The sequence below is a fragment of the Myotis yumanensis genome, unplaced genomic scaffold (assembly GCF_028538775.1).
Source record: "Myotis yumanensis isolate MYYU_CA2020_CCGP unplaced genomic scaffold, mMyoYum1.0.hap1 SCAF_9, whole genome shotgun sequence".
NCBI classification, from domain to species: Eukaryota; Metazoa; Chordata; class Mammalia; order Chiroptera; family Vespertilionidae; genus Myotis; species Myotis yumanensis.
Genome location: NW_027223760.1, coordinates 15,046,371 through 15,190,549, shown reverse-complemented (window position 1 = coordinate 15,190,549; position 144,179 = coordinate 15,046,371). Strand labels below are relative to the sequence as shown.

Genomic DNA, 144,179 nt, shown 5'->3' with positions numbered 1-144,179 from the left:
TTCAAATCTTAGCTATTGTAAATTGTGCTGCTATGAACATAGGGGTGCATATATCCTTTCTGATTGGTGTTTCTGTTTTCTTGGGATATATTCCTAGAAGTGGAATTACTGGGTCAAATGGGAGTTCCATTTTTAAATTTTTTTGAGGAAACTCCATACTGTTTTTCATAATGGCTGCACCAGTCTGCATTCCCACCAGCAGTGCACGTGGGTTGCTTTTTCTCCACATTGTGGCCAGCACTTGTGGTTTGTTGATTTGTTGATGATAGCCATTCTGACAAGTGTGAGATGGTACCTCATTGTCCTTTTGATTTGCATCTCTCATATGATTTGTGACTTTGAGCATTTTTTCATATGTCGCTTGGCTTTCTGTATTTTCACTTTGGAGAAGTGTTTATTTAGGTCCTTTGCCCATTTTGTATTGTTTTGTTTATCTTCCTTTTGTTAAGTTGTATGAGTTTCCTATAAATTTTGGTGATTAGACTCTCCATAGTTCTTAATATTGACTTCTCACATTCAGTCTCAATATTTTGAGGAAAAGTTCACAATGTCTTAATACTAAAACATTTTGTAGCAGTGGCTTACAAATATTTGTGGTGAAATATATGCAGAGACAAGTGAACATATTTTATGCTGGAAGGCTGGTAGTACCAGCTGAAATTTTATTCCTTTTCCTGGTATTGTGAAATGTATTTTAAACCACATTTTAATGTGAGAAAGTCATGCTAATTTTGCTTTCCTCTACATAATAAATTTGCACTTGTTTTGATATAAAAATGACACATTACATCATTTATTACTTCTTGAACTTCTTAACTTGCTCTCTGAGCCTCTTTCACCCCCATCCAATTTTCACATAATAATGATGAATTTGAGTGCTTACAGACATCAGACTCTTTTTACCCAGGGAACACAACTTATCAATCCTCTGATGGTTGGTTTGGCTAACATTTCAGATGGTGGTTGTGGTATTCATCATCTAAACCCCAGATATCCTGATTCTCCAGAATAATGTTAAAACCTAATAATTTCATCCTGAGGAATGCATCCTCATGCAGTATTTTCCCATTGCCTGACTGTCTGCTAATTTTCAGAGATCCCAATGGTATACTGAAGGTGGACTCTCATCACACATTCTCTGGGAGTCATGAAATAATGACTTCTTGGAAATTCCACCACCTTATTAGCCAAGTTTGAAACATATGAATGGCTGACAGACTTCAGGTAATGTCATTACTTTACTTTCCCCTCTTTTCATCTAGGTATTTTTGTTTTAAGTGGATTACAAGTTGAAATGTAACTTTCATTGATATTAACAATATTCCTCTACATATCAAATGTCAAGTTACAGAAGTAATCACAGAATTATATTAAGAATTTGGATTCAAACCCTATGACTCTATCAAGATGATTGACATATTCATGTTCAACCAATATATAAAATTAAACAAATCAAATAATAATTGATAGGCTTTAAGACATGTTAAAAATTATATTTGTGTGAAAATATATTTAACAGTTTACATGATCATACTGTAAGGTGGAACAATTCAGGAACTGATATTATTTTTATTCATTATCAATCTAAACATAATTTACAAAGAGTTATAATCTATTGTTTTCAATGAAAGTACCCTTCTTATAATACTTGTTTTTGAGGAAGAAACAATAAACTCTATAAATTATGTTATTAAAAAAAGTAGTTTTCAGGAGTATCTTTAAGATTAACATTTATTTTAATAGAAAATAATGAAATAGTCATTTTAAGTCTCTCTGTTCAGTACATTTATTGAGGATATGTTATTACTAAAACTCTCTAAAGTGTTTGGAATTGGTATATAAAAATATAAAGTAAGATACCTGCCCTAAAAATATTATAGATTAGTAATTAGCAAGTGCCCATTGAGGTTCAGTAATACATAATAAATCTGAAAGCAAAAACAAAGAGGTTCAAAGGACAGAATTAAAGACTGATTGATGAAGGCTATGGCATTTAAGATACATCTTACTATATGCAAAGATTTTGAAACCTAGAAATTCAGACAATATATTCCTCTACGGGAGAATATCATCAATCATCAATATTTAGGCCACTTAAAATATGATTTTTAATTGTTAAAGATATAAAAATAAAGGAAAATGAAACTCCTCAATGACAATTGATCCCCAAGGAATTATTTTTGGGACCTTACAGAAGAGTGATTTTTTTTTCTTTTTTTTTTTTTTTACTCCTGATGCTATTCGAGGCAACAAGCACAATATGTGGGTGAGAAGCAAGCATAAGGTAAGAAGACAGGAACTAGGCATCAGCTTGAAGGTGACATACTGGAAGGTAATTTTAGTCTGTTGGTGTGTTGTGCTACTCAGGAGATTCCTTTAAACCAACTGTTTCTGCTCAGGGGATATTGCCTTGGAAATTAGAATGTAGGTAAAAAGATGTTCTATTTTTTGTTTCATTTAATCAGGTACATACTATTTTAAAGGCTGCCTATAAAAATATGGGTTGACATTTTTATGTCTAATTTTAGTTGAAGAAAAATGTGAGGGTTTGGTAAAATGTCTATCACATTTAGGAAGTTCATAACCCGTATTTTCCTTATTTACTTGAATAAACTTTGTGGGGAGTAACTGATATGCCCTGGACCTGAAAATGCTGCCACTGCATGGCCATCTGGCTGATCAGATGGCAGTTTTCCTTTTTTTATCGGAAAATTAATTTCTCTGGTAGAAAGGACGTGAGTATTGCTAGCAAACCTTCACAGATAAGATTACCAAATCCTTTTCAGAATTCTTGTGTAATAATGTTCTTGCTTCTATCAATTTCACATTTCCTTTTTTCAATTAGAGTAGCTGAAGGTGAATTAATTACTTGGATAAAAGTATGTCTGACTATAATGGAAGGAAATGATGGTATTTAAAATTCATGGTACAGGGAAATATTAGATTACTCCTGCATATGAATATAAGCTCTGCCACTTATAATCCATGGCACTGAAAAGAATGAAAAGAATTTCCTTCCCCTGAATTTTTCACATTGTTTCTACATACATAGCTCAATCAATCTTATGCAAAGTTTTAGGATGAGGAAACATTTGACTCTCCTAGACAGTACAAAGCACTCTTCAAAGGCATCTTGCCAACCAGTTAAGTAGCACAGAAGCCATAGCTCAGCCTGTAACTCACCGAGGGTAGGAAATATGTCTTCATTGTTATTACTAGCTCTGGGTGGCATAGTACATATCACAGGGGATTCATAAATATTTTTGTAAGAAACAACTGAATAACACAATGACCTGAACTCAATTTTAAATTTAGAAAGTGTTTCTATCAATTTCTCTGAGTTAAACTCTAAAACCCATTTGGTAAAATCAGGTAGGTTTTCTATTTCGATATTCCAGAACCTTGGAATCAGAATGGAAAATACATCTGCATCCCATCTAGGTTCTGGGTGAAAAATACACCTAGGAAATTCTCTATAAATACTTGTGAAATGCCTAATTCAATCATTCAATTTGAGGGCTAAATTTGAAAAGCTCATGGTATAATTCTTGTGAGTTCAATTCTAAATACCTTCTGGTTAAATGAATTGTTAATATTCAGTTTTGATAGTCTAGAAATGTAACTATGGGGTGCAATTACACGTACTCTTGTAATTTTGCTTTTTATCATGTTTTCAACCTGTACTAATTTTATATAACAACTTGGTGCTAAACTTTATTTGATAGATATTGCTTTTCCCGTATAATGAAGAACGGCCTCTAAAAATAGAAAGTTAAACATGGTATGCAGCAGAAACATGCTGAGCTTTATAGACTGCCACTTGCATATTTAGCCAAATAGATGTCATGTGTATCAACATATATTATGAAATCTTGCTAAAGTGCATGTACATTTTAATGATAAATATTAAGAAAATGCACTGTGTTGTTTTCACTGATTGGTTAAATCCTTTATGTATCATCTTGGAAACTCCTTTTTTACTCAGCTCTACTGCTTCTACCTAAGCTATGCTATCTCTTATCTGGATTACATCATTAGCAGCCTACTACATGGGTCATCTCCTCCAGTGCTGCCTGCCAATAACACATTATTCATGCTCTCATCAGAGCAATCATTCAAAGGCATATATTATATCTCCTGACTCTTCTACTTGTATCATTTAAAAACAGCCTTCAGGGGGAAAATCTAAATCTTTAGTTTGTGATGCAAAGTCATTCATGATTTGGTTTCTGTTTAACACTCCAACTTCGCCTTGTAACACACACAACCCACTGGTATGCCCTGTTCATATGAAATGCATTGCAGGTCCTTGAGCAATTACTCCACACCTCAGCACACATTGTTTCTTATGTTTAAAAGATATCATCTTCCCCCTACCTTTCACTCTGTGGCCTACAATCATTACTGTCCAAGATGCAGAGAAATATCACTACTATGGTTTCACAGATACCTCAAGACTGTCTTACCTGCTTATATTTTACTTTCCTCTTTTTTTGTTAATCCTCACCCGAGGATATTTTTCCATTGATTTTTAGAGAGAGTGGAAGAGAGAGGAAAAGACAGAGAAACATTTATGATGTGAGAGAAACACATCGATTGCAAGAGCCCTGACCAGGGCCTGGGCTGGGGAGGAGTCTGCAACCAAGGTATGTGCCCTGGACCAGAATCAAACCCAGGGCCCTTCGGTCTGCAGGCTGACGCTCTATCCACTGAGACAAACCAGCTAGAGTTTTACTTTCTGATAGTGCTCTCTACACATATAGTTACTGAGCACTTTAAATATGGCTAGTGAGGCTGCGAAATCCAACTTATCATTTTATTTGATTTTTTTATTAATTTCAACTTAAACACACATATCTGAATAGTGGTTACTATGAAGGAAACTTAACTTTTAAAGCAGTTTGGTGCCGAAACCGGTTTGGCTCAGTGGATAGAGCGTTGGCCTGCGGACTGAAAGGTCCCAGGTTCGATTCCGGTCAAGGGCATGTACCTGGGTTGCGGGCATATCCCCAGTAGGGGATGTGCAGGAGGCAGCTGATCGATGTTTCTCTCTCATCGATGTTTCTAACTCTCTATCTCTCTCCCTTCCTCTCTGTAAAAAATCAATAAAATATATTAAAAAAAAAAAAAGCAGTTTGGTAAATTATACCTCAATAAGCAATATTAAAACATTAATATTTCCCCCCTACCTGACCCCTCTAGAATTTAGAAACTCTTAGTGAGTATTATTTATTTTTCATGGCAATAGGGTTATTTATGTGAATTCAATGAGAATCTGTTCTCTTTATAACAGGACACAATTGAAATCTGATTTTGATAACCAAGACTTTGAGTGGCCTGTCATGTTAGTAGGAGACATACATAGACTCCGAATGTCACCATAAAACTTTAAATAATTAAGATTGATTTTGACTGAGTCCAAATCTGGACTACTATAAATTAAAAATTCAGTCAACAGACTGGTGATTACCAGAGGAAAAGAGAGGGAGAAAGAAAAACATAGATGTGAGAGTGGAACATCAATCTGATGCCTCCTGCATTTTCTTTTATGGGGATCAAGCCCGCAACCCAGGCATGCACCCTGCCCTGGAATCAAACCAGCAATTGTTTGGGGCATGGAACCAACTGAGCAACACCTGACAGGGCTGTCACCATTATTTCCTTCAATATTATCTCATTCTTATTCTTTCATTTTCTTATCCATAAATGTGATATCTAAGGACTCATATAATCTTCCTTCAATGGTATGAATATTAGCTCTTTTTTTATTATCCCATAGAACCCTGAAACTCATCTTTTGTTACCCCAGTGTATTTTTCTATGTGTTTAGATTGAGTAAATTCTATTGATCTGTCCTCTAGTTCACTGGCTATACCATTTTCAATCTCCTTCTATTATTGAACAAGTCCATTACTTTATTATTATTTTTAATTTAACTTTCAGTTCTACAATTTTTATTTCTTTGCTGAGATTTTCATTTTTTCTTCAATTTTCAAGTAAATGTGTTAAAACTATTTATTTATTTATTTAATCCTCACTGGAGAATATTTTTCCATTTATTTTTAGAGAGAGTGAAAGGCAAGAAGGAGGAAGGGAGACAGAGAGTGAGACATCAATTTGAGAGAGACACATTGAGTGGTTGCCTCCTGCACGCACCCTGACCCAGGGCAAGGTGCGATCCCGCAACCAAGGTGCGTGCCCTTGACTGGAATCAAACTCACGACCTTTCAATCCTCAGGCTAACACTCTAACCACTGAGAAAAACTGGCCAGGGCTTAAAGCATGTTTTATGTCTGCTTTAAAATCCTTAATGCTTACCTTCAACTTCTGACTTATTTTGATTTTAGCATATTTTATTGTCCTTTCTTATTCAAGCTGTGATTTGTCTTGTTTTGGTTGGTTATTTTAGTTATAGTTAGTTATTTTCTATTGTGTTCTTGGTGTTTGTATATTATGTTATGATACTCTTCTTTTTCATCAAGAAGGCCTTTCTGAGGTACAGCATGATGACTCGATGGGAGTATATATATATGCTCAGCTTCTCACTGAGGTCCCTTCGTGACTCACACTGAGTCACACCACTTCATTGAAGATCCCAGGAGGAGAAGTTAAGACTCCTCAACCCAGTATACACCTTCCCTGCAAAAGTAGGGCACCAACTTGTAGTGCCTCTTTGCCTTTTAGTGCATGTATAAGCTCACCACTGCCACTGAACCCTGCTCAAACCAAAGCAGGTCAGGGGAAGTAGTGGAATGCCAAACAACCCACTTCCCACTGCGGCAGGATAGTAAGACACTAGAAAATTACTGGATAAGTGGAATGGGGAAAGTGAGACAACCTCATTCAACAAGACCAAGCAATTTGAACAACTTACAGCCAGTTAGTGATTCACAAGATCTTATCTTCCCTAACCAAGGACAACAACTGGTTTATACCTCTCCTCCCTAACCAGAGAATGCATAGCTTAAATCACTCTGGTCTGGGAGATAGAGGACAGAAACCCAATTAATGCCATTTGTGCCAGCCAAACGCAAGAATAGATGAAGTCAGGAGAACAAATAACAAAAACTTGATTAGAGCCAGACAGGCCCACGATAAAAGTAAAAGAGTAAAGCTGGCCAAAGAATAATCCCAAACTCCACTGTATGCTAAGTGTGATGCACCAGCATATTAAAAACTCACCTGGAAAGCAGATGACTATTCTGCTGAAACCTTTCTCCAAAATTCTCACCCATAAGAAAGAGATAAAAACCCTCAAGACAAAGACCCAGGATGGGCTTGGTCTAGAGCAGCAGTCGCCAAACTTTCGAACCTCACAGACCACCAGTGGTCCAAGGACCACCGGTTGGCGACCGCTGGTCTAGAGCATGCCCATGGCCCTTCTTGAACATGAACTTTTAACTTTCCACTAGAGCAGTGGTCTGCAAACTGTGGCTCGAGAGCCACATGTGGCTCTTTGGTCCCTTGAGTGTGGCTCTTCCACAAAATACCACGTGAGGGCGTGCACGTACAGTACAATTGAAACTTCGTGGCCCATGCGCAGAAGTCGGTATTTTGTGGAAGAGCCACACTCAAGGGGCCAAAGAGCCGCATGTGGCTCGCGAGCCGCAGTTTGCCGACCACTGCACTAAAATGTAAGGGTCCCCACGAGAATTGCAACTAGGGGAGCAGTGGGCAGCAGCAGCTTATTCTGGGCTTACCCCCTGATCCTATATATTTGTTGGTCATTGTTATGTCTTCTTGGGAGAGGTGTCTTTTCAGGACCTCTGCCCATTTTCTAATTGGATTTTTTGGTAAAGTTTACTGTAACTGTTAGCAAAGTAAAAAGTATGCACATAAAACTTCAGAATTTTTAACAGAGTTCAACCTAAGTCCAGACAGGAATGTGTTTTTACAGGCTCTTAAGAGCCATAAGTGAAAATTCAGCTAAAATTCAAAAGGAAGATATCTGAACTCCCTTCAGCATTTTCCCACTAATTGGTTATTTCAAGCTCAGGGAGTTTATAAGATTGACTTAAGGAAAATGAATAGCGATGCTTAGTCACTTATGATTAGTGAAAATAGGAAAGCCAAAGATAAATCTACTTGCTTCAAAGATTTGGGAATTCTGCAAAATCTTTTTAGAATTAATGTTTATACAAAGCATGTGTACTGTTATTATTGTCTTAATCAAGTCATGGTTGGTATCAAATGTAATGCCATATTCAAATATATTTTTATTTCTATATTTAAAGAAATAATATTATTTATGAACCCTTATTTTACATGTGAGTAAAAGACAACAGATGAGATTTAAGATAATCTAATCAATTTGAATGGTCTTAAAACTGCACCTGTCCAAATGTCAAATAAAACATATAGGTGTTTAGCTAACATTCTTAATATTCCTTCTAGTCTATAAAAATACAACGAATGTGAGGATGGACTCATTAGAAGCAAGACTTGTAATAAATGGGATACAATGTAATCTTATTAGCAAAATTCTTGGAGCAATGCCTATTAAGTATTAGATGTCCACATCTTGAAAGCCTTATATTTTTCTCAAACAAGTCAGTGCTGCTGAGTCTTTGCCTATAGTTCTGAAAATAATACAGGTGGAACTACAGCAAATTTTTCTGCCTGAATTGCAGTGTGTCATCCAATTAGGTCAAAGGAAACACATCAAAATTGTATTATTTACAAAAAGGAGCACATTAATTTTTGTTTACATTCCTAAAATAAGTGGAGAAGATAATTATGTGACTTTCTTTAATTTAACAAGAAGATATTTACATAATTGCAGGAAGATGGCACAGTTGAGTGGCAGCTTTAACTATGACTACAAACAAAAAAGGTACCAATATTTTTTTTAAAATATGTTTTTATTGGTTTTAGACAAAGAGGATGGGAAAGTGAGAGAGAGAGAGACAGAGACAGAGAGAGAGAGAGAAACATTGATGTGAGAGAGAAACTGATCTACTACTCCTGCATGCCCCCTACTGGGGATCAAGCCTGCAACCTGGGCAGAAATGGAACCAGTGACCTTTTGGTGCACAGGACAACGCTCAACCAACTGGGCCTCACCAGCCAGGGCAAAAAACAATATTAACAAAGATAATAACATACAAAAACATTTTGAGGGAATGTATACTGCAATTGACACATCTCTCTCTCTTTTAATAATGTCTCTTGTTTGACTATACCACTTAACAACGTACAGGGTTCCTTTATTCCACGAGTTTGTTTCTATGATGGTGTTATTCAGATATCTGTACTCAGTCTTCTCTCACTCTATACATATTTGCTTTTTATGGTTTCAGTGAGAATTACATTGGTAGATAGAAAAACAGGCAGATATACTATAATTAGATAGACAGATAGATAAATGTATTCCATATGTATGTATAAAATGTAGATTTGTATTTACAATTGCCTCTTAGGAAAATCCTCTAGTCATCTCAAAATTGAAGAAAAATATGTGCTAATGTTATTTCATGTGTCAAAAGCTAAAAAGGTATGTAATTATTACTTACTCAATACACTAATTCATATTATACTTTTAGTTCAATAAATGAATAAGAATCTAAAAATGTTTTGAGAAAAATAATATGAAATTTTTAATATAAGATAAATACTATTTTTCACACTTGCATTGAATTCATGGACATATCTTAAATTGTTAGAGAAATATATCACTAAAGCACAATTGAGAATCATTTTGTTCTTTTTTGAAATATTTGGTATTAATTTATATCAAAAATAGACTATAAAGCATACAAACATATTTTACAGAGTTTATTGTTGCCATGGTAAGCAAAATCATCTTTTTCTTTTTTTTAGTTTAAAATATCTACATTCTTTATTTAAAGATGTGTTTTTTCAAAAACAAACAAACAAACAAACAAACAAACATGTTGAGCCCAGGCTGGTGGCTCAGTTGGTTGAGCATTGTCCTGTACACCAAAAGGTCAGTGCAATTCCTGGTCAGGGCATATACCCAGGTTGAGATGCTTATGGGAGGCAACCGATCGATGTTTCTCTCCCTCTGCCTTCCTCTCTAAAATCAATAAACATATATTTTTTAAAAATTACCTACAAGGACCTTGTAGTTTTTGACTCTCAGAATCACCCTGGGAGATAGGCAGGTTTTAGTTATTCATTCTAATGAAGTATTTTCTCCATAAATACAGAATACTGCCAAGAAAAGTTTACTTTTAGACCCTAGTTTTTAAAAAGCTGTTTTCCTGGTAACTTTAGTTTCAGAAATTGCATTAAACATTTCTTATTTCCATAAGTCCATCCTTTACAAAGAAGATAAGAAATTTCTGAAGTTCACCTTTGAATTCTTTTTTGGATTCACTCTGGCTAAGTAACGTTTTTAGTTGAGAGAAGTGTTTCTTTGTTTTGTTCACATTTTTTGAGGAGCAAGTGGGTGTTGAGTGTCCAGCTGTAAGTGTTCTGAAAGTCAATGCTGGGCTCTTGCCTTTGGAACCAGATACCCTGTGACTTAGGTTTGCAGAACCTAGAGACTTTCTCTCTGGGGTCTTCAGGCTGCGTTTCCTCGCAGGAGTGGCAGGATTGCTCCTCAGAGCTGACAGAAAGCTTCTGCTCTTTCCATGATGCTTCACTGTTTTGTTGCATGTTTTACAAGGAATCAACAGTACACTTTTGGAGTCTTTGTACTTTTTCACAATTTTTGCTTCTTTAAAACTGAGTGTACAATTTCTTGCTTCTCGATTAAGAAGTTTCTGTATTCTTGGTGTCAGTTTGGGCTTGGGTTTGAGGCGAACTCGAGAATTATCCTGAATCAGCAACTGGAAACAGTATGGGCATGTTTCTCAAAAGTGCTTTTAGCCTAGGAGATAGCGGGCCTGGCCGGGGCAGCGAGCCTGCAATTTCCACGCCGCAGCCTCGAGGTAGTGCTTCTGCCTCATCGCCACCATAGTCCCACCGCGACACAAGGAGACTCCGGCCAAAATCATCTTATGAAAAGAACTGAATGAAAGAGAAGGTTAAGTAGTTCAGCCTATTATGGAATTGGCCATAAAGCCCACAGGCTTCTTTTAGTTAAAACCTTGAATTCAAAAAAATATTAAATGTTCCTGGCACAAGATATAAAAAAAATACCATGTGAGAATTTTTTGTTAATTTCCTTCATTAGCATGTCCACATGTTCTAAACAGGACAGGTTTAAAAATCATCTGTTTTCCTTTCAATGACGTTTCAGTGCAGTGCAAGTGCAGCCTAAACTGGCCCTCATCGCTAATTCTGAAATACTGGTCTGATCTGGTGCAGAGGATGAGGCCACCTGGAGCTTCTGGTAGAGACTTTATTGTTGAAACAGAGAAGATTTTCCACGGGGTTGTCCTATGAAGCCTCGGAAGTCATTGTGTGGTTTGTCTCAAGTAGTGGCGTGCTCTATACACCACAACCTCATGGCTATATTGTTTGGTGAAAACCTGTAAAGATCGAGTCTGTACGGTAAAGCAAATAAAGCATTTGTTTTCATGAAGGACTCTGTAAAACACAGCTTTTTTTTTTTTTTTCCTTTTTGGTGCCCAGGTAATATTGTGAGGCAAGTAGAGAAAGGAGAGTTCTTCCCACTTTTATGTGGAAGGAGGGCATGGCTCGGCACATGACATATCAGGGAACAAAAGGGCTTTCCTCTGAGTCCTCCTTTGCTGTAGAGGAGGGTACTAGCAGCAGCAAAAGACAGTCTCAAGTGGCTCCTGAAAGAAGAGAATTCAATGAGGAGAACGAGCAAAGGGATTAGGATTAGGACAGAAGAGGGTTATGTGTGTGATGCACCCTGGAGAGACCGAGAAATACTGTGAAGTGAGGTCATCAAGGAATCTGTATAATAGTCTACCTTATGCAGATAGGAAATTGGTTCATTGAAATTTGCCTGTTGCACTTTAAAAAAATAATAATAATATTGATTTCAGAGAGGAAGGGAGAGGGAGAGAGATATAGAAACCTCAATGATGAGAGAGACTCCTTGATCTGGTGCCTCCTGCACACCCTTATTGGGGATCAAGCCCACAAACCCGGCGTGTATACTGACCGGGAATGGAACCCTGATCTCCTGTTTGATTGCTTGATGCTCAACCATGGAGCCACACCCTCCAGGCTGCCTGGTTGCTTTGAATGTGATGCAGTTTATACCTCTACATGGAAAATAACAGGTCACAGCAGTAATTAAAATCATACTCATTAGAAGACATTTTATCAAAGCACTTTATTCCTTAGTCACATTTAATCTGAATAAGATATTGAAGGCACTCACAATAATGGGAATCACTCCATATTTGCCACCTAACATCCTGAGAGTGGACACATATTAGATCTTTACTCTCTTTTCACCTCTATAAAATAAATATGATCACAGCAATACCTATTTATGCCATTAACATAATTAGGAACATGTGTACAAAATACAGTAATATAGCTTCTTAGAAAAGCTTTTTTTGTGAATCTATTAATTTAATTCTAATATACTACATTTATAATATTTCTTTACAAGTTGATGTAAATTTATACCATTCATTCATTTGTTGATTTATTTATTAATAACTAGAGGCCTGGTGCATGAAAATTCATGCACTTGCGGGGGGGGGGGGATCCCTCAGCCCAGCCTGTGCCCTCTCGCAGTCCAGGAGCCCTCAGGGGGTGTCCATCTACCAGCTTAGGCCTGCTCTCCAGGGGATCAGGCCTAAGCTGACATTCAGACATCCCTCTGGCAGCCTGGGAGCCCTTGGGGGATATCCATCTAATGACTTAGGCCCGCCCCCCAGGGAGTCGGACATCCTTAGTGCTGCCACAGAGGTGGGAGAGGCTCCCACCACTGCCGCTGGGCTGGCCAGCCATGAGCTGGCTTCTAGCTGAGGGGCACTCCCCTGTGGAAGCACACTGACCACTAGGGGGCAGCTCCTGCATTGAGTGTCTGCTCCCTGGTGGTCAGTGTGTATCATAGTGACTGGTTCCTGGTCATTCCGCCATTAGGGTCAATTTGTATATTACCCTTTTATTACATAGGATTGTGGACTGTTTAAAAACTGTACATCATCATCATCAAAAACATACTATCTTATACTGAGAAAGCATTGCTACTTATGGCATATTATATTTAATAACAAATTAAAAGTAAATACACAATAATATTTGTGCTAACAAATACCATTGTGAAAATGCCATCTGCCTTTCCTAATACACTGTCCTTGAAGTACTGAAAAATGATCTTTTCCATTTTTTGAGATCCAGCCCTACAGAGAAACTCTTATAGTGAATACAGCTGACTCAAATATAAAAGATGGATTGTTGCTGTTGGGAAAATATAAAGTAGAATTTTACAGTAATCAGATGAAGTACAAAGTGAATCAGATTCTGAAAACATTTTTAAATTTGTTCTAGATGTTCTATGTTTTGATTCATTCATTTATTCATTAAACTATTTAGTCAATTAGAATTAAATATAAGACTGTGAATCATAAGAAAAAATACTACAATAAATAGAGAGTAGCATATTAAAATAAAATATGATGCTGCATTTTTGCTAAAATTATAAAGCAAAAAGACATAAAATAAAAAGACCTTTCCAAACATATCAAGGGTAAAATGTAAAAGGACCATAATTCTATTACAACTTTTATAAGTTAGAATCTATTGAAAATGTTTTCCTGTTATATTTCCTCTTTGAAAACCAACTGCTCCTATTAAAAGGTAGCTGAGGAAGAAAACTTCACTCCACCCTCAGCAGCATTTCTGAAAGGACTCTGACAGCTACCAGCAAAGTAAAAGAAGAAAATAAACTGAGCTCATGGAGTTGGCAGCCCCAACTGGAGAGAGGAGAATTGTCATAAAGGCCTATTTTGGGAAAATGCCATTGCTTAAATAGCTGGCTCCGAGATAGCTTTGAGAGAGCAATCACAGTCTCCTAGTAAAGCTGTGGAACTGAGCAATTCCACCCCAGCCATTCTATCAAGTAGACCTGTTAGTGACTCTCTTCAGCCTCAAAGGCTCAGAGCTTCACTCTGTCAAACACAGGACAGAGAACTAGAACCATGAAGGGGGGAAACGCCTCCTTTGCTTCCCCACAAATTACTTCAAAAAGGCAGAAGGGGATAGGATTTAAGCAGGCAAACTTGGTTAGTGTTATTAATAATGCATACCAACAACTTTCAGGAATATGATCTAAATTATATTTCACAAACCACAGAAACTGAGATAAAAGTGGAGCTTATACTACTTTAAAAAATATAAAATACAGAATAGCAGTGGCCTTATTTATTGATTTCTGGCAGTATTCTAGGGTCATTAAGCCCGTTACTTTATTGAATCACTTTTAGAGTAAACATTTTTACCAATGAGGAAACTGATGCTCTGAAATACTCCATATCTTGAATTATTCAGAGGTCAGTTTGGCTCCAATAGTCATTCCACTTCACCAAACACAAACCTTCACCAGATGAAAGATGCCGAAAGTGAATATTTAAATGTAAAAAAATGAGAACACATTGCAATAAGCCTCCTAGTTAAGGGAGACTTGAGAGGTTATGATGTACTCTGGATTCAATTGTATATTTTCCTTTATTGTTTGGATACATTCCACCCAACTATTTAATTGAAATATAGAAACACTAAGCCAAGGGTTATTGTTCAAGAATGAATAACACTTACAGATACAAACATTCATCTGAACATTTCAGATTGTACGATTTTCAAATAGAGCCTATATTTCTGAGAACAGGCATGGTATCATTTTCATTTGTGACCCTCATGATATCTTTTCTCATGTTATGGGAAAAGAAGACTCTTTAGCTCATTATTTTTCATTATTTTTAGAATAATTAAATAAATACCTTTGGCATCTGTACAATATCTCACTCCCTTTGTTAGATTGAAACTCTAGCCATACTAATTCCATCAAAGCAAGTTCTATAAACTCTCCAAGCCTCTGTTTTGACATCTGTAAAATGGGGATAGGAACAAAATCTATATATAAAGAGTTCATCTGATTGTTAGCTTATACATAAGATTTATTTTTCACATACTAATAACTTAAAAATGATTTATCATCATGTCATCAGTCATCAAGAGTATCCCAGAATTAAACAGAAAAGAGTACCCTAGAATTTTTAGACTTTATGTGCCTATATATCTTCTATTGAGGATGTATCAAATTATCACACCTTGTGGCTCAATACAGTACAAAGATATTACCTTATAATTTGCAAGTACAGAATAGGTTTCACCGAGCTAACCTCCAGTTGTTCACAGAGCAGCATTTTCTCTATGGCCTCTAGGAGGAGAGTCTGTTTTCTTTCTTCCTCAGCTTCTGAAGCCCTCCGCAGGCCTTGGCTCCTGACCCCTTCCTTCATCCTCAAAGTCAAAAGCATAGAACCTGCAACTCTCTCAGACCCCGTTCCTCCTGCTTTCATCATTCACTTACAAGGACCCCTGGGATTATATTGGATTTGTTTTGATGAACCAAGATATTCTTTCTGTTTTAAGATGATTAATTACTCACATTTACCAGGTAAGGTAATATATTCACATGTCAGGTGGTAAGGTAAGGTAACATTTAAATGTTTGGGAAATTTCAAAGTGGATATCTTTGGGGGCAATGAATTGATTGTAATGACTCCTATAGTTTCCATGGTGGATGCAGTATTGGCTATATTCCTTCTATCTCTGTGTGATACATATACAACAGTAATGATGATATATATTAAGTTCATTACTTCCATAAGGTAATCATGACACCTATTTCAATGTATTTCAAACAGTGACTAGATCTTCTCTAGGATATTTTATTTAAATGTGGAATACTTGGTAAAGCATATAAACCATTTTGACACTTTAATTTTTAACAAATTTTTAAAATCTTTACTGTTGAGAGTATTATAGATGTCGCCGTTTTCCCCACCATTGCCCTTCTCCACCTGGATTCAGCCCCACCCCAGGACTTCACCACCCTATTGGCTGTGTCCATGGGTAACTCATATATGCATATAAGTTCTTTGGTTAATCTCTTTCCACCATTCCTCCCCGCTTCCCTCTGAGAGTCCTCAATCTGTTCCATGTTTCTGTGCCTCTAGTTCTATTTTATTCATAAGTTTATTTTGTTCATTAGATTACTTATTATTCATTTATTTTGATTTTTAGATTAAATTATTGATAGATATGTATTTATTGCCATTTTATTCATATTTTTATTATTTTCTTCTTCATCTTAATAAAGACTCTTCAACATTTCATGTTAGGTGGTGATGAAATCCTTTATTTTTTCTTGTCTCTGAAGCTCTTTATTTGACCTTCAATTCTAAATGAAAACTTTGCTGGGTAAAGTAATAATGGTTGTAGATCCTCGCTATTCATCACTTTCAATATTTCTGGCCTGCAAAATTTCTGTTGAGAAATCAGCTGACAGTCATATGGGCACTCCCTTGTAGGTAACTAAATGCTTTATTCTTGCTGCTTTTAAGATTTTCTTTGAGTTTGACCTTTGGCATTTTAATTATGATGTATCTTGGTGTGGGACTCTTTGCATTCAACTTGTTTAGGACTCTGCACTTTCTGGACTCGTAAGTGTATTTCTTTCACCAAGTTTTCTATCATTATTTTTTCAAATAGGTTTTCATTTTTTTGCTTCCTCTCTTTTCCTTATGGTATCCCAATAATGTGAATGTTGGTACACTTGAAATTGTCCCAGAGACTCTTTATACTATCTTCATATTTTTTAATTCTTTTTCTTTTTGCTCTTCTGATTGGGTGTTTTTTGCTTCCTCATATTCCAAATAATTGATTTGATTCTCAGAAAACTCTACTCTACTCTCGATTTCCTATAAATTATTCTTCATTTTAGTTAATGTATCCTTCATTTCTGACCGGTCCTTTTTCATGTCTTCGATGGTCTTACTAGGTTCCTTGAAGTTCTCACTAAGTTCCCTCACATTCTCACTAAGTTCCTTGAGCATCCTTATAATCATTATTTTGAACTCTATATCTAGCAGTTTGCTTGTTTCCATTTCTTTTAGTTCTTTTTCAGGAGATTTCTTTTGTTTTTTCATCTGTGACATGTTTCTTTGTCTCCGCATTTTGGATGTTCCCTATGTTTGTTTCTATATATTAGATAGAGCTGCTATGTCTCCTGGAGTTGGTAGAGTGGAGTTATGTAGTAGGTGAACTGTGGGGCCCAATTGGCTCCAATCACCTGAGCTGGGCACTCTAGGTGTGCCCCTGTGTGGGCTGTGTGCACTATCCTGTTGTAGTTGAGCCTTGATTGTTGTTGGTGTCACTGGAAGGAATTGACCCCCCAGGCCAATTGGCTGTGAGGACCATCTGTGACTAAAGTGGAAGAGATGTTATGCAGGAGACACCCATATGGAGCAGGACTTGCTTCAGAGGGGCTTTGGTGCTCACCGAGTCTGCCCCTTGTGTATGTTGCTCATGGATGTGGTAGGGGTGTAGCTTCACATGGTCTGAAGCTGTCCACGGAGTTCATTGGCTCTGGGGCCTCCTGGGAGTGCAAAATCAGCCACTGCCTGTGCACTGCTTGGGGCCATTAGGCAAGAACTACAGAGTGATCTGAAGATGGCTGCTACTTGTGTTGAGTTTGGAGGTTCCTAGCAGAGACCAAGCTATAAATCATGGCAAGCTGCTGCTAGTGTGAGGTCTGGGGCCACTCATCAAAAGGTATGAGGCATGCTGAGTCCAGCTGCTACTTGTTTGAGAGATTTTAGGAAAGTCTGACACAGGACAGGCCATTCACATGGAAAAGCCACTGCAAACAGCTTGAGTGGAGCTACAAATTGGGTGGGTGGGATCTCAGGGAATCACCAGGGCAGAGAAAACAGTGTGGACCAGGCTGGTGGAAACTTAGATATGGCTGTCAGTCAGCTCTGTGATGGGAGAGGTCTCAGTGTAGGAACAATGACCCTGCAAGTACCCCTATCTGGGAGAAATGCCACCCCCAATTTCTCGTTCTGATGGCAGACAATACAGTTCCTCCCTCTATGTCCCTGGATCCCACGAGCCACTGCCCCAGTGCTGGAGCTCAGAGGGAGTGAGTCTGAGTAAGTCCCTGTGCTGGCCCTTTAAGAGGAACTACCTGGGATTCCAACAGTGTCTGTGTCACTCAGCTACACTCACTGCTGTTTTTTAACAGACCCAAGTTACGGAGACTTTTCTTCCCAGCTCTGGAACTCTGGGCTGATGGTTCTGGTGGGGGGCTTGGACCCCTTGCTCCTCATGGGATGCCTCTGCAGCCAAGATATCCCTCCCAATTAAAAACACACCTCATGTTCTGCACCTCCACCCCTCCTACCAGTCTTAAGGTGGCTTCTTTAATTCTCTAGTTGTAGGGCTTCCATTCAGCCAGATTTCCAGCAACTGTGAATGATGGCTGCTCTGTATCTTAGTTGTAATTTTGGTATGGTTGTGCGAGGATGTGAGTACTGCTTTTACCTACACCGCCATCTTGGTTCCTCTCCATTTTGCCACTTTAGAATTGGTAGATTCCCTAAAGCAACACAAATGTATGTTGACGGTTAATTGAATTAATGTATAAGAATAAACTGTTAATGACATCACTATACTAATTTTTCCTGTATCCTGGGGATATATCTGTGAGTGCTACCCTATTATTCAATAAGAAAAGGTACTTTGTGAATGCCATCAAAATCAATTACTATTTGTCCATCTCAGGGGGCCAATGAGGCAGAGAATTAACCTCCAACAAATTTCAGAGATCATTTACGAGTTGATGGCTAAATCATTTACTACTGCAGGCTCCAGACCTATGGAACATTTGCAAAAATGCAAGTTGTAGGGTACTAGTGTCATGACAGCATTTAAAAAATATTTGCTTATTTATTCTAAACTTTCAAATTACCCTGAACTTTAGGACTTACATTTTAATTTTATTAATAAATAAGTCCCTAAAGTCAAACAAGAGATTCCTAGGTTCTCTGAAGCAAACCGAAATTTTCCAGTCACTTAGTTAAATCATTCCAAAATCTACATTAAAGTTAAATGTTAATGTCAAAACCTGAATCCATATTAACAGTGCATTAAATTTCTTTGATAATGAACACTCTTGTAAATTTTTACTTCTATAGATGATGAATTGTAGTAAAAAATCAATTGCCTAAGATAAAAAAAATTCATATCTTAACACTTTTTCATGATCCAGTTACCTTTTAAGTTCTAAGATATTGAAGTAGATAATAAAAATATATTAATTGAAGTTCTACTTTGGTAAATCTTTTTAAAGAATTTTATCATTTGTTTTGAAATTTTAAATATTAAAAGCAAAACTCTAGTGTTTTCTACTCTGACATGTTGTGAGCTTGAATCATCACTTCCATTCTCAAAACAAAACAAAAAATAAACGGAACAGCCTGAAAACCAACAGCTCTTCTTAGATCCATCACAGAATTGAGGTCACATGGCAAATTTCGGCCCCCAAAATAGGAAAGCAAGAGAAAGATGGGTATCAGTCCATAACTATCCAGGAATAGAAGCCCAAGAGCAGAAGCCCAAGCTGGGACCAATGTTGGTAGGAAACCTTTAATTTCTAATTGACAAATGGCTAGAGACTAAGTGTAGACTAGTATGAAGATAATTAACCAGAAGACTATAGGATACTTCCCCTGCCCTTCACACCTTATCACCACATCAGTCAGAGTGCTGTATGACAATGGTATTAGAGCTAAAAATTACAATGCTCAGACCCTAGTTCAGTGATGATGAACCTATGACATGCGTGTCAGAGGTGACACTCAAACTCGTTTTTTTGATTGATTTTTCTTTGTTAAATGGCATTTAAATATATAAAATAAATATCAAAAATATGTCTTTGTTTTACTATGGTTGCAAATAACAAAAAATTTCTATATGTGACACAGCACCAGAGTTAAGTTAGGGTTTTTCAAAATGCTGACACGCCGAGCTCAAAAGGTTCGCCATCACTGCCCTAGTTAATGAGTCTTTAGAAAAATTCATTGACAGCAAAGGTGACAAAAACAAGAACAATACAGAAATTTTAGCATAGAATACCACTACAAGAAACTGTAAACACAGTTCAACTTCTAGACAGATACTCTAAAACCTCATGTATGAGAGATGAAAATTATAAGAAAGAAAAGGAAATGCTAAATATCAAAACAATGCAACAGAAATAAAAAAATTAAAAAATACATTGGATGGGTATATTAGTAAACTGGATATATTAAGGAAACATCAATGAGCTAGAAGATATGTTAATAGAAACTTCCAAAACTTAAATGCAAACATATAAAAGAATGAAAAAGAGGGACCAAAATTACCCAAGAACAGGGGAACAATTCCAAAGTTTAGAATAGATTTGTAATGAGAATACCAAAAAGAGAAGGTGAAAAAGAAAAATAAGAAACATTTGAAGTAATAATGGCTGAGAATTTTACAAAATTAATGACAGACTACCAAACCACAGACACACACACATACACACACACACACACACACACACACACACAAAATGCTAAGAATAATTAGTTTATTTTCTAGCTATTTTATTTCTCATGTAATTTTATTGCAAGTCCCCTGAGGTAAATATTACTATCACTATTTCACAAAGAAAAATTACTGAACTTAGGTAATGAGCAACTATAAGTAAACTACAACATGGGTGACATTTTTACCTTCAGCCTCATGCTTACATTTTAAACTGTCAGTGCCTTTATGTATGTGTTTTTCCAAAATGACCCAAGTCATTTGAGACTCAATACTTAAAATTTCAGAAAACTAAAGCTAATGAGTAATGAGGATTCCTTTTCCTGCAAGAATTTCCTGGTGTATTTTCTGTACTTAAAATTTGTAAATTTAAGATTTGTGATTTTCCGTGCAATATCCAAAAATACTACACATAAAATTCTCCAAATTGCTATTTAACTCCTTCAAGAAACCATTTCAGAGACACAAATTTCAAACAGATCTGCAATGAAATATTAAAGAGAGCTAAATTGTTTATCACTAGAGAGTAAAAATTTACATTATATTATTTTGGGCTCCTAACCTATGGGAATCTAGATTTTGAAGCAAAGAGAAATATTTGAAAATAAGTTTATCCTGGCTACATATAGGAAATGTAATCACCAAAGCTTCAGTCCGTTTGAATGTCTTTGTAAAATTCAGAACATTTTATTACTTCCATGTGAGGGTATCTTTTCCACTCCTCTATAGGTAATATATATTCATTTCTATAAAATGTTCCTAGAATAAAAATAGACTATGAATAAAATTACTAAGAAGATGTCTGATATTTATGAGTAACAGAATAAAGACACTTAATGGTATAAACATTATCAATATTTCTCTAAAATCTTTATTATGCATTCTGGTATATTGCTCAATTGATTCACATCAGCCAGAAAAAGAAAGATAAATTAATGAGGGTACAGGTGAAAGTAAATTCATACTAGGTCCGGAAAAAAAAAAGAATAAATGAAGCATTTGTTGGAATGTATTCAGACTACTCTGGCAGTAATTAGGTGATTCGATGAGACTTTACATGTGGGGAGCTGATATAGGGTTAAGCCTCGGACTGACCTGTGGGCAAAGTGACAAACAATTCCCAGCTTAGAGGGCACAGTCCTCTTAGCATAATTAGGCTTGACCTTAGGAGGCTCCCTAGATCTTATCTGGGAAGCTAATGGCTGAGGGAAGTGCAGGAAGTGGCCAAAACAAGTGAAACTCACAAGAACTGTGTAACTATGGAAACCACTACCTTGTTTACCTCTCACTATAAAATAAAGACTCAGCTTGCCTTGGGATCTTTCTCTGTGGCCTCAGCCAGGCACAGGGAAGATCCACAGAGACTAAGGAAAGCTAGAGAGTTCTGAACGCTGTCTCTGTGTAAAACATTCTTCGCCGACTCCGTCCACACCTTTGGGAACCCCTGGACCGCTGGGGCAGGACCCCCGCATTTACATTTCATTTTCAAAAGACTAAAGATACTTTAATAGTGTTTATCTCTACATAAAATTAACAAATATAATGTTTCCTAATACCACATGGTGAGTTTTTATTTAAGTAATTTAGGTATTTAGGTATTTATTATCTGAAGCTTTTATTGTGAAAATTGTACCTCAAGACAAGTACCACAAGAGGTAAATACATTTGGAGGGATGGTTAGTGAAGTTTGATATGCCTAATGTAAACATAGAGAAAGTAGAATGATTTCAGGATTACTGAGTAATCTGTATTTACTCAAATATCTACTCCAACACTTGAAATGCTAACTTTAGAATCAATAAAATACTATGTGTGAATAAGTCTCAGGAATTGGGGAGAGAGAGATTCAACCTGTGTTGGGACAAGGAAGTCCAAAGTTGAACTGGTAAGATGCTAGAGATCAGGCTTTTCCTAAAATAGAATGACACAAAATACACCTTGAATGGCTCAGAAACATTGTGCCAAAATGGCATTATATTATTTGTTCTTTCTGGACCAACAGATGGGAATTTTACTAAAATAATATCCACCAATACAAAAACATTTACACAAAACTTAATGTAATAGTGTTCTCCAGGTTCATCCATGCTGTCACAAAGAGTAAAATTGTCTTTCTTTTTATGGCTGAGTAGTATTCCATTGTGTAAATGTACCACAGCTTTTTTATCTGCAATAATGCACAAGGGTTCTATTTTCTCCACATCCTCACCAACACTTGTTGTCTGTTGATATATTGATGATTGCCATTCTAATAGGTGTGAGGTTTAATCTCATTGAGGTCTTAATTTGCATTTCCTGATGATTAGTGACATTGAGTATCTTTTCATATGTCCATTGGCCATCTGTATGTCCTCTTTGGAGAAGTGACTACTCAGGTCTTTTGCCCATTTTTAAATTAGATTTTTTTGGTGTTGAGTTTTAGAAGTTCTTTTTCATTAACACTTTATCAGATATACCATTGGTGAATACGTTCTCCCATCAGTGAGTTGTCTTTTCATTTTGTTGATGGTTTTCCATGCTGTGCAAAAACTCTTTTGTTTTGTTTAGTCTCATTTGGTTATTCTTTCTTTTATTTCCCTTGCCCGAGGAGATATATTAGAAAAAAATATTGCTCCAAGAAATGTCCAAGATTTTACTGCCTACGTTTTCTTCTATGTCTTTTATGGTTTCAAGTCTAACATTTAAGTCTTTAATCTATTTTGAGTTTATTCTTTTGTGAGGCAGGTGGTCTAGTTTTATTTTTTCTTATGGATCTGTCCAATTTTCCAAGCACCATTTATTGAATACATACAAAATAAACCAGTGAGAGAAAGTCAGTACCATATTATTTCATTCGTTGTGGAATTCAATGAACAAACTGAACTACCAAGAAAAATAGAGACAGGTTCATAGAGAGCAGGCAGACAGCTCTGGTGTGTGTGTGTGTGTGTGTGTGTGTGTGTGTGTGTGTGTGTGTAGAGATTTGGGAAGTGGAAGAGGAATTGAGAAAGAAAAAAAGAGGAAGAACTCTTGGAGTTGGACAACAGTGTAGTTAGTGATTGTGGCAGGGGGTGAAGGTGGAAGAGGGCACAGAGCAGATAAACGCTGATGGATAAAATAAAGTAAATTAAAATACATTAATGTAATAAGTTTAGAAATGATAGTAAAACAATCAAGAATGAGAAAATGGTATTTAAAATATGTATTCCTATATAACCTAAAATTGTGCTCTCATCAAATGATATTCCTAATAAAGATTATACACACTTAACTTCACAGTAAATTTATTTGAATTGTTTTAAAAATATAAGTAAATGAAGTGGCTATGTAGCATATTCAAATCCCTTTCATTCAATAGTAATATCATCATTGAATTTGATTCTGTAAAGTGAAACAGATGGCAAAAGTAAATTGCTTTCCCAATACATAACATGTGCAAAAGGTTAATTGAATTGCCCAATTATCAATTCAGAAAACAAATATGCAATACTATCCTCAAAAAATTAGACATAAGTCAATGTACTTTTTATTTATAGTTCAACTCAACTAGTGTGGATACATTAATTACTATAATATTTTAGCTTTATTAGAAACAAATATTTAAATGATTAATTTATTTTAAAAATCAAATGTTCTTTGATCTCTTAAAGGAGCATTTTATGCTCATGACATTGCAAATGACATTCAGATATGCTTTTACTCAATATGAGTGCAGAGCAATCTTTAACCAATAATGGTGGCAATTTGTTGATCTGTTCCAGGTGCAAAACCCAATACACCAATTTCAAGCCCTGGAAGTTCTCTCAGGCAAAATTAACCCTGGAAATCATATTGAAGTGATTAAAAATTCTGTGAAGAAGATAGTGATGCTAGCTGGCTCTAGTCTTTGAAGTATATGAAGAAAAAAATGGTGGAAAAAGTCAATCCTGGATCATAAATTTCAACTCTGCAGTCAGTAGGCATCTCACATGTTACATTCTTATTTTCTTTTATGTTTTAACAGTTTTTCTCTCTGTATTATTCCTTTATAAATTTCATTGTTCTAACTGTAATTAGCTCCATAAATGGAAATACCCTATATAATTCTCACCTCTATGTGTCAGATTTAAAATATATATATTATTTTAATGCCTGTGTACCTGGGTATGGATGGGTCTTTAAGCTTGAAAACTACCTATCCTCAAGTACCTTAATGGAAGGTTCAGTGATAGAGATGGACACCTAGTAGTAGTTTAAATAAATTTCAAATGAATAAATTAATATTTCAGGTTTTAATGTTCAGCAATTTCTAGAATACTTAGCACCACTGGAGAAAATGATAAATGTCCATGTTAATAAAACTGAATGGAGAATATCTTTCCAAGGTCCATATTCATATTTTGGAATTGTTACTGGACATTACACAAATGCCCCCGTTGAACCCCAAAGTCAGACTATCAAACCTCAAACTCAAACTATTACACCAATACCTCAGTCGAACCTCAAACCTAAATTAAAACATACTATTTTATTTTTTCAAGTATGCGCTAGTCATTAGTGTCCTAGAGTTAAATCTCCACTGACTCTTGCCTATGGCCATGACTTTGAGTTTCTCAACTACTCTCTAAATTTGCCTAAAAACTATAACTGTTAAGTCCACTCCACTACCTGAAGATGTTGATAAGTCTTCTACAATTTGAAATACATTTTCTCTTTCCCATGCACTTCTACTTTAAGCCACTAGCATTTCCCCTAACATGCTCTGCAGTCTTCCACTTCTAAGCCTTTCCTCAAAGTGTTCCTGCTATGTGGGAAGCGCGTGCTCTCTATCTCTCTCCTCTTCTCCACACCTTTCATTTACAGAAATACAACTCTTAGTAATAAAGTAAACAAATTACCTTCGCTTCCTGACAAAACAGGAAAAAGTGAGCCCCAGACACTAAATATATTGTAGGTCATTATATTTTAAAAGTGTTTTGTGGGTTATGACTTATTATCGATTATTAAAAATACCTACTGACCATAAATAAATGAAAAACGGGACAAGATTAGAGCTTGTAGAAATAAGCAATTATAGTCAATATAATGGGGAAAAAAATATCTCTCTCAGAACTACTTGGAATCAGTATTCAGTTATCAGACTGAAGATTTAATAATACAGTGGGGTCTTGACTTATGAGTGTCCCGACTAACGAGTTTTTTCGAGATATGAGCCTTCTCTCGGCTGATTTTTTACTTTGAGTTGACAGGGTAATTTGAGTTAAAGAGCTCCTTAATAAGCTCCCTCAATGAACGAATTAAACTCGTAAGTGAAGGCCTCACTGTACCAGAGCAGAGAATTGCAAGCAAGAATTGTAATAAGAGAAGTTGGTGGAGGTAGGCAAAGGGGGACATCAGTAATATTGTCAACCATAAAATTAAAATTAAAAAAAGAGCCCATGGCGACTGAGGACGCAGCTGTCTTTTTGAATCAGGAAGGAGTCACAAGCCCCCGACGGCTCTTAACTCTGGTTCCAGGAAGTCTCTGGGGACCCAGACTCGTGTGGGGAGAGACTGGACTATCTGGCAGTGGGCAGAACTCAGAACTCGAGGGTGGCTTTCTCTCAGAGGTGCTTGCAGCAATTACCAGGACACTGAGACTAAGGGCTCCTTAAGGCAGGGCTGAGGATCAGCCATAGCTGCTTGCTCCACCCTGTCGATCCCCTGAGACCCAGCCCAACCCCAGCTGCAGCAGAGGCTTTTGCATATGAATGCCCTGGCCCTTTGCAACCTGAAAATTACCTAACAAACTGCAGCTGGCCAGACAGACCCAGAACTTCCAAGAGAAGCCCCAAGGCCCCAGAGCAGCTTGCATTGCTTCACAGCTGGGCCTCATTTGGGCACCTCCAAACCCCAAACAAGGAAGGGGAATCTGCAGATCTCTTCATAGCTCCTGCTGGGTAGCCTCAGGCAGAGGCTAAATTAGCACCTCCTTAGATCCAAGAGCCAGTGTACCCAGTGGTCAGAGTGGGACCATCCAGATTACAACTCTTCAGATCCATAAGGGACACACTCAGGGGGCAGACTCAGTGAGCACCAAAGCCCCACTGAAGCAAGTCTTGCCCCATAAGGGTGTCTTCAGCACAGAAGTTCTCCCACTGTAGACACAGCTTATTCTAACAGCCAATTGGCCTGGAGGTCAATTCCTCCCAGTGATACCTACAACAATCATGGCTTAACTACAACAAGACTGTGCACAAAGCTCACAAAGGGGTGCACCAAGAGTGTACACCTCAGGTAATTGGGGAGGCTGAGCCACTGGGCCTTATAGGACACCTAGCACACAAAGCCACTCTACAAACACAGGGAAGCATAAAAAATGCAGAGACAAAGAAACAGATCATGAATGACAGAAATGGAGGAAAGTAAACTACTGGATATAGAGTTCAAAACCACACTTTTAAGGTTTTTCAAGAACTTTCTAGAAACCGCCGATAAATTTAGTAAGACCCTCAAAAAGTCTGGCGAAACCACCGATAAATGTAGTGAGACCCTCAAGAAATCTAGTGAGACCCTCATGGTTATGAAAAAGGACCAACTAGAAATTAAGCATACACTGACTGAAATAAAGGATATTATGCAGAGTTCCAACAGCAGACTAGAGGATCATAAGAATCAAGTCAAAGATTTGAAATACGAAGAAGCAAAAAAAACCCAACCAGAAAAGCAAAATGAAAAAAGAATCCAAAAATATGAAGATAGCGTAAGCAGCCTCTGGGACAGCTTCAAGAGCACCAACATCCGAATTATAGAGGTGCCAGAAGAAGAGAGTGAGCAAGATATTGAAAACCTATTTGAAGAAATAATGACAGAAAACTTTCCCTACCTGGTGAAAGAAATAGACTTACAAATCCAGGAAGCACAGAGAATCCCAAACAAAAGGAATCCAAAGAGAACCACACCAAGACACATCACAATTAAAATGCCAAGAGCAAAAGACAAAGAGAGAATCTTAAAAGCAGCAAGAGAAAGAAACTCAGTTACCTACAAGGGAATACCCATACGACTGTCAGCTGATTTCTCAACAGAAACTTTGCTGGGCCAGAAGGGAATGGCAAGAAATATTCAAAGTAATGAATGCCAAGAACCTACAACCAAGATTACTTTATCCAGCAAAGCTATCATTCAGAATTGAAGGTCATATAAAGAGCTTCACAGATAAGGAAAAGCTAAAGGAGTTCATCACTACCAAACCAGTATTATATGAAATGCTGAAAGATATTCTTTAAGAAGAGGAAGAAAAAGAAAAAGGTAAAGATACAAATTATGAACAACAAATACACATCTATCAACAAATGAATCTAAAAATCAAGTGAATAAATAATCTGATGAACAAAAAAAAAAAATAGAGCCCAGTCAAATAAAAGAAAAAGAAGAATGATAATCATTACGGATTGCTCACCCAAGGAGCACAAAGATCAGCTGGTGACAAACTATGAGACAAGTCCAGAGTATATTGTGGCCTACAGAAAACTACCTAGGGTTCTTGCATACACATATGAAGGAGAGAGGCCTCCTTCATCTGGAACAGGTTTTATCATTAACCCAGGTAAGCACAGCTCATATGCTGGAGCCCTTAGAAAATTAACAACTCAACTGTATTTAAAGAGAGAGATAAAGGAAGAGGAAAAGGAAGTGGAGACAGAGGAGGAGGAATAGCAAAAGTAGTGGAATAATATTGGCATGGTAAGACTCCTTGTCATTATAAAACAATTCCAGGAGAAAATAATAGACTTAACCAATACCTGAACTGTATAGATTACTGGCCCGTAGTAACTCTCGAATGGGGGTTACTAGGTCACATTCAGTCAGTAACAAATAAAAAAACAACTAAAGAAACTATGATCAAATGAATATTTTCCTAGGAGTCAGCAATTCTGTGTGTGTGTGTGTGTGTGTGTGTGTGTGTAAAATATATGCATTAAACAAACATGCATTGTTATGCTTTTTAACAATCAAATTCCAATGGTGGTAAATTTGCTTTCACTAATATTGTCCAGTATGGTTGCTGCTGGCAAGTATGGCAATACTAAAGATACAAGGTATGTGGAACATCTTAAAAAATAAAGGAATCTTATATTAGACAAAGGTCAGTGGACATAATTTTATTTTACCAACAATACACATGCAAAAGGCCAGATTGAATGTCATTTTTTCTTTTTACCCTCCTAGGCATTTTAGTGCTTGAATGGTCAGAATGTGTATTTTGCATCTACTCACAAACACTCAGTATTATTAAATTTTAGAAGAACCACATTGAACATTAACCTGACAAAAGCATGTGAAATTCCTGTAAGCGATATTCTGTGCATTAGAAAGGAAGAAGCATTTTGAACACAGCGGATGTTGAGAATCACACAGTGTGAGAGGGTTTTGCCTCCTAGAGACACTGTGTCTTATTTTTGAGGTCTATCTGGGCAGCAAGGAATTCGACAGGCAGGGCAGCTTTTAGCTAAGTGTTCCCACCGAAACTCTAAGAAATGGAAATGATAGCACTGAACAATGATCAGAACCATATTAGGAATGTATTGCTTGAAACCAATAAACAATAGCTTCTGACAAGGCAAGTATCTTGGCATTATTAATGTTAACTTATCCTAAATTCATGTCAAAAGGGCAAGCAGGTTATCCCTGAATATGTTATCACATATATCTTACATACATTATTAATATTTGTGCTTTACTCTTTCAGTTAATCATGGTAGCATTATGAACATAATCTAATATATTTTTTATAATCTAATATATTTTTTATAATCTAATATATTTATATATATTTTTATATATTAGATTATGAGGATAAATATATTTTTATCCTCATCCGAGGATATTCTTTCCATTGATTTTTAGAGAGAGAGGTAGAGGGATAAACAAAGAGAGATAGAGAGAAACATGGATGTGAAAGAGACACATAGATTGGTTGCCTCCTGCATGTGCCATAACCAAGCAGGGGATCGAACCTGCGACCCAGGTATGTGCCCTTGGCCAGGAATCAAACCCTCAACCTTTCAGTGCTCGGCAGCTGCTCTAACCACTGAGATCACTAGCCAGGGTCATAATCTAATGTATTTAATTTTCTTGAGAATTTTAAAAAGTTGCCTGCTTTCTGTTGAGAACACTTGGTATTAAAAATATCACTGTAGCACACATTTTCACATATTAAAAAAAAACTTGCAGAGTCCATGCAAATGTGAACTAAATCAACAAAAACACTTCAAGATTACCATCAGTCTAATTATGAAAACTAATTATAATAATAATAATGATGATGATAATAAGCTGTTCATTCATATGTGTGTAAGTCCCTTTCTCCAGGACACATACTTCTGTCCAGCAATCTGAAACAGATGTTATGGTCCATATGGATAATCTAAATACTCAGTAGATGTTTCTGGGTTTCTTATTCCACCAGGATTCTTTCTAAGCAGTGTACTTTTCTCTTCTCATCGAGGATACAATGACATATCAACCAGTGTTAATACCCAATCCACAAATAAGAATGCTATTAGAGATGATTCATTCTCAAGTTAACGTGTTCTGAATATTTTGAAAGGAGTAGTTAGCCACACCTTCAACCCTCCACAATGAGACTTCCACTACTATTTCCATCAAGCAATCCTGGCAGTTGCTCTTGACAATAATCCAGCAGTTGTTTGGCACTCTTGGTGCCAAACAGTGGCACCCTAATTAGCTTGGATTTGCTGCTTACACAAGTATTGGGTCTTCTTGGAAGGTATTTTTTATTCAGAACAGCAGTAACTCCTAGAGGTAAATACATAACTTCCACTATCCCTTCCTAAAAAGTTCTTTCGATTATTAGAACTAAGAATTGCAGAGCAACTTTCTTAGCAATTCACAGTAAATAAAGCACTTACCCAATGGACTCTAGTTCCATGGAAGCTCTTTTAGAAAATAATTTTTTTATGATCTGCTCAAAATTACCAAGTGTGGCATTAGAAGAGTATTCCCTTCATTCTCTCTTTGCATTCCTGTAACTATCATAAAGTTTTGAAGTATATACTCTTTCTTTCACATTTCAGGCGTATCTTCTTCCTTTCCCCATGTTCTAGATGAGCATTCCATGTCTCAGCTTAGTAGGTCAGACATCTGTGAATTTTAAGGACCAGAATATAACCTACATATTTCTGTCTCTATTTTCTTCCCGCCAGTTCGCGTTGCCTTTCATAACTTCTGAGATTAGCATTCCTACTTTATAGTGCTATTACATATGAGTTGATCTTTGTCACTAAAAAAATGTTTTAAATCAAATTTCTGTTTTAAAATAAAGCACACAATGACAGGCACTGTTATTCACCAGACCAACGTATATTCCTTCCTTATATTCTAACTAGAGGTCTGGTGAATGAAATTTGTGCACAGGTGCAGTCCCTAGGACTGGATGACTATCAAAACACGAGTGTCTGGCATGGAAGGACAGGTCCTAGCTGACCTCTGGGCCCTGGACAGCACCTAGGCCCATGGGCCCCTGCGTGCCCCCCTCTGCCGGAGTCATCGGACCCCGCCCCCTGCCACCACTGCTGGTCACCGTCTGCAGGGTGATTGGAGGGGTGATCAGGCCCTGCTCTCACCTGCCTTGGCCTGGCACCACCCGCTCACCTGCTCCACCATCCCACCACAATCCTGCTCTCTTCAGGGTCCATTGGGGCAAGCAATGCCTCCGCTGCTGCCCGCTGCCAGCTTCGCATCTCCAACACCCAGCAGGTTCCACCACTTGGTGGTCAGCATGTCATAGCTTGAAGTCAAACTCCTGGTTGAACTCCCAGTCAAGGGGACAATTTGCATATTAGGCTTTTATTATATAGGATAACATCTTAGTTTCATCATTTGAAGAAACAATGTGCTAAACACTGCCGGGTGGGACCATAGTGCCAGGGAGCAAAGAATTTCCAGTAACCACCAGAAGCTTGCCCTTAGGACAGCAACTGGCGCCCCACCTTGGTTTGGCACCCAAGCTCACCTGCTCCACCATCCCACCATGGCCAACATCTGCCATGCTCCTCATACGCCCCCTGGTGGTCAGTGCACATCATAGCGACCGGTTGTTCAGTTGTTCTGCCGTTCGGTCTATTTGCATATCAGCCTTTTATTATATAGGATATCCACAACCCATGGATACAGACAACAGTGTGGTGAAGGCCTGGGACAGGCGGGTGCAAGGAAGGGAAGGTCAATGGGGGGAAAAAGGGACATCGGTAAATCTTTAAACAATAAGGACAAATTAAAAAATAAAAAATAAATACATTAAAATAAGAAGAAAAAATGGTTAATGTATTATTCATTTGTATCTTTTATTTCTTTGGAACAGGCTATATTTGGTTGATTGATTTTCACAGCTCATTGAGCTATGTCTACCTGCCAAATGTCACCTTATTTTCTTCAGTGATTTTTTGCACTAACCACTGTTCATACCTGATATTAAGCAATTTTCAAGAATAGATGTTTCTCATATTATATGCAAGCTTTGGTTGATATCCAGAATGCTAAAGTGATTGTTTTTATAAACTTTGTCCATCTGTATGGTTGTTTTTGTGGAAAGGATTTGCTAACCTTCTCACATAGTGACAGTGGATCATTTCTCCCCAGCACTTTTGGATCTCAAGTTATAAGATGTTGAATAATTCAGAGTGACTGAGGTAAAGATTTGCACTATGCTGAAGGTTATGGGACAGATACAGCTCTTCCAAGGGCAAAGTCTATAAGACAGTTCAATGAGAGGCACTATTTTTGTTTAGCGCGGATTGGAAAGGAAATATCATGCATTCCTTTGGATGAACCTGGTTTTAAAAAGATCCCAAAGTACAATCACCTAAATTGCTACATTTCCCTTAGTCATGGTACCATTGATATGTCGGTATCAATATCTAGAAACAGTGAAATAACATTTTACTTGGAAATATATTCTGGTATTAGTTGCTGACACTTGCTTACTTAATGAATGACCAATAAAGTACTCGATGTTACCTGAAAGAAGTCACCACTTCATTTCGCCAAATACCCACTTAGGCTTAAGTGACATTGGATTGTTCTCAGTGGGGTAGTCACAAAACAAATTAGGGAAGAGTAATAGAGTTTGAACATGAGTAGATAGCAATCTACATACATAGCTTGTCCTTATCCGTATATATTTAAAATATTGATACATCTACAGATGGGAAATAAATGTATTGACAAGAACATCATGTTTAATTTAGTCCAGAAAGTGAAGATGAATATTTTATGGGATATATATATATATATATATATATATATATATTTCATGTAGTTACCTATTAATTCTTTAGTAGAGCCTAATTTATCAGGCATTGCATTGTGCATTGTGTAAGTGTTAAAGGCCTGAAAAAGAATAGGAAGTGGTCACAGCCTCCAGAGGCTTTACAAAAATAAAAGGAGCATGTAAACCTGTTATTGCAATCATTTTGTGAATTAAGCTATAGCAGAGATCTGAGTCTTGCTAGGTAGTAAAAAGAGAAAGTGACCAATTACACCTGGGCTGGGGCAGATGGCCAGCAAAGACTCACAAAATCATATACTGTTGTAGGGTCTGTGGTACTCATATGGGACAAGGGATAAAACTTTGTTCACACAGTCATATCATAGACAACATGACCCTTGTTGACATCATGCACAATATATGTGCACATTGTATATTTAATACAGTTAATATTTTATATATATTTAGTTATGGTTCAGTTACTTTCAGTTTCCTTCATGGTGACATGTAGTCTTTCTATTGCTTCAAATTTTCAATTTGAAAGTAAATTAGGCACCAGGAATGCTATAGCCCAGCCAGAGTAGCTCAGTGGTTAAGCATCCACCTGAGAAGCAGCAAGTTATGGTTCGATTTCGGTCAGGGCATGTGCCCGGGTTGCAGACTCAATCTCCAGTATGGGATGTGCAAGAGGCAGCCAATCAATGATATTCTCTCTCATCATTGATGTTTCTATCTCTCTCTCCCTCTCCCTTCCTCTCTGAAATCAATAAAAATATATATTTAAAACACAAGAAATGCTATAAACCAAACTGTTAGCTTTTGGGGAAGTGTTTTGCTTTGTTCCTTTAGCAGTAGCAATTGATTGAAGATACACACTGTTTTTGCACTCATTTCCTTAATCTTTCAATTCTGCCTATCCATATTTTATTTCTACAAAAAAATATGTTTTCCCCAATTTTATTTTTTAGTTCAGCTTCTAATGCTTTCCCATATATCTTTGTTTCCTGACATTGATATAGCTTAATATTATATTCAAACAAATATTCATAATTTGCAAACCAAGTATAAAAAATTTCAAGTGCATTTACATTAATCAAAATCACCAAAATATTTAGATTATTCAGATATATTATACCCAAAGTTGAATACCATCTTCTTAAAAGGCAATACTCTTTTAACTGCAAAATTAGATTTCTATTCAACTCAGCATTGTTTTCTTTACTTTTTCATTGTTTTTTAAATTATTTTTATTTTTTTAATCCTAACCCGAGGATATTTTTCCATTGATTTTTAGAGAGAGTGGAAAGAAAGGTGTGAGTTTGGGAGAGAGAGAAATACCAATGTGAGAGACAAATCAATAGGGTGCCTCCTACATGTGCCCTGACCCTGGTTGGGTATCCAGCCTGCAACCTCAGTACACGCCCTTGACCAGGAATCAAACCCACAACCCTTAGGTCCATGGGCCGATGCTCTAACCCAGTGGTTCTCAACCTTCTAGCCCTTTAAATATAGATCCTCATGTTGTGACCCAACCATAAAATCATTTTCATTGCTACTTCATAACTGTAATGTTGCTACTGTTATGAATCGTAATGTAAATATCTGATATGCAGGATGGTCTTAGGCGACCCCTGTGAAAGGGTCATTCGACCACCAAAGGGGTCACTACCCACAGGTTGAGAACCGCTGTGAGTCTAACCACTGCGAAAAATTGGCTAGGGCTTTCATTGTTTGTTTTTAAATAATCTGTCACACCTTCAAAATTGGTGAAATTTTGCCATCACTGGTTACCAAGAGTGATGAGACTCATTTTACTCTAAGCATAATATTATATGCTCCAAAATATTTTAAACATTTTAGCTAATATTCTTTAAAAAGTTCTTGTACAATTTGGATTTTAAGCAACCATGTGCTTCTAGAAGATTTCCTGTGCTCTATTTGTTTCCAAAATAATAATGACAGGGAAAGCTGACTTGACCCAGCAAAATCAGAAATGCATTAATGTTTCAAAAAAAAGCTGAGATAGTAAGATTAGAATATTTACACCTGAAATAGTAATGACAATTAACACTATGATACAAACTAGGCTTCAGGTGGCAATAGAGACCATTCAAGACACCCCAGGGGGTTGCAGCATTGCCTGGCCAAGGGGCCTAACGCCCCTAGGAGGAAGGACCAACTTTCCAATCTCTCTAAGGTACAACCACTCCACCGCCAGACTATTTGGGGAAGGAATAAGCAATAATAAAGGGAAAAGGCCTCTGCTGGGCACATGCGCAGTAGAAGAAAAGATGGTGAAGGGGATGGCGCTTTTTCTGAGACATGCACAGTAGGAACTAAGATGGCAACCATAGGGGCCATACCTAGCCTGGGAAAAGGAGGGGGTTGGATAAGAAACACAGAACAGGAAAATTCTAGGAGATGAATTGATTGGGAGAGGAACCCAAAGCAAGTCCGAATGGATTGGGAAATTGATTGGTTAGTTTGAAAAAGCACATCGTCCTTCCCAAGCCCAAGAAAATAGAATCCAGAAGAACAAAACTCTCTCTCACCCAGTCCTGTGCACTCTCCCCTTTCTCTCTGCATAGCAGCCATGCGGGCTTAGCAGCTGCCTGGGGTCCTGCCACTGTGTGGGCTCCAAGAGCGGCTCCAAGTGCGAACCTGAGTACAGCAATGCAGAGCCAGCATGAGCATGGCCAGGAGCAGAGGCTGTATTAGCTGCACAAGGACAGAGGCTAACTTGGATTAAGCTTAGCCATGGCAGAGAGTTTTTGGACACTGGCCTTTGTTCTGGGCCTGGCGAAGACAAGGTTGGACTTGTTCCCCAGTGGGACAAAAGAAGAGGAGACATTAGGAACCTGGGTGCAGCCTTCTATTTCAATCCCAATAAATCTTACCACTAACTCCCTCATCTCCCCCCCCCCGCCCATGTATGGATCCTGGGAAATGCTTTTCTCACAACTACATGAAAAGAGCCCATTTCAACTAGCAACAAATATACCAATAATAAAATTTAAAAAGATGTTTTTACTGACTATTGTAATTGAAATAGGAATATTGTGAAAATTGAAGGACATTAATTAAATACTGGTAGCTTTGTTGAAATAGAATAATTACTCGAAGTGAACAAATGACCAAAAACAATTCAAGAAGAAATAAAATACATATATAGACTAACACATTCAGAAATAAAATTATTGATTAAAAATCTTCCCCCAAAGTAAAGCACCTATGGCTTAATTGGTGAATTATATAAAGTATATTAAAGGTTTAAAATAGAAATAACACCAAATCACTAACACACTTTTAAAAAAATGAACATTTTTCAAATAATTTATTTGAGGCCAATATTTATTACCCTGATACGATAATCAGAACAATATATTTCAAGAATATAAAATTAATGTCTAATGTCCATCATGAACATATCAGCAAAAACCCTTAATGAAGTACTAGCATAATTCATTCAGTAAGTAACATGTAATAGGGATTAGGCACTATGACCAAGTCAAATGCAAGGTTGATTTAATATCTAAAAATCATTTAATATAATATACTATATTAATAGAACAAAAACAATTGTATCTTAATAGATACAGATAAAGCATTTGACAACACCAGACTTCTTGATAAACTAACAGTAGAACGAATTTCCTCCACCTGATAAAAGACATTTATGAAAAAACAGCAGCTATCCCTAAACTTCATGGTGAAGATGTTGATTGCTTAGTTCATCAGATCAAAAACAAGGAAAGGTTCTCTTTCATCCCTTTGATCTAATATTTTACTGGAGATTTCAGCCAGTAAAATAAGGCAAAAGAAAAAAAGAGCAGACAGATTGAAATGAAATAAAACTCTATTTGCAAATGAAAGAATCTCATATGCAGATAATACCAAATACTTAAGAACAAACAAAAAACAAAATTATAGGCTAAAAAATGGATTTATAAAAGTCTCGTGTATTTTGAAATTCTAGTAACAATTGCTTGGGAAACTAAATTAAGAAAATAATTCTATCATAATGGAATAAAAAAATAAAATGCTTAGAAATAAAATTTAACAAAATTAGTTCAAGGATTATAAACTAAAAACAAGAAAACATTGCTGAGAGAAATTTTAAAAAATCTAAATAAACATCTATACATTAAAAGATAAAATATTGTCAAGATAGAAATTCTCCCTCAAAGTGATCTAAAATCCAATGCAATTCTTATAAAAATGCTAATAGGTTTTTCTTTTTAATAGAAATTGTTAAACTGATCCTTAAAAGCATATGGAAATGCAAAGGACCTAAAAAGCAACAATTTTGAAAAATAACAAAGTTGAAGAACTTGACTATCTTATTTCATAACCACTATAAAGCCAGATATATCTGATAGTTTGATATTTGGCAAATAAGCAATAAAACAGAATAGAAAATCCAGAAATAAACTTTTATATTTATAATAAACTAATTTTTGATAAATGTGTCAAGACAATCCCACAAGGAAAGGATAGACTTTTTTACCAATGGTACTGGGAAATGGAAGAAAAGAAAAACTGAGACTCTTACCTTACAGATTACATAAAAATGAACACAACCTGGATAAGTCAAAATGGAAGTGGTAAACTATAAAACTTCTAGAATGAAAGATGGAGCTTTTCTTCTGTGCTTCACTCCAGAAGTTTTACAGTTTTATATTTCATAAGGGAACTGTATACAGGATATACATACAAAATTTTTACAGGTTAATAATAAGAAAACAATAAAATATTGATTATACACTTATAATAGGTGAATTTAATAATATGTAAATTGTAAAGCATTTTATAAAACAACAAATTATGGTGAAATCTAGTATAAGAAGAATTGGAGAGAGTATAGGAGTATATGGTGAGGCCAAATAAATAAAAGAAAAAATTGAGGATAAGTTGCCAAAATTGTGGCATTCTTACCACTGGTATCATCTCTTGAATCTAATATCACTTTACATACATATATAATTTTTAAATAAGGACATTTTTTAGAACAAGGTTACTATGAAATGAATGTTTGTTTCCTTCCAAAATTTATATGTTGAAATCCTAACCCCTGAGGTGATGGCATTTGGAGATGGGGCCTTTGGGAGGTGGTCTTAGTGCCCTCATAAAAGAGTTCTGAGAACTCCCTTGTCCCTTCTGCCACATGCAGGTACCACTAGCAGATGTCTTCTGTGGACCAGAAAGTAGGACCTCGCCAGGTATGGAATCTGCTGGTCTTGATCTTGAAATCCCCAACTTCCAGAAGAATTAGAAAAAAATTTCTGCTTTTTATAAGCCACTGTCTGTCATACTTTGTAACAGCAAATCCAAATAGACTGAGACAAAGGATTATAGTTGTGCAAATCAGTATTGATTTGCCATTCTTGGATAGAATAATCATTTCTTTCCAAAACGACAAAGCTTCTATATTACTTGATTTGAATTCTTTTCTTTCCCCACTCACACCAATAGCACAAAATGTACTTTTAAAACTTGTATCTTTGTTATCTATGGTGTAGTTATCAGGCAAAAATCACCTCTGTTATATTTTACACCAACAAATTTGTAATCTTCTGGCCTCTAGTTATTCTTCCATTTAGCACATTCTCCTCCCTGTAGCTGAAGTGATCTTTCTAAAATGCTAATCTGATTACCAGCTTCACAGATTAAACCTCATTGATGGCTTTCCATTTCAATCACTATATATTTTAATTTTCTGAACATGGATGAGCTGCTATGTATCTGCATCGTGTTCTGCCTCACATGATGTTCCAGCTTACATACCAGCTAGCTCAAGTCCGAATGTGCCATATTCTTGCTTGTTCCCAATCTTTATGTTATTTTCTCTGCCTGTAATATCTACATCCTTACATTATCCAACAATGTATCCCCTATTCCAGCTGACTTTATCTAGCTCGTTCCTAATCATCCTTTTAGACTGATCATATTCTCTGGAAAGCCTTCCTTAAAGTCCTTCAGAATGAAAGCTCCTGCTATGCACTCCCATTGTATTATTAACCTTTGGGGCAGTCAGAGCTCCAAAGTTCTGTGTGTATTCAATCTATATATATAAAAGCCTAAGCGACCGAACGACCAAACGACTCGACTGGTCGACCTGTCGACCAATCACTATGATGTGCACTGACCACCAGGGGGCAGATGCTCAATGCAGGAGCTGCCCCCGGTGGTCAGTGTGCTCCCACAGCAGGAGTGCTGCTCAGCTGACCGACCCATCCAGGCAGCCCACCAGCATGGTGGCAGCCATTCATTCCCTCAGTAGTCCTGCAGGTCCAATCTTCAGAGAACGGGCCAGGCACCAATGGACTGGCACTGCTGGCACAATCCCGACAGTGCCAACAGCCTCCTGGAAGTTGGCCTTGGGCACTGCAGCCATTTACCCTCCCTAGATTCTCCACAAGGAAGAAATGATATAAAAGTGGCTGCCAGGTGGCTCCCTACAACCAGTGCGAATGTCAGCAGGATGGATCCAGATCCCAGGCTGGCAAGGGCATCCCACTGCCCACCTGAAAGGCCGATCGTGTCTCGGGCCCTCCCCTACCCCCCTTGGGACGGGCACCAGATGCAGGGCTCACAGCTGGTGAGCACCGCTGTGGCGGTGTGAGCCTCTCCCGATCAGGGCTGACTGGGTGTGAGCCTGCAGCAGGCGCAGTGGGGCCAGGATGAGCAGGAGTGGCAGGCAGGAGTGGCAGGTGGCATTGAACTCCCGGTTTTGGCCCAATCCCCACAGGCCATGCAAAGGGACCCCACCCGTACATGAATTCATGCACCAGGCTTCTAGTAATTATATAATGGAGAAATGAATGAATGACTTAATTTTGAATATAATATCAATAATTCAGCTGAGCAAAATTTAATGCTAAGCCCTGTGAAATTTGGCATATCCGTTAAAGTATGCACACATTTCTAAGCTCTGGCCAACTTTCTATGATTAAAGCTATAAATTAAAGAAACAACTTGCTGACACTTTGTCAGCATTCAATCAACTCCCCCAAGTGAGTACCTAATTTTCTTCTCAAATAAATTTTCTCCTTCCACACTCCCTCTGGCAATAGACTGAGTAAATACATGAACCTTGAACTGAATTCTGTAGGACATTTAGTCTCTTTTAATACGGAAAACCTATTTTAAGATTTAGAAATTTACATTCTTATTTATATTTATGTCTCAGCACCTGGGAATAAAATAACACATTGGTAGATTAAACATTTGTCTTTATGTTATCTATTAATAATTTACATTGGTAGTATAGAGAGCCGGGAATTGGTATTGAGTATATTTGTCATTTTTAATAAATATGTTCTGAAGGGCAAGCCATCAAATGACTTTATAAGCCCAGGAATGATTTATTAGCTTGGTATGTTCTACTTTTCATAACTAAGGTATTTAAGAACTCCAGAATGAATATATCTGGGAAGGCGGTAAGGTGAGTGCTGATTAATGTGCTCTTCCATGTGCAAAATGATATATTTTATTATAATTACATAGAAAATAAATCTTAGATATTAACATCAAAACTATATATGTTATATAAAAATATGAGCTTTACATTTATGTCTTAGTAGGGGCTACATAGGGATTGCACCAGAGCAGATATTTCCATTTAAAAATTTTTAATTTTATTTTTTATTGTTTATTGACATTATGATAACTCTTTCCCCTAGTAAAAACAAATAATGCTGAAGGGCACACTAACAGTTTTATTAAGGTGACAAGAGAAACAAATATTACTTTTGAATATGCTATCATATTTATACATAATATATACTTGTGTATATATGCATATAATATATACATACACACTCATCAGTAAGAGCAATGCAAAAAAATCTCTTAAATATTAATTTAAACTTGGAACATAAGTAAATTGAGACATATTCTGTTAACTTTAATAGATGTTGAGTGATAAGTTGAAAGTGAAGATGACTGTTATGAGTTGAATTATACTTTTCTAAAATTCAGATATTGAAGTATCTCAGAATAAGACATTATTTGTAAATAAGATTATTGCAGATGCAATTGATTAAGATGAGGTCACAGTGAAGTAGGGTAGTCTTTTAATCAGTATGCTTGATGTCCTTACAAAAAAAATTCATATGAAGAAAAAAGACACACACAAAAAGAAGATGACATGGAGACACAATGAGAATGCCACCTACAAGCCAGGAATGACAAAGATTGTCAGGAAAACACCAGAAGCTAGGAGAGAGGGATGGAATAGGTTTTGCCTTATAATTAATCCTCAGAAGGGAACAATCCTGTGAAAATACTGATTTCAGACTTCTGTGAGACAGTAAATTTCTATTGTTTAAGCCAACTAGCTTGTGGCAGGTACACTGTGACAGCAGCCCAAACAAACTAATGAAGATTTTAGCTGACTTGAACTCTAAGTACATTTGTCAAAGGTACATTAACTCAAGATGATTAGTTTGACCAACATGCATGCATTGGTGTGAGGTGCACATCAATCTTCCGCAAGTGCGTGTCAATTAGAATGGTTACCTCTGCTTGCCCTGTCTCTTCCAATTACGTTTTTTGACTTTTAGTATGCTTGTGATTTTTCTTGATTGTAGGACCTGTTGTAATTGGTAAAAGAAACTGTTTAAATAGGCTCTTAGTGATGTGGTGGTAACATGTGGGGAAAGCATTCTGTAGTCCTATGGCTAGGCCTCAGACTTGTAGAAAAACGATGCCTTTGGACTGTGAACTTCATAAGTGTTTCTCAGTTTTTTCCTCTTCCCCTTGCTTGGGACAGGGTGGCCAAAATGAGCTGAAGATGTTATTTCCTTCTCTCACATGGAAGGCTAGAGTGGGCTGGCTTTGGGTATTTCCCTTCCCCCAGGCTTATTACGCTCTGATAATACCCGAGCTGTAGGTTGGCTCTGATTAACTAGTTTCTCCTAAAGGCAGGGCTTGTTAGGAAGAAGACTGCTCTGGCATATTTCACTATTCTCACAGAGAGATACCCCTGTGTGTTCCCATGTCAATCACCATGAGTTTATTTGGATATTTTAGTAAAAAAGATGCTAGTCTATGAAGCTCAAGTAGAAACTATTTGTTTTCTTGACTCTGTCGTGTGTGTGTGTGTGTGTGTGTGTGTGTGTGTGTGTGAAAATTTGTAACCTGTGAAGATTAGAAATCTGTATCTCCGGTTCCATTGTTTTTCACACTGGTAACATTCTACTTGTGAGTCACATGTTGATTCTTTGTTCACATGTTTCCCTTTTCCCTGCACTAAACGCATAAAAGATATGGAGCAGATATTACCTACATGCTTTTCCTCGATACCTACATGTCTGCCAGATACTTGATTCTTGCTGAATGACAATTGTAAAGACTGACTGAACTACTGAATGAGCTATTGAAAGAACAAAAAATATGGATGTGATGATATTGTACATAGAAACCCTTAAAGACTCCACAAAAAACTACTAGATTTAACAAATGAATTTGGCAATGTAGCAGGATACAAAATTAACACCCAGAAATCCATGGCATTTTTATACTCCAATAATACATTCTCAGAAAGAGAAATTAAACAGATAATCCCATTTACCATTGCAACAAAAAAATTAAGATACTTAAAAATAAACTTAACCAAGATGGTAAAATACCTGTACTCAGAACACTACAGGATGTTGAAAAAAAGAGATAGAGGAAGATATAAACAAGTGGAAGAACATACTGTGTTTATGTATTGATAGAATTAACATCATAAAAATGTCCATACTACCCAAAGCAATCTATAGATTCAATTACACCATGCAATACTATGCAGCAGTAAAAAAGAAGGATCTCTTACCCTTTGAGACAGCATGGAGGGACCTGGAGAGTATTATGCTAAGTGAAATAAGCCAGTCAAAGAAAGACAAGTATCACATGACCTCACTCATAGGTGGAATCTAACGAACAAACTAAACTGATGAACAAAATAGATCCAGAGACATAAAAGCATGGAACAGACTGCAGAATCTCAGAGGGAAGGCAGGGGACAATGGGTGGGTGGGAAGAGATCAACCAAAGAACTTGTATGCACATATGCATAACCCATGGTCACAGACAATAGGGTGGTGAAGACCTGCGGCGGGAGGAAGGAGTGGTCTAGAAGGAGTCAATGGGGAGAAAATGGGACATATGTAATACTTTCAAAAATGGAGATTTAATTAAAAAATGGATGTGATTAGTTCAATGTCATTTATATTATTCTCTGTGGGTGCTGAGGAAACTCAGAGAGCCGCTACAACGTCATTGTAATTTTGTACATGTGCTACAGTGCAGAGACAACTGCTAAATAAAGATCAAGTTAATGTTTATATTTCCCCAGAGAAAATAGTTGAATCTCAAAGACAAGTTGTTGCCTTCAAGGTAGTAGATGGGTTTTCATCTGCAAAGAGGAGAAAAAACAAGAAATTTAATCTTTTGTCTTATTTCCAAGCTAAATCGTCTTAACTTCTTAGATATTATATTCCTCATACTGTTCACAAAAGGCAAAGGGCAGAAGTAATTTCCAGCACTGCTTCCCTCTCCCTGGACGTCGGTGTATCAATGACTTGGGCCTGCACATGCTCACTGCTGAGGGAAGATATTAACCTTATTCTCTCCAAACACAGCAGAGGCCTAGAAAGTGTCCTTCTTCACTTTGAGACCTCAGGCTATGAACAGAACAGCCCTGCAATGACAGTGTTTAGACTGCAAGGAACCATCGGAATGATGTAAGCTTTCATGAGGTGGCTATGGGCGGATTTTAAAGGATCACTACCTATGATTCTGGGAGTGCATCACCTTGTGAGAAACAATCTAATGTACTTTCTGAATTGTGAAATTTTGATGTCACACTTAGCATAGTGGGTTTCATATTTTTTTAAATATGATGATCTCTAGTTATTTCATTTTTATTCACATTTAGATGTATGAAATCATTCTAAATATTATAAAAGCTAATAATCCATCTTAAATACTAAAAGCACAATGACAACCTTACATATTTTGTTACTTAACTGTCATGCCCATAGATGATGATTTAAATGTTAAATAAAAATAGATTGCATCATTTTAGAAATACATTTTAAATTCTTCAGAACTATAACATTTATTGGAATTAATTTATAATTCTTAAAACCAACTGGCAATTGCTATTCAGAATTCCATTTTCTGTACTGACTGTAAAAGGGCTAATACCAGTGAAGCCAATTCATCCTTACAATCCAGGAATAGAAGATACTGACTGGGATGATGGAACTTCATCACAGAAAGTGTCTCATCCTCATACCCGATGCCTCTGGCTGCAGGAGAGAGGTATGATTCCTCTTCTCCATGTCTCTCAATATCCCTTTCCCACTTTGTTTTTTTTAGTCGTTACCTGAAGACATGCTTATTGATTTTAGAGAAAGAGGAAGGGAGGAGAGAAAGAGAGAGATTGATCGGTTGCCTTTTTCTTCTGATGGTATTTTAAGCAGACAGAGTAGAAGCCAACCTGGGGAGCATTTAACCTGCGGTAGTAAAAGAAACTTCTCCTTGGATGGTTACCTCCTACAAAAACCTAATTTGAGATTGTTGTTGTTGTTGTTAATTCTTACCCGAGGATATTTTTCTATTGATTTTCTTTAATATATATTTTTATTGATTTCAGAGAGGAAGGGAGAGGAAAAGAGAGATGGAAACATCAAGGAGAAGAGAGAATCATCGATTGGCTGCCTCCTGCACGCACCCCCACCGGAAATCGAGCACGCAACCCAGGCATGTGCCCTTGACCAGAATCAAACCTGGGATCCTTCAGTCTTCAGGCCGATGCTCTGTCCACTGAGCCAAACCAGACAGGGCTTTCCATTGATTTTTAGAGAGAGTGGAAAGGAGGGGAGACACAGAGAGAGAAAAATATCAATGTGAGAGAGACACATTAATTAGTTGCCTCCCCCTCTTGCCCAGACCAGGGCCCAGGATCAAATCTGCATTGGAGGTATGTGCCCTTGACCAAATCAGACCCAGGACCCTTCAATCACCAGGCTGATGCTCTATCCCAGTGATGGCGAACCTTTTGAGCTCGGAGTGTCAGCATTTTGAAAACCCTAACTTAACTCTGCTGCCATGTCACATATAGAAATTTTTTGATATTTGCAACCATAGTAAAACAAAGACATATTTTTGATATTTATTTTATATATTTAAATGCCATTTAACAAAGAAAAATCAACCAAAAAGATGAGTTCGCGTGTCACCTTTGACATGCGTGTCATAGGTTCGCCATCACTGCTCTATCCACTTAGCCAAACCAGCTAGGGCCAAAACCACACTTTAAATAAAATGTTTGGCAAATTATAGTTTAAAACATGAATTTTATAAAATACTAGTAGCAACCGCAGTGCGCCGCGGGGAGCTGTGCTGCCTCCGGGGGAGCCAAGCTGCTTCCCAGTGAGCTAGGAGGGACCTGTGCCCAATCCACGGGAGGCGGGAGGGAGCCACGCTGCTTCTGTGGGAGGCGGGCCGCTGTCTCCTCTCTGGGCCTGCACTTGGCCAAGGAGGCTGTGGGCCAGCCCGCTGTCCCTATCCTTGTCTGCTCAGGCTCTGGGGGGCCTGCCCGAACTGGGGTTTGGAGGCTCACTGGCCCCCTCTCTCTGTCTCTGTCTCCGGCCTCTCCTACATGCACAACCTCCTCCTGTTTGGTAGTGATCCGTTAGGACAGCCCAGCCTAATTTGCATATTCTCTCTCTCTCTCTCTCTCTCTCTCTATATATATATATATAGATGATGTAATGATATTAGTATTCATTTTTTCTTCCACTTTTATGTATCAGGGAACCACTTCCCATACAATAATTATTGACTGAATATTGTATTAAAATGTATGAAATAAAACAAAGTACTTTATCAAAGAGAATATGAAAGTTTACTATGAAGTTACTTTTTTCAAGGACAATCTGTATGTACTATTTATCTATTATTTTTCCACAAAACCTTAATGAATCAGAATAGACACTGCATCTGTTCTCATTTTTTTTAAGGTTTAAATAACAGGTGTCCAAGAAATTGATGCTTTTAGGGGTCATTTTTATACTATATTGGGTAAAACATTCAAGCTCTGGAAAAAATAAATTTAGAGGAGCAAAGGATTATTAGTAAGAGTGAACCTGATTTAGAAGTGCTTTGTCCAGCAGCTTACATGCAGTGAGATATTAATAGTTTTTTTTAAAAAATTGAAATTTAATGATTTCTATGACAGCTTCTTTTTTCCTAATAATAATAAACATTTATATTTGTGTTTTGCAGGGTATTTTTTTATTTACTCAGAGGAATGACATTTATTTGCATTAAAAATTACCTTCTACTAAGTGTCATAAAATAAATATATAAACTTGGCATGAACAGAAATTAGTGCTCTAGTTTAGTTAAAAACGAAGGCAATTCTTTGAAACTTATTTTTTAAAAAGTCATTGCCAAGTATAGAGAAAAAGGCAGTTAGTTAATGGCTACAACAGTTATCTAGTTCAAAATACCAATTTGTGTGCAAATATATAATTTTGATGTTATGATATTAAATGAGGAGATTTAAAACTCATCAGCTATAATAGAATCATTAACCAATAAGGGGTTACATCAACATTTTTTTTGTAGTTTTTAAGCTGATTATTTGGCTGGCCAGGTGGAGATTTTGCAATAATTGTGTTGGAATATCTCCACTTGATGGGTTATTTTCCCGCTGATTCTGTTAGAAAATGTTATTTCCTAACTAGCATGTCAATATCACCACTGATCATGTTTTCTTTTTAGAATCCTCAAATAGCTCTCTCTTTATTCTGATTGGTTTTCATAGTTGAGTTCAGTGAGAGATAAAAGGTGGTATCGCTTTATCTTATCTGCATCTGGAACACTGGCTTTACATTTTAAATATTTATAGGATTACCTATCTACACTAATAAAAGCCAAAGATGCTAACTGACCATACCTTTGCTATGCCCAAGCCACGCCCACCAGCCAATCAGAGTGACTATATGCAAATTAACCCAACCAAGATGGCAGCTGGCAGCCACGAAGTTGGAGCAAGCAGGAGGTTTGTTTGCCCCGGTGATGGAGGAAGCCAAGCTTCCCACCTGCCCTGGCTGGCTGTGGCTTACCCAAAAGGCAACAAAGTTTCAATTATAGAAGCTAAATAAATCCCAGATACCTGCTTCCAGCCAGCCTCCACTGAGAGCTTGGGTGGCTGGGGGCTGTGGCCAGCCTGCAAATAGCCATCAGACCTTCACCCAGGATGGCCACACCCTCATGGGGTGAGGGTCCCCACTGGGGGCCTTGGCCAGGCACCCCAGCGGCGACCCCCATACTGAAGGGGCTGTGACCAGCCTGCAAACAGCCATCAGCCACTCACCCAGGCTGGCCAGGCACCCCAGCTGGACCCCCACCCTAATCTGGGACACCCTTCAGGGCAAACCAGCCGGCCCCCACACATGCAACAGGCCTCTATCCTATATAATAAAAGGATAATATGCAAATTTACCCTAACAGCAGAGTGACTGGGAATCACTGGTCACTATGACACACACTGACCACCAGGGGGCAGGCGCTCAATGCAGGAGCTAACCTCTGGTGGTCAGTCTGCTCCCACAGGGGGAGATCTGCTCAGCCACAAGCCAGGCTGACGACTGCCAGTACAGTGGTGGTGGTGGGAGCCTCTCCGTTCTACCCAGCAGCACTAAGGATGTCCAACTGCAGCTTAGGACTGCACCCGCTGGCAAGTGGACATCCCCCGAGGGCTCCTGGGCTGCCAGAGGGATGTCTGATTGGCATCTTAGGCCCAATCCCCTGGGGAATGGGCCTAAGCCAGCAGGTGGTCATTCTCCAAGGTGTCCAAGACTGCTAGAGGGCACAGGCCAGGCTGAGGGACCCTCCTGAGTGCACCAATTTTTGTGCACTGGGCCTCTAGTTTATATCCTATCTAATAAAAGAGAAACATGGTAATTAACCATAACTTTGCTACCCTTCTCATTGGCTAATCAGGGCGATATGCAAATTAACTGCCAACCAAGATGGCGGCTGGCAGCCAGGCAGCTGAAGTGAACAGGGAGGCTTGCTTGTTCCAGTGACGGAGGAAGCCAAGGTTCCCTGCCTGCCTTGCCAGCCTCTGAGCTTGCTCTCTAAGAAACATTCTTGCAAATAAAGAAGCTAAACAAAATTCCAGAAACCTGCTTTCAGCTGTAAGAGCTGGAGCGAGCAGGACCGAAACAGTGTTACAATTATAGAACCCAAAAAAACCCAGATCCCTGCTTTCAGCAGCCGAGGCCTCAAGCTGGAGCCAGCCTCAGAGCTAAAGCCAGCTCTCAGCTCCAGTGACAGCTATAGAAGGTAAATAAATCCCAGAAAAAAAAAAAAAAAAAGAAAAAAAGGAGAGGTTGGGAGCTTCAGTCGCCCACCAGCCTGAAAACGGCCCTCAGCCCCTCACCCAGACTGGCCAGGAACCCCAGTGGGGACCCCCACCCTGAAGGGGGTGTGACCAGCGGCAAACAGCCATCATCCCCTCATCCAGGCTGCCCAGGCACCCAAACGGGACCCCCATCCTTATCTGGGACACCCTTCAGGGCAAACCAGCCAGCCCCCACCCGTGCACCAGGCCTCTATCCTATATAGTAAAAGGATAATATGCCTCCCAGAACCCGGATCAGCGGAGCCGCGAGGCCTCCCAAACCCGGTATCAGCAGAGCCGCGAGGCCTCCGAGCACTGGGATCAGCAGAGCCGCGAGGCCTCCTGGCCCCTGGAGCAGCGTGACAGGGGGCAGCACCCAAACCCCCTGTCCGGCCACAACCTCCCTATCTGCCCTGCTCTGTTCGTGACAGGGGAAGGCACCCCAACCCCCTGATTGGCCCTACTCTGTGTCTGACAGGGGAAGGCGCCCCAACCACCCCATGGGCCCCGCAACCTCCCCATCGGCCCTACCCTGAGTGTGACAGCAGTGGTGCCCCAACCCCCTGATCCGCCCTGCTCTGTGTGTGACAGGGGTCGGTGCCCCAACTCCCCTATCGGCCCTACTCTGTGCGTGACAGGGGGGAGCTCCCCAACCCCCTGATCTGCCCTGCTCTGTGCATGACAGGGTATGGAGCCCCAACCCCCCTAATGGGCCCTGCTCTGTGTGTGACAGGGGGCAGCACCCCAACCCCCTGATCGGCCCTGCTCTGTGCGTGACAGGGGGCGGCGCCGCAACCTCCCCATCGACCCTGCCTTTAGTGTGACAGGAGGTGGTGCCCCAACCCCCCAATCGGCCCTACTCTGATCATGACTGGGGGTGGCATCGCAACCTCCTGATCCGCCCTGCTCTGTGAATGACAGGGGGCGGCGCCCCAACTCCCCAATCAGCCCTGCTCTGAGCCCGACCAGGGGCTGCACCTAGGGATTGGGCCTGCCCTCTGCCACCTGAGAGCAGGCCTAAACCAGCAGGTCATTATCTCCCTATGAGTCTGAACTGATAATCATATCCTATGTGATAGCACATGTTACAATATTTAAAATATTTTCTGGTCATTTTTACTTATCGCTATTTATTATATGCCTCCTCATGTGTTTTTAATTTTTTTATTTAATTTTTTTTCCTGGAATAGTTCCTTGAGAGATTACCTTTCCCTTCATGAAGGGAGCATCACCTTATAAGTGCTTCCTTCTTCTTAGATGGTACTTTCCTGAAATTTATTTGGGGCAAAAGGTATATAAACTTTAAAAGTGTGTTTCTTACTCTAACTGCTCCCATAATTGAAGGGTGATGAGGAAAAGGAAAAAAAATTACAGTGAAAATTCACATATTTAAACAAAACTACATAGGTAATTCCCATCAAATGGTGTTGATAATGTAGTTCCTTTCCTAAATTTTATTAAAACATACAGAATCTACCTCACAAGTCGTCTTTTTTGCTTATGAATATAATATATTTATGGTAAAAATGAGAAATAATGTTTAATCTTGGGTTTATATATACTTAAAAAGCCTCATAATTTTGAAAAAATCTTATGTAGTTAGAGAAAAATAGAAATGAAAAACACAACATATAAAAATAAACTCCCTTAAGATTTTGACTTGAACTTTCAATTATTTCCCTTAGCATTCACATGAATATATTTTATGGCATGTTCTTTAGTGTTCAAATTAAGTGTTAAAAGTTCTTTTTAAGGACAAAGAGAGGGAGCGATTATAAGAACCCAGACATAATTGCTGATACAGTGGCAGTCACTTGTATAGGAGAGGTAGCCAGAGGTAGAGGCATGGGACCACTGCCTACCTGAGGCCCCAGGGAACACATTGTGTAAATAAATACCCCAATTCTCCCCTTCTCCTACTTTGCATAGGCTTTACTAAGTAGGAGGAGTTAGCAGGCCAAATAGTTGAGTTGAAGCAAACCATGAAGGTCAGACTCCTGATTCACATAAGAGAGTAGGGAAAGTTGGGGAGGCATAACTAGCACTTTGCCTCATTAACACATAAAAGTCTTTCCATTCTCAACTTAAAACAGTCTCTGCTTTGCATGGGTGAGAATGCCATAGCATAGTGGCTTAACTCTCAATGTGCCTTGTGGTAGGATTTTGGTGCTGTCTGCCTGAGAGCTTTGATTTTGAACAACTTCTCATCTGAGTCTGCTTCCTCTTCTCCCCCAAATAGTGTCCTTTATGTTTAAGAGGTGATAACAAAATTTCATTTTTTTCAGACTTTCTTTGTGTTCTATCTCAATAATGGACTCTATCACCTTATCTGGACAAGGCTGTGTACAGGCAGAAATGAGAGACGGCTTAGCTAGGGTCCCAGCCACTAACATGTTCTGCTGCACCAACTTCAAGAACCAATCTTTTGCCATCTGCTTATTTTCCATATTCTTGGTGCTGAATAAGTTTATTAAGATTATTTTCCTCTATTTAACAGATATATTTAATACTTTTTCCCATTCAACTCCTTGCTTGCACTCCATCTGTACATTTCCCTTATGCATACATTATGTCAAGAAATCAAACTCCCTAAACAATTCAGAAAGTACAGGCTAGCATTGCAAAATTACCTAGAAAAGGCACGTTCATGAAGGGGTGTGTACTTTCCCACACTTCTAAAGCATTTAAACATTTGAGTATTCAAGCATGTAGCCAGCATCCCCATTATTTCACTTTATGATGTTTAAAAACTAAATTTATTATCTCACAAATAAAATGCATCTTATGCGAGTTTCATTTAATCCATCCTGTAAGAGTGGCTCAGCATGATGAAGCAACCAGTGGTCAGCAAACTGCGGCTCACGAGCCACATGCGGCTCTTTGGCCCCTTGAGTGTGGCTCTTCCACAAAATACCACGTGCGGGCGCGCACGTACAGTGTGATTGAAACTTTGTGGATCATGCGCAGAAGTCGGTATTTTGTGGAAGAGCCACACTCAAGGTTTCAAAGAGCCGCATGTGGCTTGCGAGCCACAGTTTGCCAACCACTGGGATAGACTATAAGATGAGTGAGGCAGAACATATTGTTAGAAATCTGCTTGCAGTGGAAAATGTAAATAGTGTGCATATCTCTTTTCATATTCTGTACAGGAATTCTAAGGCTGCCTGTTTCATCATTAGGTGATTTGAACATACTTGAATTTATATCATGCCAGAACATAATACTATACACTAATTATAAGAATTTTCTACATATATAATTTTATATATTTCAAGATTTCTTATTTAAGGAAGATTTTCATATTTATACTTAACTAATTTTTTATTTTAGTTTTACTTCTATCTTTTCCTAGATTTCCAATTTTTGCAATGTGTGTATATGAAATATGTTAATGTGTGAGGGTTCATGAATAATTCTGTATTTTGAATGCCCCAAAAGTATAATGAGTTCTCATAAAATTTATTAGAAATGTTGCCGAACTAGTTTGGCTCAGTGGATAGAGCGTCAGCCTGCGGACTCAAGGGTCCCAGGTTCGATTCCGGTCAAGGGCATGTGCCTTGTTTGCGGGCTCAGTCCCCGGATGTTTCTAACTCTCTGTCCCTCTCCCTTCTTCTCTGTAGAGAATCAATAAAATATACTTTTAAAAAAGAAATGTAACATATTTATACCTCATTCATCACACAGTTTCAACAATGAGTATAAAATTTCTATATAACAAAAAGCTTCCTTTAATGTAAAAATATTATCAAAATATGTAAATTTCTCAAAAACTTTATATATACTATTTACTTACATAATATATTCTGAATACCATAAATATTTTTTCTTTTTTTTATTTCATTACCTCTTTGATTCAGACCACAATAATGTGAATGACAGCTATTATCCCTTAACTAACCATAAGCATTTCATCACACCAATACCTTGCAGTCCCTAAAGTTATCTTTCTATAGCACAAAATTGAATACAAAATTTAAGAAAATACAATTAAAATACAATTGCTAACAATATTTAAAAAACAAAAATTACACACACATAAAATCTAAAACACCTATATATTTCACACATTGCCCAAAGCATAAAGTCCACATTACTGAGTATGATATAAAAGAGCCATTGCAATCTTACCACAACTTGATTTTCCATTAGTCTCTTAATTGTCCATGTCCCAGCTACATGAAACATCTCCATTTTCTAAATGAATGTTGCTATAAAATGATTTTTGAGTTGCTCAATGAAAAAAAGTATATTTCCAATATTTCCTACATGCTATTTTCTCTGCTTAGACTGCCCTCCAATGCCAGTTACTGAAGGGCCTCTACAACTCATTCTTTATGACCTAGTGGTATGTCCACCTTCTGCAAAGTTTCCCTCAACTCCTGCCTCTGGCTCTTTAGCATACTTCCCTGACTATTCACATTATGATTTCTTATTTACAAATCTATTTTCGTGTGAGGTGGCAACAAATCTTTAGCTGCCAATTGTATCTCCCATTTTAGTTTTATAGTTGGACTTGTACTCAGAGAGAAGAGCCATTTTTTAAAAAGAAATTATTGAATTTGAGGTCCCAGGAGAAAGTGAAATTATTCATGGGGTCCATTTCTTGAAGAATACCCAGGTGCAAAGTATGCACATACAATCCAAACTGAGAGAGAATCAAAACAAAGAGCGAGCCTCTTATTCCTTTGATAGTGACTTTAGAGAATAAAGGTGCTTGGTGGACAACTTTTGCTTAGGAATTGCTGAAATGCTAATTTCTAATGTGGAGACTAGGCTGGAGCTTGAAAGTAAAAGCACCCAAGTAACTAAGAGGTTAAACAAGCACTGTGGGGACTAAAGAGAACCACACTGACAGAAATTGGGTTGGCATAGGATCCTCAAACTCTGAGGATGTGTTAAGTTATGGAAAAATGGGCGTCTATTTTGTAAACGTATTTTTTTAAAAATATATTTTATTGATTTTTTACAGAGAGGAAGGGAGAGAGAGAGAGAGAGTTAGAAACATCGATGAGAGAGAAACATCGACCAGCTGCCTCCTACACATCTCCCACTGGGGATGTGCCCGCAACCCAGGTACATGCCCTTGCCCGGAATCGAACCTGGGACCCCTCAGTCCGCAGGCCGACGCTCTATCCACTGAGCCAAACCGGTTTCGGCTGTTTTTATCTATATTGTTTACTTTGGAGTAGTTCTTTGAGTTCCAGATTTTATCAGTTTAACTAAGAGGAACAAAAGGAAGAGTTTTTTGTAACCTAGAACCTCCCAAAGGTGAGATACAATTTAAGGAGACAGAATTGATCAGTATTTTTTCCTACCCTTATATCCTGTTTCAATTCAGGGGGAGTTTGAATTTTATTATTCTTGAAGATTTGGTAATATATTGTGCTAATTCCTCAATAATAGTTCCTCAGAGGTCTATAATACATCAGTTGTGGTTTAATCCTTGTTTGATGGCCCTTTATACATATGTTCTTAATAGAAGTATGTTATAAAATACTAGAGGCCCGGTGCACAAAATTCGTGCAGGGAGGGAGGGCCTCAGCCTAGCCTGCACTCTCTCACAATTTGGAACCACTGACTCCTAATCACTCACCTGCCTGCCTGCCTGATTTTCCTAACTGCTCCCCTGCCAGCCTGATGGCCCTAAGTGCTCTCCCCTGCTAGCCTGATCCCCTAACTGCTCTCCCCTCCTGGCCTGATTCCCCTAACTGCCTATCTGCTCTCCCCTCCTGGCCTGATTCCCCTAACTGCCTATCTGCTCTCCCTTCCTCTCCAAGCCCTTAGGACCCCTGGCACAGGCGTGCTCAGAGATCTCTGCCATGGCTCTGCCCCTGTGCTGATTGGTCGTTACATGACAGTGTCCTGGCCAATTTGCATATTCCTCTATTATTAGTGTAGATAAATAAATGTATCAATGAATACATTTTTATTCCGTACACCTGATATACTCTTCTGCAAAAACACTATTCACAAAACCTAAGGTAGGTGGGACCATGAAAGTCTTCGCCAACATATGAGTACACAAAAGGCTACTATTTGTTTTAAACTATTAGTTTGCATTTTAACTTTTCCTAGATATTGAATGAATCTCCCTCCTTTTAGCTACTGCCAGAGAAAATTATTGTAAAAGAAATTCCCCCACCTTTTATTCATTGTATTTAGAAACCAGGGAAGCAATCTTTTGTAGAAGGAATTAAAATTCTCTGAAAGAAACAGATATAAGAATATCAATTTGCTGTTTTACAAAGCATTTATTTTTTCATTATCTCCAATGTGGTCTGATGAGTTGAGATAGACAGGTCAGTGCCAGTTTAGTTAGCAAAGTCCAACTTTAACAATAGAGCTTAGCATTAAATATTTCATATATGCTTCATTTAGGGAAATTTGTGTTATTAAAAAGAATACATATTAGCATTGATAGTTGATAGTAAACACTGGTCTGCCATTTATATCCCCTCCTACATCATTTCCATAAGTTGATAAATCTGTTTTATTCCCTATATAGTTGTTAATCACATCTGTACTTTTTATGAAATACTGTCCACGAATTTCCAGGAAAGAAGGTTCTTATAAATGACTTAAGTTAAAATGTTAAACTAATGAGTGTTGGCTCCAGTTACATATTAAATAAATATGCTCAAACTGTGTGAGTATGGGTAGGTCTTAATTTTTGTAGGTGATGGTTGATGCCTGCACCTGTCAGACTGTTAGCTGACCTGATAGTCGGAGTTTGGTTCAATTTGCAGGTGTTATTCCTGATTGTACTGCTACAAAAGCCCTCAACTGCCAGTTTGCTTATTGAAGCTGGAGAGGAATTCGTCTGAGAAGAGATTTATCAAGCATCATTTGAAAAGTATTTGTCTATACTCAATGGAGTTTTAGCTTGAGTTTTAGCTTAACATTTTTCTTGCTATTGATAATTTGAAATGTTTATGGCAATTTAGCAGATGCACCTTAAGCTGCCATTTTTTCCAGAATCTGTCAGGTGACTGTGTAAATTTCTTGGTAGTAATAGTTAAAGCCTGTTACTATTGCACAATTACTCATATCTTTACAGAAATCTGGGTGGAACAACTTATTCCAGACATATGCCCAGACTTATTCCAGAATTGAATAGTAATTCAACTCCATCTCTGTGTGCCTGTTACGTGGAAAGGAGCATTTGAACTTATAATTTATTATTTATTTCACTTTCCACTGAGTGTCCACTTATTGGAAAAGGAGCAAAAATAGATTTAGGTGACTAATTATTTTTCTGCTTCATTCAAATGTTGAGAATGCTTAACAATATCATACCCAGCAGAGGGATACGTATTTTTTTTGTTTTTAAGTTTCAATATTTTTACTCTTGAAATGACCTGGTTAAAGGTTGCACATTTCAAACTGCAGCTCATTTTTATAATTTCAGTAACCAAAACAGTGTTTTCAAAATACTGCAGTCAGCTGCTGGCTGGTCTATGCCAACCTAATCTAATTACTTGGGTGGGATGCCTTGTCTTCACTCCATCGCTTTTTCTTTCATGCAAAAGGTAGTGATTTACTACCTTTTGCAATAAGGGGTTGCAAAAGCAGTTGATTAACTTTGATACTCTCTGTTAAAATAGCATTTGGATATGCTTTGTTGAGGATAGTAAAAGTCACTGTTCAAGACAATACCAACTTTATTTCTTAAATTTCTGATCCTCTAGAGCAGATTTTTTGAAAGGCATTAGTTAACTGCTGTTAAACCTGACCTTCGAGAAATTGCTGACAAATATTTCACTTCATTCTTTCATTTCAGGCTTTCTAAATCTTCCAACAAAACACTTATTGGCTTCCTCCATCTGATTTTTATTGTCTTTAATTTTGCTACTCTTAGGAAATTAAAAGAACCTATTCTTTGTTTTATAATTGGTATTGGCACATGACATGCCTGTGTTAATGCAACCAACTTACTAACTCAACAAGAGCTTTGTTAGGACTTTACAAATCTGTGGGGAAATCAGTCAGTGTAGTCATATTCATAGCCTACTATCCATACAGAACATGTGAGAGAGAGAAGAAACCATAAACCCCATGTCAATACTGTTAAACTCAGTCACAGTGTTTTTTGAATAGTAAAACTACAGCAGAGCACTTTCTGGAAATGAATTTGGTTTTAATAGCACATGGCTCTAGGGATCTTTTCATTGTCTGATTTAGAATGCCAGCCCAAGTGTGGGATTTAAGAGTTGAAATAGCTTGGTTATTCATGACATTTTACTTTAGTGCTACTAATGTGGATTATTAAAACATTTGTTTTCCCAGTGGGGTTTTCATTCCTGGTGTTTTGATTGTGATAAGAGCAGTAATCCTTTAACTCTCCCCTTGGGTATAACAAAATTCTTCCAAGAAATGAGACTCAATCATAGATTTCCAATAAACAGGGTAACCTTTAACCACTGCAGAGAGAGCTGACATTGACATTTCTTGCTTCCGCGTGTCTATTAATTTTATGTTTCACCTATGTCTATGTTAGCACATACCGTTTTTGTTTTATTGGCCGGCTCCTCTTCTGTGCTGATTTGTTTTCTATCCTGTGGGCTAAGCTGTTCTCTGCATATTGATAAAAGGAGAGCTTTTTCTGATTGATTTCTATTAAAACAAAATAAGCCAGCTTTCCGTTTCAGCAGTGATTAACAACAAAATGAAGCATACCTATGTTGACTGTAATATCAGAGCAAATGTGCATGCATCCATACACACACGTTGCCTTCTGAAGCACCCTGCAACAAACTGTTCATTTTTAGATCATCAATTCTATCAATAAAACGTTTTAAGAATTTTCTGATTTTTTTTTCTTTGCAGTTAGTAAATTAGAATGACTTCTTCATTCCTGGTGGTAATTTACTAATGACTGACACAGTCTCTCATCTTCAGCAGGGTGTGCAACACAGCTTCACAGTGTCCTGTCCCAGGAACTGGACCCATACTTATAGCTGACTTGAGCAGGCTGATAATTCGATGGCTTTCAAATGGATAATCTTTATTTTTTGTGCAAAACATTTCATTTATTCTTTTTAAATTGAATTTATTGTGGCGCCATTAACTAAGAAAATTGTATCTGTTTCAGGTATATGATCTGCAATACATCGTCTGTATGTTGTGTTGTGTGTTTACCACAAAGGTCAAGTCTTCCCCCATCACAATTTATACCCCCTTTACCCTCTTCTACCTCCCTCCTCTACCCTTCCTCTAAATATTTACTCAATACAGCTTCAAAGAGGTAAGACATATAAAACAATTGTTTTCATGGGCAGTGATACACCTATGATAGGGAGAGAGAGAGAGAGAGAGAGAGAGAGAGAGAGAGACACTTAGGGGCAGAGGGAGATAAAGAGACATTAGTTAGTCTCCTTCCTTTCTCAACCACACACATATTATGTACGTATATATGAGAAAAAAAGCAATAAAAATACAGAAAAGTACATATCTTAGCAACAGCAAGCATACTGATGAAAACTTAACCATATAAAAAATCAGAGGATGAAAAGGAAACAGATGTCAGCTACATAGTCAATCTCACACGGGTAAATAGGGGTATGTATCTGTTTCTTTGACTGTATTATAGGTATATAAAATATAATTTACACACAAAACATCACACACATTAATTATATTAATTAAGTCTTATGGAGCATGACTCATTCATTCATTCATTCATTCTTTATACACTAGTCCATTCAGCATCCGTTATGTACTTTTACTAAATGCCAGATGATATTATAGCTGTTTTTAATCCATGTTAAATGTTATCTCTTTTTAATAAAATAAATTATTTTTCTTGGTACATGAGGTTTACATAAAAGTACTATTATTCAATATCAGCACTTTAAAAAATCAGGAAATACCACAACCATTTTAGTAGTTTCATAAATAGTTTATGCAATGGTAAATGGTAATTAAATAAACTGAAGGAAATCTTTTTTAAATTTTTTAAAAAATATATTTTTATTGATTTCTGAGAGGAAGAGAGAGGGAGAGAGAAATAGAAACATCAATGATGAAAGAGAATTGCTGATTGGCTGCCTCTTCCCGGCCCCTACTGGGGATTGGGCCCCTACTGGGGATTGAGCCCCTACTGGGCATGTCCCCTTGACCAGAATCAAACCCAGGACCCTTCACTCCCAATTCTGACGCTCTAACAGTGATGGCGAAACTATGACACGCGTGTCAGAGGTGACATGTGAACTCATTTTTTTGGTTGATTTTTCTTTGTTAAATGGCATTTACATATATAAAATAAATAACAAAAATATAAGTCTTTGTTTTACTATGGTAGCAAATATCAAAAAATTTCTATATGTGACACAGCACCAGAGTTAAGTTAGGGTTTTTCAAAATGCTGACACGCCGAGCTCAAAAGGTTCGCCATCACTGAGCTAGGACAACTAAAGAAAATATTGAGAAAATATTATATAATGACTTGTTTCATTTCAGATTAATTAACAATGGGGCTTTTATTTTCATCTACTGAAATTACACGTTTCTTATGCAATATCCTAAAAAGAATAGTTGAAGATAAGTAGACACAAGGGTTGTTCTCTTAAAACACTCCTATGTATTTATCTGGATTAATTTTAGTAACTTGTTTCTAATCAGAAATGAGTAATTAATAATGGCAGGAAGAAATCATCTTTCCAATTACTGAGGAGATGAAATGCACTAATTAAATCATATAAATTCTTTAAGCTTCCACTCAAATTTTATTTTACCTTTAAATTTTATCTACTTTCTTTTAAAAATTTGCTATTTCTTCATCTCCACTCCCATAACACAGTGTACTCTTTTATAGCACTTATAGCTCTTTCTCATATACCTATTTTCCTGACATCAAGGACAGAAATTAATCATGTTCTTACAGGTTTTGTAGCTCTAGCTTCCAAATGGCCTTTGCCTCCAGCTTCTGAAATTTCTTCTAACTACCTTCATTTAAGAACTTCCTATTTCTTCCCCTCTACTTCCACAATGCATTGTTCATCTCTCCTTTACAGCATATATAGCTCTTTTTCATATACCTCTCTTTCAGACTTCAAGGACAGAAATTAATCATGTTTTAATGGGCTTTGTAGCTCCAGCTCCTAATTCGTGCATGTAGTAGTGTGGATGTTTTTCTATAAGGGATTGATGATAAAAGACATAACAATGTTAAATAATGTTAGAATGAGACAATTCTTACCTTACATACAAAATACCAATGTGAGTGTGTGGAAGACACACCATTTATATGATATATATGCATACAGAAAAAAAAAAAAAATATATATATATATATATATATACAAACTGTATAAAGGAATCATTGGAAAATACTGTTTCTTGTCTTTGGAATCCCTCAAAGATGTAAAGTGTTTTATTTATTTATTTACTTATTTAGTAATTTTAAAAATTCTTTATTGTTGAAAATATTACATATGTCACCTTTTCTCCCCTTTAGCCCCTCCAGCCCTCCCAGCGCCCTCTATTGTCTGTGTCTGTGGGTTATGAATGTATGCATATAAGGTCTTTGATTGATTACCTCCCACCCACCCACCGCAAACTTCCCTCTGAGATTCGGCTGCCTCCTGCACACCCCTTACTGGGGATCAAACCTGCAATGGGGGCATGTGCCCTGACTGGGAACCGAACCGTGACCTCCTGGTTCATAGGTTGATGCTTAATCACTGAGCCACACCAGCCGGGCTCCATATTCTCTTAATGGCACTAGTAAATCTGCTGCCTGTGCTCCCAGCTAGGGTATAAGTACTAAGGAAGCACAGAATATTTTAACACATATATATAGCTCATATATATTTTAACATATATATCTTTAAGATATTTTAACATATATATAGCATATATACATATATATATATATATATATATATATATATATATATACATATTATACCTTACATAGAATTTTTGAACATTTTGAGGTATTAAGTGCCCATCAGTAGATGAGTGGATTAAAAGATGTGGTACATTTACACAATGGAATACATGCAGCAGTAAAAAAGAAGGATATCTTACCCTTTGAGACAGCATGAAGGGATCTGGAGAGTATTATGATAAATGAAATAAGCCAGACAGAGAAAGACAGGTATCACCTAATCTCACTTATATGTAGAATATAATGAACAAAATAAACTGAGGAATAAAACAGATCTAGAGACACAGAAGCATGGGACAGCTGATGAATTTCAGAGGGAAGGAGAGTGGAGGAGTGGAAGAGGTTAACCAAAGAACATATATGCATAACCCATGGGCACAGACAATAGTGTGGTAGGCCTGGGGGAAGGAGGTGCAAGGTGGAGGGGGTCAATTGCGGGCGGGGCGGGGGGGGGATCTGTAATGCTTTCAACAATAGAGATAAATTTTTAAAAAGAATGTTAATTAAGAAATTTGCCCAAAAGAATGATCACTAGTCTGAACTTAGGTCTTTTAAAATCGATATGCCATAAAACAATTTATAAATATTACTTTAATCCTTCACAAAAACTTAAGAGGTAAATAATATTACTGTCCATAATTTACAAATTAGAAACAGTCTTTTACAGGTAGAATAGTCTAAATAGTATTATCTTTCCAGGCTTAAACCACATACAATATGAGTCTGTATTACTTGTTCAGCCCATATAAACAACTCAGATCATTCGTTGTAGCAACTCAAACATAGTATTAAAATATCAACGGGATATCACATTTTTAACAATACATTTCTCTGAGAAGACCTCAAAGATCAACTGGGTTCCAATTTATAACTCTAAGCAACTGAGTTCTTTGACATGCTATCTAGTGTTTGAAATTGAGTTATTTAGGTTTTGAAGTTACATACCAATATGGTTTCAGGCTAATTCATGTTAAGTCAGTCTTTCTAGAAATAATTAATTGTAGTATTGATTAACTGGTTAGACTATCTCCAGTGTTTAATAATAAAACTATAGCAAAAGCAGTGAGAACAAATTATTTAAATTTCTAGTGTCAATAACTTTGATATATGCATTAGGTTATCTTCCAAAATTTTTCTAGCGACCTGATTCAAACAGCAAACTAATATGATATTGTATGTCAACTGTAATTGAAATGATAAAAAACCTAGAAGAGTTCACCTTTGTCTGGTGCCTGATATGGCTGCTGGGGCTCTTCATTCTCAGACTTTCCCTGGGCCCTTCCAGGCTCTGCCCTAGGAGACAGTGGAGAGGACACCCAGGGTTGGGTTAGGGGGGTTGGGTCAGGGGGGTTAGGTTAGGGGGCCAGTGTGAAGGGGCCTGCACAGGCTGCCACTGTGAAGGCACTACAAGGGCTGCAGGGAGCTCAGAGCGTGGGGAAGACTTCACCGGTGAGTTGAAGGGCGAACACATCACCACTTCGCAGGCATCATTTGAAACAAACAAGTTAAATATTGGTGGGAAAGAGTAAATCTTGCTATAAGGGATACAGCAGATCGAGAGAGATTCCATGCATTGAATCAAATTTCCTACAGAGATTCAAACAAAACTATTTTAGCTTATGATATAACAGACAAAGATTCTTTTCAGAAGGTAAAATACCTAGCCAAAGAATTACAGAAAGTGTTGGAAATGAAATCTGTGCATGTATAGTTGGTCACACAATAGACTTTTGGAAAAGGAGAGACATGTTTCCATTTAGGAAGCAGAATCATATGCGGAATCTGTGGGAGCAAAACATTATCACGCATCAGCCAAACAGAACAAAAGAATTGAGGCACGCTTTCTTGACCTTTGTAAAAGGATGATAGAGACAGCACAGGTGGATGGGAGGGCAAAGGGCAATGGCTCAAGTCAACCAGGAGCTGCCAGGAGAGGGGTACGGATTATTGATGATGGAGGGTACTGTTCTTCTAGATAACTGTTCACACCTAAGAAATGAAACACAAACTGTGGACCATTGCCCTCCACATGAAGACTGCCATATTCCAAGTCAGATTACCAATGGAATCATTAACAGTATTTTAAATTATGTGTACAAAACTGCAGAGACCTTAAGTGCTCAACTTAGTGGAGTGATTTGGCATTTTCTACAACTGTTGACAAAGCAATTACCAATGGCTTTTTCACATATTTTTTTCTTTAATAAGGAATGATATGCATGTAGAAAACAAGTACTTAAAGTCTTCATTTATAATCTTTTAAATCAAATCTTTATTGAATAAGTACATGTTGTAGGAATGGCATACGTTTTTCAGCCCTTTGTATTTTGTGGCAGTTTGAATAGCATCACTTCCAAAGAACAAACTGATTTTGTTTCTGTTTTTCAATTAGCAGATATCCGATATACTATTTTTACAGGGTTTGCACAGGCCTCTGTCTACTACTTTGATATAATCTATATGCATCCTATATGCTGAGCTGGTAAAAGACATTGTAAATGACATATTCGATATTTTATCTGCTTTTACATGTGCAAGGTGCAAAAATATGTACATTAGTCTCATTGATGACTGTAAAGTGACTAGCATTTGGAGATAATGCCTAATCTTTCTAACTCTGACACACAAAGATCATAGCTCCTTCACTTATGTGTTAACTTGAAAGTGGCTTGTTTAAATTTTCACATATAATTTACTTGAACTATTGCTGTTGTCACATGTTTGGCCTCTGAAAGTCCATCTGATGATTGAACTTCAACATTTGCCTTTTGGTGTGTGTTGTTTCCTTTGTGTGTATGTGTGTGTATGAAAGAGAGGATGTCTGCCGATTTTGCTTTAGAATGCTTCTCTTAGGAATAGTTGAGTGGAGCATGCTGAGTTTCACTTCTTCAATGTCTTTAGTTTTCTCTTAGCCTTCATATGAGACGGGTTCACTAGTGTGAGAAGAGAGGAAGAGGTCCTAGATAGTAGCCACTCACCAGGACTCATCATACAGCATATCAGTGTGGTTTATGCCCCGGAGGCAGCACTTTTAGATCCTTTGTGAGTGAGTTGCATTCGTTCAGTGCTTGCCAGAGATGAACACAGAATGTTTCGCTTCATTTTGTAAGAGCTGTTCCGAGTTTCTGTGAAGGGAAACATTTCATGTAATGCAGTTACAACTAACACTGGAAAGATTTATTATAAAATTATATTCTTGTATACTTTGTAAATTAGCCTCTCATCAGATTTTTTTTCATTAAGCATAGGACTGAAATTAAATTTGTTAATTTTAATAGAATCAGGTACTACTAACAGAAGGAACACAAATTATGAAAATTAACATAACTTGTTATTTTAATATATGTGTGTGTGTGTATGTTTCTATTTCTGTTGTAGTTGGAAAACAAGTAAATGTTATGTCTAAGAAAAAATGAAATAAAGTATAATAAAAAACCTAGAAGATTAAGGATCAAAGCACATTTCTATTATGTAGTTTTCAGTATGATATTTTGCCTTATATCTAATTCAAACCAATACTAACCCTTATAGTAAAACATAGGCTGTTATTAATATCTCTAACTGAATGCTGACATTTAATTCATATAATTCAATATTGAGTATTCATATTATCCATAACCACTTCTGATTCATAGAGTAAAATAAAGTCAGAGTTAGTCATCCCTGAATGATGCTGCCGGCAGTATGAGAGAATAACAATGATTAGTTGTGGAGTATCCATGACTGAAAGACACCTGGTCTTTATGATGAATACTGACCTGAGAGATCTGAATTTGCAATTTGTGATGATAGAATATGGTGGACAAAAGAATGACAGGCCTATAGTGTTAGATGTCTGCCCTTTGAAAAACTGGGATTGAAAGTCATTATCCATCCAAGCAATAAAACACTCATTGGGTGAATCAGGATACACAAATGGATAAGAATTCAAGATTATAACATAAAGTGAATATTAAAAAGTTCTGGTTACAGAAAATCCTTAAAATTTAGTTTTGAATAATTATATATGAAAAATTATTTATTCTATACAATTAGAAGGGTGTCTGGAAGTTGCAAAATGTAGGGTAGTTTTTCTCATGTTATAAAATATAAGAAAAATGGGATTTGTAGATATTAACTGGGATCTGGGATTTGAAAGTGTTACCAGAGACATAGAGATATTCTCAAAATTTCCCCTTTTTGTTGGACATGATATCTGGGTTAGGGAGTCCATAAAAATTTATTTTTTTAATGAAGATAAAATCTTTAAAGAAGAGTTTAAATTTAAACTGATTTTTAGTTTTTAAAAGTTCCATGGAACGTTATTTTCTCACTAAAATTGAAAATAATTTGTTGAAGGGCTAAAACATGGCAGCCAGCAAGACTGGAGTGAGAGAGAGAGTGTGAGTGAGTAAGGGAGTGAGAGGGGACTGTGTGGATGTTCATGGTAGGGTGTGTGTGTGTTGCGGGGGGAACAGTTAGATCTCGCTGGAATCAGGCTCTTCTGGACAGGGAGCCCCTGCTACCACAGCGGGCACTCTCTGGGCTAGGACACCACTCCAGATGCTCAGTGAGCCTCAGAGAGCACCCTACCCTGGCCAGAGTTGTACCACCTCAACTGCAGTCATCATGACCCTCGCCACCCCAGTGCTGACTCCAGGACCCCTGCAGTGAGTCCCAGAATGCATGCCACAGTAGCCAGAGTCATGCTCAGAGTTGCAGAGTGCACCCCAGCCCAGCCACAGGCTCTAGGACCCCACAGTGAGTCCTCACAGGGATAGGGATCCCACAGTGAGTCAGAGTTGCGCACCGCTCTGGAAGGAGGCTACAGGACTGCACAGTGAGTTGCAAGCCAGTGAGACTTCAGGCAACACTTTCCATGAGTGCTAGGCCCCTGAGCACATCTACCACAGCTTGCATGAAGTCGGGGGTGAGTCACATACTTAGACAACCTATGAAGAGACTCCATCCATGAATGGGACAATAACATTCAAGACCTATCTACATCAGGAGAACCCAAATAACTGAAGTAGGGAGCTTTCCTACAGCACCCAGCTCAGGAGATCTGAGAGACTGCAACACTGGGTCCCACAAAGCACCTACTACATAGGACCACCCCCAAAAATCTGGTTGGCATAGCAATTTGATCTAATGCATAGAAACAAATGCAATGGGACAGCAAAAATGGGAGACAAAAAAAAGAAAAGGAAGAATCGCAAGAAAATGGACTAAATGAAATGGAGGAAATTAATTTTTCATAGACATAATTCAGACTAATAGTTATAAGGGTGCTCAAATGTCTTGAAGACAAATACATGCAACTCAATGAAAGTGATAAGGAGCTGAATGAGAAATACACCAACATGAGTAAGAATCAAGAGGAACTGAAGAATGACATAGCTGCAATGAAATATACAATGGAAGGGTTCAACACTAAAATAGAAGAAGCTGAGGGCTGAATCAGCGAGTTAGAAGACAAGTTGGAAAAATCACCCAACTAGATCAGCACCCAATCAGAGCAGCAACTAGATACAAACAAAGTTAAAAAGCAGAAGGAGAGTCTATGGGAGCTTTGGGCCAACACAAAATGAAACAACAGAGGAAGCTGAGCAATGAATAGTAAACCTGTTTGAAGAAATAATGACAGAAAACTTCCCTGACTTTGGGAAGAAAAAAGTCCCACAAGTCCAAGAAGCACATAGATTCCCAATCAAGATGAATCCAAAGAGACCGACATTAAGATACATCATAATTAAATTGGTAAATGTAGAATACAAAGAAAGAATCTTAAAGGCTGCAGGAGAGCGACAGAAAGTTACCTACAAGGGATCTCTCATTGGACTATCAAATTATTTCTCAACAGAAACACATCAGGCAAGAAGGAAATGCAATGAAGTATACAAAGTAGTGAAAAGCAAGAGACTGAATCCAAGAATACTCTATCCAGCAAGGTTATCATTCAAAATTGAAGAGGAAATCGGGCGCTTCACAGACAAAAAAAAAAAAAAAAAAAGACTAAGGGAGTTTATTAGCACCAAACCAGCAATGCTAAAGGAACTGTTGTAAAAAAATAAATAAAAATGGAGGAAGGAGCACAGGCATAAAGAATAAAAATGGCAACAAACAGGTACCTATCAATAATAATCTTAAAGGTAAATGGATTAAATGCTCTAATCAAAAGACATAGGGTAGCCAAATGGATAAGAAAACATGTATGCTGGCTACAAGAGACCTACTAAGAACAAAGGACTCACACAGACAGAAAGTGAAGGGATGGGAAAAAAATTCTTCAGGCAAATGGAAGTGAAAATAAAGCTTTGGTAGCAATACTTATATCTGACAAAATAGCCCTCAAAATGAAGGCCATAACAAGAGATAATGAAGGCCACTTTATAATAATAAAGAGATTGATACAAGAGGATATAACATGGTAAACATATATGCACCCAATACAGGAGCATCTAAATATATTAAAAACTTCTGAAAGATATCAAGGGAGAGATAAACAACAATACAATCATAGTAGGGGACTTTAATACCCCATTGAAATAATTGGATATATCTTCTAGACCAGGGGTGGGCAAACTTTTTGACTCGAGGGCCACAATGGGTTCTTAAACTGGACCGGAGAGCCGGAACAAAAGCATGGATGGAGTGTTTGTGTGAACTAATATAAATTCAAAGTAAACATCATTACATAAAAGGGGACGGTCTTTTTTTTTTTTAGTTTTATTCATTTCAAACGGGCCAAATCCGGCCTGCGGGCCCTAGTTTGCCCACAGCTGTTCTAGACAAAAGATCAACTAGGAAACAACAATCCTAAATGACTCACTAGATCACATGGAGCTAATTGACATCTTCAGAACATTTCACCCCAAAACTATGGAATATACATTCTTCTCAAGTGCATATGGGACATTTTCAAATATATTAGTAGATCACATGTTAGGACACAAGCTAAGTCTCTACAAGTTCAAGAAAATTGAAATCATATTAAGCATATTCTCAGATCACAATGGCATAAAATTAGAAATCAACTACAATAAAAACACTCAAAAACAATCAGACATATGGAGGCTAAATAGCATGATATTAAATAATGAATGAGTTACCAGAGAGATCAAAGAAGAAATAAAAACATTCTGGAAACAAATGACAATGAAAACACAACAATCCAAAATCTATGGGACACAGTGAAAGCAGTCCTGAAAAGGAAGTTCATAGCACTATAGGCCTACCTGAAAAACAAGAAAAACTTGTAATAAGTTATCTAACACTCCAACTGTAAGAATTAGAAAGAGAGCAAAAAGGGAAGCACAGAGTAAGCAGAAGAAATAATAAAGGTCAGAGTGGAAATAAATGACAAGAGACCAAAACAACAAAAACAATATAAAAGATCAATAAAACCAAGAGCTGGTTCTTTGAAAGGATAAGCAAGACTGATGAACCTCTTGCCAGATTCACCAAGAAACAAAGAGAGGTGACCCAAATAAACAAAATCAGAAATGAAAGAGGTGAACTAACAACTTACCCCATACAAATACAAATGATCGTAAAAAAAAAATACTATGAACAACTTTATTCCAACAAACTAGACAACTTTGACCAAATGGACATACTCCTAGAAAAATACAATCTTCCCAAATTTAATCAGGAAGAATCAGAGAATCTGAATAGACTGACAACTACTGATGAAATTGAAGCAGTAATCAAAAAACTTCCAGCAAACAAAAGCCTTGGTCAGGAAGGATGGCTTCACAGGGGAGTTTTACCAAACATTCAAAGATGAACTAATACCTATCCTCCTCAAACTATTCTAAAAAATTCAAGAGGAAGGAACACTTCCAAGCTTTTTATATGAGGCCAGCGTTACCCTAATCCCAAAACCAGATCAAGACACTACAAAGAAGGAGAACTACAGGCCAATATCACTGATGAACATGGATGCTAAAATCCTCAACAAAATATTAGCAAATTGGATCTAGCAATACATTACAAAGTTCAAACACCATGACCTAAGTGGTATTTATCCCTGGGATGAAGGGTGCTACAATATCCACAAATCAATAAATGTAATACATCACATAAACAAATTGTAAGATAAAAACCACATGATCATATCAATTGATGCAGAAAAAGCATTTGACAAAATCCAACACCCTTTCTTGATAAAACCTCTCAGCAAAGCAGGAATAAAGGGGCCATACCTCAACATAATAAAAGCCTTACATGAAAAACCTACAGCCAACATCATACTCAATGGGCAAAAACTAAAACCTTTTCCCCTAAGAACAAGAACAAGACAGGGATGCTCTCTCTCACCACTCTTATTTAACATAGTACTGGAAGTGCTAGCCAAAGTGATCAGACAAGAAGAAGAAATAAAAGGCATCCGAATTGGATGTACAGAAAGCTATGTACAGTAGACTCCATCAAAAAACTACCAAATTTAATAAATGAATTTGGCAATGTAGCAGGATACAAAATTAACACCCTAAAATCCATAGCATTTTTATACACTGATAGTGAACTCTCAGAAAGAGAAACTAAAATACAATCCCATTTACCATTGCAACAAAAGAATTAATATACTTAGGAATAAACTTAACCAAGGAAATAAAAGACCTGTAGTCTGAAAAATACAGGATGTTGAAAAAAGAGATAGAGGAAGATATAAACAATTGGAAGAATATACCATGTTCATGGATTAGTAGAAATCAACATCATTAAAATGTCCATATCACCCAAAACAATCTATAGATTCATTGCAATCCCTATGCTAAAATCCTCAACATCATTAAAATACCAAGGGCATATTTCACAGATCTAGAACAAACACTCCAAAAATTTATATGGAACCAAAAAAGACTCTAAATAGCCACAGCAATCTTAAGAAACAACAAAGTTGGAGAGATCACAATACCAGATATCAAGTTATACTACAAAGCCACTGTACTCAAAACAGCCTGTTACTGGCATAAGAACAGGCATATAGATTAATGGAACAGAACAGAGAACCCAGAAATCTACCCAACCCATTACACTCAATTAATATTTGACAAAGGAGGCACGGAGCATACAATGGAGTCAAGACAGTCTCTTCAATAAATGGTGTTGGGAAAATTGGACAGATACATGCAAAAAAATAAAACCAAGCCTCGCTGTGGCTAGACCAAAGGCCTGGGTCCTGGGTGCCAGAGGAAAACCAGTGCCGGCAGCCAGGGGATGGAAGGCCTATTGCACAAATCTCTTCATGCAACAGGCTTCTAGTATATCCTAAGAAATCAGAAACACTCATCAGAAAGAATATATGCACTCCTATGTTCATAGCAGCACAATTTATAATAGTTAAGATTTGAAAACAGCCTAAGTGCCCATCAGCAGATGAATGGATTAAAAAACTGTGATACATCTATACAATAGAACACTACCTGGCAATAAAAAATAAATAACTCTTACCATTTTCAACAGCATGGATTGACCTGGAGAGTATTATCCTAAGTGAAATAAGCCAATCAAAGAAAGATAAGTATCACATGATCTCACTCATATGTAGAATCTAATGAACAACATAAACTGGTGAGCAAAAATAGACTCAGAGACAGATGCATGGAACAGACTGTTGAACCTCAAAGGGGAGGGAGGAGATGGTGGGTGGAAAGAGAGCAACCAATGAACTTGTGTGCACATATGTGTAACCCATAGACACAGACAATAGGGTGGTGAAGGCCTGGGATGGGGTTTGGGGGGTCTGATGGGAGAGATCAATGGGGGAAAAGGGGTCATATTTAATAATTTCAACAATAAAGATTTAAAGTAAATAAAATGAAAGGTAATTGTAAACTTGAAAATATATTGAAGACATAAAAAAAGAAAATAATTTGTTGTAGTTTTTATTAGTTTCTATTCATCTTTTGCTCACGATTGTATTTTTCAAGCCTTGAGTAGTAGTAGTAGCAAGCCTTATTTTCATTAAATAGAAGCTTATTTTATTTTATCTACGGATGAAGCACTAAAGAAAGGAATATTTTTCTCAATAAAACTGAACACAGTTTCAGTAGAACTCAAATAGCACTCAACCAGGATCATGCCTGGGATTTTTCTGTGAATAAGTTGACAGAAATTTAGAAGCTGTTTGACCAGCTGCTCAGGCTGTTTGGCCAGCTGGTCTCATCTGGTGTTTGAATCCTATTAAAATATTCTAAGCTTAGTTCTGTTCTTCAGTTTTGTCAAAATCAGAAGATAAACATGTATTCATAGAAAGGTATTGAGTTCATGCTGAAGTTAACTAATTTTCTAATTTATAATTAGAACATTGATGTATTAATTTGTAATTTATATATGGAAAGATAATTGCTATTTTGAATTTTTAATATGTTCATAAAGTGATATAAATTGCAAGACCTGCAAGCTTAATTTTTAGCAAAAAAAAAGGGAAAGATGATTATTTATAAGAGTATCATGACTTGTTTTTTTGTGTGTTTTTTTTTTCACAACTAGGATTATTTCTGTCTAGATAACTGGCATCTTCCTATACCTGTGGTATTTTGTTACACTAAGTCACCATTACCCTGTGCCAGGATATAGCTATGCTACAAATTAATTAATCTCATTTATGTTTAAACTTTTTAGATTGCCATATTTGGTGGACTTTTGAAGAAGCCCCACAGTCTTTTGAGAAACTGTCAGAACAGCCCTGGTTATATGACCTTGGCCATAGGCATTTTCTACAGGTACCTAAAGCTATTCTACTTATGCTCATTCTTAGTTTTTATTTATTTATTTTTTTCTTTTTAGAGACACAGAGAGGAATAGGGAGGGAGGGAGGGAAACATTGATGTAAGAGCAAAATATCTATTGGCTGCCTCTTACCCTCTATTGGGCATCCAGCCAGAAACCCAGGCATGTACCTTGACCAGGAATCAAACCATAAAACCAGCAACTTTCAGTGCCTGGGACAATGCCCAACCTATTGAGCCACACTGGCCAGGGTACTCATTCTTACTGAATTCAGTTTCATCAGGCAAAATTTAGTAACACATTAAATTTTGAAAGTTTGTTCTATTTGAGTCACTGTTAATTCTGTGCATTAATAACCCCTTCCCCCAAATGCCTGCATTTATCAGTCTTTTATTGGTCTCCTTAAGAAGCTCCAAGAATGTTTGATGCAAGTTTTATTTAATAGTAAGAAACCTGAGTTCTTTGCTTCATGTTTTCGTTCTCTATTTTAATATCACAAAATTAATTTAATGTTTAACCACATAATATAATATGCCAATTCAAGTACAAAGGATTCTTCCAAAATTAGGCAGGGGAGAAGTATCTAACAACCATAAGACAATATTTTTAGGAAGAAAATTTCCTCTTACTAATTATGTTTATTGCAAGTCATAGAGATGTTTACTTAGAAAATGAAAAGTTGATGCTAATCTTTATAAAAGATTTTGAAGTAAAACTTAAAGGTCTGGATCTCATACCAAACCACTCAAATACCTATATTCTTGAAGTAATGGTATTAAATCATTCTTATATATCATTATAATTATGTATACATACAGAGCATATTTATGACTCTAGTTTTTTAAAGTACATACAGAATGATCATTCTATAGAAATATTAAGTGACCTTTTGCATTTAACTGTCTTTAATTTGATATTTTCACATTAATATTTATAAATCAACATTTTTAAAAAGTTATTTAGTACTGAATTGTATAGAAGTAATAATCCGTTCTATATACATGAACTTGTTCCAGTTTTTAAAAATTTTATAGTTAATGTTATAATAAGCTATCTTGTTCATATAGTTTGATAGATTTGCTCAAATTTATCATTAAGGCTCATTTTTACAAGACAAATTGATGAGACAAGGAATATGCATGCAACTTGCAAATGTTGACTTTCAAATAACACTCAAAATAAGCTATTTTTATTTAGTTTTGAATCACAAAGTACCAAAGGCCTGTTGTTTCATATATTATTAAACATTTATTATTTTTTAACACAGTCAAAAACTGGCACAAAAATGTATTTTAATAATATCTTACTAAAACATAATTACTACACCAGATAAATATATCTTGATGGTATTTTTCTTTATCATCATCTTCTTTTTTAAATTTAATGTGTTACTAAATTTTGCCTGATGAAACTGAATTCAGTAAGAATGAGTACCCTGGCCAGTGTGGCTCAATAGGTTGGGCATTGTCCCAGGCACTGAAAGTTGCTGGTTTTATGGTTTGATTCCTGGTCAAGGTACATGCCTGGGTTTCTGGCTGGATGCCCAATAGAGGGTAAGAGGCAGCCAATAGATATTTTGCTCTTACATCAATGTTTCAAGCCTAGCATATTGCTTAATAAGCAGAATTCATTATATGTATTTTTATTTTATAATTTTAATCATAAAACCTGTTTATTAAAAAAATCAGAAGTTAGCTGGTATTGAGAAGGTGTTTATAAAAATTTCATTTGTATTTACCTTATAAAACACAACATTAATGAAATATAACAATAGGCTTGGAGAGCAAAAATATTTAAGATATGGTATTTGATAGTTACATAATCTTTTGCCAAAGGATTTCAAATTATTCCTTCCCCCCACATTACATTGTATAATACAAATGTATTTAGAATTCACATTTTCCATAAGGATTCTCTTAAATAGGGAAAAGGATCCTTGTGTGTAAAAGAGTAGAATTGTTTATGCCTCCTTTTTATGTGTTTTTTTAATTGATTTTAGAGAGAAAGGAAGGGAGAGGGAGAGACAGAGAGAAATAAATTTCCATGTGAGAGAGAAACATCAATCGGTTGCCTCCTGCATGCAGCCCAATCAAGCGAGGATTGAACCCATGACCTGGGAATGTGCCCTGACCAGGAATGGAACTGGCAACCCCCCAGTGCATGGCACAATGCTCAACCAACTGAACCATACCAGCCAAGGCTGTTTATGCCTTCTTTTTATGATTACTTTAGATATATGTCTATCAAACATCTATGGAGTAAGAATATATAGAGAACACTATTTTATTATTAAGACTAGAGGCCTGATGCATGAAATTCCTGCAAGAGTAGGCCTTCCTTCCCCCAGCTGCCGGCACCGGCTTCCCTCTGACCCGGGCTTCCTTCCAGCCGCCGGCAGGCACCCATGACCTGGGCTTCCCTCACAGTCTCAGCTCTGTCTGGAAGGTCGTCCAGATGGACATCTGGAAGGATGTCTGGTCTTATTAGCATATTATGCTTTTATTATTATAGATGCTTATTTTGTATGCATCTAAGACTTGATAAAAAAGAATGAGGAAGTTATTTTAAAAATCATGATAAATTAAGTTGAGTTTTAGATTTATAAAAGTCATATTCTGTAGTCTCAGGAGGTGCAATCAGGTTGTTAAGTTTTAAATAATTTGGTCAGATTAAGTAACAAATTAATTGAGCAGTTTAGTACCCTCATGGGGTTAATTTATTCAGTGTTTTAATTTAAGGGTAAATGTTTGTAAATAGACTATTTGAATGGCTAATCACGTTAATACACTCTTGCCTCTTGGCAGAAGTAATAATCTGTTCCAAATAAATGAACAAAAAATATATATACTGAGATTTCAGGGATATTTTTTCTAAAGGGCTAATATAGTAGACAAGCATATAGCACTTCAATATTGCTTGGCCGAGTGTTAGGATTAATGCATAGTGCTCTCTCTAAGTGGTAATGTAAGCCAAAATTTAATCATGCACTTAAGCAATCATTCTCAGTTTAAATTTTTACTTACCTCAACAATTGACTAGTCATCAGTGAGACTGCTAATCCCTTAAATAGAAAGGATGTTTGCATCTAATTCCTCTCAGTAAAAAGGTTTGCATTGCCAAGCTAATTTCAGAAATCTTTACAAAAGGTTTAATGTTGCATGAACTTGCTCAAAGTTATATTAAAATAAAACTGTACTTTTCTTTAATAGTTTAACACTCTGTTTATGTTTTATTTGTTTATTAATTTTGTATCTTTTCAATGTGCTTTAATTGCGCTGGAACTTTAATTGAACTGTAATTACATTTTATTGCATGCATTGGTATGAATTTAAAAATACGAAAGCTGAAATGTGGTGGAGGAAGCAATTTCATACATATAGCAAAACTGTTACCATAAAGAAAAGTTTTGTCATCTTTTTTATAGTATCACTATCACTCACTTTTAAAATTAAGCTTGCAATCCAACCACATTTCATTAATCGGTTCTTTTTATTTTCTGATTATCCCTTTTCTCACCTCTCTCTGCCCTCCTCTGTGCTCTGGGAGTTTCAGCCTTTGTGAGTTTCCTTGTTGTCTGGCTGTATGTTGGATTCAGCCAATGGGAAGGCTCTTAAAGGAGGAGAAAGCTGTGAGAGAAGACTGGTCTGGGTGTTTAAACTTACTGTTCTGTCCACAACTCTCTCCTCTGTGCTCACAAATCCTGAGGGCTGTGCCTGGTCCAGAGACCTAGCTGGAGCTGGGCTCTGGGAGAAACTCACCTTCCACCCAGGATTGTACTAGCTTCATGCTGTTACTACTTCCTGGGTGTTTATCTCTTCTTGGTGACCTGACCTTCACCCTCACCTCTGTGTAGAGTTGTCTGTGAAACTTACTTCAGTTAAACATTTTGAAGACCATCTGTTTTCTGCTGGGACCTTAACTGATACATTATCCCTACAAATTTATGTCAGTTTCTATTATGTGTCTTTCCTTATTCACTAAGCACCAACTAAAAAGTGTGACTATACATCAGTTTGCAAAACTGTTGGTTCAAACTCTCGTTATTGCTTAGACTAGAATAAGGGCTCTTCTATTACTCATTTATGTGGATGTTTGCGGATTGGATTAGGCTGGCATGCAAAGTCGGTTTATTAGCAAACTTTGTGGAAAAGCAGGTCATCTGAAATTTCTATAAGACTTTCTTTTGTTCTGTTTGGCAGGGATAGGAAACCTAATAATACACAAAGAGCAAGATCTTGAGAAAAGTGATTCTTAATATAAATATTTGTTTCATGTACCAATCAGCTCCTACAACTTTTTCTGCTGTTAATAAGTATCTATGGAGAAGTGACAAATTTTTCATTGTCTATATTGTAGTGATGCTTTGACAGTATACACCTATGTCATAACTTAACAACATGTATGTATTAAATATGTGAAATTTATGGAATGTCTAAAAAAGATGAAAAATATAAGTACTGATATTTGTTTGGATTTCTACTTGTTTGTTTTTAACCATCAAAACTGCATTTTCCCCCAAATACTACAGAAACCTTGATGTATACACAGATATATAGATATAATGTGTGGCCTGGAGCAGAGATGGCTGTTTGCCTATTCCTTGGCATATAGGCACCAACCCAATGGAGCCAGTATCCTTCTGATCCAGTGTAACCCTGATACGTTACTCTGTTCATGGAGGACATAAAGGACAATCCTTTGTAGAAATATTTCTGATAACTTATGCTTACACGTTAAAGATTTGATAGTCAAATGCCTAAACTCCAACTATGGGCAAATAGTCATTTATAAAAGCTACCTTTCTGTAGTACCTAATGTGTGACTAATAAGATCCTTGGCATTTTGTATGAATGATCCATAAATTCCTTAAGAACTCTTTAAAACGTGACTTTTATTTATAGATGAGAAGCCAAAGATTTTGAGAGTGTATATGACTTCCGCAGTCATATGAGTAGTAAATGAAACAGCCAAGATTCAACCCATATCTGTCTCTTCCAAATTCTATTCCCTTATGACTTGTGTCCATATGAAGATATTCTAACTTTCAAAGACACCAAGATATTGACTCATAGGACATCAGAATTGGAAAAAGAGATCAATAATTGTCATTAAATCTCTTAAAACAAAAAAAAGTAGAGAAACAAAATGTGTGGTCTAAGGCCATACTTGTTATGATGAAACCCCCTTGGGTTCTACTCCCACTCAACCTCGCAGTTGTCAAAATGATCTATCCACTGAGATCTTGAAGATGGTTATGAAAAATAATAAAAGTGTGTGAATTTGGAGGTCCTTGATTATGTTATGTTTGGTTGGTTGGTTAGTCTCCAGTAGACTTAATTTCCTGAAACAGGGATATTAGAAAGGAAACAGTCTCTTTTCTACTCTCAGTTTTTCCTCTTTTCCTCTTTAATGCCATTACTCAATAAAATGCTACTGTAAACTTAATTTTGATTGGAGACAATTTTTTAAGTTAATAAAAACAGAGCCATGGCTATGAAAAATATTGTGGAAAAATTAAATTGAACCTACAATTCTATAGTAAATTATTAAGTGGGCTAACAAGATAAAAATATTGTTTAGACTTTCAAGAACTCAGAAAGTTTATTAACCATCAGTGTTCCTGAAAGAATACACTGAATTTTCATTTTAGTCCTTATTCAAAACTTAAATTCACTTAATGCAAAAAATGTGTATCATATATTCTTTCTCTAATGTCTCTGATAGAGGTATATTTATTCACATTTTAGTCTATATTCTCTCTACACATTAAATATAAATAAACACAGAAATACATTTACATACAAATCTACACACACTCTCTCAAACACATAGCTTGCTCTCTTACACATATAAGGGTCAGCACTACTAATTTGTAGTGTTTTAAATAATTATTGCATACTGGATCTTTAGTATTGATTAATTCACTGGGACAGATGTATTTTTTAAAGTAGAAAACCGGGTCTATTCAGAATAGATTCATAGATATAAGGTGTCCCAATAATGTATACACACACTATGAATAATTATAAAGGCAGTGTTTATTAAATACATTTCATTTTCAAAATTGAGCTATCTGTTGTTAAAGTGTGCATAGTATACATTTTTTTTGGGGGGAGGGACTCTGTATTTTACCCATTCTTAATCATTATTTCTTTTTCCACCTTGACCACATCAATTTAGAATACAACATTTAAACAAAGATACAGAGCAATATAAATAACCAAAAAGAGTTTTTACAGAGTACATGTTGGAATCTCAAAGTATTGATCTCGACAAAGTAAGTGGAACAACACATTGATCTAGGGAGAATGAGAAGCAGGTGAGAGCTAGAGAACGGGCGAGATATTAGACCTCACACAAAGAGGAGAGCCCATCTTGCAGAGACAATCAAAGGAAGACTGGAAAGTTGAAAGCGCAGAGAGATTTTAAAGTGAAACTAAGGGAATTGTGACCCAATAATCTTGTTTTGAAAGTACAAGGTGACACCATCAGCAGAGAATAAAGTTTTGAGGAAAGTCTCAGAGGAGGAACAATACTCAGATGGGTGAAGTTTAGATCTAGTTCCTGTCTAAACAGAGGATTGGAGAAAGGAACCCAATCCCACCAGCTAGTTTTCTCTGTGTTCATTAAGAAGCTGGTCCACCCCAGTGATTGCTGTGTTCTAATCACAGGGCTGCCCTGAATCCATCCCCAGAGTTTATCTGAGGCAGAGTTCACTGGGTCACGTAACTTGTAAAGTTGTTGCCAATTCTAAATGACCAGTGAGTTTCCCAGGATAAATTCTTAATCAAGAGGTAGCTCAGTCCACCTTGATAAAAACAGAATATAATGATGACTTAAAAAAAAGGAATAAAAGCGCAGTGTTCCTGTTGCAATCCAAAAAGTGAATGCTGAATCCCCTGCCTCCAATCTCACAATCTATATTATTCTCTGCATGAGAGAGAGAGAGAGAAAGAGATGAGAGATGATAGATAGCGAGAGAGTTCTTTCTAAAAATAAAATTGGAGCTTACACACAGTAGCATAAAACCTTCCCGTGTTTCTCATTTTGCAGAGCCACACTGCCCCATACGGTAATGACAAATTACATGTGACTACTGAGTACTATAAATGTGCTGGTTCAAAGTAAGGTGATCTGTACATATAAAATACACAGTGTATTTCAAAAACTTAGCAGAAATAAAAAAAGTAAACTATGCCAGTCATACTTTGTATTTGGATTCTTGATTGTTAATTTTTTGATATACTGGGTTAAATAAAATATTACTTAAAATAATCTCACCTATTTGTTTTTATTCTTTTATAAATGCATCTACTATAAAATTTAAGATTACACATGTGGCTTGTTAGTGCTTTTTGCATATCTGGTAGCCTAAATGACCACATGAAAACTGAGAATGCGGTTCTCTGTTCAAAATGCAAGAAAAAAGTTCTCTTCTAGGTGCTAAAATTTTCTTCCTTCTGCAATATCTCTGTCCATCTGTCATGGGGTGTCTCATTCGCTATTTAATATTTCACTCTCTTCAGCATGTGTCATGTTGTGCAAATACACTTCTGGGCAAGGACAAGGGCAGACCCCATGACTCAGCACTCCTCCCGTCTGCACTGGTTGGACACAAAAGAAGTTAGTTAAGTCCTCTGTGTCAAACTGTGAGTTAGGGTCCATTGAAATGTCAAAAAAAAAAAAAAAATTCAGTGGTTTCAATTTCAGCACTTCAATTAGATAAAATGGAATAGAGTATATCAGGAAAGAGTAGTAAATAAAATATTAGAATAGAAAAGAAACTAGTGAAATATGTCACAGTCAACTTAGCAAAATCTTACTCATGTTTAAAAGTTAGTTAAAATACCTGTAAGCTTTCTACACACTTCTTAGCACAATTTCTCCATCCTTCACCTACCACTGTTGTTTTGAATTAGCATCTTGGTAGAGCTCCAATAAGTTGATAACAAGATAGTCCCTAAAAGCTTGAAAAGTGTTAGGATGCAAATCACCTCTTTGACCCAACTCTGCCACACAGACATTTACTACCAATTAGGAACCAAACCTCAGGCAACCTATTCAGTGGGTTTACAGAGTCTTAGCTTTGGGTATTGTCAAAACACTTTATGATAGCTGGAGAGAAAGGGGATTAGGGGCGAGGTGGAGGTGGGCAAAGGGGGCGAGGAAGTGACTTTGCTTGGGAAGGTGAGTACAATGCACTGTTCAGATGATGTTTATCGCGTTGTACACTTGAAACCTGTATGGCTATGTGAACCAATGTCACCGCAAGAAATTAAATTTTTAAAAAAATTATTTTTTATGAAAGATTACATAAGGCAGTGGTTGGCAAACCTTGGCTCACGAGCCACATGCGGCTCTTTGGCCCCTTGAGTGTGGCTCTTCCACAAAATACCACTTGCGGGCGTGCACGGACAGTGCGATTGAAACTTCGTGGCCCATGATCAGAAGTCGGTTTTCCCCCTGGGTGAGTCTATTTTGAAGAAGTGGCTTTAGAAGAAGTGGGGGCTGTCAGTTGGTCGGGCGAATGGAGACTCGGCTCAGGTGGGCCACAGGATACGCAGCGCGGGGAAGGCGCCAAATATCAACAGTACTTAAACTATATGGGTAAGTTAATAACAATGTACCTACCTATATAGTTTAAGTTTAAAAAATTTGGCTCTCAAAAGAAATTTCAATAGTTGTACTGTTGATATTTGACTCTGTTGACTAATGAGTTTGCTGAACACTGACCTAAGGCAAATGTGACTATATTTTAGGGGTGGGTTTTGGAGACCAAACCTCTTTAGACTAAATCTTTTAACAGTCAAGCATGGAGATCGATGCCTGCCGGAATATATTAGACACATACGAGGATGAGTAGATTCTTAGTTGGTCCCGTTAATGCTGGGGGAAGGGAATGGTATCTCTAAAACACCTTAGCCAGTTAACATACTGGTATTTTGAACTTAGTACCATATATTGAATTTACTAATCTGTACACTAATTTATTTACTAGGGTAACCACTCTTAAGTAGTTAATTAAACTATTACTAGAGGCCCGGTGCACAAAAATTTGTGCACTCAGGCAAGGAAGGGGGTCCCCCAGCCCGGCTTGTACCCTCTCACAGTCTGGGACCCCTCAGGAGATAACGACCTGCTGGCTTAGGCCTGCTCCCGGGTGGCAGAGGGTACGCCCAATCCCAAGGTGCAGCCCCTGGTCAGGCTCAGAGCAGGGCCGATTGGGGAGTTGGGGCGCTGCCCCCTGTCATGCACAGAGCAGGGTGGATTGGGAGGTTGCTATGCCACCCTCAGTCACGCTCAGGGTAGGGCTGATTGGGGGGTTGGGGCACCGCCCCCTGTCATACTCAAGGCAGGGTCGATGGGGAGGTTGTAGCACCACCCCCTGTCACACACAGAGCAGGGCTGATCAGGGGGTTGGGGCGCTGCCCCCTGTCACTCACAGAGCAGGGCCAATCAGCGGGTTGGGCGCTGCCCCCTGTCACTCACAGAACAGGGCCCATCAGGGGGGTGGGGACTCCGTACCCTGTCACACACAAAGCAGGGCCCATCAGGGGGTTCAGGAGCTCCCCCCTTCATGCACAGAGCAGGGCCGATCAGGGGGTTGAGGAGCTCCCCCCTGTCACTCACAGAGTAGGGCCGAGAGGGGAGTTGGGGCACCGCCCCCTGTCACACATAGAGCGGGGTGGATCAGGGGGTTGGGGCACTGCACCCTGTCACACTCAGGGCAGGGCCAATGAGGAGGTTATGGCTCTACCCTGTCACACAGAGAGCAAGGCCCGTGGAGGAGGGATGGGGCGCCACCCTCTATCACCCATAGAAAAGGGCTGATCAGGGGCTTGGGTCACCGCCACTGTCACACTCAGGGCAGGGCCGATGGACAGGTTATGGCTCTGCCCTGTCAAACACAGAGCCGCAGGGCAATCAGGGGGTTGGGGAGCTCCCCCCTATCAGGCACAGAGCAGGGCTGATCAGGGGGTTGGGGCCCCGCCCCCTGTCACACACAGAGGCACAGGGCGATCAGGGGATTGGGGAGCTCCCCCCTATCAGGCACAGAGCAGGGCTGATCAGGGGGTTGGGGCGCCTTCCCCTGTCACTCACAGAGCCGCAGGGTGATCAGGGGGTTTGGGCACTGCCCCCTGTCACGCTGATCCCAGTGCCAGGAGCCTCGCTGCTCTGCTGATCCCGGTGCCGGGAGGCATATTACCCTTTTACTATATAGGATAGAGGCCTGGTGCACGGGTGGGGGCCGGCTGGTTTGCCCTGAAGGGTGTCCTGGATCAGGGTGGGGGTCCTCACTGGGGTGCCTGGCCAGTCTGGCTGAGGGGCTGAGGGCCGTTTTCAGGTTGGCGGGTGACTGAAGCTCCCAACTGCTCCTTTTTTTCTTTTTTTTTTTTCTATTCTGGGCCAGCTTTAGCTCTGAGGCCTCGCTGCTGAAAACATTGATACAATGTTGCGATCAGGCTGGCTGAAGCCCGGCTGACTGAAAGCCGGTTTCTGGGGTTTTGTTTGGCTTCTATATTTGCAACATAGTACATAGTTGCTTAGAGTTGCAGCTGAGAGGCCAGCAAGTTAGGCGGGGAACGTTGGAGTCCGCAGTCACTGGAGCAAACAAGCCTCCCTGTTCGCTTCAGTGCATGGCTGCCGGCTGCCATCTTGGCTGACAGTTAATTTGCATAAGGATATGCTGATTAGCCAATGGGAAGGGTAGCGGTCATTCACTAATTACCGTGTTTCTCTTTTATTAGTGTAGATGTGTACATGCTATCATAAAATCTATGGCTAAATTATTTTTGATTTAGTTGAATACATCAATTTTTTGAATAATTTATAATTCTTAAGCCATTCACAAAAAAAGGGGGTGGGGATAAAAGTGACATTATTTAAAGAATAAATCTAGCCAATAAGTTTGTAAATGATAACTCCAATGGTTGTAATAACTAAGTTTTAAATTTAGAACTAAGGCTAAATGCAATTATGGTAAGTGGTATAAATTATAAAAGTAAAAGTAATTTGTAAAACTATAAACCTTTAAATACTAGAATAGAAAAAAGTCCAGATTCTCAATGAAAGAAAAAATAATCAAGAGGGTGAGAGATCACTAAAATTGGAAATTAAATTATACTATTTGACTGAATATATATTCATAATTTGAATGTATATTCATATTTTTTAATAACCACATTTACATTAAAATTTCCTAAAAATAAAATTCCCTCTCAAACAACCCCTGGGTTGAAGAAGAACTAAAATTTGATGTATCAAAATATGTAGAAAACAATGATTTAAAGAAACCTACATAGTCTGGCCAGTATGCTCAGTGGTTGAGCATTGGCCCACTAACCGGGAGGTCATGGTTCGATTCCTGGTTATGGGCTTGATCCCCAGTAGAGAGTGTGCAGGAGGCAGCTGATCAATATTTCTCTCTCATCGATGTTTCTAACTCTCTATCCTTCTCCCTTCCTCCGTCTAAAATCAATAAAAATATTAAAACACACACACACACACACACACACAAACAACCCACCTATATAGTAGAACCTATGAAATCAAGCTAAAAACCCTTTAATAGAAAATCTATAACTTTAAATTCTCACATTATCAAACAATAAATTAAAATAAAATACTAAAAAGTTAGGGTATCTGTCAACATCTTCACTATGTTAACAGAGCAAAGAAAAAATTAGTCAAGAGACCACACCTGTGAAATTACTGAAAATTTTAAGAACTATTTATTGCTAAGTTTTTAAACAAGAATTATTAGCAATTATTTGGAAGTACTTGTGATTTATGATTTCTTTCCTGTTTACTATTTTTTTACCTTTCTATTTTAAACTTTCTTAAATTCATTTTGTTGTATGGAAGCATCTCAGTATATTCTTTCAGGTATGCTGGTGATCAATAAACTTTCTTAGTCTTGAAAAATATTTCTATGCCACTAACATAAACACTATAGTATTATAGGATCAATTTAATCATTTTTCCAAATACTTTTGTAGATAACTGTTCTATTGTCATAAGCAATGATTTTTATATTTAAAAATTACTGGTATATATTTTTTTAAATATATTTCTTTTTTATTGATTTCAGAAAGGAAGGGAGAAGGAGAGAGAGATAGAAACATCATGATGAGAGAGAATCATTGATTGGCTGCCTCCTGCACATCTCCCACTGGGGAATGAGCCCGCAACCCAGTCATGTGCCCTTGGCCAGAATCAAACCCAGGACCCTTCAGTCCGCAGGCTGACGCTCTATCCACTGAGCCAAGCCAGCCAGGGCAAAATTACTAGTATATTTTTAATTCTAACATTCTTATAGCTCATATGTTCATTTTTAAATTTTAATATTGGTATTAAAGTGTTACTAAGATGTGCCTTAATGGAGATAACTGTACATTCTGCCTGGTGTTCATTGGGACTTTTAACCTGATGATTTGTTTCTTCAGCATTAACGAATGTTCTATTATTTCTTATATCCTCATCTTTCTCTTTTAGGTCTTCTTGTAACTCCTATTTGAATAATGATGTAATTTTTTATATATCTTCAATTTTTCCTAACTTTTCTCAGGTATATTATTTTTATTCATAATGTTGCAATGATTTCACAGAGGATTTTCTGGTTCAATCTTCTAGATCACGAATTTTTGCTTAAGAAATTTTCATTCAGGTAATCAGTGCCTTTATTGTTTTTCTCCCTTACCTACTTTAATTTAATTTCCAAGATAAACAATAATTTCCTTGTAGATGTAATATTCTAAAAAGGCAATAATCTTTTAGAAATGCTGAATGAATAACTTACTTGAAAAAAACAGCATTTGTGGAAAACACAGACATTGATGATTAAGAATTGGAAATGATTCAGGTGAGTTCATCTCAGAATTGAAAAATTTGGTGCATATGAAATCAATTAATGTTAGTTATGCTTTTCTTTTAATATATGCAAAATGTGATCTATTTTAATGTATGAACTGTCTAGCCATCTTGTTTTTTAAAAATTAGAAACTACATTTTTAAAATAAAAGAAATAATTGTCATTTTAAAAAGCAAAATGTCCTTGTTCTTATTGGCTTATAAAATAGGGGTGAATCATAGATTCAAAGAATTACTGCATTTAAAGTAAATGTCATGATAAAGGACAGAGATACTTAAAAATATGATGCAATGTTTTGAACTTTACAAATTACATATGCATAAGTTATTAAATAGTAATTGGTTCATATGCAAAGCTACTACTACTATGTCTTATTCTGTAGTCTTTTAACTACCGTAGTCAAAGGGTTGGTTATTTCAAGTGTATTTCAGTTAGTATTAATTTTTATGTAATCTACTCACCTAAGATCAGTAATCTCTGTATATTACTGAGAAGACTCTATTAATAGGCCACAGACTTAATAGGTGAATTAGGACACAACATGTTTATTTTGTGTGGGAGTAATATTTTGACTGTATTTGAGAGGATACTGAAACTTAGAAATCCCTTATTTTGCTTCTGACCCAAAAGTGAATTTGAGCTTGGTCGGACAAAACATTTGCTTCGATTACATTTTAAAAGAATGCTCTTTATCCTACAACTAGATAAAGCATTTATTCTAGAGTTTTACGTTTTGTCATTCTGCCCCATCATTCCTCAATTGCCTCTGCCTCTTCCTTAGAAGAAATAAGAATTCTACTGTAATTATAAAAGTTGAAACCGGGGACATGACCACAGGCAGGTAGTCAGAGGTGCAAACAGGTGTTGCCACTGCATGTGGTAAAGCACCAGTTTTGACACAGGAAGAATCTTAAAGAGAATCTCCTTTAGCATTACCTTCAGGTTGTTGGGAAACCCTGGATGCTTTCAATCTCCCTGGTTTCTAGTGAATCTCACACTAGAAACTAGATAACAGTAGAGGCCTCACCCTGCCTTATAGTCAATTTTAAGAATCATTAACAGCAGTAAAGTTGCCAGATGTGCCTTGAGTGTGAGATTTAATTGTTCAAAAATCGGGTCTGATGGTCAAAAGTCATCTAAGCCTGGTAAGCTGGTGTGTTGTGTTAGGTAAACTCATCAGTAGAAAAAGTTTTAAATCTAAGAGGCAACTTCACGTTATTCATAAGCAGCTCTCTATGAGTTACGGTGTCTCTCTCAAAGGTTTAAGTTGTCTTCCTAAGGATTCCTGCTACAGGTAAAGGACTTCTGAGATCAGCACTTATCTCAAGGACAGTCACTGCTTTGTCAGCATCCATACAAAAGCGGCTTGAAGAAGGAGTGTATTCTCCTTTAACTCCAAGAAGATGCTAATGATTGCTCCCATTCTCTCAAGCTGCAGACTGTCCCTCTGCCTCATGACAGGAATTTTTGGTGCCCTTCCTCCACCCACGCTGATGAGAAGGCCCTGTTCCTGTTCTTCATCAACTTTAGGGAAAATCCTAGAATGACACAGGTGTCTGTCATTCCCATTAGCTTCCCTTTCACTTCAGAGGCTGGACACCTCCTTGACTTCATTCTACATTTTCCCGTAGCTGCTCTGTTCTAAATACCAGCTCAGCACTGAACTTGACTTGACAATTTTTTGAACAAACATTATCTCTTCTTTTTGGCTTCTTCCCAGAGGCAAATATTTGTGTTCTATCATTGTTTCAGATTCCACTCGCAACATTTAAAAGAAAAAAAAAATCCTGTGTTGCTTTTACTACATGAAAAAGCTAATTTTACATCTACATTAAGCTGAATGCAAAGGAAAACAAGCCTGGGGTGCTTGTTTATAGGCTCATGGTCACTGTCCTTTGGCCTTAAAATGTCAGGAATGGCACTTCGAATGGCTTTCTGTTTGCATGTTTCAGCCCCAGAGCATAGGAATTGACTCAGACATTTATTGTCACACTAGAGGCCTAGTGCATGAAATTCTTTCACTGGGATGGAGGAGGGGGTCCTCTCAGCTCAGCCTGCACCCTCTCCAATCCGGTACCCCTTGGGGGATGTCTGACTGCCGGTTTAGGCCTGATCATACCTAAACCGGCAGTTGGACATCCTTCTCACAATCCTGGACCGCTGGCTCCTAATTGCACACCTGTCTGCCTGCCTGGTTGCCCCCAACTGCCCTCCTCTATCAGCCTAGTCACCTCTCACTGCCCCCATGCCAGCCTAATTGCCCCCAACTACCCCTTGCTGGCCTGGTCACCCCATGCAGCCTGCTTGTTCAGTCGTTTGGTCGTCCCTCATTAACCCTCCTGCTAGCCTGGTTGTAGGTAGCAATCTTGTGAGGGTGTGAGGGTTAATTTGCATATTACCTCTTTATGATATAGGGTGTTCTTCAGCTACCAGAATATCAAGTCTCTGTAGCAGGTCGTTCTTTGGTGGATAAATTACTCCCACAAATCCTCCATCCCCTGGCTGTGGCTTAGGTCTTACATTTTTCAGCATCATCAACATTAATCATTACTGTCATGATGTTTGTGGTGCAGTTTGACAAACCTGGAACCATACATACAGCTGGAGAACATTTAGCAACATCTTAATAGTCAATTTCTTCGTCAAGCTCCTCAGGAGAGATTCTGGCCTTACTTTATCGTTTATGTGAACTATGGGGCATTCTAGGCAGTAGCCTCCCCATGGCAATTGGAAGGACACATTTGCCAGAAGGACATCTTCACAATAAAGAGCTCTCCAGCATGGGGATTATCCCCACACCCACATTACAACCTTTTCCTGGTTGTACGTTTCCGTTTCCCAAAAGGATCCATTGTATGTTGTTTTTCAAGCTTGACTCATTTCCCCCTGAAATTAACTTCCATGACATAATAGACTATTAGGTATTTTGACAATAATCTATTGTTTCTTGGCTTTTTATTTTCAAACTAGTGAGTTTCCACAGTCCTTAGACGAGAAGTTCATGCATAACATGTGGAGCGAAGGGAAGAGTGCTCCTTGGGGAAGGGGAATGAAAGGAGAGGAGCCCCAGGCAGCAGTCTCAGGAGACACCAGGGCTTCAGAGACATGCTGAGCCACTTTTAGACTTCTCCAGAATTGTAAGACAATCATTTGTGTTGTTTTAAATCACTATGCTTGTTAGAGCAGCAGTAGAAAACAAATTGGAGGTGAGAAAGGACATTCTAAAAGAAGAATCTGCAAAATGCAAAGGTCTTAAAGCATAACCAATTTAGAGAATGGGGGAGGTTTGGAGGGTTTGGAGTTGCATAGTCAGGTAGAAGGGCTAGGGAAGAGACTCATATCAATAGAGGCAAGTAAGGTTACTCACAGCCAGACCAAGGTCTTCTGCATTTGATTTTGTTAATACTCACCTCAGGATATTTTTCCCTTTGATTTTTAGAGAGAGTGGAAGGGAGGAAGAGTGGGATAGAGAGAGAGAGAAAAACATCTGTGTGAGAGAGACATATCAATTGGTTGCCTTCTGCACATGCCCCTACCAGGCTTGGGAATCAAACCTGGCAACCCAGATATGTGCTCTTGACCCAGAATTGAACCTGTGATTCTTTGGCGCCTGGGCCAGTGCTCTAACCACTGGGAACACTAGCCAGAGCTAATCTTCTGTATTTTAAAGCAGATTTCTATCTTTAACATAATTCTGGCAGTAATGACCTGGAAAAACTGGAAGTATGAGACCAAGAGGATTTTTACAGTCTATAGAATTTTACTACATTCTATCCACATTAGCCCTTCACAGAAACTTAAATTAGATGAATACAAGAGAATAGGTTTTGTTAAACATAATAATATTCTCTACCATGCTTTTATCTTTGCTCATAATGATTCTTCATTTTCACTTATTTCATATAAGAATGAGCATAAGGGACCATTATAATAAGTGTAGCAGTGTACTGTAATTTCTCCTAGGAGTTTACCATATGGCACCTGTCTCTTTGTTATTTAATTTAACTTGAGCTGTTAAAAATCAGACTGGTAAGAGATCATATGTCATACTCATTAAAGTGTCATATTCTTTAAAGAATCTACACCCAAAGAGACATAAATCCCTTTGATAAGGTAAGAAATATTTTTATGCTGTACAGCTAAGAATAAAAACTCAATAAATGCACAAGAAACAAAAATTAAATGCATTTTAAAATAGAATTGCAGATAATTTTGCCTATTCAAGACCTTGCTTTAATAACTCATTTGTCTTGAAAATGGAATTGATTTTATTTTTATTTTTTAAACAATTTTTCCTTTATTTATTCTTACAGAGAGAAGAATGAAGAGAGAGAGAGAGAAACATCAACCTGCTGCCTCCTGCATACCCCCTAATGTGAATCGAATCCACACTCTGGACATGTGCCCTGACTGGGAATTTAACCAGCAGTCTTTTGGTGCACGGGATGATTCCCAATCAACTGAGTCATACCAGCTAGGGAGGAAAATGCAATTGAATTTAGATGAATGCAATTAACTATTTAGGTGAATGCAACTCGTCATTTAATTTGCCTACTTATAATGATAAACAACAAAAAATGACTCAATCCAAATTATATGAAAGTAAAGATTATTGTGCTCACTTCAGTAGCACATATACTAAAATTGGAACGATGCAGAGAAGATTAGCATGGCCCCTGAGCAAGGATGACAAATTCGTGAAGCCTTCCATATTTTGAAACACCAATCAGAAAGGATATATGCACCCCTATGTTCATAGCAGCACAATTCACCATAGCTAAGATCTGGAAACAACCTAAGTGCCCATCAGTAGATGAATGGATTAGAAAACTGTGGTACATCTACACAATGGAATACTATGCTGCGGTAAAAAAGAAGGAATCTTTACCATTTGCAACAGCATGGATGGAACTGGAGAGTATTATGCTAAGCGAAATAAGCCAGTCAGAGAAAGATAAATATCACATGATCTCACTCATTTATGGAATATAATGAACAACATAAACTGATGAATAAAAACAGGTCCAGAGACAGAGAAGCATCGATCAGACTGTCAAACCTCAGAGGGAAGGTAGGGGAGGGTGGGAGTAAGGGGGAGAGATCAACCAAAGGACTTGTATGCATGCATATAGGCCTAACCAATGGACACAGACACCAGAGGGGTGAGGGCATGAGTGGGGGGGGGGGGGGGGAGACAATGGGACGATAAGGACACATATGTAATAACTTAATTAATAAAGAAAAAATAATAATAATTTTAAAAGATTATTGGCAAGCATCAGCATTAATAAAAATGCAAATTAGTACAACCTTGAGATATTTTACACTGACTAAAGCAGACATTATAAAAAAGTACTCTAGAAATACTGTGGTGATATTAGTATACATATTCCTTACAAAGAAGATTTTATAAACTCTACATTTTTGTACCAAATAAATGGCATTATATAGCAAAAACCTTAAGATGTTTGTCCTCTTTAATATAATTAACTTATTCTTATAATAATTCAACAATCTATAATGATTTTATCCTTATTTTTAAAGACATATTTTTATTTATTTCAGAGAGGAAGGCGAGGGAGTGATGAGAGAGAATCATGGATCGGCTGTCTCTTGCATGTCCCCTACTGGGGATTGCGCCAACAACCCAGTCATGTGCCCTGATCAGGAATTGAACTCTGACCTCCTGGTTCATAGTTTGACGCTCAACTACTGAGTGACTCTGGCCAGGCTCATTTCTATTTTTAAAGATAATAATTCAACAGAAATAAAAAGTATATTACCACAAAGATGTTTCCTTATAGTATATATTACATTCAATTTAAAAATGAGAAATAATTGTATTTAACGTTAAACTGCTAAATCATCCTACACCAACACTGTGAACTATGCACACATTAAATATAGTCATGATGAGGAACATATAGAGAAATAAAAATGGCTTATTATAGATAAGGTAAAAATATCATAATACTCTGAGCAAATGTTAATAAAATTGTATTTATGTGTAGATTCTGGGATGCCAAAATGAAATCAATGCGGTGAATTGTTTTTATTTTCTGTTACATTTTTAGGAAGAAAATATTTTTTAAAGTTAATGAAATTTTCTTTACAACAAAAGGAATAATTATCTTTATGAACAATGTGAAATTCAGATTTATATTTACAATTCTGGTGTAAAAAATGCAAAAAATTTAGACAGAAGTTACATTTTTAATTACCTAAATATTTGAAATGCATTTTTTAAAGATTTAGTTTTAAATGTAGGAGTACCCATATTGAAACAATATCCTGAACTTTTTTTATATAAAATAAATGACTACTGCTGCTTTTAGGGATGTCATTATTCTGGCCTTATAACCTGCTTACTAACATCCAGAGAAGATTTCTCCTTGGCTCCTTCATCTTGCATATTAAATTCACACTGCTAAAGTGTCTATGAAATTCCTTGGAGAAATATTGATATCCCCCAAATTAGCCAACACAGAGATATTGTGTGATCTGAAAAGGTTTTATTTGCATCCAGCCACAGGGACACAGAGATATTGTGTGATCTGAAAAGGTTTTATTTGCATCCAGTCACTCTGGTTTTCTAAAGATCTGCTATTTATAATAATTATTTTTAGAAATAGAAATTTTAGAAAATTTAGAATATACTAAAAATATTGTGTTAATAAGAAGTATGAATGTCTTATTTCTGGTTCTGATATTCATGACCAAAGTTTTAAATTTATATGATGTGTAAATTTTGGAAAAGATTTTCTTTACATACTTGGGCATTTTTCTTATAGTTCAATTTTATTTAAATTTTTATTTATAATATTTACTCAAATTCATCAAATGCTTTTTAAGCACTAAACTATGTCATTATAACATAATTCTTAATTTGTATTTATAAGATCCCTGAAATTTTAAAAAAGGGCATTTTTGTAACAAGTCTATTATTGTAAATTTTTATATTGAATTCAATTTTATCTTACTTTACTCAATTTTTGTACTTAATTTCATTACTAAAATTTCTCCACATTTCTTATGTACTGTATTTGTCAAACTTTGATGTTACACTAATGATGGATTGATTATTTTTGGTGTGTTGCAAACACTTCTATGAAATTGATATTTCTGGTCTATGAAACTTAATTTGAACTCCTTCCAAATCATATAGGCCTGGTACATATTTTACTAATAGGTATTTTTACATGTATTTTCTTCAAGAAAACCATAACCTTGTTAACTGTTTTTTAAATCTTTATTGCTGAAAGTATTACATAGGTCCTCCTTCTTCCCCCATTAAGATCAGGAACAAGACAGGGATGTCTGCTTTAATTACTCTTATTCAATATAATTTTGAGAGTCTGCGCCACAGCAATCAGAAAAAAAGAAATAAAAGGTATCCAAACTGAAAAGGAAGAATTAAAACTGTCATTATTTACAGATGATGTGATACTGTATATAGAAAACCCCAAAGATTCCACCACAAAACTACTAGAATTTATAAGTGAATTCAATAAAGTAGCATGACACAAAAAAATCCAAAAATTAGTTGCATTTTAATACACCAATAATGAACAATCAGAAAGGAAAATTAAGAAAACTTTCCAATTTAAAATTGTATCAAAATGAAATAAAATTCCTACATATAAATTTAACCAAGGATGTGAAATACCTATATTTGGAAAATGTTGAACACTGAAGTAAGAAATTGCAGAAAAATATGAATAAGTGAAAGCATATAATGTTTTCATGGGTAGGGAAAAATAATATCATTAAAATGTCCATACTGCACTGGCTGGTTTGGCTCAATGGATAGAGCGTTGGCCTGAGGACTGAAGGGTCCCAGGTTCGATTATAGTCAAGGGCATGTACCTTGGTTGTGGGCACATCCCCAGTAGGGGCTGTGCAGGAGGCAGCTGATCGATGTTTCTCATTGATGTTTCTAACTCTCTATCCCTCTCCCTTCCTCTCTGTAAAAAAATCAATAAAATATATATTTTTTTAAAATGTCCATACTACCCAAAGAAATACATAGATTCAGCACAATCTCTAGGAAGATACAAGTGGCATATTTCATAGAACTAGAACAAATATTCCAAAAATTTATGTGGAACCACAAAAAAACCCAAATAGCCACAGCGATCTTGACAAAGAAAAACACAGTTGGAGAATCATGCTGCCTGATATCAAATTATACTACAGGGCCATAGTAATCAAGACAGCATGGTACTGGCATATAAACAACTACATCTACACTAATAAAAGAGAAACATGGTAATTGGCGTACGACCGCTACCCTTCCCATTGGCTAATCAGTGAGTATATGCAAATTAACTGTCAGCCAAGATGGCTGCCGGCAGCCAGGCAGCTGGAAGCGAACATGAGGCTTGCTTGCTGCAGTGACTGCGGACTCCAACGTTCCCCGCCTGCGCTGCTGGCCTCTGAGCCGGCAGTTTGAAACATTCTAACAAATATAGAAGCTAAAACAAACAGCCGGGATCTCAGAGCTGAAGTTATACATTGTTTCGATTATAGAATGCAAACAAACCAGCGGAAGCCTCAGAGCTAGAGCCAGAGCTAAAGCTGGCCCAGAATAAAATTTAAAAAAAAGAAAAAAAGGAGCGGTTGGGAGCTTCAGTTAATCACCAGCCTTAAGGCAGCCCTCAGCCCCTCACCCAGGCTGGCCAGGCAACCCAGTGGGGACCCCCACCCTGATCCAGGACGCCCTTTAGGGCAAACCAGCCGGCCCCCAGGCCTCTATCCTATATAGTAAAAGGGTAATATGCCTCCCAGCACTGGGATCAGTGGAGCCGCGAAGCCTCCTGGCACAGGATCAGCGTGACAGGGGGCAGCGCCCAAACCCCCTGATCGCCCTGCTGCTCCGTGTGTGACAGGGAGTGGGCCACAACCTCCCTATCCGCCCTGCTCTGTTCGTGACAGGGGAAGGTGCCCCAACCCCCTGATCAGCCCTGCTCTGTGCCTGATAGGGGGGAGCTCCCCAACCCCCTGATCGCCCTGCGGCTCTGTGTGTGACAAGGTGCGGCACACCAACCCCCTGATTGGCCCTGCTCTGTGTGTGACAGGGTGCGGTGCCCCAACACCCCCCTCCCCACGGGCCCTGCTCTGTGTGTGACAGGGTAGAGCCATAACCTCTCCATCGGCCCTGCCCTGAGTGTGACAGTGGCGGCGCCCCAACCCCCCTCCATGGGCCTTGCTCTGTGTGTGACAGGGTAGAGCCATAACCTCCCCATTGGCCCTGCCCTGAGTGTGACAGGGTGCAGCACCCCAACCCCCTGATCCGCCCTGCTCTGTGTGTGACAGGGGGTGGTGCTCCAGTTCCCCTATCGGCCCTACTGTGAGTGACAGGGGGGAGCTCCCCAACCCCCTTATCAACCCTGCTCTGTGTGTGACAGGGGGGAGCTCCCCAACCCCCTGATGGGCCCTGCTCTGTGTGTGACAGGGTACGGAGCCCCAACCCCCCTGATTGGCCCTACTCTGTGCGTCACAGGGGGTGGCGCTGCAACCTCCCCATCGACCCTGCCTTGAGTGTGACAGGGGGCGGTGCCCCAACCCCCCAATCGGCCCTACCCTGAGTGTGACTGAGGGTGGCATCGCAACCTCCCAATCCGCCCTGCTCTGTGCATGACGGGGTGGCGCCCCAACTCCCCAATCGGCCCTGCTCTGAGCCTGACCAGGGACTGCACCTAGGGATTGGGCCTGCCCTCTGCCACCCGGGAGCAGGCCTAAGCCAGCAGGTCATTATCTTCAGAGGGGTCCCAGACTGCGCGAGGGCACAGGCCGGACTGGGGGACCCGCCCCCCCCAGTGCACAAATTTTTGTGCACCGGGCCTCTAGTCTATAATAATAAAGGCACAATATGCTAATTAGACTGGACAACCTTCCAGACGAAGCCAGAGCTGCGAGGGAAGCCTGGGTCCTGGGTGCCAGAGGGAAGCCAGTGCCAGCAGCCGGGGGAAGGAAGGCCTACTCAAGTTTTGTGCATTGGGCCTCTAATATATCAATAAAACAGAATAGAGAGCCCTGAAATAAACCTCTGTTTTTATGGTCAATTAATATTTAATAAAGAAGGCCAGAACATACACTGGGTTAAAGATAAGTGGTGTTGGGAAAATTGGACAGATGTGTGCAAAAAATGAAACTAGACCACCTTCTTACAATATACACAAAAATAAACTGAAAATGGATTAAAGACTTTGTTAGACTTAAAACCATAAAAATTCTAGAAGAAAACAGAGACAGTATAGTCTTAGACATTCCTCATGGAAATATTTTTTCTTATCTATAATAATCTATAATAATAAAAGCATAATATGCTAATTAGACTGGACAGCTGAAAGGCCTTCTGGACACCATTCCAGATGAAACTGCGGCAGCAGGGGCTGAGGCAGAGGCAGAGGCAGTTAGGGGCAATCAGGAAGGCAAAGTGGTTAGGGGCAATCAGGCAGTCAGGTGAGGAGTTAGGGCAATTAGGCAGGCAGGCAAGTGGTTAGGGGCAATCAGACAGGCAGGCAGGCGAGCAGTTAGGATCCAATGTTCCCAGATTGCGAGAGGGTATAGGCCGGGCTGAGGTACCCCTCCACCTCTATGCAAAGATATATATCTGGCAAGGAACGCAAAATAAAAAATAAACAAAGGGGACTACATCAAATTAAACAGTTTTTGCACAGCAAAGGGAACCATCAACAAAATGAAAAGCTGGCCCACTGAATGACAGAATACATATGCCAATGATACCTCTGAAAGAGGTTAATATTAATATGTAATTTTCTTTTAACCCTGTTGATGCTATGGATTACATTAATTGACTTTTAAATATTGAACCTGCCTTACATATCTAGGAGAAATCTCATTTGTTTGTCTTGTTTAATTATTATAATAATTGTTGAATTTGATTTGCTAATATTTTGTTGACATTTTTTGCATCTTTGTTCATAAAAGATATAGACCTATAGGTTTTGGTTTGTTTTTTCTTATTATGACTTTGACTGGTTTGGGTATTAGGGTAACACTGGCCTCAAGTGATGAATTAACAGCAGCTCATCTGTTTCTATCTTCTTAAAGAGATTATACAAAATTGATATAAGTCCTTCCTTAAATGTTTAGTAGAATTCACTAATTAACCCATCTGGATTCAGTGCCTACTAATTTGAATTTTGCATTGGCTAATATCTGCTAAAATGTTGACTATTAATGAGAAGCATGGGGTGTCTTTTTAAAAAATTTTAATGGAAATATCACTTGAATTTCTGTACTTAGTAAAATACTGGTTTTAGGGTTAAGATTACATAAATTATGCATGTCATAAAAATTAAACATCAATTATTATTTCCTTGAAGGTGCTTCCCCCCCCCGAAATGGGTTACAAATTATGCAAAAATATTTCCATTGCCTGTGGAGAAAATCTCCTTAGATCTGTTAATAAAGTGTGCAAAAAAGCATTAACATAGCAGATCCGATTGTAATTCTTTGAAAGGCCTGCTTAGCAGTTTGACCACTGGCAGGTGCCCAGGAACTTGGGTTTGGGGGAGGATTATTATCACTCTAATGGATAAGAGTGGCTCACTGTGCCTAACCTGTTTGTACAAACCTTGTGGGTTATAGGTACTCCCTTCTTTTCTTCTAGGAGTCTGAAATTTTGATACATGCTAAGCAGAGGGTGTTTGTGTGACCAGCCCCTTATAGAAACCCTGGACACTAAGTCCCTAACGAACTTTCCTGGTAGATAACATTTCACATATGTTGTCAATTCTTGTCGCTAGGGGAATTAGGCACAGATTCTGAGACTTCACTGGGAGAGAACTCGGAAACATGCACCTGGTTTCATCCAGACTCTGTCCCATAGGCCTTTCCCCTTTGCTGGTTTTGCTTTCTGTCATGTCCCTGTGATAAATTATTGACTGTATGCTGACTTCTGTAAGTCCTCCTAGCAAGTCATCCAACTGGGGGCTGATCTTGTGGATCGCCAACACATAAGGTGTTTTATAGCAGAGAATTTCCGAATATTATATCAACCTTTTATTCCTAGAATAAATCCACTTGATTACGGTATATCAGTCTCTTAATGGGATGTTGTCGTCTGTTCGCTCATACTTTTAAAACTTAAATCAGTATTAATGTTAAATTTCTCTGTAATTTTTATTTCTAACTGATTTTTTTTATCATGTTTAAGTGTAAATTTAGAAGTTTTCCTTTATTTTGTATGAGCTTGGAAAAGTTGGAAAAACACAGGGACTATCCAGTCTTTGAAATTTTAATAGAATTTTCCTTTGAAAGTACCTGGGCTTGATGATTTATTGTGAGGACGTTTCTTAGCACATTAATATATGCTAAATGGAAATTAGCCTACTTAGGCTTTAATCCATACTGAGGTTAGTTTTAACAAATCATATTTCCCTAGTAAATGATCATTTTATCTTTCAAATATATTGCAGAGAGATCTTAGAGTCTTAAAAGAATGTACTCTGTTTCAATGATTACTTCCTCCTTGTCTCTTCTTAATTTTTTTTTTATAATTTATGTTTTCATCTTTTCTCTTAAGTTGTCTGGTAATTGGTCTTTTTGAATACATTTTTACTAAAACAAATCATTTTTATTAATTATATACCAACTGTTTCCCAATCTTTACATTGTTGAATTTTGCTTTTGTCTTTGTTCTTTCCTATCTTGTTCTTTTACTTTGCTTATCTTTATTTTTCCATTTTTTAAAGCTGGGAACTTCATTTACTTATATTTTTATTAAATTTATTAGGGTGACATTGATTAATAAGTTTATATTGGTTTCAAGTATACATTTCTATGATACATGATCTGCATACTGCATTGTGTCCCCAACACCCAGAGTTAACTCATCTTCTGTCATCACATATTTAGCCCCTTTTATCCTAGACTACTTCCCAACCCCCTCTCCCTCTGGTAACCACAATACTGTTGTCTGTGTCTATGAGTTTCACTTTTATATCCCACACATGAGTGAAATCATATAGCTCTTAGCTTTTTCTGACTAACTTATTCCACTTAGCATGATATTAATAAAGTCCATCTATTATAGAAGACAGGAGAAAAAACAAGCAACACTTAGAGAAATGGAGTTACACTTTATTATCTTTACACCAGTGGGCTCAGAGAAAAATTTAAAAATTTAAAAAATTTCAAATTCTGGGCAACAACATGGATGGAGGAAGTTGTCTATATCTTTTTCAGTCCTTGGTCTCCTAAATATGGGGTTTTTCCAGTCTCCCTTGCAAGTTCTTAAAGAGCCCTATGTGCTGGGACTTTGAGACCTTAACCAAAGGCCTGGCCTGGCACCAGCACTGATAACTTCTTCTGGGGAAGGTTTATGGCCTCTCTAATATGGGAGTAAACAGGTCTTGCAGGACTAGACAATTAAAGGGCCAGTGACTAGATTCAGATTTCTAGCCCCGAAAAATGTCTTTTTCCCCATCACATCCACATTGTTACAAATACCATAGTTTATCTTTTCTTATGTCTGAGTAGTATTCCATTGTATACTAGTATATGTACCACATCATCTTTATTCAATCATCTATTGAAGGACACTTTGGTTATCTCCATGTATTGGCCACCATAATAATGCTGCAGTGAACATAGGGGTGTATATATCTTTACAAATAAATGATTTCAAATTTTTGAGGTAGATACCCAGAGAGGGGTTGCTGGGTCTTAATTTTTTTAGCACCTGCCATACTCTTTTTCAAAGTGTCTATACCAGTTTACATTCCTACCAACAGTGAATGCTGGTTTCACTGTCTAGTTGAAAATAGACATTCTAACAGGTGTGACGTGGTATCTCATTGTAGTTTTGATTTGCATTTCCCTAATAGCTAATGAAGTTGAGCATCTTTTCATATCCCTGTTGGCTATTTGTTTCTTCTTGGGAGAAGTATCTCTTCAAGTCCTCTCCCCATTTTTTAATTGGATTGTTTGTTTGTGTGAGAAACTCATATTTTTTTTAACTTTTTTGAGAAAATGATTTAAGGCTATAAAACTTTATCTGTCCACTTCCTTAAGTTTCCCCTACAGTCTGATGTAGAATATTTTTTATTATGATTAAGTTTTAAAAAACGTATTGCTATTTACTGTAATTTACATTTTATCCACAGTTTAATATAAACAGAAAAGTTATAGAAATAGTGGAACTATAGTTAACATACAATTAGCATACATTATAAATATCAAAAAGGCCACTTGTTTTAAATTTCCAAGTTGATCATAAGTAGCTATAGCAGTATAACACCTGTGAAATATAATTCATTATAACAATATAACAGCTGTATATAGCCTTCACTTTTCACTAAAGAAATAAAACAAACAAACAAAACCCACAAAAACTTCCTAAAACAGAATATGAAACAGCTTGAAAGTAATGAAAAAATCCTGGGTTGGAAATAAAAGAGTTTCTTGATTTCCTATTTCTACCTGATAGAGGCCAAAGAACTTCAATAGTTCACAAGCTATGCTGAGACAAATTAGATAAGAAACATAAAAAAAGATATTTGTGTAGAGTACATTGCTCACAGATGCAACAAATTGGTCTTTCTGAAAATGATACCGGAGCAGTGGAGGCAGCTAAGGGCTTGTTAGCTAGTCCTACAGGTCTCAGGGGGTTCTAACTGTTCAAAGCCAGAGCAGAACACAGTCCAGTCTATTTCCGCAGAGGTTCAAAAGAGGTTGCAAAACTTACTCTGGAAATCTTCAGGGGAAAAAATACTTCACTGCTGTTTTCTGGTAACTCTCTATACCAGTATTCTCCAAATAATTTTCAAAACCATTTTAGGTTGCCCCCCGCCCCGGCCCATGAATCTGGCGACATTGATGGCAGTCATATCATTCTGACCTCACCGAAGCCATGTTAGTGGGCAAGAGTGTCCAGTTACTTTTAGCCATGATAGGCAGGTTTCCTAAAGTGACCTTTGTTGTGAGGTTTGCTCTGTATATTGTTAGCTCTCCTTTATAGAACATATTTAGAATTTCTTTTCTTATTTTTTCTTTTTGTTACTTATTGTCAGAGATAGAAAGAAGCCTGCACAAGCACTGCTGCTCTGAGTTGCTCTGAGTCCATATATTCTTCTAAACTCTTCCCGACTCCGCCAGGGCAGGTTCCTTCCCAAAGCCTGCCCACTGTACTAACTGTGGGGAATTTAGTCCACGTTTCTTCTTAGCCTCTGCTCTCTAGTTACAGGTTTGGGTCTGAGCCCCTCCACCTAGGGCTGGACCTCCTTAGGCATCGGGTCGTAGACGAAGAAGCCATGAGAAGTTGAGGGTATATAAGAATGAGTCTTTATTGCAGGAACCAGTGACCATAAGCCATTAGACAAGATAGTCCTTCATAACAGTGTCCCGATCAGGCAGCCATACACCGGCTGGTAAATACATATCTTTCCCACACAGTAGTAGCAGTCTCTGTACCCACAGTTATTGTCTGAGCAGCCACACGCCGCCTCTAAACTCATTGCCTTGCATTGTAACAGTACCTGAGCGCTCTGGCTCAGCAGTTTCTCCTATCTCTCCTGCCCAGCACACTGTCTGGTTAACATAGTAGCTATACCTGAGCTCTCTGAGAGCTGTTAGCCTTACATCGTGGCAGTATCAGCTCTCAGCTCCATCTGAGCTCCCTAGTCTTTTCCCTTCCTAGCTGCTCTCTAGCAGAATAGCTAGTCAGTAACCTATATATTACTCCAGAGACAAAGAAGGCTAGTTGCCAACTGCCAGAAGCCGGTCCATCCTTGCTGCTTGACACAGTCGCTGCAGGGAAGAAACATCTAAGCAGCATATGTTTCAAGGGACCTGGCATATATGGCATACTGTTCTTAATATGTTTGCTCACCTTGTGGCGCTATGTGTTTTAACCAAGGTCACCTCTCCGAGAAAGGTTGTTTCCCCAGGTAGGGATTTTTCCCTGAAGTTAAGGAAGGAATAAAACCCCTTAACTAAATGCCAGGCGGGTAGTTAATCACTTTAACTACGAACAATCACCCTTAAGCTACATAATCTTTACTCCCTGGAATGGAGATAAGAAACCTTTGGAATAGAAATTGACAGGATTAAAATCAACTGGTATAAATACAGATGTAACAAGACAATAAAAGACAGAACTTGACTGGAGATCCTGGATAGAACCAGGCCAGAGAACCCAACCATGCTGGTCAACTGAACGCTGCCAACAGTGACACCAATCATTTGGGTTACAGAAGGGCACAGCATACTGTGAGATCCCTGTGGCCTTGCAGCTATTTATGATATCTCAGCCTTGGACATTTGATTAGAATTCCCATGCTCAGAGCAGCCTTGGCCATCAGGCATACTTTCCATAAGGCCTCTACACTCTAATTAGCCTTGGATATTCGGGGAATCTGGTGTGGTTCCCACACTTATCTTTGTGCGAGCATCTAGTACTTTAATAATGTCTCCTATGTTTATGTCTATAATAATAAAAGGGTGATATGTTAATTAGACCGGACGTCATTCCAATGTCATTCTGGATATCCTTCTGTACGAAGCCGGGGCCAGAGTGAAGCCCGGGTCCCGGGTGCCTGAGGGAAGCCGGTGCCGGCAGCCGGGAGAAGGAAGGCCTACTCTTGCACAAATTTCATGCATTAGGCCTCTAGTTTTTCTATAATTTTCATCCCCCCTACATTCTCTCTCACATCATGTACTTACTCATACAGGCCATTGCAAAACCTTTCTCTATTGGTTCCATGTAGTTTCCCCTCAGTAACTGGTTAATCTTGTACGGCTCCATGGTTAAGGCACCACTCTTTCTCACTTGAATTATTGCAGTAATTATCTAACTGGCTTTTGATTTTTACCATTTTTTCTTAAAATTTATTCTCAACGTGGAAGCTAGTGTGATTTTTTTAAATGGCAAACAAATGTTATCCATCCTCTGTTGAATAATGACTCTAATAATAATGGCTTTCAGTATCTCCAAAATTACTTAAAATGTCCACCGATGTCCAACATGTTCTGAGCCTTTCTTTCTTATATCTCCTTGACTTTATTTCTTACTACTTCTCTTCTCCTTTATAGCATTTCACACTTCCTGGATGTAGGGCTATCGGTATTACATTGATATTGCTCCTGCTTCTTCAGTCAAACTTTTTCACATGGTGAGGGAATGGAGGAGCTTCTGAGATTCCTGTAGAAAATAATGCAAACATTTAATCAATTTTAATGGCACTTTAAAAAATAAATAAGAGATGATAAAAATATAGTTTTAGAAAAATATTTTATTGAGATCAGAAATCTGTTTGCTTAAGATTGTGAATAGTTACTTAAAGAGAATATTTAAATTTCTATTTTTGAACTTATACTTTAGAGTCATTATCTTTGAGTAACAGTGAGCCTAGGATGTTTCCCAGGGTCCTGTCTCCTGATGCCGGAGAATGAGCTCCGTGGACCAGAAGATTCAAGCAAAAGTATGAAAAATTCATTACAAGCAGATTCAGACTCCCCACATGGGGATGGGGGCCCAATAATGTGCTTCCCCCTTTAAGCCTTGTAGTCCAGGGATATATATTTGCTACAAGCCTGCTTCTATATCTATCTCAGTTGCCACCTGATTGATTCCAATTGTTCTTGCCCAGCAACGGACCTGAACTTGCCCTGTTTCCATGCATTAGTACACCTTGTTGCTGCAGGCCCTTCCTTGTTTTCCCGTGCTCCTGCTCTGAGTCCAAAAACATTTTATTATTTTTGCTTGGTTCATTTCTGTGATTAGGCTGCTCAAACTGCCATGTCTGCCCCTGCCTATGTTCCCTCTGCCTTTGTTTCCCACTGGACCCTTGCCCTATCTGCCTGCATTTCAAATTAACCCTTTCAGGTGAAAATTCATGATGCCTATTCCAAAATAACTTCTGCCTCTCAAGTGGTTCTTCCCTCAAATTTTAGGAGTGTGTGGTCACATGTCCTTTCTAAAATCCCAACGTAGTTCTGACAGACTTTGCTAAAAGGACAAGCTCCTTATTCCCACCCCAGGGCAAATTTCCCATGAGTCTGAAATTACTATGGAAAGTAATTACCTTATTGGAAAACCATAAAGCCAAATGATTTATTTTTTGAAACATTTTCATCCTCTACTGTTCATTAGATTCCAACAATTTAACATAAAAATTATTTAATAAAGAGTTTTTAATAAGAATTTCGAAATAAACCAGTCAAAGCAAAATAAGTATCATATGATCGCACTCATATGTGAAATCTAAGGAACAACATAAACTGATGAACAAAAATAGAACCAGAGACATAGAAGCATTAAACCTATTATCAAACCTCAGAGGGAAGGCAAGGGAGGGTGGCTGGGAAGAGATTAACCAATGAACTCATATGCGTATAAGCATAACCATGGACACAGACAATAGGGAGGTGAAGCCTGGGGTGAGGGGGTGAGGACCGAGTGGGAGAGGTCAATGGGGGAAAAAGGGGACATAAGTAATATTTTTGTGGACGAATAAAAGGCCCTATGCTAACCTGACTAGCTCAGGGAAGGCCTGCATGGCAGTTTTGCAAACTCTAAGACCTAAAGTAACTACAAAGGATGGTCTGAGATTAAAACTTCAACTAAAAGCAGTTTATAGTGGGTAGTCATGTCCAGTATCTTCCCTGACAAAGGTCAATCTTTATCTTACCTGAGCCTATTGTCTTTTTGCATCTAAGATAACACATCTGTGAAGTCAGGGTAACTTGTAACTTCCCTTTTTCTGGACCCCTCAGGGCAAAACCAACTGAGCCTGGGCAGCCAACACTGAGACCATAAATCCCTTCATTGTTATTGTCATCATGTTAATTGTTAACTGCTAACTATCCTGTACCCACCTCAATAAAAGAAGTATGTGTCTATCATTTTACTTTTTATGCTTTCCCAGAGGCTTCTTTCATTATCTTCCTATTTTTAAATTCTTTTTTTCTTTTTGCTCTTCTGCTTAGATGTTTTTGCTCCCTCATTTTTCAAATCACTGATTCTCAGAATCCTCTACTGTTGAATCTCTGTAAATTATTCTTTTTTTTTAAAAAAAAATGTATTTTATTGATTTTTTACAGAGAGAAAGGGAAATAGAGAGGGATAGAGAGTTAGAAACATGGATGAGAGAGAAACATCGATCAGCTGCCTCCTGCACACCCCCTACTGGAGATGTGCCCGCAACCAAGGTACATGCCCTTGACCAGAATTGAACCTGGGACCCTTCAGTCCGCAGGCCGAAGCTCTATCCACTGAGCCAAACCGGTTAGGGCTGTAAATTATTCTTTACTTCAGTTAGTGTAGGCTTGATTTCTGACTGGTCCTTTTTTATGTCTTTGACATTCTCACTAAGATCCTTTGCATGTCCATATGTTTTAGGAATCAACCTGTCAGTTCACACACCAAAAAATAAGCAAACAAATAACAACAACAAACACAGCTGGGTGGGTTTTTTTTGTTGTTGCTGTTTTGGGGCAGGGCCTGTGTTGAATCAATAGAGTAATTTAAGGATTGTTTTCATTTATAAAACAATGTCTGACAATCCATAAGTACTGGATACTTTTCCATTTCTGTAGGCTTTCTTTAACGTCTTTCAACAATGTTTCTGTCAGTATACAAGTGTTGAGCTTATTTTGTTAAATGTATCCCTAAGTATTTTTTTCATGCTATTGTAAATGAAATTGTTTTCTAAATTTTCAAGTTTTTCATTGCTGTTGTGTAGAAATGCAACATTTTTTATATTGATCTTGTGGAGAAAATGAAGTTTTCCTGACTCCTTTATTTTGGTCAAGTGATATTAACTTTGTACATCTGGCTTCCAGAACTATGAGGAAATAAATTTTTGTTGTCTTAATACAAAATGTATGGTATTCTTTTATAGTAGTCAAAGGAAACTAGTTAAATATCTATTCAGATTTTCTATTTGACTTGAGTCAATTTCTATAGTTTGTAATTTTCTAGAGAGCCATCCACTTAATCCAGTTAAAAAAATTAGTTGGAATACAGGTTTTTGGTGTCCTCTTATAATCACTTTGTTTCTCTATGATTGGCATTAATTTCGCCTATTTCACACACATGTTTCTCAAAGGACATGGACAGAATGTTCATAGAAGACTATTTATAATGGCCATGTAATGGTCCATTTCATGTGTCAACCCCACTAAACTATATTGCTCAGTTACGTAATTAAACACTAATCTAGCTTTGCTGTGAAGGTATTTGCAGATGGGATTGACATCTATAATCAATTAATTTTTAAGTAAAAGAGATTACTCTTATTAATGAGGATGGAACTCATCCAACCAGTTGAAGACTTAAAAAATAAAAACAGGTTTCCCAGGAAAGAAGGCCTCAAGACTGTAACATCAAATCCTTCTTGAGTTTCTAGCCTGTCAGCTTGCCTTGCACACTTTGGGCTTGCCAAAACTCCCAAAACTGTGTGAACCGATTCCTTAAAATATGGAAAACAAAGACTAGTTTAAGAAACCAGAGTAGTGGCTATCTTTGAAGGGAAGCATCACGAGAGAACCTTCTAAGATGGTCATACTCCTTTACTTGACCTGGATGGTGTTAGCACCAGTGAATTCACTTTGTGAATATTGATTAAGTTGAGGCTTTATGATTTGCTCATGCATAGTTTTTCTCTCTCTGTCTTTGTCTCTCTCCCCTCTCCTGCTCTGTTGGGTATATATAGTAGTGACATGACACTGATTACATTAAAGCAGTGGTTCTCAACCTTGGCTGCACATTAGAATCACCTGGGAATCTTTTTAAAATCCTGATTTCTGGGCCTCATCCTCAGGAAATTCTGTTTCTTTGTTATGGGGTGGGGCCACAACATTAGTAACAAAGAAACAGAATTTCTGGAGGATGGAGCCCAGAAATCAGGATTTTGAAAGGATTCCCAGATGATCCTAATATGCAGCCAAGGTTGAGAACCACTGTATTTTATAGTCATACTTCTAATTTCCACCATTGTTTCTACTGAGTCAGGGATTTCTGAATAAACAGTGCTGAATACAAGATGGGCTAAGAGCAAGCCTTGGAGAAAAAACACAACTGTAGGCTAATAAGAGAACTCCAGAGAGCTCTTTATTGTACTTAAGGGACAATGAGGTCCAAGATCCTGGAGATTATTATTTGTTTAACTTTATTTTTATTGTTGACACTATTGCAGATGTTCCAATCACCCCCCACTCTTTGTCCACCTCCACCCAACCCTCAATCCCCTTCCCTCAGGCCATCACCACTCTGGTGTCTGTGTCTGTGGGTTATGCATGTATGTTATTTGGCTAATCCCTTCACCTTCTTTCATTCAGTCCCCCCTCTCTTCTCCCCTCTGACAGCCATCCTTCAGTTCCATGTACCCATGTATCTGTTTCTATTTTGTACCTAGGCACCAGAGCTAATTTGAGGCTTAAGGAGATGTATTTACATTTTAAAAGATTAGAGGGAAAATCCAGAATTCTCTACACTTTTCTAACCTTATCCAAGGAGTAAATGTTTTGTCTCTCAGGGAGAGAAAGGAGCAGCTGCCACTTTTTTTTCTGTATATAAGCAGAGAAAATCCAGTTTTATTTATCCCTTGTTAATGAAAGTTCTGGCCACTTATATAGAAAATCTTTCCACTTGGCTTTTGTAATACTAGCCCAGGGGTAAGCAATTGAGGAAGGGAGCTAACACATTACCATATAAATAATAATAAATAATCTGTGTCATAAAAAATACACTTCATGTACACATTATAGATAAAAATCAATATTAAAAACTAGATAATTTTGGTATCTTTTAATACACTTATTAACCATTTATGTAATAATTTTTGAAGTGCTGGCTGAAAAATTTTGTTCCATTTTTCTTTTGGGTTCATGTCAATTTTAATTATAGGTTTTAGTTGCTGGGGTAGCACTTCAATCACAGGAGAGGAATCCATTGGAAAGGGAACAAAGGGAAAGATAAAAGACACAGAACAGGTATGAACCTAAAGGGAATAATCCCCATGTGAATCACAAAAAATTCTAGGTTTATTAAAAAACATATCAATAACAGTCATTGACTCTTTATTGTTTGTGAGTTTGGGAGAAGAATAATGATATCAAAGTTGACAGCCATTAGTTGAAAGTTCTGTTAGTTATAAAATAGCACTATATGGAAGAATAGAGAATAATTGCTTTCTTTGATTTATTATTAATGAATAGATAAGAGTCATAAAAGAAGGTACTTCGCTGATGCTAGACATTTCTATGCAGTGTGTTTCTTACATAGCTTCACTATTTACCTTCAGAATCCCTTTAATCCCAGTATGGATTAAATAAATAACATGAATCACAGTCTTAAATCTGTTTTAAATCTATTATTTGTGGTAAAAAGTCTTCAAACACTGTTTTAAAAATAAAAATCGCTTTGTTATTTGAGATTCACTGTGCTGTAGCAATTTCATCTTTCTGAGGAAAAAAAAGAATAGTCCTGCTGATATACAAGGCAGAGGCTACAAATAAACTGAATAAATGGTAACTCCCTAGAGCAAGTATTTCAACAGTAAACTTTAACAACATGATTGAAAAAGAGTGAACTAGTCCATTAAGTTTGTTTTATTAGTGGACAAGCTTTCACACCAAAGGGAAGCAGTTGCCACCATCCCCACAGAGTGATGTGGTCTTCCCTAAGTAATTCTCTCTTCCTCACGGGCAGAGCCATGAACTCTACCTGGATTACACAGATTTAGAGAAAAATCAGCTGAGCAGTTGACATTCTTTACATAATGCTTTTGATAATGCGTTCCCTGCAGTGAAATACATGATCTTCCTCTGTGAGTTATATTCACCTAAAGGTGTTATTATTTTATTTGGGGATTTTTGAAATTTTCAAATAATCCTATTGTTTCCCCCATTTTAAAAATTGGACTGTCATTTTACAATTAATTTGAACTTCCCTTTTTATATTAAGGATATGAGTACTTTGTTAAATATATTTAGCGCAAGTATCTTCTTTCTTATTACTGTTCACCTTTTCTCTCTTAATTGTGTTTACTTAATGAACAGAAATTGTTAATTTTAATGAAGTCAAATCTATCAATCTTTTCTTACCTGGTTAGCATATTTTGAATCATGTGTAAGATCTCTTCTGCTATCCTATATCATGGGACTATCCTCTTAAAGTTTGTTTTTGTTATCTGTCACATTTAAGAAAATTATTCTGCTCATATAAAGTTTGTGTTTCATTTAAGGGAGAATTCAATTTTTTTGTTTATTTGTTTGTTGTAGTTTTTCTTATGGCTATTCAATTGACTCAAGACTTTCTTTTAAAGTCCACCATTGTCCTTGGTATTATTAGCTATCCTTATGTCATCTCTTTACAATACTCTCTTGAAGAAACGAAAAGGTGAGTGACTTGAGAAGATATGAAACTTATGGTGAATCCACTTAAATTAAGGCAGATATTGAGTGTTGGTATAACCCTATTGCTTGTGTTGGGTTATAGTTAAATGACTGTCAACTCTAATAATTACTTGAGATGCACACTATGTTTTATATATTTTTATATATTCCCCAATGGGAAAAAATTACAATCTTCACATTAGAAGAATTTAGCATCAAGCTGTTAAAGACATTTAACAAAATGATTACAACAACAAAATACTTTGGACAACCTAGATTATTTAGCCACAAAATTGAAAGTTTAAACATCAAAAAAATTATGGTTCAAAAATTTTGATCATCTATTTAAAAGATAACAACTAAAATATAATTAAGTGGAAAGTTTTGTATAGCACTATCAATGAACAATCAATACTTGAGTTCTGACAATTGTAAGAATTCTACACATTGCATCTGGAAGCAAGGTAGTGCTTTTTAATGGGTAAAAATATTTCATTTGTTGCGTCAAAATATTTAAATTCTCAATATATTGCTAATTAGGAATAGGTCAGTTTCAAATATTCTGCTTAACTGATTTTCGAATGCATGAGCAGAATGCCATTAGAGAACAAGGGCAGATTTGGAAATGCCTCATCCACACACATCATGTTCTTATGTTCTTTCATTCTGCAGTATCACAAGGATCTCTCCCATTCATCCAGTTCTTCAATCACTCAGTCAGCACCCACCATGTGCCAGGGACACTTCTGATTCAATGTTTAAAATCCTTAAGAAAATAAACTATTGAACCCCAAACAATTTCTATGTTTAATAATAATAATAATAAACCCCTTATTATTCTCCTCCTCATCTTCATTATTAATGAAGTTATTAGTTTTTTGTTTTTTTTTAAATATGGCTTATGCCCTAAGGTAGTATTCAAGAAAAACAAACTGTCTCCTTAAATTCCCATGATAAACCCTAATTATAAACATGAAGATTGAGATTCACAAAAGCTTAAGGATTTAACCAAGATACTGTAGCCAGTAGAGCTGGAATAACAAACCTAGTTTCCTTGACTGCATAATCTTCTTTCAAAGAGATGTGGATAAAGAAAGAAAGAAAGAAATGAATTAGCTCTGTGAGTCTTGAGTAAGTTTAAGTATGTGTGTAGCATAATAAACAGATAAATTGAATGTGGTAAGGCATCATTTTCTTAGACATGTTATTTTAGAGTTTCCTCCTTGTCCACATTTTTCACACTATACTCTATTTCTAAACAGATTGGAAGAATAACTACACCACACCAACCTGCTGCTTAAAGTTCCTTACAAATTTACAAATACATAGCCAAGTAATAACAATTAATATTATAATTGAGAAGCATAATTCAGGCAGTTTAATACTCATGAAATCCTCTTTAATAGCCCTGTAATGTTGATGACATTATTATCCCTGTTTTACAGATGAGGAGACTGTGGTACAAATGGCTATTTCTCTAAGGTCACAAGATATTAAGTGGCCCAGCAGAATTCTAGTTCAAGCAGTTTGGCTCCTGAGTCCACATAAAAACTTCTACAAACTGCTGCTTTTCTGAGGAATATGTGTACAATATATATGTTTCTTCATATAGCTGTAACCTCTGTGAACTAGATTTACATGTTGGAAAAAATAGTGAATTTAGGATTTATCTAGATAAGTATGTATTTGAAATTAAACTATTTACATCACTAGATTGAATATTTTACCTCACATAGCCAATAAAGAATAATGCCTGGCTTTGCTTCCAAAAAACAGGAAAACAGATACCCAGGAGGTAGGCAATAGAGATAATTTTAATTCTATCCTATCTAATAATAGACAAACATGGTAATTAACCGTACCTCTGACACGCTTCCCACTGGCTATTCAGGGTGATATGCAAATTAACTGCCAACCAAGATGGCGGCCGGCAACCAGGCAGCTGAGCGAAGAGGAGGCTTGCTTGCTCCAGTGAAGGAGGAAGCCAAGGTTCCCCGCCTGCCACTGCCGCCTCTGAGCTTGCACTCTAAGAAACAATGTTGCAATTATAGAAGCTAAACAAACCCCATGCTTTCAGCCAGCAGGCCGAGCTGGAGATGCAACAGTGTTTCAATTATAGAAGCCAAACAAACCCAGATACCTGCTTTCAGCAGCTGAGGTCTCAGAGCTGGAGCTGAGCTTCAGAGCTAAAGCTGACTCTCAGTTCCAGTGACAGCCATAGAAGGTAAATAAATCCCAGAATAAAAAGAAAACAGAAAAAAAGGAGAGGTTGGGAGCTTCAGTCGCCCGCCAGCCTGAAAATGGCCCTCAGCCCCTCACCCAGACTGGCCAGGCAACCCAGTGGGGACCCCCACCCTGAAGGGGGTGTGACCAGCTGCAAACAGCCATCATCCACTCATCCATGCTGGCCAGGCACCCAAGCAGGACCCCCACCCTGATCCAGGACACCCTTTAGGGCAAACCAGCTAGCCCCCACTGGTGCACCAGGCCTCTATCCTGTATAGTAAAAGGATAATATGCCTCCCAGCACCAGGATCAGCGGAGCCGCAAGGCCTCATGCCACAGGATCAGCGGAGCCGCTAGGCCTCTTGGCACCGGGATCAGTGGAGCCTCCCAGAACCGGGATCAGCGGAGCAGCAAGGCCTCCTAGCACCGGGATCAGCTGAGAAGCGAGGCCTCACTGCCCTGGTGTCAAGCGGAGCTACGAGGCCTCCCAGCACTGGGATCAGCGGAGCCGCGAGGCCTTCTGGCCCCTGGAGCAGCGTGACAGGGGGCAGCGCCCAAACCCCCTGATCGCCCTGCGACTCTGTGTGTGACAGGGCGCAGGGCCACAACTTCTCTATCTGCCCTGCTCTGTTCGTGACAGGGGAAGGCTCCCCAAACCCCTGATCGGCCCTGCTCTGTGCCTGATAGGGGGGAGCTCCCAACACCCTAATCACCCTGTGGATCTGTGTGTGACAGGGTGTGGCGCCCCAACACCCTGATCGGCCCTGCTCTGTGTGTGACAGGGTGCAGTGCCCCAACCCCCCAACCCCCCACGGGCCCTGCTCTGTGTGTGACAGGGTAGAGCCATAACCTCCCCATCAGCCCTGCCCTGAGTGTGACAGAGTGCAGCGCCCCAATCCCCTGATCCGCCCTGCTCTGTGTGTGACAGCGGGTGGTGCCCCAACTCTCCTATCGGCCCTACTCTGTGCGTGACAGCTGGGAACTCCTCAACCCCCTGATCGGCCCTGCTCTGTGTGTGATGGGGTGGAGCTGCAACCTCCCCATCGGCCCTGCCCTGAGTGTGACAGGGGGGAGTGCCCCAACCCCCTGATCAGCCCTGCTCTGTGTGTGACAGGGTACGAAGCCCCAACCCCCCTGATGGGCCCTATTCTGTGCGTGACAGGGGGTGGCGCCGCAACCTTCCCATCCACCCTGCCTTGAGTGTGACAGGGAGCGGCACCCCAACCCCCCAATTGGCCCTACCCTGAGCTTGACTGTGGGTGGCATTGCAACCTCCTGATCTGCCCTGCTTTGTGCATGACAGGGGTCGGCGCCCCAATTCCCCAGTGGGCGCTGCTCTAAGCCCGACCAGGGACTGCACCTAGGGATTGGGCCTGCCCTCTGCCACCCGGGAGCGGGCCTAATCCAGAAGGTCGTTATCTCCCGAGGGATCCCAGACTGTGAGAGGGCACAAGTGGGGCTGAGGGACACCCACCCACCCGCCCCCCCCCCCCAGCCAGTGCACAAATTTTTGTGCACTGGGCCTCTAGTTTTAAATATTAGGAAATTATACTCATATAGAAAAAGTGAAGAAAGTAATTAACACATAGCAGAGCTATGACTAAATCTAAGCTCTTCTGTTTCAATGTATGTTCAATTGTAACACATATACCACTCCTGTGGCGGATGCTAATAACGTAGGAGAATATGCATGTGTGAAAGCTGGGTACATAAAGAACATGTCCTCACATTCCTCTGCATATTCTATGGAACTAAAACTTAACGAAACTAATGTCTATTCAAAAGTACAATGAGCACTAAGGAAATATTGGAAAACTCATAACTCATGTGGATAAACAAGATATTATAATAGCAAATGTAGATAACTACAGAGATCATAAGAACAAATGTAATTAATTTTAGAGTAACAGTAGTAGAAATTGAGTACAGGACACTCCGTTGTTGGGTACTCAGATAATGGAATAACTGTGGAGAGTGGGATAAGACAATGACAATGCCTGAGGTCTCTGCCTTCCAGATTTGGATGGAAATGACGAGGTGTATTACATTAGGAGATATGGAAAAAATGTCTGCAAATAAGGAGAAATTTATGAGGCCAGTTTGGTATGTATTGAATTTAAATTCATTTGGAATTTTCAAAAGGACACCCATATCTCAGAATTCAAAGGGGAACTCTGGATTGGTGTTAAATTGGCAAAAAAAATGAAACTAGAACACCAACATACACCATAAACAAAAATGAACTCAAAATGGATAAATAAACTCAAGATGGATAAAGAACTTAAATGTAAGACAGGAAACCATAAAAATCTTAGAGGAATCCACAGGCGGCAAAATTGCAGACATATGCTGAAACAGTATCTTCACTGATACAGCTCCTAGGGCAATGAAAACTAAAGAGAAAATAAACAAATAGGACTACATCAAAATAAAAAGCTTCTGCACAGCAAAAGAAACTATCAACAAAACAGCAAGAAAGCCCACTGCATTGGAGAACATATTTGCCAATGTTATCTCCGATAAGGGTTTAATCTCCAACATTAACAGGGAACTCATACAACTTAACAAAAGGAAGATAATTCAATCAAAAAATGGGCAATGGGCCTAATAGATACATTTCAAAAGAGGACAGACAGAAGGCCAAGAGACATATGAAAACTTCTCAAAGTCACTAATCATCTGAGAGATGCAAATCAAAACAACAATGAGGTACCCAGACACATAGGGTATCTGTGTGTCTGCTTGTATGCCTATACCATGCTGTTTTGATCATTATAGCCCTATAGTAGAGTTTGATATGAGGTAGTATGATGCCTCCAACTTGTTCTTTTTTCTCAGGGATATAAAGTACAGCATGGATAGTATAGTCAACTTGAGGCCCGGTGCATGAATTCATTCAGGGGTGAGGTCCAGCTGGCCTGCCCTGATGGGGCCGATTGGGAGATTGTGGCTGGCCCTGCCCTGATTGGGGTGCAAGAGGCAGATCAAGGGTGGGGCCCCAGGTGGTTGGCAGGCCAGCCCTGCCTCCTGGTCTAACTCTGGTCAAACTCCCAGTCAAGGGGACAATTTGCATATTACCCTTTTATTATATAGGATAATAATGTAATAACAATGTATGGCACCAGGTGGGTACTAGGCTTACCTGGGGGATATTAATGTTTAACCATTATGCTTTACACATAAAACTGATATAATATTGAATGTCAACTGTACTTGAAAAAAAAGCAAGTGTCAGATCAGGGAGAATGCTAGTTTGTAGGCTCACACATTGGGCTTCCATGATTTGGTAAATAAAATCACTTTTGAGCAAGAAAAACAATTAGAAAATATTCTCTAAAAAGGAGATGGAACATATTATATATATAATATGAGCAGAAGCTAGCAAGTAAGAAAGCTTAAAAAATAAAGATACTTAATAAATATTTCTAATAATTATAACATTGAAAAGTATGTTAACAATAGATAAATTAGGAGCTACCACAACTACTTAAAAAGATAATATATAAATGCTTAAAAAGTTAAGATAAAAGTGAAGCTATAGAAAAGAGAAAATAAAGATAATTGCCCAATTATTTACCAATATATTTTAAGCCATCATTAAGAGGATAATATTTAGTAAAATATAATTTACCCAAACTGTCTCCTGGAGAGATGCAATCTATTCACTCAATTTCCCCCCAATACAGAAATAATATCAACAGCTGCCTACCAGAGACGCACCACCGCCAAGTGTTTTCACAGAACTCAATCAACTCTTTAAGGTAGGTAATTCTGATCTTATTTAAATTATGTCAGAAATTAGTTTTTAATTTAATCCTCCAAATTTTGTGAAGCAGATATAACATTAATACCAATATGTAGCCAAAACTGTATAAAAAATAAAACTACAAAGAAACTTTGCTTAATACATTCAGTTCAAAAATCCTACATTAAATATTAACACGAGCATGCATAAGCACATTAAAAAAAGAATACACAATGAGGAAGACAGTTTTAAATCAGAGAAAAGACTGGAAAATACAGTTTTAAAAGTTGATAAATAATCTTGGCCAGTTTGTGTAGAAACAAGCATTCTCTTAACCCTTATAAAGACCAATTTGTTAATATCTACTAAAATTACAAATGCAGTACTGTTGTCCTCAGCAATTCTACATTAGGAAAATCAACCCAATATATTCCACACATGTGAAATAATGTGTGAACATGGTTTCTGAATTTTCATAGAAGTAGCAAACTGAAAAACACTTGCTAAACATCTATGGATCCAGGATAGACTCAATACATTTTTACATAAAAAGAACAGCATATTATGTCTGTACAGAAGTGCATTCTGTTTATTTATTAGCATGACTATAACTTGAATATATTCTGAAAACTTTAAAATGAATGTATTAAATTCTGTGAATTAGTTCACCTTCATGTTAAAAGGAAAAATATGTATTTACTATATGTATCTGCACATATATATGTGATATGTGTGTGCATGTTTGTCAATATATAAAAATGACAGTATTTAATGACAGTGAATACCTGAATTAGAGGAAAGAGAGTATGGAGAAGCATAAGTAAAGTTTTTAGTTTATACGTTTTTATACTTTTTGATTTTTAAGTATACAACTGTATAAATCTTTAATAATTAGATAACAAACTTGAATTTTTGAAACAAAATAGCAGGAGCAGTTAATGATGATAAATTTACTTTCCTAAATTTACTTGACCATTTGTATCTCCTTCAAATAGCCCATAATAACAAACAATAAAAGTAGTGTTCTGTGGAATACACTTTTGGAACACATAAAATTATGAAAATTATTCCATAAAACTAAAGGGAAAAAATTCTTAGTATTTTGTCATACACTGAAAATTGCTTCCTTAAAAACTCCATAATCTGGTAAACATGTAAAGCATGCGTTTCTAACAATAAAATTATATGATTTCATAAAAGTGACATAAAATTATAAATATTGTGACAGGAGGTTTGCAACAGAATAAGATAAAATATTTGGCTATGCGTAAGTTTTAAATCACTTCATGCTAAAATAGCACCACTAGTCCTTTGAATGACCTACATTTTTAATTTGGCATGAAAACATTTCAAGCTATGTAGGGAAACTAATGAGGCTGATACAACTGTGAAAAGCAATAACCTCCACTACTTTATTTTGGAGAGTTTATTAAGTCCATGCGTGAGGTAAACTAAGACATCTTTTCCTCCTTAAGAAAGAAGACATGTGTTTACATTGTTTGACTGAATAAAAATAAATATTCCAAATGTATATGATGCCTGGAAGAAGTCCAACATCATTAGCTATTTTTGAACAAATGTGTAGCTCTGAAAACTACTCCATGAAATTATTACAAACACAGTTTTAGTATTTCTTGGAATGTTTCTTCAACTATTAAAGAAACAACAGTACTGTGAGAAAACTAATGATATTAAAAGACAAAAGCAGCTACTCTGGCTTTAGATTGGATATAAACTTCCACATATACAAGCTAAAAACATAGCTTCAAAAGTAGTCTTCTTAACAAAATAGTGTCTTTCTTCCAAAGCGATTTTGATCAATGATAACAAATCTAAATATTTCACCCCAATACATCTGATAAGTTCATTCAAGTGCCATAACATGACAGAAAAAACAAAACAAACAAAAAAACAAAAATTATAAAACTGCTGAATCTCATGAATAATACATTGTTCTTTCTTTTTCTTGAATGTAAGCAAAACCATATATAGGGGTTTCTAAAAACAAAACTACAGTTCTGTACTATTTATTATTTTTGGAATAAATTTCAAGTTAAGACCAAAGGAGATGGGTCTTGCTGCCACTTCATTTGAATTCTAATAGCCCTTATATAAAAAGGTGATGAGATGAAAGCTAAGCAAGCAAAATATGTGCTACATATATGCTTTGATTTATTCAGCATCCACTCACCCATTCACTAATTTCTCCAATAAATACTGAATGCAATGTGTTCTCAGCACTGTGTCCGCATAGATAGCTAAACCCAGGAGCTCATGGACCCGTGGCGGAGAAGATTCACGCTACTAGGTATTCTCACATTAGGAGCTGTAAGGGGACAGGGTGTCTAATACAAGTGGGGCATCAGGGAAGACTTCCTGTATGGTTGACACTGAAGAAAGGCTTGAAGGTTGACGAGGAGTCAGTCAGAGGAAGAGAGCAGTGAAAACCAAAGAAAAAGTTTTTAGGAATCAAGTCATCAACAGGAAGTCAGTCCCTAAAAAGCCACCAAGATATGGAAGCAACCCAGGTGCCCATCAATGGACAATTGGGTAAAGAAAAGGTAGTACATATACATACAATGGAATATTACTTGGCCATACAAAAGAGTGAAAACTTACCATTTGTGACAACGTGAATGGACCTAAAGGGTATTATGTTCTATGAAAATGTCAGGAAGAAAACGACAAATACTATATCATTTCACTTATATGTGTAACCTAAAGAACAAAATAGATGAACAAACAAAATAGAAACAGACATACTTATAGAGAACAGAATGATGGTTGTCAGAGGAAAGAGGTTTGGGGAACTATTTGAAAAAGGATTAAGCACAAGTTGGTAGTAACAGGGGTGTAAGTTTCATAGTGAGTAATATTGTAAAAGTTATGCATGGTGACAGGTGGGTACTAGAATTATTGGGGGGAATCACTTCATAAATTATGTGATTATTTAACCACCATGCTGTACACCTGAAACTAATCCTATATAATAAAGAGGTAATATGCTAATTGGTCTGTGATGGTGTCGGAGTCAAGTCCAGGCAGAAGCTGGTGAGCGCGGATGGGGGTGGGGACTTCTGCCTCCAGCGCAGGCACAGCTGGGCTGCCCAGTGCTAATGTCAAGCTGCCTCGGAGGCCGAGGCTGCTCCCAACAATTGGTGGGTGGGGACAGGTCCGCGGCCAAGCACGAGGCCACCCCAGCCCCCACAAGTCCCGGGATGGATGGTGGCTCAGCAATGTCTCCATGCACAGCACCCAGGGGTGGCTGCGAGGGGTGTGGGGCCTCACTGTGGGCTGCAGTGCTGCCACTGTGCTGCTGCTCTGCTACCCCTGCGGCGGCCTAGAGCCAGAGTGGGTGTGCACAGACTGCGGAGCCTGCTAGCGCCGTCCCAGCCCCACAGCTGAGAGCCTCCTCTTCCTGCCTGAAGCACCCAACCCCACCCTGTACTTCAGGCAGGGAGAGGAGGCTCGCAGCTCCTGGCACCCTAGGCCACACTGCCTACACCGCCGCCTGCCTGGCTGGCAGGGACCAGCGTGTTGCAGGAGAGTTGCTCCCGCCCCTGGGGGTGGGATGGGGAGGAGGGCACTGGATGCCGGGAAGGGACCTCAGCCATGATGGGGAGCTTAGGAAGTCTGACTGAGCCCTGTTCATACCTACTGTTACTCAGCCATCTTCCTCCAGCTCTCCAAGCTAGCCCCCCTGCCCCACCTGCCTGGGGGAATGGACTCTGGTTTCCCTCCCCAAGAGCGGACTGTGGGACCAGAGACTTAGGAAGAGTGCCTGGTGGGGCCCAGGTGGGGGCCGGTGCAGAACTACCAGGACAGAGCTGCTTTGGTGTCTCAGTGAACTTTGCAACAGACCCAAGGAGGAAACTGAGAGGGGAGAGGCCGGGAACTGCGGATTCCCAGCAGCCCCACTTGGAATGTGAGGCAGCTGTATGTTCAGCTGAGAAGTGAGGGAGCTGAACACCACCGTTGCTGGGCTCTGGTCGGTCAGAGGCCTGAACATCCACCACGAGAAGGAAAAAACAGAGGAAGGGGCCAGGAGGAAGGGAGGACAACAGAAGGAAATGTGTCTAGACTTTCCCCAGCCCTCTCCCTCTTTCCACTGCCTACAAAAGCCCAGGCCCAGCCACATTTCTGTCTCCACCTTTTAGTCCCCTATTCTCCAACCACAGAGAAAAGAAATAAGGAAGGAGTCAGAGAAACCAAGGTGGCAGCATAGGTAAACACCTGAAATCGCTGCCTCGCACAACCACTTCAAAAATACAACTATAAGACAAAATGGACAACATCCAGAACCACAGGAAGGCTGGCTGAGTGGAAATTCTACAACCAGAAGGAAAGAGAAAAGCATACTGAAACTCAGAGGAGGTGCAGAAGTAAAGTGCAGAGGTACGGAGGCGCACGCGGCAAGGCTGGTAACTGAGGACGAGGTCGTCTTTTTCAATCGGGAGGGAGTCACAAGCTCCCAACTTCTCTGAACTCCAGTTCCGGGCGAGTCTCTGGGGACCCAGACTCATACGGGGAGAAACTGGACTGTCTGGCAGTGGGTGGAACTCGAGGGCGGCTTTCTCTCAGAGGGGCTTGCAGCGATTACTGTGGGACAATGAGACCTGGGGCCTCTTAGGGCAGGGCTGAGGATCAGCCATAGCTGTTTACTTCACCCTATTGATTCCCTGAGACCCCGCCCCACCCAAGCTGTGTGCAGAGGCTTTTGCATATGAATGGCCTGGCCCTTTGCAATCTGAAATTACCTAACAAACTGCAGCTGGGTCAGAGAGACACAGAACACCCAAAAGAAGGCCCAAGGCCCCACAGCAGCTTGCATTGCTTCACAGCTGGGCCTCATCTGGGCACCTCCAAACCCCAAACAAGGAAGGGGAATCTGCAGATATCTTCATAGCTCCTGCTGGGTAGCCTCAGGAAGAGGCTAAATTAGCACCTCCTTAGAGATCCAAGAGCCAGTGTACCCAGTGGTCAGAGTGGGACCATCCAGATTACAACTCCTCAGATCCATAAGAGACACACTCAGGGGGAAGACTCAGTGAGCACCAAAGCCCCACTGAAGCAAGTCTTGCCCCAGAAGGGTGTCTCCAGCACAGAAGTTCTCCCACCACAGACACAGCTTATTCTAACAGCCAATTGGCCTGGATGTCAATTCCTCCCAGGGATACCTACAACAATCAAGGCTTAACTACAACAAGACTGTGAACAAAGCCCACAAAGGGGTGCACCAAGAGTGTCCACCTCAGGTAATTGGGGAGGTTGAGCCACTGGGCCCTATAGGACACCTAGCACAGAAAGCCACTCTATCCACACAGGGAAGCATAAAAATGTGGAGACAAAGAAACAGGTCACAGATGACAGAAATGGAGGAAAGCAAACTACTGAATATAGAGTTCAAAACCATGGTTATAAGGTTTTTCAAGAATTTTTTGAAACCGCCGATAAATTTAGTGAGACCCTTGATAAATCTAGTGAGACCTTTTTGGGTATGCAAAAGGACCAACTAGAAATTAAACATACACTGACTGAAATAAAGAATATTACACAGAGTTCCAACAGCAGACTAGAGGGTTGCAAGAATCAAGTCAAAGATTTGAAATACGAAGAAGCAAAAAACACCCAACTGGAAAAACAAAAAGAAAAAAGAATCCAAAAATATGAAGATAGTGTAAGGAGCCTCTGGGACAGCTTCAAGCGTACTAACATCCTAATTATGGGGGTGGCAGAAGAAGAGAGAGAGCAAGATATTGAAAACCTATTTGAAGAAATAATGACAGAAAACTTCCCCTACCTGGTGAAAGAAATAGACTTACAAGTCCAGGAAGCATAGAGAACCCCAAACAAAAGGAATCCAAAGAGGACCACACCAAGACACATCATAATTAAAATGCTAAGAGCAAAAGACAAAGAGAGAATCTTAAAAGCAGCAAGAGAAAAACAGTCAGTTACCTACAAGGGAGTACCCATACGACTGTCAGCTGATTTCTCAACAAAAACTATGCAGGCCAGAAGGGAGAGGCAAGAAATATTCAAAGTGATGAATGCCAAGAACTTACAACCAAGATTACTTTATCCAGCAAAGCTATCATTCAGAATTGAAGGTCAGATAAAGAGCTTCACAGATAAGAAAAAGCTAAAGGAGTTCATCACCACCAAACCAGTATTACATGAAATGCTGAAAGGTATCCTTTAAGAAGAGGAAGAAGAAGAAAAAGGTAAAGATAAAAATTATGAACAACAAATACATATCTATCAACAAGTGAATCTAAAAATCAAATGAATAAATAATCTGATCAACAGAAAAAAAGAAAAAACATGGAGTCTGCTGCCTCCAGAATGTATCTATATACCTGATCAGCTGGTTGCCTCCTGCAGAGGGAGGCCAGACTGTGGCTTAGGCCCACTCCTCATGGGGAGCGGGCCTAAGCCATCACTAGGACATCCTGTGACGACTCCCGACTGTGAGGGGGGGCAAGCTAGGCTGAGGACCTCCCCCACATCATGCACAAATTTCGTGCACTGGGCATCTAGTATAAAATAATATTGAATGTCAACTAATTGAAGAGTAAAAAAATTTTTGCTCTTTCTGGACTGATACCAATTTTGGTTATAGTTTGAATACTAAAATTTTACTTTAAAAGTATTCTTTTTGTAATCAGAAAAATAACTTATCTATTGAAAATTTAATGGGAATTCAATGAGACCCTTAGTTCTTGGACCACCCAAGTGTCTTCTGCTGTTTGGTGGGTATGCCCTGTGCACACTGATATTTTTTTGCCTCATATTTGCATCTCTCTGCCTTAGAGATTTCTCTGGCTATAGGAGTTTGCTTGAGCCAAACTTAGGAAGGCAGGGACAAGACTGGGAGTCACTGTCTCCAGGAGGAACCCTCTCACACTGCAGGAAGGAGGTAGATAAATAAGCCATGTTTCTTGCTCCTCAAGGGGGTTATTACACTATATGTACCAGTCAGTCTCTCAAAATGATTTCAAAAGAAGCTGAAACAGTTGTTCTGCTGTTGCACATAACAGTAACCCACTCATGAACACACCCTTTATTGTTTCCTTCTGCCAACTACCTCATTTCCCCAATCCCTCATCTGCTTTCCTGATTTCTCCAAAATAAAGTGCTTAACACCACATAACTGTCTCAGGGTCTAATGATGCCATTATCCAACTTTAAAAAGAAATATGTTAATTTTATATTTAACATGTCATCAATTACAATATGTATGAATCATAACCTTTTGCACATTAATAATGGAAAATTATAGAAGTCATCTAAAATATAAAAGGGAATATTAAGTTTTTCAAAATTATTTTAAAGGGTACATGAGGAATATCACTGTCACAATAAAACATTTTGTCTGTTTTGGAGGGAACATGGGATTAGAAACCCACAAAGTGAACAAAGAACCAAGGCAAACAAAAGTAGTTCATATAGTGGAGAAAAATGACATAGTCTTCAGTTTGGTCTTTACATTCTTCCTTCCTACCTTTCATTTTGGGGACAATAATCTGGTAGTGAAGGCAGGAGGGAGACAGGGAAAAATGAACTAGAAGAATATGAAGAAAATACCTAACTATGCAATCAGTTCCATTCACTATTTAACCACCAGCAAGCTATTTAACTTTCTTAAAATTGAATCAGAACTTTATAAGAGTAAAGACTCAGCATATTATATTTTATGTAAATACTCTTTTTAAATTTATCTTTATTTAATTTTTTTTATTTCAGAGATGAAGGGAGAGGAAGAGAGAGATAGAAGCATCAATTATGAGATAGAATCACTGATTGATGGGCTACCTCCTGTACAGCCCCTACTGGGGATTGAACCAGCAACCCGGGCATGTACCCTGACCTGGAATCAAACTGGAACCTCCTGGTTCAACCACTGAGCCACAGTGGCAGGGCTTATCTTTATTTTTGAAAGTAAAATTAGTCAGAAAGAAAAAAAATATTGTATGATCTAACTTACTGGTATATGTGGAATCTAAAAACATTGAACTTTTAGAAACAGAGAGTAGAATGGTGGTTTCTGTTGTTAGTAGATGAGAGGTAGGAAATGGGGAGATATTGCTCAAAGGGCATAAACTTTCAGTTATAAGATGAACAAGCCTCAGCTTCTGATATATAGCACTAGAGGCCCGATGCATGAAATTCATGCATGGGTAGGGTCCCTAGGCCTGGCCAGCCATCAGGGTTGATTGGGGCCTTCTGGCTGCCGGCCGGGCCTTCCTTCTGGCTGCTGACCAGGGCCTTCCTTCCCCTGGCTGCTGGCTGCCAGCCAGGGCTTTCCTGCATTCCACACTACCCCCTGGTCCTTCGTTCCGCGCCACCCCTGGTGGTCAGTGCACATCACAGCGAGCAGTTGAACTCCAAGGCAGTCAAACTCCCTAGGGACAGTTTGCTTATTAGCCTTTTATTATATAGGATTATTATATAGGATGGTGACTATAGTTAACAATACTGTACTATATACTTGAAAGATGCTATGAGAGTAGAGCTTTAATGTTTTTATTATGGTAAGAATTTTAAACAGCAACTACAGAAAAATTGTAATTATGTGAAGTGAAGGATGTGTTAACTAACTTTACTGTGGCTATCATTTTATAATATATATGTTTCAAAGATCATATTGTGCATCTTAAAATTATACAATATTATATATCAACTAGTAGCCCGGTGCACGAAATTTGTGCACTGGGGTAGGGGCCCCTCAGTCTGGCCTTCACCCTCTCGAATCTGAGACCCCTCAGGGGATGTCCAACTACATGTTTGTGCCCACATTTTTAACAGATAACAGCTCCATTGTTGTTTCTTTCTTATGCTTAAAACCATTGGAATTAGTAGGTATTCAAAGTATGTATACATTTTGGGGGGACACCCTGTATATCTCTAGTCAGCGCTGAAAGAAACCAATAGCAGATTTGGAACCCCCAGACAGGGAACCTTGCTCATTCCCCACATGTCTCCCCACTTCACTTTCCACCTTCGTGGGCAGCAGGAGAATCAACGTTTTCTCTCATTAATTCAGAAAAGCACGTCCTGTCACCCGCTGCCCAGCAGGAGTGAGCTAGGCCCCAAGCAAGCAAGGCTCAGTCAGGGCAGCCTTCACTCATGGATGCTGGCACCCAAAGTGCACATTCCTCCTCTACAGTCGCCCCGACTATCCCACTGTTTCACTGAGAGGACGGAATTCCTCTCTGCCTCTGGGCTCTTGATCTGACCAAAGGCACCTCAGTGAGGGCCGCCCGTGCCCACCAGGTGTGTCTATCTGCACCTGCTCCTGCCTCAGCACCTGCATTAACTCCCCAGAGGTGATCTCGTAGCTGCACTGGCCTCCGTGGGAACAGGGCATCACCACTCCGCCCTCTCACTGTCATCTCACAAGTGCCCACCCTCAGCACCCAGAACACCCAGACGCTCTCCAAAGGACGTGAGCGCATCAGAGGGGATGTGTGCACATCCTGTGGGGGTGTTAGGCATGCTGGGTTGATGGAAGTGTGGTGGAGAGGCGGGAGGAACTTGTGCACACCTCTGTTTGCAACTGTTGCAGGCGTGAGAGGGTGACAATGTGCTGGGGGATGTTTGCACGCCAGGGGGTGGGGGGGGATGTGCACACCAGAGGCCTCTGGCTTTGCAGTTCCACAAACCCCCATGGTGAGGCCAGGAGGATGTCAGTCTGGCCCGCCACGGTGGCTGTCCCTGCGATCCTGCACCTTCTGGGCCAGGAGGCGGATCTTGCGCAGCCACTCCTGGGTGCTGATGGCCTGCAGGCGCTACTTCAACTCAGCCTGCAAGCTCCGCTTGGCGTGCTCACAGCTGTCACCACCGCCATGTGGGGAGTACAGGCCGCCCTCCGTCGGCCTGCCTCCCCTGTCCAGAGGCTCTCTGAGTTGCTCACCTTCCCAGAGTGACTGGTGCTGGGCGGAAGCCAGGCATCCTGCCCTGCCCAACCCCGGCTGATCCGCCCCTGTGCGAGCTGCTGCCCAGCCGGGAAGGGTCACGGATCCAGGTCCCGGGACCGTGGACAGCCTCAAGTGCTGCCCCCCGCTCGGCAGGGTCACAGATCTGGGTCCCGGGACCATGGAAAGCATCAAGCACTGCCCCCCGCCCACCAGGACATGGATCTGGGTCCCAGACCGCCGACAGCCTCAAGCACTGCCCCCCCCCCCCCCCCCCCCAGGTCACGGATCTGAGTCCTGGACTGTGGACAGCCTCAAGCACTGCCCCCAGCCCGGCAGGGTCACAGGTCTGGGTCCTGGACTGGCAATAGCCTTGCCCACTGCCACCCGCCTTCAGTATGCAAATTAGCCGCCATCTTGTTGCTTCAGGGTGGGGTTCCCCACTGGGGTGCCTGGCCAGCCTGGATGAGGGGATGATGGCTGTTTGCAGCTGGTCACACCTCCTTCAGGGATGGGGTCCCCACTGGGATGCCTGGCCAGTCTGGATGAGGGGCTAAGGGCCGTTTTCAGGCTGGTGGGCGACTAAAGCTCCCAACCTCTCCTTTTTTCTTTTTTCTTTTGTTCTGGGATTTATTTACCTTCTATGGCTGTCACTGGAGCTGAGAGCCAGCTTTAATTCCAAGGCTCGACTGCAGCTCTGAGACCTCGGCTGCAGCTCTGAGACCTCGGCTGCTGAAAGCAGGTACTGGGTTTGTTAGGGTTCTATAATTGAAACACTGTTGCAGTCCTGCCGGCTAAAGCCCTGCTGGCTGAAAGCAGGTTTCTGGAGTTTGTTTAGCTTCTATACTTGCAACATAGTTTTCTTAGAGTGCAAGCTCAGAGGCCAGCAGTGGCAGGCGGGGAACCTTGGCTTCCTCCATCACTGGAGCAAGCAAGCCTCCTGTTCACTTCAGTGCCTGGCTGCCGGCCACCAACTTGGTTGGCAGGTAATTTGCATAAGGATATGCTGATTAGCCAATGGGAAGGGTGTTGGGGTTATGGTCAATTTGCATGTTTCTCTTTTATTAGATAAGATTATATCTAATAATGTTGAGGGAATGGATATCAGCAGATTTTTATCCATAATAATAATTAACTCCAGAGTAAAAAAAGTTTTGACATTGGCATGTCTCTTTTTTTACTCTTTGATTATTACCATTATTTTAAATATAGGTTTTTATTTATTTATTATTAAAACAACTTTGATTATTACCATCCCTAATTCACTGGTGAGGAACTGAGCCTTGATTATATGAAGCTAAGGTCATATATTATTAGGAGAAAGAGCCAATATTTGAACTCAGGTCTGTATGCTTTGAACTCAGATCTGTATACTTCAATGCTCATGTAATTAACCAAGTAGACCTGATATTGTTTCAGTTAAAATGTAATTTAGATAATTTTCATCATTGTGAGAAACAATGGGTCAATATTCACTAGAATAAACTCTCTAAATAGCATATTTCTCTAATTGCCTCTTTTAAGCCACTACTGACTAAAAAGCCAACATGGTTGATTGGCATCTCTCATTTTGTTTCACACCATTATTTAAATTTCTTAGTACTTTACTACTGTGTAAGCTAAACTGTGAAATATTTATCAAATACCTATAAAAATCAATGACCTCTCAAAAACCAAATTTATCCTGCTTCCGGCTTACTGCTTGATAGTAGATGGGATACTAGACTTTCATTGGTGTTAAATGAGAACTCCTAAACCTTCTTGCTGCACAGAGAGTTTCCAGGAATAATGATATTTGGCAGATAGCATTAACCATCCTTTTAGATGGGGATGGCACTATTTTTCCTACTTCAGTTAACAGTGCCAACATTGAGAACTGCCCAAGGAAGAGACTCCAGTGTGATTTGAGAGACACTACGAAGAAATTTTTTCCCTTTTTTCAAAAACATCACAAAAGAGTGCTCGCTTCGGCAACACATATACTAAAATTGGAACGATACAGAGAAGATTAGCATGGCACCTGCTCAAGGATGACACGCAAATAAGTGAAGCATTCCATACTTTTAAAAAACAAAAAAAAGAAAAGAAAAAAATCACAAAAGACAGATCTAGTCACATAATAGCTATTTGCCTAAGTGGTGCCTATTCAAATTTAAATAATCTAGTTTTTTCTAGCACTTTAGTAACTAAAACCAACCAGCTGAGAGCAATATATATATATATATATATATATATATATAATCTTTAAACTCTGCTGGAAAAAAGTTGGAAGCCAGGCACTGAGCCATCTGGATGTATGAACCTGTGCTGGAAGGCACAGCACCAAGTGAAGAAGTGAGAGGACAATGAAGAGAGACTTGTTGTTGAACTGGTTGTTAGATACACAGATGTCCAAACTTTTGGGACCTTACCCAGAAATAGAAGCTTGACCAATCAGAATTTTTTGAACTATACCATTTCTATGAGTTTGACTGTCTATAGAACCAAAACTATGTTACTAACAAACAAATAGTCCTTCTTCTGAACAGAGTAACTAATAAAAACATTAATTTAATAATGTATTATAAATTTTGTAAATAGTATACACCAATAAATGATACTTGGAGCTAGCAGAATGCTTAGTACATTAAAATATCATCTACTTAATTCACACCAAAACACATTAAGATTGTAAGAATTCTCCCCAAGTTTACAAATAAGCAGACTTCCTCAAACTGGTTTACATCATTGTCAAGGATCAAGGTGTTAATGTCAAATTTGAGATACAAATCTACATCTATCTTACTATAGATATTTTTCATCTTTTTTCTATCACATTCAGAAATAAAGTTTCATCATTAAAATATTTATCCTTCATTCACATCACTTTAATTTAATAACTAGCTGATTAAATTTGGTATGATAAAAAATTTCAGTGTAGTAATGTCTTATGGGCTAGAGGTATTTCTTTTTGAACAAACATTAGATATATTTAACTTCAATAACTTGACTCATTCTCTATTATGAGAAATCAAGGCATTAATCTTAAATTGCTCCTGTTTATAAATTTGGTTTATAACGATAACACATTTAAAATTTTTTCTAATATTTTATTGTCTTATAAAATCTGTCCTGGCAACTTTTGTAAGTTAGATATGATTAGGTAAATTTGGGTCCTCAGTGGAGAGGTATATTTAAGTAATGCCAGATCTAGACAAAGCCAGCCATTCCTCCTCTTGTCCGGAAAAAAAACAACAAAAAACGTTATGGCACTATTTTATAGAGAGAAAGGCAGTCATGTCAGGGGAATGAGTGTGGGCTTTCCAAGTCTGACAAATTTTGGATTTATTGTCAACCTGAGTCATTTACCAGGTGTGTGGCCTTGGGTCTATTTTTGAACTTCATTGGGCTTCAGTGTTGTTGTGTTTGTCTAAAATAAAATGACCATCCATGCTGTCATTCAAGGCAGCACACAAACACCAGGAGTTGTTTAGCAAATGTGAGATAAGTCAAGTAAACTAATATGAGACCTGGCAGGTACTATGTCCTTAGTATTATTCATACCACTAATCCCTACTATTAATTGGGCTGTTAGGATGTTTAGGGTTTCCTTTTACTCATTGTACTACCTTATACAATACTAGAGGCCTGATGCACAAAATTTATGCAAGAGTAATCCTTCCTTCCCCAGGCTGCCAGCACTGGCTTCCCTCTGGCACCCGGGACCCGGGCTTCCCTTGCAGCCCCAGCTTTGTTCTGAAGGTCGTCCAGAAGGACGACCGGAAGGATGTTCAGTCTAATTAGCATATTACATTTTTATTATTATAGATAGTACCTTCATATGTTCTATTTAATGGCGGCTTAATGACTGTGTGCTTGTGACTATGTGAATGTGTGTGTGTGAGTGTGTGCATACGTTTGCATTCTTGAGAGAGAGAGGTGGGAGGAAGAAGGAAGAGGAGGAGAGGGAAGAGAGAAGAAAGGAGACTGGAAGTACAGAAGGGAAAGAACAAAAAAGTCAAAGTTAAAGGGGAAATAAATATACATGTAAATAAGACTTTTTAGGATTAAATAACAAACATTTGATTATTAAAGAAAGTAGTTTGTAATAATGACATTGGTTTATAATAATCTGAAGAAAATAAAGCTAAATCTAATGCAACTGTCTGCATTTTTCCCCCCATAATACTGTTAATTGAAGGTAGAGATTGACATCTGAAATAGGAAATTCGACATTAGATTTTTATTCTCCAATCCACAGGCTTTTAAAATTGTATACATTACTCACATTAAGCCCTTGACAATTAGGGGTAAATTCAGAAATATTGCACACTGACATATTTACAGAAATGATTGATGTCAGTATGTTTAAAAGAAGACACAGCAAATACAGTGTTTGCTTAAAGGAGATCATGCAAATTAACTTTTATCAAAAATGTTCAAGCGCTGTTTATTATTTTAAATTGTAAATTGCAGTCTAATTATCCCTCCACACATTTGTAGCGCTTTTGGTTGCATCAGGGAACACACTAAGATTGTGAGGCTGTTGATGGAGGTTAGGAGTAGTCCTGGCACAATTGCATTGGACCCTTTCCTGGTGGCCTTCTTGGAAAGAGATGCACTTTGCCTCCCACACGTTGTTGTCCCATGAGCTGCCAGGCATCTGGTACAGCAGATGGGCTCTGAGTATACCTGGTACAGTGACACAAGTACGATCAGTGCTTTCTCCACTTCTGCGTGAATGTGCTTGGACTTTACTAGTTAGAGAGCATTTGTCTACCCTGAAAATATGTATTGAGCATCAAAAATGTGGCAGACGGTGGTGGCTAAAAGTTGAATACAGACAGGAATTTTTACCTCAATTATTTTTCACTGCAAGATAAATGTTCTGCCCAATTTTAGATTTAAACCATATTTGATGTTTTTTCTCCTCAGGTTTACTTGGGTCTGGTAATCTTGTCACTTTATGCCATATTACTTTCATTTTCATGTGATGTTTCTTTTTATTTTGTTTGTTATATTCTTTTATTTTATTCTTTGATTTATACTCTCTTTTATGTGCTTGCTTTGCAAGTAATACTGGGTCTTAGGTCATTATCATTCTAAGTCATTTGAAGAACTTCTTTTCAACATGCACATGTTTTAACTTTGTCCCAAGGTTTCTAACTGAGTAGGTCTAAGTGTGCCTTAATCATGTGGTTTCTACCCAGTTGTGTATTTACTACTGACACTAATTAATCACCAATTTAAAAATGACCTTAGGTTCATTACAATATGCCTTTTCCTTGAATTTTAGGATTCAAATTTTCTGTGGGGGGAGCATCAGTAAAAGTATGCCATGACTTTGGTAATAATCTTGTATATATATATATATATATATATTTTAATATATTTTATTGATTTTTTACAGAGAGGAAGGGAGTGGGACAGAGAGTCAGAAACATCGATGAAAGAGAAACATCGATCAGCTGCCTCCTGCACACCCCCCACTGGGGATGTGCCCGCAACCACGGTACATGCCCTTGACCGGAATCGAACCTGGGACCTTTCAGTTCGCAGGCCAACGCTCTATCCACTGAGCCAAACCGGTCAGGGCAATCTTGTATATTTTTATGGCATACAGATGGGGGAAGATGCTATATTTAAGGGTCTAGTACAGTATACTTAAAACTGAATGGGCAGGAAGACCCGGGTTCGGCGGGAGGCTGCAGCTGCAACCTGGGATCCCCCAGAGACTCCCTGGAGCCGCCGCTTCCCCCATGGACTTGCCCGGGGACTGCAGCCCTCCTGGCCAGCCGCGTCTGTGCAGCCAGCCCCTGAGTCGAGCATTATGGGGAGCCAGAAGTCCGAAACGGCCGAGGCTACAGCTCCCCGTGGTCCCTTCACCCTTGGAAAAGGCCTTTCCGTGGGTCCTAGCTGTGGTGCTGGAAGGTGTCATGGCTGCCCATATGATCCCCCTGGTGCCCCAAGAGGAGACCTCCACCCCACCACACCGCAGCAACCATTGGGATTCTGTTCACCACCAGCTGCCTGCCTCGCCACCCCAACAGGCTATGTGGTCATCGCAGGCCAGGCCTGCCTATCCACTGCACTTATGCCGAGAGCCCTTGAGCCGCATCAACCGGCCTTCTCCCACCCTGAGGTGTCCATCAAAGACAACCTCTGGCCCAGAAGAAGACCCTTCACAAGAGGTGGACCGGGTACCCCAGCCTACTCTGGTAGTGATGCTAGAAGACATTGTCAGTCCCAGACCCCCAGCTGAGGACTTGGCGGACAAGATCCCAACTTCATCGTCCCAGCGAGAAGAGCTGAGTCCATGATGATGATTCACCAGACAAAGCCTCCGTCCAGGGACCTGGAACCCCCCTTCCAGCCATCTGCCCTGCCTGCAGACCCTCTGGAGAACCCATCACCAACCCCAGATCCGGTTCTGGAAGCCCCATCGACCCCACCGCCGTCCAGCCTTTTACGCCCTCACCTCAGTCCCTGGGGCTTGGCTCCCCTCTTCTGTTCTGTCCGCTCCAAACTAGAGAGCTTTGCAGACATCTTCCTCACACCCGTCAGAGCCCCACAGCCCCCACTCCCTTCACCCCCCATGAAGCTGGAGTTGAAGATTGCCATCTCAGAGGCTGAGCAGTCCAGGGCTGCTGAGGATACTGCCTTTGTCAGTCCCCGCCCCGCTATCCGCCAGTGGTGAGCCCACAATCCCCCAGCATCTCCTCCTAAGCCATCTCTGGGCCGAAGCCACTCCTGCCCTGACCTGGGGCCTCCTGGCTCAGATACCTGCAGCTGGCCCCCTGCTCCACACCACCCAAGCCGGCCATGGCCTCGACGGCACACAGTGGGTGGTGGGGAGATGGCTGGAGCCCCGCCCACCCTCGACCCTGTCTCTGGAAAGAGGTCTTCCCTCTTGTTCGTCCTCTGTATCCACTTCCTCCTTCTCTGAACCTGCAGAACTCAGGTTGGGCTCAACCAAGGACAAGGAGCCACGGGTCTCAGAGGACCAAGTGCTTTCCGACTCCGAGACCAAGACCGTGGGAAAGGTTTCTGGATTTAGAATACGCAGGACACTGGCCCGTCCTCAACTAAACCTTACACCAATGGGGCTGCCTCAAGCGATCAGGTTGAACAAGAAGGAGTTCAGCTTGGAAGAAATTTACACCAACAAGAATTATCAGTCACCTACAACCAGGAGGACATTTGAGACCATCTTTGAGGAACCCCGGGTGCTCAATGGGACTCTGATATTGACCAGCTAGAGGAAGCTGCGGCGGGCTATGGAGTTTCGGGACAGCAGCTTTCCTCGATCCCGGCGGCCATCTCGTGGAGTCCGAGCTGCTGCTGGCAGGACCCTTACTCCCAACTTGGCCCCCGGCCCAGATGTGGGACCCCTGCTGCAGCAGCGGCTGGAGGAGCTGGATGCCTTGCTCCTGGAAGAGGAGGAAATGGATTAGGGAGCAGCCCCGTCTGACCGATGAGCTCCATCAGTTTATCTGTACATCCATCCTGGAGGGAAGGGAAGCCTCTGAGACCATTTTATTTTATTTTTTCTCTGTATTTCTAGTAAAGTTTTTGGTATATTTCTGGGAAAAAAAAAACTGAATGGGAAAAAAAAAAAACACACACACCTGCTTATAAACAGCAGTTAATTATCTCTGGATACGTTTTTGCTCTACTCTATAGAGTCTTTGAGCTGAAAATATTCAGTGAGTTGCAATATCTTGAAATGTACCCATCATTTATTTTAAATAAACTGGTTTATTAGTTTTGCTTTTATGAAATAATTAAAACAAACCACAAGGTAAATAACTCCTGAGATCTTTGATATGTAAAAATCATTAGATATTCTAACTGACCACCAATAAAACAGACCCAAATTAACCAATATTTAAAAACTCTTCCACTATAAAAGCTGTATCTGCCAAAATTATTTTTTCTTTCCTACTTATCTCTACCTCCTTCCATCCTTCCATCCTTCCCATTTTAGATTCAAGAACATGAATTTGCCTTATAAAAATGAGCACACTGTTCTTCCCCTACAGTTTATATTCCTATAAAGCTGATCTAAATAAATTTGAAGAGAAATTATCATACTTTATTAATTTTGATTTATCACATGATATTTATCTTTAGTCCCTATGTTTATTTCTCCCACAAGAAGACGATAGCATATGACTTCTTTCATAGTTTTGTGTAGAAGCTATCACACAGTTACTGTGATTTGTCAGGAGCAAAATCCAGACAGGAAAAAGTAGACTAGCATCAGAAACATCTCCCTAAGTACTTTAGAAATAAAAACTCGGGTGATCATTTCATAATATATATACATATAGCATCATTATGTTGTATACCTGAAGCTAATATAATGTTCTATGTCAATTATATCTCAATTAATATAAAAATAAATACAAGCTGTTGATAATTTATACACAGCTGAATTTAATATTTACTATTTACATTTCAGACCATGCTTCAGAGACAACTGGTTTGTTTAATAGATGTCTTCATTTAGTCATACAATTTTGTACTAAGTGAGTGATACCATATCCTAAAAACCATCACATTCCTTTGCTGTGAATTTGAAATGATAACGGCCCAGATGTTTGGATGTTCAGGTATATTGGCAAAGTGACATTATTAAAACAAGGCAAGACACATAACAAACAAAAACATGTACAAAAATGAATAACGGGTTAGTCATCTGAAATTCCGCAAGTTTAAGGACTAAATATATTTGAAGAAATTGGTACATTTTGCCAAATGTTTACACTCTCCAAGTTTTGATTCCCTGATTAGTTGCCTCTTATGTGTCGCCTTTATCTCCTTCCCCACTGGTCCCTACTGACAGCCTGGACACAAACCATGCTGTTCTCAGTGGAAAGCAGATGCTCTGAGCCAGTGACAGTCTCATCCCGTGGCTGCCCAGCACGTTTCTTTGTCACTAGGGCAACATCACAAAGATGTGCTCTGTTCTTTACAACCACTGTACCTTGCTTCTGTTCTCTCCATACCTCCCAGGGCTTTTAATGGTTTGTGTCTTTATCCTACATTAACATTTCCTATAATAATCTATTAAAACTTCACTACTGACCTATTTTAAAGCATGTTATTTGAGAATATTACCAACTGCATTATTTAGAGTGCCCTGTATAACAATTCACAGAACAAAAAGGGTTATAAACAAAAACATCAGGGAAGTAATTGCTTTTGTCCAACTATCTGATCTGCCTTTTCCTTTGAACAATAGAACTGAGATTTTCCCTGCTTTTTTTTTAGATGCCAAGAAAGTGCAGTGCCAAATTTGCAGCCATAGTTTAGAATAATTATACCCAAGTCTACATGCAGCTCTCATTTGTGATATTTGTTCTTATGCATATTTTCCCTGTGCCAATTAAATATTTACATTTCAATTTTATTGCCAATACTTATATAATTTCGGAAATGATCTCTCCTCTTTAGTATCATAAGGGACTTTATGTGTAAAGAGACAACACAAGAATGCCTTTTGAGCCATTGCTATTCAACATTGTATTGGAAGTTCTAGTCAGAAATTATTAAAAAATAAAAACAAATAAAAGGCAAGTAAACTGAAAAGGAAGTAAAATTCTCTCTATCCACAGATGACATAGTACTACCTATAGAAAATTCCAATGACTATAAAAGAAAGCCACTGGAACTAATAAACAAATTCATCAAAATAGCAGGATACAAGATCAATGCACAAAAACCAATTATATTTCTATAAATATGCAATGAACAACTAAATAAAATTAAGACAGCAATTTCTTTAATAATAACATTTAAAGAAACAAATTATCTAGGAATAAATTTAACCAAGATGGTAAATGAACTATACACTGAAAACTATGAAACAAGGCTAAAAGAAATTCAACACCTAAATAAAATAAAAGACAACCAATGTCCACCTACTGAAAGACTTAGTATTGTTAAAAGGGTAATACTGTCCACACTGATCTATAGAATAAATTAATCCCTACTAAAACCCCCCAAACCTTTTTTATTTTTTCACAAAAATGGAAAAGCCAATCCTCAAATTCATATGTAGTTTAAAGTCCCCTACCCCCAACTAAAAGTATATTTAATTAAAAGATTAGAAAATCAGGAGTACCTACTTTTCTTTACTTCAAAACTTAATACAAAGCTAAATGATCAAAACAATGTGGTACTGGCATACATTTAGATATATAGATAAATGGAATAAAATTGAGAGTCCAGAAATAAACTAATACATATATGGTCAAATAATTTTCTAGGGGATGTGAAGACCATTTAGTAAGTGGGAAAAGAGTGCTCTCCTCAGCAAATGTTGCTTAGACAATGGGATATCCATATACAAAACAATGAATATGGACCTTTTCCTCACATAATATATAAAACTTAAATCAAAGAAATTAACAACATAAATTTAAACCTAAAGCCCTAAAAATCTTATAACAAAACCTGAGGGTCAATTGTCAGGACATTGGGTCAGGTAATGGATTCTTAGATATGAGACAAAAAGTATTAGAAACAAAAGAAAAGTAGATAAATTTGACTTAGCCAAAGTAAAATCTTTTGTATATCAAAGGATATTGTCAAGAAAATGCAAAAAAAAAAATGCTACAGAATAAGAAAAAAATACTTGAAAAGCATAAGGTCTAATGTCCATCTTACCTAATAATAGACAAACATGCAAATTGACCATACTTTCACTATGCCTTAAGCCACACCCACCAGCCAATCAGAGAAACTATATGCAAATTAACCCAACCAAGATGGCGGCCAGCAGCAACGGAGCTGGAGAGAGCAGGAGGCTTGCTTGCTCTAGTGATGGAGGAAGCCAGCCTGCTGTGGCCTGCTCTGAGCTACACTCAAAGCAACAAAGTTTCAATTATAGAAGGTAAATAAACCCCAGATATCTGTTTCCAGTTGCCATGGCCACGGAGCTAGAGTGAATAAAAAAAAAAAAAAGGAAAGGCTGGGAGCTTCAGTTGCCAGGGGGCTTGGTCAGTCTTAAAACAGCCATCAGCCCCTCACCCAGGCTGGCCAGGCACCCCAATGAGGACCCCCACCCTGAAGGGGGTTTGGGCAGCCTGAAAACAGCCATCAGCCCCTCACCCAGGATGGCCAGGCACTCCATTAAGGACCCCCACACTAATGGGGTGTGACTAACTGCAAACAGCCATCAGCCCCTCACCCAGGCTGGACAGGCACCCCAGCGGGACCCCCACCCTGATCCAGGACACCCTTCAGGGCAGACCAGTTGGCCCCCACCCGTGCACCAGGCCTCTATTCTATATAATAAAAGAGTAATATGCAAATTGACCCTAACAGCAGAAAGACTGGGACTGACTGGTCACTATGACACACACTGACCACCATGGAGCAGACGCTTAATGCAAGAGCTGCCCTCTGGTGGTCAGTGCGCTCTCACAACGGGGAGCTCTGCTCAGCCACAAGCCAGGCTGATGGCTGCCAGTACAGTGGTGGTGGTGGTGGGAGCCTCTCCCGCCTCCTCAGCAGCACTAAGGATGTCTGATTGCAGCTTAGGCCTGCTCCCTGCTGGCAAGTGGACATGCCCCGAGGGCTCCTGGGCTGCCAGAGGGACTTCTGACTTTCAGCTTGGGCCCGATCCCCCAGGAAGCGGGCCTAAGCCAGCAGGTGGACATCCTCTGAGGGGTCCCAGACTGCGAGAGGGCACAGGCCTGACTGAGGGACACCCCCCCGCCGAGTGCACAAATTTTGTGCACCGGGGCCTCTGGTAGTATATAAATGCTTTTATAACTCAACAACAAAAAGACAATGAAATCAACCTAAATATGAGCAAAAAACTTGAACATGTATTTCTCCAAAGAAGAATACAAATAGCTGACAACATTTGAAAAGATGCTCAACATTTAAGTCATTAGGTAAATACAAATCAAAATGACAATTATATACTACTTCAAACTCACTAGAATGACCATGATTCAAAGCAAACAAATAAAAAAAAACAAAAAAAAAACAGCACATAAATGTTTGCAAGGCTGTAGAGAAATCTGTGTGTTTTTTTTTTTTTTCATTTTAAGTTTATTTTCTTTCTTTATTGATTAAGGTATTACATATGTGTCCTTATCCCTTCATTGCCCCCCCACCCCACCCCGCTCCTGCCCTCACCCCCTGGTGTCTGTGTTCACTGGTTGGGCTTATATGCATGCATACAAGTCCTTTGGTTGATCTCTCCCCCTTACCCCCACCCTCCCCTACCTTCCCTCTGAGGTTTGAGCATCTGATCGATGCTTCTCTGTCTCTGGATTTGTATTTGTTCATCAGTTTATGTTGTTCATTATATTACACAAACTAGAGGCCTGGTGCACAAAAATTTGTGCACTCAGGGGGTTCCCTCAGCCCAGCCTGTGCCCTCTCGCAGTCTGGGACCCCTCAGAGAATGTCCACCTGCTGGCTTAGGCCCTCTCCCTGGGGGATTGGGCCTAAGCTGGCAGTCAGACATCCCTCTGGCAGCCCAGGAGCCCTCAGGGGATGTCCACTTGCCATCGGGGAACAGGCCTAAGCTGCAGTTTGACATCCTTAGCACTGCTGAGGAGGCGGGAGAGGCTCCCACCATCACTGCTGTACTGAAAGCCATCAGCCTGGCTTGTAGCTGAGCAGAGCTCCCCCTGTGGGAGCGAACTGACCACCAGGGGGCAGCTCCTGCATTGAGCATCTGACCGCTGGTGGTCAGTGTGTGTCATAGTGACCAGTCATTCCCAGTTGTTTTGCTGTTAGGGTCAATTTGCATATTACCCTTTTATTATATAAGAGTGCCTGGCCAGCCTGGGTGAGGGGCTGATGGCTGTTTGCAGGCCAGTCACAGCCCCTTCAGGGTGGGGGTCCCCCCTGGGGTGCTTGGCCAACCTGGGTGAAGGGCTAATTGCTGTTTGCAGGCTGGCCACAGCCCCTTCAGTGTGGGGGTCTCCACTGGGGTGCCTGGCCATCCTGGGTGAGGGGTTGATGGCTGTTTGCAGGCTGGCCATAGCCCCTTCAGTGTGGGGGGTTCTGCTGTGGTGCCTGGCCAGTCTGGGTGAGGGGCTGAGGGCCCTTTACAGGCTGTCTAAGTCCCCCAGCGGGGACCATCCCCCCATGAGGGTGTGGCCAGCCTGGGTGAGGGGCTGATGGCTGTTTGCAGGCTGGCCACGACCCCAGCCACCCAAGCTCCCAGTGGAGTCTGGCTGGAAGCAGGTATCTGGGATTTATTTGTCTTCTGTAATTGAAACTTTGTTGCATGAGCAGAGTCCACAGCCGGCTCAGAGCAGGCAGAAAGCTTGGCTTCCTCCATCGCCCGGGCAACCAAGCCTCCTGCTTGCTCCAGCTACGTGGCTGCCAGCCACCATCTTGGTTGGGTTAATTTGCATATAGTCGCTCTGATTGGCTGGTGGATGTGGCTTGGGGAGTAGTGAAGGTACTGTCAATTAGCATCTTTGCCTTTTATTAGTGTAGATGAGTGAGATTGTGTGATATTTATCATAAGGTTACTTTATTCCTGCATCTTCTTAATTGTTTCTTCCTTGTGTTTGTACTTTTTTCTTTCCTATTTGGGGAGACTTGGCTTTTTTGCGGTCTTTGTCTAGCTCTAGTCTAGTGGTAACCACCTTGCTGGGGTGAATGTCCACATGGACAGTTGTACTGTTAGTTTCCTCCCATTTCACTCACTCCATGCAGATGACATATTTCTTCCTGTAAACCTGGAGTACTTTGCCAATTTGCTGCCCTTTGTAATGTCCTCAACAACCTGAACTTCATCATCCTTTCAGAGGCACATGGATCAAACATTGTTCTTCTGCTCAGCTCTTTAAAAAGAGGAGAAGGCATCATATTTCTGCAAATGTGGGAAGGTGCATGGAAATGCCTTTTAGTTCCGGCTCAGGTGAGAAGTCACAAAGGGACTTTGGGAAAGCAAAAATGATTCAGCCATTAAAAAAGAAGTTTGGAGTTTTATCAAGAAGTTAATCATGGGATTATATATGACCCAGAAATTCCTTTCTAAGATATGCAACCAAAAGAATTGAAAGCACATACTCAAACAAATACAAGTATACACAAGTTCGTAACAACACTATTCACAGAATTCTGAAGGGGAAGCAACACAAATGCCCATCACCTGGTGAAAGGATACAAATTGTTGTCTCTACCTGCAGTAGAGTATTCTGCACTTATAAAAATGAATAATGGATACATTGTACAACTTGGAGTTCCTGGTGGGAAAATGACTGCAGGAGTCGGGTTAAACTAAAAAATAGAGTTCTTAGGGTAAGCCTTCATGAAGACAGTCAAATGCTAAAGTAGATTTCAAAGCTCTAGGAAAGGTGGTTTAGCATTTATTCCAGGCTAGAGCGCTCCAGGCAGGGAGGACCATTGGAACAAGGCTGACACTTGCCTGGCATGTCGCAGAAATTACGTGGAAGGCAGTGTGTATTAAAAGGTGTGTTTAACAGGGAGAGCAGCAGGGAAGAATATCACAACATGTCATAAAAGCCAGAACATGTAGGAATTTTAAGGACTTTTTTTGGAGAAAGGACATCACTGTCAGGATGAAAATGATCAAACTAATATTGTAAATGAACTGTGCTGATTCATAGGGATGGACACTGAAAAGGCAAGGAAAGAAGAGTTAGGATCCCAGGTAAGAGAACCTGTTGGTTTGGACAGGCCTGAAAGCAGGAGAGAGAGTGGGATGTGGTTGGGCTGTAGAGAGTTTGTAGGCAGCATCTTTTTTTGTGGTGTGAAATGGAAGTAACCTCAAGAATAAGTCCATTGTTTATTGGCCAAAGCATCTGGATGGTTTGAGGTGCCATGAGCTAATATGAGGAGGGTTGCAGATAGAGTAAATGGTGTGAAGGAATATCATATTTTTTAAGGTTATATTACTGTAAAGCTTATCGACTTTTCCACACCAATTTATTTATTATTTACTTAAATAATTCACTATTAATCATTTCAACCTAGAAATTTTTAATTTTTATATTTGTTCATTAGTTTTAGTATAATCTTCAATAAATAAATCATTCTGTCTCTCACAATAATACCATGTTTAGGAATGATTGAATGATGGCCTAAGTTTTTATTGATTAATTGATTAATTTCATTTTTTGAAATTTATTTGCAAATGAATACTATACATCACTTCAGGTTTTCTTTTCCAAATAAGGGTAACAGGTGTTCATGGAGTAATGTATATTCTTCAATCTTTTATAGGTATGTACCATGACCCAATACTAGTGGTGCAACCTTATTCCTTAAAATAGTTTTGTTTTTAATAAGGTGACAGTTTGACTTCTGTATTAAATCTGCTTCCACCATCTATTCACCAACTGATCTCTATGATAAATCTATTTAGAAAATATATCAACTCACATTTTATGCTTCCTAGAAGAAGCTGACTGTAATAAAGTTACTGTGTGTTTTGTGCCCCTAAAGATTTTAGGCCTACGCAAATCATAAAAAGACAAACTTAAAGAAAAATCTAAAATAAATGTACTGGATTAGCACTCCCCAGGACAGTTTTGCTCATTTAAATGACCAAACATGCATCAAGGAACAGAGCCTTGGGGCTAATTTTGCCCAGAATCTAGTTGTGGTTAGTTTTTACTCAACCACAGATAAGTCAACTTGGTTTGACAAGGAAAATAAAATATAAATAGTTTTGCTCTAATCAATATCCTGTACAGAACCATACAAAGATCAACAGTGAGAAGAATTACTGGATCTGCTACTGTAAAACCAAACAGAAAAAGCTATTTTCATTGTTGTTGTGTTGTTTATGCTGACTTCAAAAGTAACTGAAATGTTTTCAAATATAACTTTGAAAGGTAAACTATAGTAGCTAAATAGAATGAAGATTAATTATATGAGACTTAAAAATTCAACTGAAATGTGAATGTAGATTTGACTAATATATCATATATGACAGAGATTAGAGATCTGAAAGTACAATGCAAATTGATAAATAGCACATTGATTCTCAAGATCTTTTAAATAAACTTATTATTCTAAAAAATTCTATATAAAATAAGAAATTCTTCATATTCTACATGACAATCTTATTACCACATGCAAATTTAAAGGAAACTATTTAGAAATAGTATAAATATATTTGCACTACATACTCTTTACCCTTCCTTTAATGAAACAGAAACTATTTTAGCAAAATTCTTCAGTGCTTGCAAGATGAGCAAAAGGTGGTAAGAAAAATATATTTATAGAAGAAGTGTCTGGCGGTGGTAGGGGTTTCACTGCCAATAAGCGATTCTCTCAGACACGAGCTGACACTGCCCAGCCAGCTGAATGTCCTACAATTCATCTTAATTCTGACTCTATCTACCTGAGGATAGTGTAAGATCCCACAGTTTAAGGGTTCAGTCTACAAGATCACACTCCCTCCCCCAACTTCAGTTAAGTACAGTTATTACCTGTACTTCTGACTTGGTTATAAATCAGAGATTCCAACAACCCCTGTACAAGCAGCTCACAAAAGTCAAAGAAACATTTTACTCACTGGATTACTCGTTTATTATAAAAGAATATAACTCAGAAACATCCAGATAAAGGGGATGCATAGGGCAAGGTATAAGAAAAGACACGAGCTTCCAAACCTTCTCTGAGGAAACCATTCTGTTCAAATCTCCATTTGTTCACCAACCTAGAAATAATACAAACCCTGCCCTTTTGGGTTTTATGAAGGCTTCATTACATAATCATGATTGATTACCTCCTTGGCCACTGGTAATTAATTCAACCGCCAGCACCTCTCCCTCCCTGGAAATCAGGGCACGGGAATAATAGTTCCAACCCTCTAGTCACAACTAGTTCCCCTGGCAACCAGCACCCATCTTTAGACGTTTTCCTAAAGTCACCTCATTAATATAATCCAGTTGTAATGAAAAGGGACTTGTTATGAATAACAATACACATATTTCACCTTTAAGGCTCGGAAGACAGTTCAGAAATTGAGGGCAAGAGACCAAATATTATACAAGATGCTTCCCCTTGTTCTTACCTCTAGGAAATTCCAAGGGTCCGTGGTCGGCAAACCGTGGCTGGTGAACCACATGTGGCTCTTTGGCCCCTTGAGTGTGGCTCTTCCACAAAATACCACGTGCAGGCGCGCACTTACAGTGTGATTGAAACTTCGTGGCCCATGTGCAGAAGTCGGTATTTTGCTGGGAGCCAGGAACCTTGGACAAAGACCAAATATATATGAGATTTATATGTTGAATATCTGAATGACCAGCTATTTATTTCTTATACATTACAATAAAGAAATTTGCTTTGGATTTCGATTTTTGGTTTTTTGACAATAAGGAAAAAAAGACAGCCGTTAGAAATGGAGTCCTTTGAGTCACGAGAAAAAACATTTCAGGAGACTCACCGTGGGAGGTTGGGGTTTCCTGGTAAGATTCATTGTAGAAGCAAAATCAAAGCACTGTTCCTGTGTTCCCCGTGTCCCATTTTCATCCCTCAGCATAGAAAAAGCCAAATATTGTCTCCATCCAGCCCAGAAATAAGGCCGGATTGGGCATTTTGTGCCATTGGTCCAGTCCAGGTATGTCCACATCTGGCTAGTTGTAGTCTGTTCCCCACTGCACTTCAGCTGACACTGTGGCCAGCCCCTGGGTCTGCCATGGCCCCAGGTCACTGCTAGGGCCACATCCAGGCCATGGAGACAAAATGCAAATGAAAGGGGCAGCATGTGTGTCACTGTGCGAGAGACAGAGAGCTTCTGTGATAAACTGGGACTCTATTATCTCAGACTTGGGCAGGGCCAGGCACTCCTTCAACCTGACCAATCAACTTCCCAAGCTTTGGCAGGCTGGTGATGGGTTTCCCCCTAATCAATCCATTTTTTAGATCTTCTGAGGTGGGTACGGGAAATATTGGGGGGAACAGTTTATACAGTGTATTATTATCTAATCACTATGCTGTTCACCTGAAACTAATGCAAAATGATACTGAATGTAAACTGTAACTGAAAATAATTTTTACATTAAAAAAATTCCTAACTATAGTGGGTCATGATGGGTAATCAGAGCCTAGGCCTGTATCGTGCTTGACAAAGGTTTGTTTTCACCTTAAGGGAGCCTGTTCATTGTCTTTGTGTATCTAAGAAAACATACCTTTGAAATGATAGGGTAATTTTCTTTCCCTTCCCCTCCAAGGCATAACCACTGGCACCAAAGGACAAGACTACAGAACACAGGCCACAGAACCCCTCACTGTTACCTTGCTGCCGCATGCCATCTCTATGCACTGTAAATGTTAACTATTAACCATCCTTTGCACACCAATGTAACCAATGTATGTGTCACTCCATTTTTCTTTTTACCAAATTTTAGAGGTTTCCTGCTTTGCTTTCTCCTGTCTCCTTAATCTACCACTGCTGAATTTCATGTGAACCTTCTTGTTTCTTCTCCTTTAACTCTAATGTATAAGATAAGCTGCAAAACAGAAATTTTCTTGAGTATTTTCTCAATCTGTTGAGATTGTGCTTCCAGGGATGTTCTCAAAATTTGGATCAAATAAACCATTAAGACTATTCTATAGGCTGAATATTCTTTTGTTGACACCTCACGTGAACATCCTCTTGACCATTTAAGAGGTTTGATTAAAAAAACAAAACAAAACACTATTGGCTTTAGTGTGACTTTTAGTTACTATTGCCTCTTTTGTGTCTCAATGCAGTATTTAGAAGAGATGATACCTCATGTCTTGAAGCTAGTTATGTTCTCCTGGCCCTTTTTTGTCATTCCTGTTGGAGAAAGACCACCTGTTGGCTGGTAGTTGCCCAAATGTATTTTAAACTTTTGAGAGAATACAGAATATTAGGGAGGTAATAATAATTATTTGCAATTAAACTGTGCCCATGGTTTGGAGAGCACTCCTGAGCCAGGATCCCCTTGACCTGCACCATCTGGAATCAAATAAGTCAAGAAATAATCCCAAAGAGAGAGCTACTTCTTTGAGCCAGTTGGCCTGTTTATGTATTTCATCATGTAACTGTGTGTTGTTTCTCCAGAAGTGGTCATCCAGTGAGCTAGTCCTGAGAAATGGAGGCTTTGGAAATCAGGGAGAAGTTTGTGAGGGAATCTAACATAGCAAATCCAACTGTCAGTTGAAGGTTAGATTACCCACTTTTGCAATAGCCTGATATATGTGAACAATGGTATTATCTTTCCAGGCCAGCACAAGGCAAAAGGTGGACAAAGAATGATATGGTGTAAGAATTAGGGTAAGGGTGGTTATAGGCAAAAGGAGGAGTAGGAGGAAATATTCTTGATCTGACATTTTTAGATAAAATAGTTTGCCCTAATGTCAGGTACTTCTATTCCTAATGAATTTGATTTTGCTGCCCCTGCATTTATGTAATACCAAATGTCAGGTGGAGCCTTCTTTATTTGTGAAGTATGTACCCAAGGTTCAGCACCTTGAAATTTGGTAATGATGTCAGTGGTCAAGTGTAAAAGGTAGGCCCTGACCATGAACCTCACTTTTGCAAAAGCATCAGAGTAAAATAATAACTATCTGTAAATGACAAGACTTACTGCCCATGATTAAGAATCTGATGAGAATTCATTGGATAAGAAAATGTAGCTATTTCTGTGGCAGGAAATAATTTAAGATAATAGATGGACAATGAGAATGGTGACAAATTTCTATAAAATTTAAACAGTTTATGGAATATTTATATCAGTCTCATATATGCATACACATATAACCTAAGAAGGTTTAACATAATGTCTGATTTGATAGTGCTTCCCACATAACTTAACATACCAAATATTATATAGTGGGAGAAATAAATTCTTTAAGATGCTCCTGAGACTCTCTATAAAATCCCCAAATTAGTTTGATGTCAAAAAGAATCTATTTAGAATTAGACTTTGGGGAAGTTTATAAAAAATATTTATATAAACAAAGTAACGAAGACTGGAAGCAAAGAGGAAGTTACGCAGTTGTGAATACAACTTAGCTCTTTTAATACTGAGAAGACTGGGCTTCCTAAGTCATCAAAGATATTATAAACATAATGTGGGACACAGGAAATTATTTTGTGAGACACAAATTCTTTGCTGTCCAGGCAGGTTACCTAAAAGTTAAAAACAATCAAATAATCAAAAACACCCTTTGCTTTCAATTTCTTATTCAGAGCAGACCAATAACCTAAGAAACCTGTTCTTTTAACAGAGAAAAACAAAAATTCTAATTTTGCAACTAGTGCATTTTTGACATTAAAACTTGTATTTTAAAAAGCTTATGTAAATTCATTTCAATTTAGCCAACATGACCACATAGAAAATATCCTTCCCACAAATCTACATGTTTTTATATTGATTCAAGTTTTGTCTTATGTCTTTTGTTCTGTTTAGTTTTCTCTTTTTGAACACACAGGCATTTTACTGTCTTTACCTATTTTTTTTACACAGTTGATTCCTTGCACCCTTATTATTTCTAAGTAGATTTAATTACATATGTTGATTAGATCTTAACCCATATAATTCATTACCCCTGGTAAAACTAACAATTAAGAAACTGTGTATTGTCTGTTATACTAGCATTCTGTGAATTGGCTAATGTATAAATACATTTTATAATTTTTAGAAGTACATTTTCCTTATAGTAAATTTTTCAATGTGTCACAAAACATATTTACTAACAGACCAAAGTATATTTAGATACTCTGTAAAAGAAAGCCCGCAGTGCATAAACCTATATTCAATAATGAATTGTTCAGTATTTTATTCAATTTAGAAATGATTTAGATATATAATGAATATCTATCATTTAACTTTCTCAGTCTTATAACTTTAAGGTTTCAAGTTACCAAAAATATTTTGGAAACTGTTTTTAAGTATATATAATATTGCACATAATCATTGTTGAAAAATTCAATTATAAATTGTATCACTCAATCATAAAATTTTATCTTACTTATACCTCTTAACTTGTTTAAATTACTCATGAAAACTCCATGAGGCATTAAACAGCTAACCATTATCTTAAATTATTTTTCTTGCTGACAAATTCTTAACAGATACAATAAAAGTTACTATCCTCCCAAAGACCCAAAAGGACTCCTACAGATAGAAAAAAAAAAAAAAAAAGAAGACCTAGACAATTCCCCCAAGAGCTGGCAACAGTAAGGAGGTACCCACGCCACAGAAAAATGCAACTCACATTTTTATTTAAGCATATTTTGGGGCCCCAAACATAGTATCTGAGCTGCCTGTACACACAAGAACTAACAGCCTGCATGGCATGATCAGGCAGAAAGCCAGCCCAAGTTCTCGGGACACAAAACAAGACAAGCAAGAAGGCAGCAGCT

At 38.6% G+C, this 144,179-nt stretch overlaps 2 non-coding genes and 4 pseudogenes across 2 annotated transcripts; 4 read left to right on the top strand and 2 right to left on the bottom strand.

The window, feature by feature from the left end:
- Positions 1-10,282: 10,282 nt before the first annotated feature.
- Positions 10,283-10,913, bottom strand: LOC139016785 (UPF0711 protein C18orf21 homolog pseudogene; annotated as a pseudogene).
- Positions 10,914-27,846: 16,933 nt separating this feature from the next.
- On the top strand, positions 27,847-61,979 carry LOC139016802 (ras-related protein Rab-21 pseudogene; annotated as a pseudogene).
- A 23,512-nt stretch (positions 61,980-85,491) lies between these two features.
- On the bottom strand, positions 85,492-86,498 carry LOC139016800 (ADP-sugar pyrophosphatase pseudogene; annotated as a pseudogene).
- A 1,706-nt stretch (positions 86,499-88,204) lies between these two features.
- LOC139017069 (U6 spliceosomal RNA) lies at positions 88,205-88,307 on the top strand. The gene has a single exon (XR_011472758.1). It is a non-coding gene; the product is annotated as a U6 spliceosomal RNA (small nuclear RNA).
- A 36,496-nt stretch (positions 88,308-124,803) lies between these two features.
- Positions 124,804-124,910, top strand: LOC139017173 (U6 spliceosomal RNA). The gene has a single exon (XR_011472824.1). It is a non-coding gene; the product is annotated as a U6 spliceosomal RNA (small nuclear RNA).
- A 3,673-nt stretch (positions 124,911-128,583) lies between these two features.
- LOC139016784 (proline-rich protein 14 pseudogene) lies at positions 128,584-130,414 on the top strand (annotated as a pseudogene).
- Positions 130,415-144,179: the final 13,765 nt, after the last annotated feature.